At 39.7% G+C, this 139,911-nt stretch overlaps 2 protein-coding genes across 2 annotated transcripts; one reads left to right on the forward strand and one right to left on the reverse strand.

Moving 5' to 3' along the window:
- Window positions 1–40,061: 40,061 nt before the first annotated feature.
- Window positions 40,062–94,433, forward strand: LOC149806132 (gastric triacylglycerol lipase-like). Its single transcript, XM_089951023.1, has 8 exons — window positions 40,062–40,212; window positions 82,781–82,889; window positions 83,167–83,371; window positions 84,399–84,642; window positions 87,900–88,055; window positions 88,377–88,448; window positions 88,712–88,783; window positions 90,376–94,433. The coding sequence occupies exons 1-8, from the start codon at window positions 40,072–40,074 to the stop codon at window positions 90,610–90,612; spliced, it is 1,236 nt and encodes a 411-aa protein (XP_089807149.1). The 5' UTR covers window positions 40,062–40,071; the 3' UTR covers window positions 90,613–94,433.
- Window positions 94,434–111,545: 17,112 nt separating this feature from the next.
- Window positions 111,546–121,334, reverse strand: LOC149806133 (histone H2A.V). Its single transcript, XM_089951024.1, has 5 exons — window positions 121,227–121,334; window positions 121,004–121,081; window positions 120,778–120,891; window positions 115,570–115,699; window positions 111,546–111,809 (listed from the first exon to the last, which is right to left on the reverse strand). The coding sequence occupies exons 1-5, from the start codon at window positions 121,227–121,229 to the stop codon at window positions 111,748–111,750; spliced, it is 387 nt and encodes a 128-aa protein (XP_089807150.1). The 5' UTR covers window positions 121,230–121,334; the 3' UTR covers window positions 111,546–111,747.
- Between the last annotated feature and the right edge of the window lie 18,577 nt (window positions 121,335–139,911).

Below are 139,911 nucleotides of genomic sequence, written 5' to 3' on the forward strand. Positions count from 1 at the left end.
ATACGACGATCATTAAATTCTACATTGTGATGATCGTCAGCTTCTGTCAACTGAATACACTCAAGGTATCAGGTTTCCACACCTCAGATACATCGATGTGTTTATTCTTGGCTTCTTTTCCGTACGTCAGGAGATTATCGAGGTGAGCTCTATAAGGGTAGTTGGCCATGCTGCTGCTGCTTGCCAGTTTGTTGCTCAAGAACAAGTCCAATTTGCTAAAAAAAAAAAACAAATGCGTTAAATTCTTCCCCGGAGGCACTCTGGCATCTGGCACTTATACTGGGATTGTTTTAAAATTTATAATTCCAAATCTGTACTATGTCCAGACTGTATACTCTATTACACAAATTGCACCCGTCCCTGAAAATAGGCTCCCTTGAAGAGCTATTTGGTTCATTAAAATCAAAAACCGTGTGCACGAATTTATATTTCGTGTTTCTGACGAACAATCCCCCATTATAGATGTATCAACTCGAGAACTTGAATCGACAAAAGTGTGTGCGTGTGTTTACGTATTTCTCGGACTGAATCTATATTATGATTAAAAAGACAACCCATCGTACATAAATAAGCATTGTATTATAAATAAGCATTGTATTATTAACAACCATCATACATAAATAAGCGTTGTATTATTATTATTATTATTATTAAATCCTACACACACACACACACACACACACACACACACACACACACACACACATATATATATATATATATATATATATATATATATATATATATATATATATATATATATATTCGCTGTTTCCCATGTAAAACTAGATGTCTAAATAATCAGGTTTATTTTTGCGAGAATTCTTGTGATTACAAAGGGAGGGGTCTGAATTAGTCTTGTTTGCAAATGACAAAGAAGAAAAAAGCAAATTATCAGTTCTGTCTAGTATGTAATAGGGTTGTGCTTTTTTAAATATCAAATGCATGTTATGAATAGTAAGACTGTGTGATATGAATGAATAACTGATCTTATATACTTTTAGATACTTAAGTGATAACAAAAAGTCCAGACATCCTAGTCAGGTCAAATTCAATCCATATATTTACTGGAACAAATGGAATTACGGGAACAAAACTGAAATTACCTGAAGAAAAATGTATTAGTCGAACTTAAAACTTTAAAGTTAACAGCACTGTCCATGTAGAAGACAATTTTCAATATATTCATTTTTTGTGATGAGCATATTTGTGGCGAAATGAAATCATCTATATATTATTTATAATTAATTATTAATTAGCATAATGAATTATTAATTAGCATAATGAATTATTTATACATTAGTCATGATGAGCTTTAGTTTAACAGATCCTCTAATTTGTTAATAAGTAGTACATTTAAGTTGTCGTAACGTGGACACCTCATGGTGACAGTCATAGCTTAAATCAAGTTAGCCACTTCGATACTCATTATTTCCTTTTTTACCGAAATAAACAAATTTGTGACTTACTTCATCCCAATTGTTAAACAGTTTTGTACGCTGTACTGTAGCACACGCTCGTTTTACTCTCTCTCTCTCTCTCATGCACACGCATACACTTTAAGCATTATATGTCCCTCTAGGTGATTACACTATGCATTAGAGTAATTGGATTATTATGAGGATTTAGTAAATTTCAATCAACTGTAACGTCATCATTCTATGTATTTATTACTACCATTCGCCACTTATCGGACCTTTCAAGTATATCCTAGTTACGTGATTACATGAATTGTATTTGAAATGACAAAGTAAGTAATTCACTACGAAAACATTTAAATCAAAGTTTATTTTGCTTTTTAATAATTTTCAAAAAACTTCAAATCATAATTTCCGCATATATAGTGATATATACAAGTTGTGTACTGTAAATACGTCTTGAGGTACTTGACACTCCAATTTTTCAGGTCACATTCACTGCTTTGTTTGACGCCATTACCATACAGATGTACTCACCGGACGAATGCTGCATCATGGATAAATCACGTGAATTAATTAGCCAAGAGGCATAACAACCCTTTCCGAACAGGTCCCTAACAGATGAGGAAAATCTGGGAATTTGTTTTCTTTAAAAAATCTAACCGTATGCAAAATACGAAACTGTAGAGCGCCACGTTAGCTGATTCTCAAATAATAATGGACATGGGGAGATAACCTTGTCATATACTTTAATACTTTGTCTCGTAGTTATAGCATAGTTATCAATACATTCAAAAAGCACCGGGCAACATAAAATATGACAAATGTAAGATTATATGTGACAAAAAGAGTAGTACATTCATAATTTTAATTTCATATCTGGTTAAAAGAGTACATACGGACTGATACAGATCAAGATAAATAAGGAAATGTCGAATGCAGTGTTCACAGAATACCAGAGGAATTATCCCATGGAAGATGGAAGCATTGAATATAGATCGTAATTAAGCAGAAACGTGGTGTAAGAGCAAAATGCAAAATGTACTCACACTAATACTCCTGGCCGAAAAACTGTCATGATAAATAAAACACAATATGACTTAAATGTTACACTCTTTCTTATTGGTGGAAGTTCAAAATCAATTTTAATCCGCCCGTAGACTATATATAGACGCGAGACAAGACAAGACCAGATGGTGACGATGAATGTATATAGCTAGACTGCCATCTCAAATTGATGTTTGATCTGAACATCACGAATTACGTTATAGCCGTTTGAACGATCAAGAAAAGAAGAGAAGCAGCTGCCTTTGTCAGAATAAATGATGTGTCTCAGAAGAGGGTTAGAAAATGGAGGAGAATCTTGAGACGAAGAAACTGAAGAAGTGTGGTATGTGTTAAAATTTTTGGTTAACAAACCCAACAGCCCTTTTGATAGATACTTAGTTCTCTCAGAAACAGAGATATTACTCCAATGATTACCGAAAATCAATATTTGTATGTATGTATCTGTCTTTGTCTATGGTTTGTCTTTCACGATTAATACTTAAACCCCCTTTTCACTCAGCTGTCTTGTGGTTGATAGTAAACTTTTGTGTGAGAGTAAAATAATTATGATTGTGTGTAATCACTCTTAGCCTTTCCATTAATGCTTATTTGTATGTGTGAGTATTCCTACCCTTTCTGGGATGATATTATGTTTGTGTTAGCCCTAGTCCTTTTTCTCTCCTTACACTCATTGCAGTATATAATTAGATTAGAGTGCATAGTGTTTGACTGCATCTCCCTCTTTTTACGCCCTATCCTGTTTTGGATAGTTGGTATGGGTGCTTGTCAGTCCAACGAGTGTTGGTTAGTAAATGTAGATGCAGGTCATTAAATGACAGTAGTTAAGTGGGTCACCCTAGGGACAATGGGACTTAGCATTAAAAAGACCCCTGGGCAACTCTAGGGACAATGGAAATTTAACATGGAGAAAAATCGTGGGCAACTCTAGGGACAATGGGAATTTAACACAGAGTTTGGGTCTGTCTAGGGACAAGGGGAAATTAACATGGGAATAGAGTTTGGGCTTGTCTAGGGAAAAGGGGAATTGAATATGGAATTTTTTTTTAAAAAAAATTTTTTTTTAAATTTAAATTTAAATTTAGGCAATGGAAAGGCTATCTCTTTTCGAGAAATATGGCTGGCCCTGAAAAGGGCCTTTGGGTTTTCTTCTGCTTCTAGTTTCTTCTTTTTTTCCACCAAGTTCTTATTTTATCTCCAACACTCTTTCTCTTCTTTTCTTTCTTTTTTTTCTCCTGCTCTTCTTTCTTCTTCTCTTCATCCTCTTCTTTCTTCCTCTTCTCATTTTCTTCTTCTTTTTCAATCTTTTCGTTCCATTTGCTTATTCTTATTCTTTCCTCTTCATCCTCCTTCTCCTCCTTTATCTCTTTCATGACACCACTAATCTTGTCCTTTACCTTTTTTAAGTTATTAATTTCCATCTTTACACGATGGGGACTATAGGAATAATGGTCTTCAACCAGTCTTATCAACATCTGCTCCATCATTCCTAAGTTGTCTAAAACGTCTTGTAATGTTTGTATTTTGTCCATTTGGTTAGAAGCCATCTTCTTTTTTTATTCTTTGCAGAATGGTTTGAAGGACGAATACTGTGGGTTCGTATACTTAAAGCGCGTACGTGAAGGAAAACATCCCCCTAAAACGTAAAATTGATCTTACCTAGATCATGACCAAACAACGCGCGGACGTGAAGGAAAACATCCCCTACTTTTTCATTTCATATAATAAAACCCAAACTATACTCTCCACATACGCTAAGAAACAATAAACAAATCCATAATCTACTATCCACACAATCGTACGTGAGCGGGTACAAACACAAACACACAAACACATAGGCTAAGAAACAATAAACAAAATCCATAATCTACTATCCACACAATCGTACGTGAGCGCTTACAAAACCCAAACTATACTCTTCACATACGCTAAGAACAATAAACAAATCCATAATCTGCTATCCACACAATCGTACGTGAGCGGGTACAAACACAAACACACAAACACAAACACACAAACACATACGCTAAGAAACAATAAACAAAATCCATAATCTACTATCCACACAATCGTACGTGAGCGCTTACAAAACCCAAACTATACTCTTCACATATGCTAAGAACAATAAACAAATCCATAATCTACTATTCACACAATCGTACGTGAGCGGGTACAAACACGAACACACAAACACATACCCTCACACTATCTTAAAAAAGAGTTAGTGTTTATAGTCACACTACTCTACCTACACATTGGCAAATAGATGGTTATTTCTTTTCTAGAGTATTGGGTAGCCCTGAAAAGGGCTGTTTTTTTTTTTTTTTTTTTTTTTTTTTGAACTTCATGGACACCTGGTTAATGGTGGCACCTTCCAGGCCTGGCGCCACATACACATCTTATCCCCCAGTTACTTTTTACTTTTTTGGGGGAGAGAGCAGAGGCAGGATATGTCGCTTCAGAATCCCAATTTTCGCTCTCTGGGATTCTGAAATTTATTCTTCTTCTCTTCTTTTCCTTCTCCCCCTCCTCTTCTTTGTTTCTTCTCTCCTCCTCTTTGTATCTTCTTTCCTCTTCTTCTTCTTCTTTATATCTTCTCTCCTCCTCTTCTTTTTTTCTTCTTTCCTCCTCCTCTCTTATCCTTCCCTCCTCCACAATGGCTTCCGCGGCCAGTTCATTCAACAGGCGCCTGGCATATTCCAGATGCACATGAAGTTCCAACAGTTTAGATAGTCTCGTGTTCATTTTTGGTGTTGATCAATCAACAAGGGTAGCTAGACTGCCCAGCGATTTTCAATTTATAGTGAAAGCGCGGACGTGAAGGAAAACATCCCCCTAAAAAACATAAAATTGATGTTACCTACATCATGACCAAAAACAACAACGCGCGGACCTAAAAGAAACACTCACTCACTTTTTTATGCTACCCATCACTATTTTAAAATTTTTTATAAATCACTTCAATAGACTATCCACATACGCAAAGCAATCCAATCTAACCTCAAATCTACACCTCAAACACCAAATAAAGACATCATTTTAATCTACTATCCACACCAATGTACGTGAGCACTTACAAACACACAAACACATACACTCTCTCTATCAATAAAGAGTTAGTGTTTATATTCACACTACTCTACCTACACACATTGGCAAATCGATCCTTATTTCTTTTCTAGAGTATTTGGGTAGCCCTGAAAAGGGCTGTTTTTTTGTTTGCTATGGCATTCTTTTTTAGTTTCTAAGAATGCGATGTCCTCTGAGGATAGACTTTCTGGCGATAGGTCTGCTTCTTCGGAAAGAGAATAAGAACTCTTTGGTGTCGATACGACAATGGACAAAGCCTCTGTCAGCTTCAGGTTGCTGCTGCTGTTGTTGTTGTTGCTGCTGTCTCTGAAGTCTGTACTTCTCTGTCCATTCTTCTTTCTCCCTGTTCACTTCTTCTCTGAAGAGCTCTTCTATCAGGTCTTCAGTGACTTTTAACATTCTCACATTCTCTATTTCTTCTGGCTTCGGTATCAGACTGTGTCTGACCCTATGCAAATTCACGTAGGCTTCGTTGAGTTTAGCTAGTTTGGAGCACATCTTCTTAGGAGGATGAGTCGACAATGGATGGTTAGACTGGAAACAACCCGGTTCTTAAAGTCAAAGCGCGGACGTGAAGGAAAACATCCCCCACACGGTTTTTGAGTCGCAACGTTTAGTGAGTGTTATGAGAGGGATAGTAAGAAATGAAAGAGCATCAATCCAACATTCTTATAGCTAAACAAAAGACAAAGGCATTTTTTCAAAACACAACATTTTTTATTCAAAAATCACTTAACACTAAACAACAACTCTAACATTTTTAACAATAATCCAACATCATAACATCAAACAATTTTTTTCAAAATACAACATTTTTTCCACAGTCTCATCACATTCCATCTTTAAAGTTTCTCCACTAGGTAAAGAGGGATAACAGTCTTCCATGGTTTCTAGTAATCTAGGATGACTTCTCTCAAACTGTTGATTTCTATGGTATTATCGAATTCTGCATACAGGATGACGTTCACCGTTTCATCAGGGTCTCGGTCTTTAAACTGAATTTCCACACGAATCTGACCGGATTTTATAGGGTGGAAATGTCCCTCGTCGCTGCCTTAGTCTGGAGTGAAATCAAAAGCCCACAAAGCGTAGCCTCCTGCATAATCCTCGTACGTAATACCGTGACTGGTATTGGTTCCTAACTGTCCGGTGGCTTCGTACAGGGACAAGTACGATCTCAAGTAATTCTTCTTGGTAAAGTCAGGTTCGAAAGGTCGGGTACACAAGGTCTTGCCATCGCGACTGACTTCGATTTTGGACACGCCAAAGTGTTGAAAGTAGAAAGGATTTTTTTCGGCAGCTCCGTTGAAGGCTGTATTCTCGACGATACCAACGATCAAACGTTTGGGTAACTGTCCTTGGAACGGATGATCTTCGATCATAGATCGCTGTCCCTTGGGAATGGTGAAGGTTTTCACTTCCACGCATCGTATGGGATACTTGGCGGTCGTTCTGCTCAACGTCTGACTGATGTCGTTTCCCACTTTAGGTAACACTTCCACACGGCGTACGTAGAGTCTGGCTTCTAGGATTTTGGTTTTGTAACCGTCACTATCAGCCATCAAGTGGAAAGCGGCACTGCTACGATTCAGTCTCAGGCGGACATCCACCCCGTTCAGCAAATACTTTTCTTGCAACCACATGTCCAAATGCAAACGATCCATCAGTTCTAAACTTGTGTCGGCTCCCGTGATTCTCTTTCTTCGTTCTACAAATCCATCATTGTTGTCTTTCTTTTCATCAGTTTCCAATATTTCAAACTTGGTAGGTTCGTCAGCTTCCCATACCACACAGGCATTGAGATGAGTGTTCTTGGCATCTATTCCGTACGTCAAGAGATTTTCCAGGTAGGCACGATAAGGGTAAGTATCCATGCTGCTACTGACCAGTTTGTTATTCAAGTACAAGTCCACTCCACTGAACAAGGAATGCATGAAATTGTTGATGGGAGCTACTGCTTCATCGTCTATAGCACCTCCAGTCTTATCTAGAATTTTGACTTTCAGGTACAAGTAACTGCTATTCAGATCGATGTAATCTTCGGGCTGTCCTTTGATTTCAAACTCGATGGGAGCGGAATCGGTCAGTGAGGAGACGGGGTGAAATTCCACCCACTGGGATTCTTGCATGGTCATCATGGTGGGGGGCATGGCAAACAGATCCAGTTCCGTCTTGGAACAAGCGCAAGATTCTCGGTGCATCATTTTTTTGTCTCTTTTCTCAATAATCGAAAACGTCTAAGTCTCGAACGGTTCTTCTTTTCTTGGCCTTTCTCGCTTGAAGTCTGGTGAAAGGGTGTTTCCTTCGTCGTCTCTTTCTGCCTTGTCCTTGCTGAATGCCTGACTCGGTAGCGTGCAGGGCATTTATAGGTGTTTCTCGTTGGCTTAAAATGTCTTTGCCCGTTTGCAGCAAGACATTTTTGCCTGCCCTCATGAAGGCTTCTTTAGCGTTTTGTTTGTCGATGATGACATTTTGGAGAAATTCTTTGCCTTGCGTCAGTGCCGCATCTTTCAAGGCGTGCAATCCGCGTGTCACCATCGGTTTCAACACCGGGGCCACCGAACGAAAGGCCGATTTTAACATGTCTCCTAAGCCGTGTCCTCGCTGTCGAGCAACCCCTCGGTACACTAGATACATGACTTAAGAGTCGTGAGAGAACCGTTTTCGAAAATGGAGTTTCACCGTGACTTTTCCTTTGGTGAATGGAATATTTTGTCCCAGATCTCCTTTTATAGCAATGTTGACCGTGTCCAAATACGACTTACTGACAGGCAAATAGTGAGGATGGACAAATTCGCGGTGGACGTGGTAAGTGTTTCCACCTTCCTCGTCAATGTTCGTGGCAGAATCCACTTTGAAAGGAATGACACGCAGTAACGGTACGGAGGTGTGTCCCACCACGTTGTACTCCACCACATCGGAATACACGAACATCAAATTCAGTCCTTGGTTCAGTTCTACCGGGGCACGAAATAACTTGCTAAAAGACTCGTTGTCGTAAACGATGGGTAATTCGTTTTTCTTGATCATGGTCTTTCTCATGTCCATGTCTCCGCCCAACATGTCATACAATTCAGGACAAAATAAAATGGACAGGATTTTACTCCGTTCAAATTTCATCAAGAAGCGACGAGCTGCTTTGTGGTACTCCATGGTGACATTTTTGTTGACATGCTCCAAAGCTTTCAGAAACACGACATTAAACCTGGAGGTTATGGTGCTGACCAAATGTTGACCACTAAAATAATAGCCTGGGGGAATGAACAAGTGATAGGTGGTGTACTTTTGTGCTATCCATCCACTGTTGCATTTGCTCGTCATGAACTTCCACATCAAAAAAATTTTGATTGGGAAGGACATTGAGGACTTGGGTCGGGTGAATAATTTCTACTAAAGCCACTTCCCAATGGGCTTCGTGATCTAACTGGATGGCCTGAGGTAATTTGACCGTGTAACAGCACAACGTGTTCTTGGGAAACACCTCCATGGAACTGTCACTGGGTAAAGTTAAGTAAAATTGGTTTTGGTGACTCATAATTCCAGAGTTCTGTGGCTGTCCGAGGGGTTACTGGACGTCAGAGGCGTGTCTCCGCCCAAAATGGGGTTCTGGTTGTGATTGAAGTGGTGACTGGCACTGGCACTGGACACAAGGTTCCAGGGGTTCCCGTTCGAGGTGAATTTCAGGGAGGGATTAGGAAGCAGGTAACCGATGCAACTGCTCAATAAAATGGTCCACAATTGTTTGTCTCCTTGTTGCAAACTCAAATTGGCGATGACACAATACACCACGAAGATTTGGCAGAAAAAGACGATTTGCATTTTAGGCACACGTTCTCCACACCACACCCACAAGGGTTGTTTTTGTAAATCTTGCACAGAAGAACTAGGTGAAGGAGGAGTGGTCGACGTAGCTGCGTCTGCTGTGTGAAAGGGCATGATGGTCACTTCTTTTTATAGTCGATGACTTGCGAAGCGTCGATCCAAGAATCAAAACTGGGTGGATATCCTTTCCAACGTACTTTGACTTCTTTGACACGTCGTTTGCCCACTTTACGGGTTCTGCGTTCGAGAATGCTTTCGATGTCGTACACGTCGTCTTCTTTTTTGGTCACACGTTGTAACTCGGGCAAATAAAACGTTCCTTTGAGCACTTCTCCGTTCATGTCTTCCAATTTATAGACGGCAGGATGACGGCCATGCACTCGTCCAGTGACGCGAAACAATTCGGTGGTCCAGTTAGGTAAGTAACCTTTGTCGAAAGTGCGTTTGGTTTTGCCAATGCGCACCCAATCTCCTACGGCCAACATTCCACTTTTCTCGGGGACAGCCCTCGTCGGGGACGTACCAAACAGACGCTCAAACACCAACACTTCGTTGTCGGGAGTCACGTCTTGCGGGGCACGTCCGATGCTTCGATGGTAAGATTGGTTGTACGCTTGCACCAGGTGCGGTAAGATGTCGATGTACTTCAGAGTGTGGTGATGCGTAAAATATTCCCACATGCGTTCTTTCAATGTGCGTTGAAAACGTTCCACGATGCTGGCTTTGGTTTCGGGATTCTCGGTGGTAAAAAAATGAATGTCACGTTTCTTTAATTCTTTTTGGAAAGCTTGGTTCAGAAATTCGGTGCCTTTGTCCGTTTGCCATCGAAGAGGGTGACGACCGCTTTGTTTCAACACCCGTTGCAGGGCTTGCACTAACTCGCTGCTCGATTTGGAAGTCCAGGGCACGACCCAGGCAAATTTGGAAAAGACGTCGATGACACAAAACAAATATTTGTAGCCACGATTGTAGCTGACCAAATGAGAGACATCGGCTAAATCGGCTTGCCATTGATGATCGATGCCTTCCACTCGGGTGCGACTTCTGGCAAACTTGCGTCGAATGGGTTTGTGTAAAGTGTAGGTAGCTTGTTCTTGTAACCATCGTTGCACTTGAGGTAAACGGAGACTTTTCAGTCGAGTTTTGGCAGCACGATACAATTTTTGAACTCCTGCGTAACCTGCAGGATGGGAGGGATCGTAGTAAATGCTGGCTAAGACTTTTTCCATTTTTTTGTGTTAGTTGGTGTGTTAATAAGACACCCACTCTTGGAGGATGCTACTCTTTTTCTCTTGGGGTATTTTCTTGGATTGCAATGCTTTGCGTGTGCGGCCAGCAATAGGTGTCGAAGAGGAGAAGGATGTCTGAGCGGGGGATATCGGTTCTTGTTTCACTTCTGTCTTCACTTTCTTTTTCTCTTGTGAGGAAGAAGGGGTGGCCATCATCTTTTTAATCCATCCAATTCTGGAGGTAGGTGGTGTTATTAACTTGCGTACTTTTTCTGGTGGAGTTTGAAACCCTTCCTCTTCTTCTCCTTTTTCTGTCTTGGTCACGGGTACTGGTGGTACTGGTACTGGTACTGGTACTGGTGATGGTACTGGACTTTTCATCAAGTTCTTAAAATCTTTCAGAGTGGGTAGAGCTGTTTCGTCTAAAGCTTTCTGGTGAAAGAGTTGCAGTCGTTGCAAGAGTTGACCGTACTTTTGCGATTTTTCTGTTTCGGACAAATCTTGGCGATCCATCAAGGACTGCAATTCGTGTTGTAACTGGGACATCTCGCTCAAATGGGGATTGGGAGGTAAATGCGGGGTGCGTTGTTCTTGCCACCGATGGTATTCCATCCATCGTTTGTAAGGCACTAAAGCTAGTTTTCGTCCTTCCATGGGGTTGTCAGGGGTCGATTGTGAGATCTTGGGACTTCCGAGGGCCTTTTTATCTTGCTCCCACCAGTCCTCCCAACATGGTTCCCAAGACTCCTTTCAGTATGGGGCCTAACAAGAGAGGTAAAATACCTCCACGTTGCACTAACATCTTCTTTTTTTGACGAATGGGAATTTTCTTTTGAACCATTTGGCGAAGAACGTGACGATGTTTGCCTAAGCATTGTTTCTGGTGTTTGGACAAAGGGATCGTGCCTTTCAAAACGTTCAAACAACATTCGCACACGGTATCGATGACCTCTTTGGAGGCTGTTTGAATGAGCTTTTTTCGTAGGGGTGGAGAAGCTTTGGACAGGACAGATAACATGTCCCCATGTTTGGCTAAACGTGGTGGCAGTCCTTTCCTTTTCTTTCCTTGGGGTTTTCTGGAGGGTGACATCTTTGAGTCTTCAGGAGCACCAAAAAAAACCCACTGATACCCGACTTGGTCACAGGCCTTTCTTATACTGGAACGCGTCGCCACTGATTGTCTTTACGTCGTATTAGTTTGAGGACAGGCATGACACGTCGTGCAGGGGTACGTAACGGACTAAATCGAGCCAGTTCTTGCTTGGACAAATCCAGCAAACTTTGTAACATGCCCGATCTTTCTTGAACTTTGATTTTGGGAGAAGGTACTTTGTGAGCAGCAGCCACTGCCACTAAATTGGAAGGTCCTGCCACTGGGGAAGTTCTTTTTGGGGTCATCAACGGAGAAGTTCTTGGTGTGATCAACGTCTCCAAGTACTCTTCAGTTCTGGGTGTCATTAACGGAGAAGTGGACAAACGTGAAGCTGCCGGAGACGCAGTCACCGCCGTGGCAGGTCGTGGTTTGCGAGTGTAAGGTTGCGTCCTGGCCGAAGTGCCTCTCTTGCGACTAGTTTTCTGTGGACTTTTCTTTTTCTGGGGGCTTCTTTTCTTTTTCCGGGGTGGTGGTGGTGTCTGGTCAGAGGAGGGTCCTGCCACTGGAGAAGTTCTCGTTGGGGACCTGGTCTTTTTCTTCTTGGGGCTTCGTTGGACTTTTGTCTTGGGGATAACTTTGGGGGCATTAGGATCCCATCTTAAGAGTGAGCGAATGATGACCCCTCCTAGAGTACCGCTCCCTCCAGGTTTCAAAATGATTTGTTTTTTGGTTTGAGTGTCGATGCGGGGATCGGCCAGTTGGACCAAAGCGACTTTGTTTCGATCGAAAAAGCGTTTGGTTTGATGAGGAATCTGAATGATTCCTTGGAGTAATTGACGTGCTGTCACCGTGAACCATCGTAAGACTTCTTTGAGACTAGCTTCTAAGACACGAGCTCGTGTTTGTGGATTTTTTTCTCGACTGATGCCATACAAGGCACGAATCAATTTGACGGGAAGATGCAACTGAAGGGACGTCATGTTCGCACTGAGAGTGAGACAGACGAAAAAGGGTCTGAGGTTTTTATAGATTTTTTTATGGGGAGTGAAGTGAAGTCGAGGACGGAGACGTGTACAGGACAGGCCCTCCGTCTTGGCACCAGTGGTGAAACAAGTGGGTACGAAATCGCAAATCCTCGGGGGTCGTAGGTTTCAAATCGACTAGTAAATAGGCGTGTGGAGTTTGAGTGGCATCGTCGTACGCCTGAGTCAACCAAGGCGTTCCTAACTGTTTGGCTAAGACTGATGGTGCGATGGGCTTTACTTTGTTGAAACAAATTTTGGGTGGTGTAAACGACACTGGCATTACGGTGATGCCCTTTGCGCGTGAACCACAGTTTAATTTCTTCTTCGTCTTCTCCTAACATGTCGTCGAAAATGACCAAATGGGTTAGACGGGAGTCAGAGACGATGCCATCGTCTTCTTTAGGAATGCCTTCCACAAACACGATGGAATCGCCTTGACTTTCTCGCAAGAGGCTGTACGCCGATTGCCACTCTTTGTAACACCACACGATTCGTTGAGGGGGTCGATCGATCAAATGATGTTATGTTCGATCAAACGTTTGACGAATTCGGTTTTGCCTGAACCGCTAGGTCCAGCAATGAGCATGTTAAAGGGATGGCGAAGATACAAAGCCTCCCAACTGGCACGATCTAAGTGTTCGTCGATGACATTGACAGTAGAGGAAGAGGGAGCAGAGACAGCAGAGGTAGCCATGGTGTGAGAAATCTCACTTGTGACACGGAAAACAAACAAGACAAGAGTTTATATACTTTTACAGAACACGTTTATTGAATGTTTTTTTCAAACATGAATACGAAAGACAAAAAATACATAAAAGCCAAAGGCTTAAGTACAAGAATAAAAGGCACATGATAACCATGAACGTGGAATAAACACAAGTGTCTGTACAACATGTTTTGGGTAAAGTTCTAACCAGTTCTATAGTAGGGGTAAGGTCACACAAGTGTCCTCCCGAAAGGGTCTTTCAGGCTTGTCCACGACAGTCCTGTTCTGGGTGACGGGTTCTTCTGGCACCGTCACTAACACAGGTTGAAAAGTAACTTTTTTCCTTGAATAACTCTCGTGCATACTAGGCCACCTCTTGTGTCCAAGCCTCAAAACCCTGGTCTCGGTGATGTCCAACATTTGACTCCTAACCAATCTGGTTTCTTCTTCGTCAACGACATGGTAAGTTACTTCAATGAACAATGAACTATCGATCTTGCCTAGGGTTCCTTTTCATATACAGACCAATACCGACGTGACCGTACGGTAAGGTGAAGTGATTGGGAAGTCTCACTCGCTTCTGGTATACAATTTGATAGACTTTTTCCAAGGGTCGACTGACGATGTGGTGAGTGGGTAAACGTACAATCTTGTTCGGTTGATAGGTGGTCAATACCCCAAAGTTGACCACTCGACTGGTACGATGATTCAGAGTCAGTCCTTTCACTTTGCACGTCGTGTGCACTTCTCCTTGTTTGTCCCGGTATTCGTAGCCGTAATTTTTGGGACCACCACTGACGAAACTTAGAATCTTGTCGTCGGGATGCTCGTCTGTCCAGGCTCCTAAACGGTCTCCTTCGATGTCAGGGTGCTGTTGACTCGGGTGATGGATGTAAATGCAACTGTCCGTGTCAAAGTACAGGACGCGTTCTTCTAACAGTTCTAAAGCTTCGTACAATTTTAAGCGAGCATGAGCTGTCACGTAAGCCGCAATGATGACATTTCCAAAAGGGTCGTCTTGTACAAAGTCCAGATCTTCTTCGTAATTGACCAAGATCAAATCCTCTCGAACGACGTCCACGTGTTTCATGTATTTGGTTTTGTCGTGAATCATCTGGAAGTAGCGGGAAGGTTCTGTCAAATATTCCGTCTTGGGTAAACACGGTCGTTGTGCCATTTTACCCCACAAGCAATTTAACATCACTTTGGCAAACGATCGCCTGCCTTCGTTTTTTTCGATGTGGTCTAAAGAGATGCCTTCTTGTTCGTAGTATTTCTCTTTGAATTGTATTTGGTCTGCGGGAGTGTGACACCAGGAAGGATAGCCGCTGGCTTCTTGTTTCAGTTTCAAAAAGGCACCCACGTAGTCGGCGAAAATGCCTTTCTGAGTAGGGTCACCCTTGTGGTACTGTTGTGTCTTGGGAAAGTGGCAAATTTCGTACACTTCTAACAGTTGGTATCCCATGTCCAGAGCTTTGAACAATTCCACGCTGACCCAGGTTCCCGTCAAGGCCCGTTCTTCCTGGCTGTGATGGCAAGGTTGGTCCTGGTTGCACGTTTCGGCACAAGTATGGCACAAGGGAAACATCAGTTTGCCGTGACAATGGTGAGGTAAGACGGGATGGTATAGGTTCGTGGGAGGCAAAACTTTACACTTGATCAAGCCTTCGTATTGTCGAATGTTTTTCAGGTCGATGTGTTCCGTCAGCAATTGCGGGTGCCCTACAGGAAAGCGACAATATTTGCACACGTAGGGATACAGCGAACACACGTCCAAGTATTTGATTTCTTCTCCTTTCTCTTCGTCGGCTTGGTACAGCAAACAGGTGGCATTGGTCCTTCCTCCGTACAAACTATCCCTCGGGTTCAGCGGGTCCATGAACTGGTAAGTTTCCACGAGGCGTTTAAACTCGGGATCGGTTTTCATACGGTGATCGTATTCGTGTTCCCACATTTCCACCACTTGGTATCCTTGCTGTTCTAGCTTTAGGCGTCGCTGACAAGTGTCCTGGTACAGGTCTTCCATGGTCCGTTGTAAAAACTGATTTTTAGTGTCACGGTCAGGGTAGCAGACGGGACATCCGTGAAATAAGCAACCGTTAAACTCGTACACGATCTTGGGGTTTTCTAAGTCCCAGCCATCGACCGAATACGTTCCGATGGTCTTTTCGCCTCCTCCGTTGCGGGCATGCTGAATCCATTTGTCTTCCTTGTCGCACAAGTAATGTAACCAACGTAGGGCTTTGACCGAGTATTGACGTTTGACATAGTGGGTCGTTTGAGGACTGATGACAGCCACGGTGTTTTCAGGCATGAATCGTTGGCGGTACACTAAGGAACACGCTTTGGCAATGGTGCAAGCTTCTTTCAAAGGATCGACCCTTCCGTGTTCCATGAACAGTTCTCGAAATTTTCCACAGCAACGCCGTAAAATGTCCACGTCGGAACGACAATACTTTAACATTTCTTCCTGAAAGTCGAAAGGGTCCGAGGCGTGAGCTTGGTACCAAGCGTAGAAAGCTTCTCGTTGTTCGGTACGCATGTTGTCGGGTTCGTAATAGTGAGCCTCAGGCAAATGGGGTAGAACAGCATGTTGATTGGCTTCCGTATTGAAAAAGTGTGGAAAGTACCCTTTAGCCATTTCTGTCATTCCAAACGTTTTAGGCATTCGGCTCAAAGGCATGGCCAAGTAACTCATCGAATCTTTAAACTGTACTTGTCCCACTTGCATGAAAATGATTTTGGCTCCGTTCAAAATCACTTTAGGACGTTCGGTGCCATGTTCCGTATAGTACCTCAAAAGAAACTGTCCATCGTATCCGGAGAGATTGTGAGCCATCACTGTGGCATGACGATGACAATCTCCGTAACGTTCGATGTCCTCTTGGCTCCACGTCTTGTCGATGGGGTCATAGACCCATTGGGCAAAATCGGCTAACGTGTTTGGTCCCCGAAAGATTTTTTCACGCCCTCCAGGAATCTTGCTGCAGTGAGGGCAATGACTGAAGATAGGTTCTTGAATGCACTTCTCGCACGCTCGATGAGCCACGCAGAAATTAGGAATGTGAATGCCGGTCTCTTGCATGCATTCGAAATCGAAAAAGATGAAATTGCCTTTCTTCTTGTGACCGTCCTCTTTCTCTGGTGGGGGTTGGTATTTTTGCACGTAGCATTCATGTTCCAAGTCCACGATGTGGTGACAAATGTGACATTTTTTCTTTCCTCGACATACGTGTGCCTTGGCATTGTTGGTAAGTATGCCTTGTCCACACGTAGGGCACAATCTCAGGAGTTGACAAGCACATTTCTTCTGTGAACCTTGTGTTTTCAAATGTTGCTGGTGACAGGCAGGGCTGACAAACGTGCGCAGACAAGTTGAACAAGGCACTGGTTCTTCGCTCAGACAGGGTGGAGAGGCCAAACATCCTGGGCATTTCAATCCACAATGCTTGTGTTGCTCTCGATTGTTATAACCATAATCACATTTCTCACAATAATAACTGTATCCCAGGAATCCGGTGATACTGGTAATGGTATCGAAATGGTCATCGTGATGATAGACATGAATGTATTTTCCGTCCTTAAAATCCTGGCCTCGAAACAACAGAGACCCGCGCATTTCTTGAGGGTGCACTTTCAAGGTGTAGCGTGGAGCTAGGGCATCTTGCAATTTTTGCATCTCAGGAATGCCACAGGGTGTGTCTTTGGACAGGCCAGCTTGTTGCAAGAGGAGTTCTGCTTCGTTTCGTTGTTTGGTTCGGTTCGATTTTCGAATGTTCTCCCAGGTTCTTTTCCATTCTACCGTGTCGTTCTTGTTGGCATAGGTTCGTCCCACCACGATGGCTCGAGGTAAACACATCTGGTCTTGAGGGTTGTTAATTCGGACAAGACTTGTTTTGGTGTTGCGAAGGTCGTCCACCAATAACATCTTTTTGCGTCCTGTCCCTTGAGGAAGAGAGACGTGAGCCATTTTCAGTGTGGCTTTACCATCGGTGATGTCAAACTGGTCATTAGATTGTTGTACGTGTTGAATCTTGTCCATGACTTTGGAAGGGGTTAGTTCTGCGGGTCTGCTAAACTCGATCCAAACAGGGGATTTCAAACCGTCGTGATCTATGGATAGTGTCAAGCGATCGTCTTCTTTGGGTTGACATTGTCGCTTGAGTGCAGTGAGCAAAGAATCCCACATCTCGGTGATAAACCCTTCTGCTTTCTCTAAGGGTACGTCGGCCTTGAAATCTTTAAACTTCACCGTGTAGGTGTAAACCGTGGTTCTAAATTTTCTAGAGGAGCGCTTTTCCGTCTCTCGAATGGAATAGTATTTTTCAGGGTTGACTAAGGGTGACGAACCTGGTTTAGAGGGTTCGGATTCTGGTTCACTCATGTCCTCTTCAAAATCACTGGCATGAATTTGTGCCAAGATTTCATCCCTGGTACGAGGCGATAGATCACGTTTCTGCCTCTTACTTTCTTCTTCTTCTTTCTTCTCGAATGAATAGGATCGTTTCATCTTGAGTGCAAAACGTCAAATGACTCAAGTTCAAACACCATAGACTAATTTATAGTCATGGCAAACCAGCGTATATAAAAAAGTGTGTCTTGTCCTTTCACTATTCATTTCACTCTCAAACCGAGGAGAACGATGGAAGAGACTACCCAGATGGAACGTTTCGTCAGAGCTTTGCGAGGGGTCATTAGAAAATTCTCTTCAGACCAGCCGACGGACTACTCTCCTTCCTTTCGAGATAAGAGTCAGGATACTTGCTATATCTGTCAGAAGAAAGGGCATTGGTCTTCAGAGTGTCCAGACCGTCAAAAAAGAAAAAAGACAGGGGCTAAAAAAGACAAAAGTCAAGATACCTGTTATTATTGTAAAGAAAAAGGACATTGGTCTCCAGATTGCCCAAAAAAGAAACAAGAGGAGTCAGAAGAAAAGAAGGATTCTTCAGAAGAAGAGAGGGATTCTTCGAAAGAAGAGAGGGATTCTTCAGAGGAAGAAGAGGAGGAAAAAAGACAATTCTATTTAAAAGAAGCAAAGAAACAGGAGAAAAAAAGAAGAAGGGAAGAAAGCGAGGAGGAAGAAGAAGAGGAAAAGAGTGTGACGGTGAAGAAATTAAAAAAACAGAGAGACTAAACAAGGAGAAAGAAGAAGTCAATGAACTTTTAATTAAAGTGTTCTGTGGTGAATTGTGAATTGGATTGTAACAATGGATAAAATAATACATGAATGATATAAGGTAAGTGTCTTTGAGTTTTGATTTTAAAATAAGAAGCTACACTCACGCACTCATACACAGACACGTACTATAAGGGTAAAATGGGTGGGGTTTATTTTTGAGTTATTGGCAAATTGAAATTATATTTCTTTTCGAGAAATGTGGGTGGCCCTGAAAAGGGCCTTTTTATTTTGGTGTAGGGGTGAGTTTAACCAATCAACTTTAACTGCCTTAAGCCTTTGCCACGGCCAAGGCCTACTTCTGATGATTGGGTTGAAATCACTAAGGGTGGTACGACAGGCTTAGTCACAGGGTTGGCGTGTTTAGCTCGGGAATTCGTATTCTCTTCGGTCGTGATAAAGAAGTCTGATACATTTGTTTCAGACTTCTTAACTCCGCTAAAATGTCCAACAGTACCGTAGCCGTTTGATTTTCACCCTCTTGTTTCTTTGCTGCTACTTCTTCTTGCTGTTGTTGCTATTGTTTTTTTCTTACCTCTTCTTGTTGCTGTTGCTGTTGCTGTAGGAGAAAAGCTTGTTCCGCTTCCTTTTGTCGTTGCATAAATTTCTCCAATTCTTCTTTCTGTTTCTGTCTAAAATTCTCCACTTGCGGTAACGAAGAAGGTAACGAAGGTTCCGGAACAAATTCTTGCGAGGTAAGAAAATCCACAAAATCCCAATGTACCTCTTCTGAAAGTAAGTCCGGGTTCCCTTGGGCAGTCTCCCCTGCTGGTGCACCCCAATGGATCGTTTTCTGAGTTTCCGTCATGTTGAATCACTGTCGCATAGATTGACTGCACACAAGCGCTAGCGAATCTATATAGACCAACTGACGTCACAGACTACTCTCTTCGGATTGGATGCGGGCTGACTGAATTTTGTAACGCGTGTTTGGATTGGTGAATGAACTCAATCCGTTTTAATCCTACCTCTACCTATAAATAAGCGCAGTTCAGTGCATTGATTCACTTGTTCTCGTCGCTTCAAGATGTGGACCGATGTGCAATCTTCTACGCTTGTGTCTTCCATGATGTTCCGGACGGACATACCCATGTATGTCCGATCCAAGTGGACCATTGTCCACAGGACAAACACCAGCCTGTGGATACGTAGGATCTACGTTGAAAGACAAGGATGCCTGAAAAGAGTGCTGATTTACGGACCAACAGTGAGACGTAGCCTAAGGACAAGAAGAAGACCAATGCGGTACCCTTTATGTTAATGAATACATTAACATAAACCCAAAGGCCCTTTTCAGGGCCAACCATATGTCTCGAAAAGAGATAGCCTTTCCATTGCCTAAATTTAAATTTAAATTTAAAAATTTTTTTAAAAAAAAAAATCCCATATTCAATTCCCCTTTTCCCTAGACAAGCCCAAACTCTATTCCCATGTTAATTTCCCCTTCCCCTTGTCCCTAGACAGACCCAAACTCTGTGTTAAATTCCCATTGTCCCTAGAGTTGCCCACGATTTTTCTCCATGTTAAATTTCCATTCTCCCTAGAGTTGCCCAGGGGTCTTTTTAATGCTAAGTCCCATTGTCCCTAGGGTGCCCCACTTAACTACTAATGATTGAGTGATGGCAAGTCAAACAGCTTGTTGTTTAGTAGGTGTAGGTGATGGTCCGTCGTAACGGCGTATTGTCTAGCAAATGAGGTGTTGGTCAATACTTAACTTGGTGATGTTCAGTCAAAATCTTGTGTTGGTTAGTGGAGTGTAGGTGTGGAATTTTAAAAACTGCAATTACCTTTTCAGTGCCATTTTGGTACGTAAATAAATAAAAATGGATACAAAAGAAATCTGATGTTAATTTTTAAAATTGCCATTCTCCTTGTACCGCAAATTTCGTATTTAATTTTAAAAGTATGGTATAAAGGTAAATGTCATCATAAGGACTAATTTTAAAATCCTCTTGTATCCCTAGTGTCATACTGATGTTAAACAAGTGGATTAATATTAAAGTTTCCTTGTGACCCATTTGTCGTATTTAAAAATGGAGGAGTCAAATTAAATTCACTTGTACCCCTAAGGTCATATGTACCCACAGTGGCATCAATACCATTGGCGTTTCAAAGTGTTTGCAACGGGGAAGGACTAATTCCAAAGTCGGTTGAAAAGCACAGTATAGAACCAAACAGAGAGAACAGTATTTTACACCTACTTTGTAAAACAAATGGCAACTTGATATGGAGAGGATAGATCCAAGACGGTATGAATGATCATATAGAAGTCGTCACTGATATTGACATCACAACACAGATGAGCGTGAATGATCACATAGAAGTCGTCACTGATATTGACATCACAACACAAATGAGCGTGAATGATCATAGAGAAGTCGTCACTGATATTGACATCACAACGCAAATGAGCGTGAATGATCATATAGAAGTCGTCACTGATATTGACATCACAACGCAAATGAGCGTGAATGATCACATAGAAGTCGTCACTGATATTGACATCACAACACAAATGAGCGTGAATGATCATAGAGAAGTCGTCACTGATATTGACATCACAACACAAATGAGCGTGAATGATCATAGAGAAGTCGTCACTGATATTGACATCACAACGCAAATGAGCGTGAATGATCATATAGAAGTCGTCACTGATATTGACATCACAACGCAAATGAGCGTGAATGATCATAGAGAAGTCGTCACTGATATTGACATCACAACATAAATAAGCGTGAATGATCATAGAGAAGTCGTCCGTGATATTGACATCACAACACAAATGAGCGTGAATGATCATAGAGAAGTCGTCACTGATATTGACATCACAACGCAAATGAGCGTGAATGATCATAGAGAAGTCGTCACTGATATTGACATCACAACATAAATAAGCGTGAATGATCATAGAGAAGTCGTCCGTGATATTGACATCACAACACAAATGAGCGTGAATGATCATAGAGAAGTCGTCACTGATATTGACATCACAACGCAAATGAGCGTGAATGATCATAGAGAAGTCGTCACTGATATTGACATCACAACATAAATAAGCGTGAATGATCATAGAGAAGTCGTCCGTTTTAATGTTTTTCTAATTTCGTGTTGTTTGTTTTTGTAATAATATTATTATGTTTCTTATCTTACAGATGTTTAATGTTGTAAAGCGCTTAGAGCTTCTAAAGATTAGGCGCTATACAAAGTCCTCGTTATTATTATTATACTGACATCACAACACGAATGAGTATGATCATAGAGAAGTCGTAAGTGATATTGACATCACAACACAAATGAGTATGAATGATCGTAGGTAAGTAGTCAGTGATACTGACATCACAACACACATGAGTATGAACGAACATAGAGAAATCGGCAGTGATACTGACATCACAACACACATGAGTATGAACGAACATAGAGAAATCGGCAGTGATACTGACATCACCACACAAATGAGTATGAACGAACATAGAGAAATCGTCAGTGATACTGACATCACAACACAAATGAGCGTGAATGATCATAGAGAAGTCGTCAGTGATAATGACATCACAGCACAAATAAGCATGAATGATCATAGAGAAGTCGTCAGTGATACTGACATCACAGCACAAATAAGCTTGAATGATCATAGAGAAGTCGTCAGTGATACTAGGTTAGATAGGTATATTGGACTGGAGCCAGTCAACGAACAGTTGCATAGAGAACAGATTTTGTGCTTGATTCTGGATCGAACAGGTAGCTAATGAAGGTTACAGAGCGAGGGAGGGGGTACAACCATTAAACTGGATCGAACAGGTAGCTAATGAAGGTTACAGAGCGAGGGAGGGGGTACAACCATTAAACTGGAGGCCTGGAATTTTCTTTCCATACAGACAATTTCAGTTTTTCACAAGATCATTTTTTAATCGGTTTTGGAGGGGGTTGTTATAAATCTGCGTAGGAATACTTTCTTAAGATATGTGGACCGAACATTAAATGGTCCGTCCATAATATTTGATATGCCATGTCTATGCTGGAATCCATGATGTACGTTTCCAATGTATATATTTATGTTTAGGTAGGCCCAACTAGAGCTGGCGGAGCAGCAGGGGGGGGGGGCGAATCGGACATTTTGTCCAATCGTCATTTGGCTTAATTAATACTTTCTGCACTCAGCGGATCCGGTGTAGTCAGCGCCTGGTAAAAAAAAAACGACGTCGGTCCATCCTACACGACGGTGACGTCATTTGGTTTAATGCGCGCCGATCCCAGTTTTGTCAGCGTCCGGTAAACACAGCGACGACCGCGTCGATGTCATTACCCCCCCTGCTGCTAAGAAGTTATTTACAATTTAACCGAATATTTGGTCAAGTCCGATACGATATCGTGTCCGAGGATCATGTAAATTTATCGTTACAAATCCATGTGGGGTCGACTGAGCATGACTAAAAAAGTTTCGAAAACCATTAAAGTCCATGTCACCGCCGCACCATGTCTGCCAAATATTTCGTAGCGTGTGTGTATCAACGCCGTTGAATACAGCAAGAATATTACAGTTGTCTCTGATTACTTTTGGAATCTGAGTGTATCGTTGAGTGACATATATCACGTCGGTGTTTTTATGCCTGCCTCTGGAAAATATCCTAGCTGGGTTTTTTTGATTGTCTAACATAACATCATCGTACACGACTAGATTGTTAACGTCGCCATCAATATCATCAATACCTGGTGCATCATTGATATCTGTAATAAACTCAATAACATTTTTTTCAGCGATCGCTGATGCATTCTCGTTAAAATCTTTCAACACCTCGTAGCATCGTTGATCATCCACGCTAGGGGCGATTAAATACAACTTATCCCACTTCATCCATCTCATTATTAAATTGAGTAACAATTGCGTCTTGCCGGATCCAGATGGTCCGATGATAATCATCCGGATCGAGTTTGGTAACGCTGCAACATGCTTAACTGGTTCTCTTGTTTTAGTCGCCGAAAAATCAATTATATCCATATTTCTATACATAAATTATGGATCTATATTGTGTGAAGTGTAGAGTGCGTACTGGCACAAATGATATGACAACCGTTACAACGAGAAATAACAGATCGGCGCTTACTGGTAAGTGTGTACAATGCGGTACAAAGAAATTTAGATTTATTTCTATTAGACCCGGGGATGTTTTAAAAAAAAGCGAGGAGGTGATATTGCAGCCAAGTTATCAAAACTCCCCGGAACACCGTGGGCAAAGTATCCAGGAGAAAAGCACCTCCCAGGATATAGCTACTGTGGCCCCGGAACACGATTAGATATCAGACTCGATGATCAAAATCAGCCCAAACCCGGTGAGTATCCAATAAACGCTATCGATAAGGCGTGTCATGCTCATGATGTTGCTTACTACAAAAGTAGCGATCTGCAACAGCGTCATATCGCGGATGTAAAATTAATTCACGCGTTAAATGCTATTCCTGATAAATCATTCAAAGAAAAATTGGCTTCATGGTTGGTAAAATCGGCTATGAAAGGTAAATTAATGATTGGAAGCGGAGCTTCTCGCGCTGGTAATTGAAAACGCTAGCGTTTATAATAACAACATGGAATCCATCTATTATTCTCCGAGAGGATACTGGAAGGGGAAGGCCGCAATTGGTAAACTCGCAAGCGCTGCAAAGGTAACAAAGGCCACTGCGGCTAATTGGTTATCCAAACAGGCTATATGGCAAATTTATCTACCACCGCCTAAACAAATCAACTTTTCGCGCTTTGATGTCAGCGTACCTAATGAAGTTCATCAGGCTGACATATTATTTCTGCCGCATGACAACGGTTACAAATACGCGCTAACCGTAGTTGATGTTGCGAGTCGATACAAACAAGCGGAGCCGTTAAAAACAAAGTCAGCAACTGAAGTAGCCGATGCGTTTGAGAGGATTTACCGAAGGGGTCCTCTGCGCTGGCCAAATCTATTACAAGCTGATCCTGGCAATGAATTTCGCGGCGCTGTTTTATCAACGCTGAAACATCATAGCGTCGCGATACGACGAGGTCATACTGCGCTACATCGTGATCAGGCAATTGTTGAACGATTCAATCGGACTCTTGCTGAACGGTTATTTGGATATCAATACGCGAAAGAATTCATCCAGGAAAAACGATCTCGTGAATGGGTCAAAAGGTTGCCAGGCGTAATTGCAGCGTTAAATAACGAGATTACCCGAGCAATCAACATGAAGCCCAGCGACGCGATTAAATACGAGTACATACCCGGAAGATCAAAAATAGATAGCGTTTCCAAGCCGATTCTCGGCAATGTCACTGTTAGATATCTGTATGAACCAGGAGAGCTTGAAGGCGGTAAAAAAAGAGCTACTGATCCTATTTGGAGTGTTACCACACATAACATATCAACGATAACACGATCAACTGGTAGACCACCGATCTATAGACTGGATTCAACTGCCCCACAGCGCGGATTTACTCGCGAGCAACTACAAGTGATACCTGACGATACTCAATTGCCCCCACGTGGCCTTAACTAGCGCCGTTGCGTCTATTGCACTCAAGACAGGTCAACCTCACATTGTTTTTGACATGACCGAGACTGTTATCGATCCTGTCCACGGTAAATTGGCGAGCGTCTTTATCCGAATAACGCCAGCGCATTACACAATTACAACTCGCGCAGTGATTATTCTGTTGTTGTCGTAACGCAATTATTAATTCGGCATCAATATCAAAACGCCGCTGTTTTTTTTTATCCTGTTGGCGGTAACCCGAAAGTTTTCTATCAATGACGCTAGCATCAATGATGTCATCGTTGTCACTGGCTTCGTCAATAACAATTCTTCGAAGCTGATTTATCCTCCGTACTCGGGACACTGCAAGATAGACTAGATTTGACCATTCGATGCGATTATCAACTATCCAAACAATTGTATCCGTGATGGTTAGTCCCTGCGAGGAATGTATTGTTGTTGCGTATCCTAGCGTCCACGGGGATTTATCAGCACGTAGCGCGCCCTCGACGACGCTGATATCAACGAGCACAATATCATTCAGCACAAGAATTTGTTTTTTTGTCCCTGACGCTGTCGGGCCCGGGATTTCAACTTCAATGTTCTGCCGCCGTGTGTCCGCGGGTCTATAACACAACGGCACTGGACGCGTTGGAAACTTTTCCTTATGCAACGCAAACAACTTCCGCTGAAGTGTGTCTCTGACTATCTTTCTACTCGCTACAATCAAATCGTTTGGTCTCCATGTTTCCCAAAATTCATTTAACGGCGTTTCCGGAATCACCTCGCGGATTATTTCACATTGAACTCTATCCGGCTGTAATCTGATTAATTTTTTAACCTCGCGCAGTTGTTCATCAAGTGCTCGGTAATCAGTATCGGTTTCTTCATAATAGTCCACAAAACCCTTTAACCAATCATGTGGACCCTCGCCGACAAATGGTGGTGGTTGGCCATGGTCGCCACACATGATTACCGCTGTATTCGCGCGCAGCAACCACTCAAGAAACATTTGTAAAGTATCTAACGAAACAGTACATATCTCATCCCAGATGATAACCTCAGGAATAAATTTTTCCCCCATTCGATCAGGAGTCCACTCACCGCCGCTGTATCGAAAAAAGCTGTGATAAGTAACGGCGTCAACATTTCGTTGTTTTATCTCTCGCGCTAGTCTATGGGTCGGTGTAAGCACGATTATACTTGCCCGCGTTCGAAATAATTCAATTGCCCGAGTCGTCTTTCCTGACCCGCCACAGCCGCTTAAATAAACTGTTTTATATCTACAAATTGGATCAGAACACGGTGGTGCATTAGACCATTCTGATAAATTATCAGCGCGTAAGTAATTGTTTTCAACGGTGACATTTGCTGACGGGGAATAATCGCGTCGTATTTCATTTTTAATTCTCCATATACCCCAACTCTCGTCCGGACTAGTAAACTCGGCTAAGTTTCCCTTGTACTTTACGTCTATATAAAATGAATCAATCCCAACTCTAACCGCGGTGTCGGGAAATCTATTTATCATCGAGAATAAATTGATAGCGGCGTAACCCAGCATAGACGCCCTCAAATGCGGATACGCGGGGCTGTCTCCATCGGCGTAAGTAACAACTGTACCCAACTTTGTTCCATTGGACAAGAAAGCTGTTTTGCAGTTCACGTATTTATTTTTTGCCACTGCGTCCTTGATTACGAAATCATATTCTGCGTCATCTATAATCAGCCGTGAGCAATATCGTTTGTAGTCGCAGTTTTTTCCACCTTGTGTGAACTTACCAATTATTCTTCTACCGAGATCTTTTGCCTCGCGGTTTCGTTGGTTGAATATCTTTTTGGACCATTCGAGGATATATTCCTCGTTGGCATCAATGTGTTTTCTGGATTCGTCAATTATGCTATCTAGACGCTCTGGTTCTGGTAACCAGACTTCAGTCTGCGCCCGATATGATATAATCGCGTCACTGACAATCAACGATACAAGCATGCTACAATCAATCATATACCGTAGCAGCGCTATTGGCAGCCACTTCTTTTCAGCCATGTGTCTACCGATCCAAATATAACAACAGCGATGAAGTCCTGCCGCGAATTCAAATGATACTATGCGAGCGAATCCGGTTAAATCAAAATCAGGCAGTGGTCCATTAATAGCAACACGAGTCATTTCATGTCTGGGGTGTCCAAATCGTTTGAAATACTCAGCGGCGGATCCATACCCGAGAAAACTCGCTGGATAACAGGCAACCATATCAACGGAAATCATAGCGTCGGGGTTGTATTCAGTGTTCCATAGTCCACAGTGATAATATTCCAAACAACTGGATTGTACATCCGGTAGAAATTCCTTGCGCGTTGGTCTCCACGCATTTTTCCTTGCTGCAACATGAGCCGCAACCGATGGAATCGTAAAACAATTTGTTAGCAGTTGTTCATCATGCTCTTCAAATTCCATGGCGGTTTTTTTCATCTTGTTGTGAAACGCTTCAGTGCGATATAATTCACCGTTTGGTCTTACAAACTGATCAAAGGTATCCACATCGTTTTCAGCACTGCGAAGTAACCACACTGATACAGGGTCGTTTTTACACAAGCAGGCAATAGCATCAAATAGTTTCCTCTCCGCGAGAAAACTATCCTCTCCCAGGAATTTCTCGGGGATATACTTTACTGTTCTATCCCGTGGAAATATTGTGACCGCGGGCGTCCACGCGTGTTCGTTATGATCAATAATTTTGATTGGGGCTCCCTTTGATTTATACTTTGATTCATATAATACTTCACCGGTTATCGTTGTAACGGTTATTGGAAATCTCAGCGACGTTTCTAATTTCGCTATGTCGCTGATGGTTGCTCCTCGCTCGCGCACTGTCTTCTCCCATTGGTTTATTTTGCTACGTCGTAAATCAGTCAATTTGTTTCCTCGACACGCATTTGTAAAATGCTCTATTACTCGTTCTGCTACACAATTTATCCCCGTTGACTGTTTCATCGGCGCTAGTTTTCCGATATCAGGTTTCTTATTTAACGGGTATATTCCATAGACAATTGCTGTTTCAGGATACGATCGTTCATAGTATGGTCTGTCAATTCCGGTTAACAGCCCTGGCTTGGAGTCGCGGCTAACAATGACTGTTTTCTTGTCGTTGAGAACCGGTTCAAATTTATCACGTATGATCCAATTACCTGATTCCACCCGGACAATGAATTTTACTCTGAAGAAATACCTTTTACCGTCAAGTTGTGATATTATCGTTGCTGCGCGGTTGTCGTTCATGGTAGCATCAACAACACCATCAATTCGAAATGTTGACCAACTATGAGATGCGCCATCACGCTTGAATTCATTGATACAGTCGCGTATTTTATTCAACAGGGTTCTATCGTTTATTAACGCTTTTGGTGCGTCCTTGAGGACTCTATCGAGATTGAACTTAATATTTTTCCAGGGCTTAATTGCTGCTAATCTCTCAAACTCTTCCATATAATTAAAACAAGTATTTAAATGAAAGAATATAGTATAATGAATCACTGCAAATGGTTGATGATTGGGTCGACAACCCCGTGCAATAAATCATGTAGAGGTGAATTCTGCGGGTATCATTTACAAAGCGTTCGTAATGGTTCTCTTGGCCCCCTACCGTGCTTGGTTTGTCACGTTGGTGTAAGAGGAAAATCGCAGTTGTGTATCAATTGTGGCGGAAAGCGATACAGGGAGTTAAAACGCTATTATGACAAGCGAATAAAAAATGCCGTCATTGACTCCACCGCAGACTTCGTCATCAAAACTCCTCAGGACTACATTGCAAGGTTTATAATTAAACCAAATAATGAATTAGACAAGTAGTATTATTATACAAATGAACCAAGAATTTCAGCCGCATCCCGTCCTCGTTAATTACGAGGCATCTCGCGACGGCGTTGTTAGAAATTGTAGACTGAAGAAGCCGGTTGGATGGAAAAATAATCACGGATACTTGATGTTTGGTGCCGGAAAGAAGAAGTATTATGTTCATAGGGTGGTATTTGAAGCATTCAACGGATTAATCGAGGACGGTCTCGTTATTGATCATATTGATGGATGTCCTCAAAATAATTCTCTTATAAACCTGCAAGCTATCTCTCAGAGTGAAAATAGTAAAAAAGGCCAAACTGGTAAATGCTCAAAAAAAGCAAAAAGCGTAAAGTCATTTGATACAACAACTCACGAGGAAAAAATATTTCAGTCGATGAATGAGGCAGGAAAATATTTCGATATTTGTAGAGCCTCAATACAATTTGTTGCAGAACGAGTATATCAAACAGCGATCTCAAAAAAGACGGGTCACAGAATTCGATTTTCATATATAACAGAAATCAGCGAGTGACAAGGTCACCGTGACGAAGTCACCATGACAGTGCGAACGCTACAATAAATTGTCTCTTCCGGAAGAAAACGAATTATCCTACGGTTTCATCGAATGTTAACACACCTCGGGATTGATACGCGGGGTTCATTTTGTAAAATAATTTTTTTTTTGATATTAGAAATAAGATGTTTTATAAGAATATGAATATCGAAGACATCAATAATATATTAACCGAGATTTTAAAATTAAAAAATCAAGGAATTGAATTATCTGATAAGCTTGATAACCAAAAAATATTGTCCGATTATGAAATTATTAATGAGCAATCAAAGAAAGGTCGATATACCTTGCCACGCGAGTATTCTTTTATAAAGCGATTACAATATACGATCAATGAAAACTTGTATGGCAATGACGTAAATGCATTTATTGGATTATTTACTGCCGTTGAGACAGTACGAAAAAAACTCGGACAGGCTTTTGAACGACGTCGAGAAATCTCTAATAAAATTAAAAACATTAGAAGGATTATAGACGAAAACTCCCTGGAGCCCCTGGGACATATCCCCGCCACACTCGGCGGGAAATTAGAAATTACGGAGCAATTGCAATAATGGTAGGCGAATCACTTACTACTCGGCTAGCCAGAGAGCGGCTAGTAACGCATAAAAAGTTCATACCGTTACGAGACAGGGTTCGAAAACAACTTCAAACGCGGCAACAACTACAAACTGATTTTACTGTTGGAAGCGAACAGCTCTTTGCTCCGGTAACTAAAGCGACCAAAGATGTTACGGCGGCAACTGTGCCCGTCCTCGGTGCGCTTGAAAAGATAGCGGCTCAGACCGAGCAAACAAAAAAGTCTCTGGAAACACTCCCTGCGAAAATAGCATTCGCTACAACACGGAGGCCGCCACCACTCGCTATAACGGACCCACAAGAACCTTATGTTACAATGGCCGACGAGGAAGAACCAGGCGCCACCGCAAGAGAACCAGAAGAAGAAATACCGGAAGAACTACTGGAAGAAATACCGGAAGAAATAGAGAAAAAGGAGAATATACCCCGTAATGTTCTTAAAAAGAGCACAATAGATAAAATTAGAAATCTCGGCTACGAAGAATTAGTTGATTTTATTGTCTCTAATTTTGCTAAGAGCATACGAGATAAGCATATCAATAGCGGTTACGAGAAAAATATAAAGACGTTAAAGGATTGGACAAGAATAGTGTATTTAGCAAGTAAACACAAAGATGCGGTACCACGTGGTGATCCCGATTACGACACATTCCACAAGGAAGTTAAGAGTAGAACACCAAAAAAAGGAAAAGGATACTCTGTTGGTAAAGAATCCTACGGCGTTACCTGTCCTGGTAGTGTTCTCAGTGATATATCACGGCTGGAAATACTAATCGGAGGAAAACGAGCCGGAAATAACTCTCCGGAAATAATCAATGAGGCCGCTGATATTTGCAGGCGGTTATTTGCCGGTGGTATCATGGACATTAATGCATATCGAACGCTCATAGACGAACTCGTGGACCACGGTCATTACAGCGATTGACCAATCACTGGTGATCAATCACTAATTGGAAAACACTGGTGTTTTTATAATAAAGATGATCATACACTACAACCATGATAAACCAGTACTCGTCTACGTGGTAAACTCGCGATTGCCTGTTTACCGCGCGTACTATGGAGATGGTCTCGGTAGCACCATTGCGGGGTTATTTACAAGAATGGCTCCAAAAGTAGCGCCGTTAGCCAAACAATTAGGAATGAAGGCTATTGATGTTATTCGTGATAAGGGAATCAGCGCTATTGGAGATGTTGCCGGAAAGGCGCTTTCAGCCGCGCGGAACAAACTAATGTCGTTGGTGAGGAGAAAAAAACAGATGCCATCAACGACAGTGATGCCTGCGAATGTCAGTAAAGTAATAAATAACGCCGTGGAAGAAAAATTAGAGCCGTTGGCGGCGACTTCGCCATCCGCCGATGCGTCAACCAACGCGATCATTAACGCGATAGCGGGGAGTGGTCTACGACGAAAACGACGTTGATAGATTTCAATTGAAAACACCGACATGAATAATAATAGAAATGTTTGCGCGAACCGCTGATCCCGCGTTTGATATGGATGCCCCAGTGCGCAGGGATGATTCTGTCCGTGATTATCAATATTATTCTTATTATGCAGCGCAACCTGACCTATGATCGCGAATTGAACTTCAAGTCCAAGATACCAGTAAATATTTTTTGCCGTGTGAAGCGTTTATCGAAATTGAGGGAGAACTCGTGACAAATGCTGCCGATAATGCACCATACGCAGATGACGATCGTGTTCGAGTTGGCTTCGTTAACAACGGTATCATGGCGTTATTTGAGAGCGCCAGATATCTTATTGACGGGCGAGAAATTGAATCAATAGAACGCGAGGTTGATGTTGCAACGACGATAATTGGGTTAGCGAGGTATTCAGATGATTATACAAGATCGGCGGGCCCATCTATGATGTTCGCAAAGGACACCACTAATAACGCTGATCATCTTCAGTACGTTAACGTGCTAGTGGAAAGAGATACCGCAGTTGACCCACAGGCTGAAGCAAATAACCCAGACCGCAGAGCAAGACCAGGCGCTAATTTCAATATTATAAAGAGTATCAACAATGATTACAATCTAGGATTCGCAACACGAGTAGGGATGTTGCAAAGACCACACCGGCAGTTTTCATGCGCGATTCCACTCCATCACATATTTGGATTCTGCAGAAATGTTAGAAAAGTTATCTATGGGGCTAAGCATACAATCGCGCTGACGCGAAGGGGCGATGATAACAATGCAATATGGCATGCTGCTGGCGTCGCTGCCGGTAAAGTCGTTTTAACTAAAATGGCATTGTGGATGCCGGTGTTGACTCCATCAGTTACCACGGAAACACGATTGTTAGCATTTATGGAATAGGGAGGAAAATCGTTGTTGAGTTGGCTAGCGGTAACAACTGATGCTAAAGAGGATAACGTCGCCGATACGTTTACATGGCACCTGGCATCAAAACAGGGTGTTTCAGCCCCGCGTCATATATTCATAGCGCTACAGAATAGGGAACGATTGGGTAATCAAGAACGCAGCCATATGATATTTGATCAATTAGGAGTCAGGGATGTTTCGCTGAGAATAAACGGACAACAGGAACCATCCGAGGATATACAGCTTAATTACGGCGACAACCATGTCGCACGTGTGTATCATCGATTGCTGTCATATATGGGTCGTGATCAAAACGTCGACACTGGTTTGCAAATATCACAACTTGATTTTAAAAAGCTGTATCCGATTTATTATTTTTCGCTGGAACATCTTGATTTAACGAGACAATCCGTCGCTGATATACACTTCCGAGCTCGTATAGCCCCGGGTGGTGTTAATTACAGAGCGGTTGCTGTCATTCTCAGCGATAAATCAATGCTGTTGGAAGGCGTTGGTGGACGAATGAGAATCGTTGATGCGCCAGTGGAAAACATGTAATTGAAAACATAAACGCGTTTACAATAAAATGTCGTATAGTGTCGTCAGTGTAGAGTTGACTGATGGTCAAGTCAAGAAATTACGATCAAAGTCGGCTAAACAATGTGGAACCACAATAACGCTGAAGCCGTCACAGATGGCAGGTGGTAATCATAAGATATCGTTGACGGCGCGTCAAATAAAACATTTCAATAATGCGATGAAGAATAAAAAGGGTGTTCAAATAGATTTTTCGACCGCAGCGATTAAAAACATGGAAAAGACCGGTGGGATATTTCCGCTGTTAGCTGCGATTCCAGCGTTGATTGCCGCGGCGGCCCCAGCAGTGGCGAAGGCGGCGGTGTTAGGAGCCGTTGGTACCGCGGCGGGAATGGCATTGAAGAAGGCAACCGGGAAAGGCTATAAAAAAAAACGACCCGTAGCCGGAAAGGGTCTAAGACTACCGGGAACCCCGTATTCATGGTACTCGGGGAAGGGTCTAAGACTACCGGGAACCGTTTATTAACTCAAGAGTCAATGACTCCAATGTCTAATTTTGATTTAATAGATGCCGCAAACGCGTTAGCGATAAAAAACTTCAGAGGTGTTTTCATGAGGGATCAATTACCGACAAAACCAAGGAATATTGAAACCGGTATAATTAACCTCGATAAATCCTCCGGAGCGGGAACTCATTGGGTTGCATACGCAATTGATCCGCGTGCGATCGTCTATTTTGATTCATACGGGTTAGCCCCGCCAAACGAGTTCATGCGGTATATCCGGGCGTGTTCAGCCCCGGTTTATTATTCCACGCTGCCAACACAACAATTAAGTGACCCAACGATATGCGGCCGTGAGGTATTGAACGTACTCGCGGCGATTTCATCATCGCGGAAACCACCTCATGTGGTTGTAAACGAATACACTAGTGGGGTCGTAGAGGCCCGGCGGGTTAATTAAAAACACTGTTTTTTTTTTACAATAATAATGATTGATATCTGGGGACGACCGGTTTCGGCGCTGAAAAAACCCACGGAAACGCTCGCCACCGATGACATAAAAAAACTAATCGAGGATGAAATCGCTGATACGTTGAATTTAACCAGTGTTGACCCGGGCGAAATAGTTGTATTTCAAGACCGCCAGGGTAAACTGAAATCCAGTAATGTGTCGCTGAATGACGTTTTAACACGAAATAATGATGCCTCCGAGGACACTATCGCGCTGTATACCGGCGACGGACGACTTAAATCAGGTGAATCCATCTTGACGATAAATGGAAAAATAAGTACACTTGACAACAATTATATATCCGTGTCGGATTCGTTAAAAAATTTGTATGATAAATTTAACGCGCAAGCAAATCAGTTCGAGGGGATACAAAAGTCTGTCACCGATACACAACTCACTACTGCTAGTTTTTTTGGAACCCCGACGGTAACCGAACCGAATCTTGTGGGGATAAAAAATACTATTTCGGAGTTTACAACGCTGTCGGGCCAATTTTACATGTTACGAAAAAATTTTAACAGGGCTGATAACACCATTGATAAATTCTTTGGTAAAAAAAATACCAAACCGGATGAAATTACAATAACTATAAATGATATCACTGCGTATAGACAGGAAATAGAAACAATCAAAACTGATGTTGAAGCGAACAAAAGGAGTGTAGACGCGCATAAACTGGAAATAGAAATAATCAAAACTGATGTTGAAGCGAACAAAAGGGGTGTAGACGCGACACAGGAAATAGAAATAATCAAAACTAATGTTGAAGCGAACAAAAGGGGTGTAGACGCGCATAAACGGGAAATAGAAATAATCAAAACTAATGTTGAAGCGAACAAAAGGGGTGTAGACGCGCATAAACGGGAAATAGAAATAATCAAAACTGATGTTGTAACGAACGAAATGAGTATAGACACGCATAAATGGGAAATAGAAACAATCAAAATTAACGTTGAATCGATCAAAGGGAATGTATACACATATGGACAGGAAACAGAAAAAATCAAAACTGATGTTGAAACGATCAAAGCGGGGTTATACGTTCATATACAGGAAATAGGAACAATCAAAACTGATGTTACAGCGATTAAAAACAGACTACCGGAAATGACAAAAATAAAAATCCCTCATGAAAACACCATCAACACAGTATACACGATTCATCATGAATCATTCGCTTGGACTCCTACACAGAATATAGTAAATATTACCGCAACTGTTAAGGGCATTTATCGATTGACACTTGTTTCAATGATGCAGTTTAATATAACATCGTCAAGTTCATTCGGGTTTAACAATACAATATCAACAATTATAGACAAGGACGCAACTGAACCGTTTACAATTAAAGCCGTTGATAAAAATTTAACCGGGGCAAACATTACATGGTATGTGGAATTTGTAGCGGATCTAAGTGAGTAATTAAAAACACTAGCTCTTTTAAAATAAAAATGACCACCAAGGTAATTGAATCAGAGGTATCACCGACGTCACATCAATATCGATTCAATACCGTAAAAGAATTCTCCGCGAATTTGAAAACGCTTTCCGAACAATACCGTGTAAAAATAAAAAAATACCGTCGAAAAATAACCACCATCGACGCGGTCGTGTACTCGGTGTCAGGTATAGTAGCCGGTACCGGTGTTATTTTATCCACGGTGACCATGATGGCCCCGATCGCTGTTCCAATCGCTATCTCCGCGGCGACAACAATTGCTGGAGTCGCCAACGCAATCACTAGAAAGATATCATCGTGTGCTCAGAAAAAACTCAACGAGTATACAGTAAAACATCAAATAGTATCCGACGCGTACTCGAAATTATCCGGGTTGATCTCGTTGGCGATAGATAATTCGTTTATATCCGATGCTGAATTCTCCACGATGGTCCAGTTGTATAACTCCGCGATGTTGAAATTAGAAATTGAAAATAACTTTAGTAATAACAATAATGTCACTCGAACTGCTTCAACGGATCGCGGAGAACACAACTCCGATACAAACAAACATGATATCGATAACATCAACGAAGCCAGAATTCAGTGTAAACTTCCCCTCTCCGATTCCAGTGAATGAAATAGCGCTGGCAAAATTGCGAATATATCACAGTTGGCCTAATATCCGAGCGGAAGCATTTAACGGACAACAACCTAATAACTCGCTGGGTTTTGCATGGACAAATAAACCCGATGGGACCCCAGACTGGAATGAGATTACAATACCAACTGGGTCATACCAAGTAGAACAAATCAATAAAGAATTTCAACGCAGGATAAAATCGATCACAGGAAAAGAATCAAAAATCGATATTACGGTTCACGAACCGACGTTATCGTCGACGATTGAAATAAGCACACCGGGGTATATGGTTGATATTTATAACAGTTCAATAAGAACCATACTAGGTTGGCCCGAGAATCCACCTAATGGAATCCCCGCGTATTTGCACACAAATGTGCAATCGTATCATGAAATTATTCCCAGTTATCGAGATAATTTGTCTATTATAAAAAGCACGTTATTACCCAGTTGGTTTTTATTTCAAAACAGGAATATCATGCAGTGGTTTTTTCAGTATGACAAAACCACTGAATCGATCGACATATTAACAGTTATTTTAAATGATATCACTAATGCTTTTATCGAGATTAATCATTATTACCAATTGCAACTAGAACAACTACGGAAAACAAAAGCACGAAAACACGTTGAGGTGTTAAATCAACTTATATCAGACATGGAATATATCAATGAACGAATCGTTAAAATGATATCCGATAACAGCGATGGTAATAAACAAAAATTCCTAACCGAGTATAATATCACAGAAGCCGATTTACCCGATTTCAAGTTTCCAGGATACAACGCGCCAGAACTAAAAAAGTCTCTTAATGATTTTCTCGGTCCATCAATTATCCTCAGACACGATAACGGAGATGGTGGTAGGCATATTGCTCCATACAACGTAAATATCGCATCGGTGATAGCAATCAATCTAGTGTGTGATGTTATCGAAGGGAGTTACCAGGTAGATACCAAGCAATCAAATCAAGCTCAACAGGGGTATATCCTTTATTCATTTTCGCCAACAGCCCCTCCAGGATTCTTAATCGTTGAGAGCCCAATTAATCCGGTCTATATGCGATGCCATAATCGGTTTTTAACGAGAATTAATTTTAGACTTACCGATCAGTCAAATAACCTAATTGATCTACAAGAGGAGGAGTTAGTAATCACTCTGTTTGTAAGATCATTGTAAATAACTTCTTAGCAGCGGGGGGGGGGGGGGGGGGGGGGAAATGACATCGACGCGGTCGTCGCTGTGTTTACCGGACGCTGACAAAACTGGGATCGGCGCGCATTAAACCAAATGACGTCACCGTCGTGTAGGATGGACCGACGTCGTTTTTTTTTTACCAGGCGCTGACTACACCGGATCCGCTGAGTGCAGAAAGTATTAATTAAGCCAAATGACGATTGGACAAAATGTCCGATTCGCCCCCCCTGCTGCTGGCGGGGAGGGGAATGTATTTTGGTGTCATGAATATTTTACCTAAAAATCTTGAGAGCAGTTCTACTGTTGATGAAAGAGTAGCTATTTATATATTGTTTATTAAGTAGTAATTGTAAAAGTTCCTGTTGTGAGTCTTCATGTGATACTTTTACCCGTGTAACATACCGGAATGAATCAGGTGCACTAACCAATGAAACAATAGACCGAATGCTACGATATAAAAGACGAATTATGTATCATAAAAACATCACACTGAAAAGAGTGTGCACATCAGTGAAAGTAGACTGTATCCTGCGATACGAAAGACGAGTTACATATCACAAAGAAAATAATGCTTGGGCGATAAATCTGATCACAAAAATGTAAACACAATTTCAGAAACTATATAAAAATTAACAAAATTGTTGGTTGGCTACAGTGCGAAGCTACTCCAGGTATAGGCCGATAAATCAGCCCTTCACCCGTGATGATACTGACTTTCGGGTGAGGGGCTGACATCACGTATTCATTAAAAGCTGCAATTATCTGCAACAAAATTTGGCTGCACACATCAATGTATATTTTATACACTTACCGGTATTTATCGTGGCTGTACAGCTACCGTCGGCTGAAGGGTTCGTTTGGTGACATGTAGATTATATTTCCTGAGCAAATCATATGTTTTTTGGTGACTTGTAAATCCACCTGGAATAGCACAACCATCTGTCCTGTGGCCATTTTGAACTTCGCGCTTGATATGGCTGATACCAATTACCGGTATGTGTCTAAAGTGTACGCGGGTTTGTTCCGGAATGATTTGCATGCAGCAAAATTGCATATTTTAATGGACAGGTAGTATCAGACCCATAACATCGTCAAACAGTATCAATACAGATTTGTGGGGTTGATTTATGGGCCTACTCCTGGTACAGTTTAAAACAAGTACCGGGGGTAGTTGCCTCAGACTGTTATTTACCCTACTGCAGAGTGCCTGAGTATGTAGAATGAAGAGAACGGGGCCGTGAACAGAGCCTGGCGGAACACCAAAGCAGAAATAAACTGGGCTGGGATTTTATTCTTCTATTTATGGACGCAATTTGAGTCCTTTTGACTAAGTAGGACTTGAAGCAAAGTAAGGCAATATCGTGACTACCAAAAACATGCTGGAGACGGTGAAACAATATATCATGGTCTATTTTTTATTTATTCATTTATTATTTATTCATTTGTTGTTGTTGTTGTTGTTATTATTATTATTATTATTACATTATTATTATTATTATTATTTGTGTGCAACTTATATTTTTACGTAACTTTAATAATTTTAGTCATATCGCTAGGATGTCCCCATTGTGACGGTTTATAGTGACGTCTAGCACTCGAGCATCATGCTGCTGACATGTAGCATCATGTCCCACCCAGTCACATTATCCTGACACCAGGCCAACCAGCCCTAACACTAACCTCGCAGATGCTAGTATATTATTATCATGCAGCTGCTAGTAGATGATGATGATGATGATGATGATGATGATGATGATGATGATTATTAGATCATATCACTGCAATGTGCAGGAAAGGAGATAGAAGACAACGTTAGGCTCCGGTTTGGACTGACTTGTATGTCCAATGCGGTCTATAATATTAATAATTTCTTGATTATTTAATTATTAAAGCCATATACATGTACAAAGTTATTCCGTTACCGATCTCCCTTTTGCTCAGTGTGAAAAAAAATGAGTAGGCAAGACTTTTTATTTATTTATTGGAAATTTTGGTTGATAAGAAATTACACATGTCCAAAACACATTGTTTCGTCAGCTGCAAGTACCTTCATGGTATTTTGCATAACCTCGAAATTTTATTCTCTTTTAGTCGGTGAGTAAGTTCTCATTTGCTCTATTTCATATATTGTTCTGCACCTCTGATGCACACAAAGAAATAGTTCCAACCGTTCGCAAAAAGTGTACTTTACGAGCACAGTGGAGTTAATATCTACTTCGCATTCAACAACAATCCAGATCACGATTTGAAGAATCTTTGCTATACGGGGGGGGGGGGAGGGGAGGGGGAGGGGAATGGTGAAATTATATAGGATATTGTGTGATTTCCACATTTGTATTGCTTTTTATTTGTAAAGAAATACATTAGGCACGACATACCTCCTCTCAAATTCAGGGAATAACTTCAAATATCAGTCCATTGAAGATGTGCGGAAATAAAACTTGCGAAAACAAGACGTTGGTAGTTATTTTATGGAGTGATTGGACTTTGCACTGAAGAACATTGCCTAAGAAAATGAAAACGCTAGGTTCATGCCTGTTCGTCTTGAGCCGTGTTCTGCACCAGCTAATACAATTAATGCTTAGCTTTCGAGTTTCATTGCGGAGATGAGACGGAAGGATGTTTCGCATACCCGACAGAAACACTCGCAAAGATAACAATTGCCATACAGCGATATCTGCGGGAAGAATGTGACAGACCGGCAATCAGAGTACTTAATTTTCCTTCTATGTGTCCTATAAGACTACGACATTGAGTTGCGGCCGATCATTTGCCACGAGGAACAATGCGCATAACAACAATTAATGTCCTTATTTCAGTGTTAACAATGCTGACATTGGCTCACAAAAGTCAATTGTACAAATTAGATTATGACGAGGGGCGATTCAGAAAACTTGAAGTTGACCCAGAAGTTTCGATGAATGCGGTAAGCAGCTTTTGAAATATAAATATAGATTTACATACCAAGATACTTTGTCTCTTTGCATGTCTCTGTCCGGCTGTCCATCTATTTACATACCTGCCTACTAATTTATCTAACTGCTTTTCTTTCTTTCTTTCTTTCTTTCTTTCTTTCTTTCTTTCTTTTCTTTTCTTTTCTTTTCTTTTCTTTCTTTCTTTCTTTCTTTCTTTCTTTCTTTCTTTCTTCACAACAACCTGATTTGTAATCACTACGCACAGTCTTGTCCACAAGCCGAGACCGCATACACATATACGTTGCCATCAATGGCAAGTAGTATATGGGGGCACTTTACGTACAATGGGAATTAGCATTACAGACCCCCCCGGGTCAGATTACGTACAATGGAAATTTAACATGGTGAAAAATCGTGGGTCAGATTACGTACAGGGGGAATTAACATGGCGATAAATCGTGGGTCACTTTACGTACAAGGGGAATTTAACATGGAGAAAAATCGTGGGTCACTTTACGTACAAGGGGAATTTAACATGGGGGAATAGAGTTTGGGCTTGTCTAGAGACAAGGGGAATTGAATATGGGATTTTTTTAAATTTTTTTTTTTTAAATTTAAAAAAGGGGTAGGCAATTGAAAAGTCATTCTCTTTTCGAGAAATATGCGTGGCCCTGAAAAGGGCCTTTGGTTTTTCTTCTTCTGCTTCTAATTTCTTCTTTTTCTCCACCAACTTCTTATTTTCTCTCCTACACTCTTTCTCTTTTTTTTTCTCCTCCTCCTCTTCTTTCTTCTCTTCCTCCTCTTCTTTCTTCCTCTTCTCATTTTCTTCTTCTTTTTCAATTTTTTCATTCCATTTTCTTATTCTTATTCTTTCCTCTTCATCCTCCTTCTCCTCCTTTATCTCTTTCATGACACCACTTATTATGTCCTTTACTTTTCTCAAGTTATTAATTTCCATCTTTACACGATGGGGACTATAGGAATAGTGGTCTTCATTGAGTCTTACTAACATCTGCTCCATCATTCCTAAATTGTCTAAAACGTCTTGTAATTTTTGCATCTTGTCAAGTTGGTTCGAAGCCATCTTCTTTGTAGAATGGTTTGAACGACGCATACTGTGGGTTCTTATACGAAAAGCGCGGACGTGAAGGAAAACATCCCCCTAAGACATAAAAAAATGATCTTACCTAGATCATGACCAAACAACGCGCGGACGTGAAGGAAAACATCCCCCTACTTTCTCATTTCTTATAATAAAACCCAAACTATACTCTTCACATACGCTAAGAAACAATAAAGAAACCCATAATCTACTATTCACACAAACTTACGTGAGCAGTTACAAACACTAACACAAACACACATACACTCACACTATGAAAAAAGAGTTAGTGTTTATATTCACACTACTCTACCTACACACATTGGCAAATTGATGGTTATTTCTTTTCTAGGGTATTGGGTAGCCCTGAAAAGGGCTGTTGGTTTTTTGAACTCCAGATGCACCTATCTAATGATGGCACCTTCCTGGCCTGGCGCCACACACGCATCTTCTTCCCCAGTCTCCTTTCACCTTTCTTCTTGGGAGTGCAGAGGCGGGATGATTGGCTTCAGCACCCCAATCCTCTGTCTCTGGTATCTTGTAAGTCATCCTCTCTCCTATTTTCTTTTCATCCTCTTCCCTCTCTCTTCTCTCCTCCTCTTCCTTCTTTATTCTTGCTTCTTCTACTATGGCTTTCGCGGATATGCGCCTGGCATATTCCAGGTGCATCTGGAGTTCTAGCAGTTTCACAATTCTGGTGTTCATTCTTCTGGTGGTGTTGATCAATCAACAAGGGTAGCTAGACTGCCGAGCGAGTTTCAATTTATACTGAAAGCGCGGACGTGATGGAAAACATCCCCTTAAAAACATAAAATTGATCTTACCTAGATCATGACCAAAGAAACAACGCGCGTACCTAAAAGAAACACTCACTCACTTTTTTATGCTACCCATTCCTATTCTAAAATTTTTTTTCATTAATCACTTCAATAGACTATCCACATACGCAAAGCAATCCAATCTAACCCCAAATATACACCTCAAACACCAAAAAAGACATCATTTTAATCTACTATCCATACCATGTACGTTAGCACTTACTAACACACAATCTTATACACAAACACATACCCTCACATTTTTTAAAAAAAGAGTTAGTGTTTATATTCACACTACTCTACCTACACACATTGGCAAATTGATGGTTATTTCTTTTCTAGAGTATTGGGTAGCCCTGAAAAGGGCTGCTTTTTGTTTTTTTTTTGTTTGCTATGGCAATCTTTTTTAGTTTCTAAGAATGCGATGTCCTCTGAGGATAGACTTTCTGGCGATAGGTCTGCTTCTTCGGAAAGAGAAGAAGAACTCTTTGGTGTCGATACGACAATCGACAAAGCCTCTGTCAGCTTCAGGTTGCTGATGCTGCTGTTGTTGTTGTTGTTGTTGTTGTTGTTGCTGCTGTTGCTGCTGTCTTTGAAGTCTGTACTTCTCTGTTCATTCTTCTTTCTCCCTGTTCACTTCTTCTCTGAAGAGCTCTTCTATCAGGTCTTCAGTGACTTTTAACATTCTCACATTCTCTATTTCTTCTGGCTTCGGTATCAGACTGTGTCTGACCCTATGCAAATTCACGTAGGCTTCGTTGAGCTTAGCTAGTTTGGAGCACATCTTCGTAGGAGGATGAGTCGACAATGGATGGTTAGACTGGAAACAACCCTGGTTCTTAAAGTCAAAGCGCGGACGTGAAGGAAAACATCCCCCACACGGTTTTCGAGTCGCAACGTTCAGTGAGTGTCATGAGAGGGATAGTAAGAAATGAAAGAGCATGAATCCAACATTCTTATAGCTAAACTAAAGACAAAGGCATTTTTTTCAAAACACAACATTTTTTATTCAAAAATCACTTAACACTAACCAACAACAACTCTAACATTTTTTAACAATAATGCAACAATATAACATCAAACAATTTTTTCAAATCACAAACATTTTTTTTTCAATTCACAATCTACTTTAAACAGGGCTGACAACGTTGTGAATGAAATTGTGATTTCCACTGTTGGAAGTCATTAGGCCATTGATGGACACTACGTTTCCTAGCTTGAGACAAAAGATAAGCATAATGGTCACAAAACCATCGATCTACTTTCACATCATTTCTTGAAGAAGAACGAGGATCAAAATGAGTCACTAAATGTTCTAAAGAATAGCCCAGGCTGCGATGATGCAGAAAATACACACAGTACTGTCCACACACCAAGGAATCTGTGCCTTGTAATTTCACATTATTGAATCGGGTGGTTTGAGCATTTCTTCTCATAAAGTCAATGATATCGTCTTCCAAAGGGGGCAATCCATACGAATCGAAATATTCCACACATCCTTCTTGAGGAAAGTAAACGGCTACCCAGTGGGTTCCTGGGAGATGACTGTCGTCCGTGTTGATCACGTAAGCTTGATGGTCTTGAGGTTTGCGATGAGGGAGTTCATCTTTAGCACAGACGACAGGATTCCAAGAAGCCGTATACGAACTGTGGTTCAAAAGGTAATAAAGTTCCCAGGTATCCATGTTTTGTGTGGTTTTTTTCTTCTTCACAGGTAATAATATGTCATCAATTCGATCCTGACTTTTTGCTTGAAAATGTCTGACAAATAACCGTTTCTTCGTTTCGTCTCCTCACTCTGATTCAGGAGAGCTTCGATACGATGGATCTCTTGAGTGGTTAATGGTGGACAAGAATGTTCACGCAAGTCTTTATACCACTGGTGCCACACGTCTTCGTCCGAGATGAGACTCCAAGCTTCGTCCAGATACTCGTCCAATTTTTCTTCTTGACGCAGCATCAGGCATTTATCGTGTTGAATTTGACTGGGATGATCGTTTTGACATCCATAGCAATTTTTCTTGATCAACTCCGTCATTTTTTCCAACAAGTGTTTGGCAAAACAGGAGACTAAATGGGCTTCTTGTTCTGGCCATCTTGACTTCATCATGATCACTTCTTCTTTCACAGTCTCCTCACATTCCATGTCTAAAGTTTCTCCACTAGGTAAAGAGGGATAACAGTCTTCCATGGCTTCTAATAATCTAGAATGACTTCTCTCAAACTGTTGATTTCTATGGTATTATCAAATTCTGCATACAGGATGACGTTCACCGTTTCATCAGGGACTCGGTTTGCAAACTGAATTTCCACACGAATCTGGCCGGATTTTATAGGGTGGAAATGTCCCTCGTCGCTGCCTTAGTCTGGAGTGAAATCAAAAGCCCACAAAGAATAGCCTCCTGCATAATCCTCGTACGTAATACCGTGACTGGTATTGGTTCCTAACTGTCCCGTGGCTTCGTACAGGGACAAGTACGATCTCAAGTAATTCTTCTTGGTAAAGTCAGGTTCAAAAGGTCGGGTACATAAGGTCTTGCCATCGCGACTGACTTCGATCTTGGACACGCCAAAGTGTTGAAAGTAGAAAGGATTTTTTTGGCAGCTCCGTTGAAGGCTGTATTCTCGACGATACCAACGATCAAACGTTTGGGTAACTGTCCTTAGAACAGATGATCTTCGATCATGGATCGCTGTCCCTTGGGAATGGTGAAGGTTTTCACTTCCACGCGTCGTATGGGATACTTGGCGGTCGTTCTGCTCAACGTCTGACTGATGTCGTTTCCCACTTTAGGTAACACTTCCACACGGCGTACGTAGAGTCTGGCTTCTTGGATTTTGGTTTTGTAACCGTCACTATCAGCCATTAAATGGAAAGCGCTACTGCTACGATTCAGTCTCAGGCGGACATCCACCCCGTTCAGCAAATACTTTTATTGCAACCACATGTCCACATGCAAACGATCCATCAGTTCTAAACTCTGTCCATCTTTTATTTTGTTTCTTCGTTCTACAAATCCCTCATTGTATTCTTTCTTTTTATCAGTTGTATCAGTTTCCAATAATTCAAACTGGCCTGCTTCGTCAGCTTCCCATACCAGACAGGCATTGAGATGAGTCTTCTTGGCGTCTATTCCGTACGTCAAGAGATTTTCCAGGTAGGCACGGTAAGGGTAAGTATCCATGCTGCTACTGACTAGTTTGTTATTCAAGTACAAGTCCACTCCACTGAACAAGGAATGCATGAAATTGTTGACGGGAGCTACTGCTTCAGTGTCTATATCACCTCCTGTCTTATCTAGAACTTTGACTTTCAGGTACAAGTAACTGCTATTCAGATCGATGTAATCTTCGGGCTGTCCTTTGATTTCAAACTCGATGGGAGCGGAATCGGTCAATGAGGAGACGGGATGAAATTCCACCCATTGGGATTCTTGCATGGTCATCATGGTGGGTGGCATGGCAAACAGATCCAGTTCCGTCTTCGAACAGGCGCAAGACTCTCGGTGCATCATTTTTTTCTCTTTCTCAATAATCGAAAACGTCTAAGTCTCGAACGGTTCTTCTTTTCTTGGCCTTTCTCGCTTGAAGTCTGGTGAAAGGGTGTTTTCTTCGTCGTCTCTTTCTGCCTTGTCCTTGCTGAATGCCTGACTCGGTAACGTGCAGGGCATTTATAGGTGTGTCTCGTCGGCCTAAAATGTCTTTGCCCGTTTGCAGGAAGACATTTTTGCCAGCCCTCATGAAGGCTTCTTTAGGGTTTTGTTTGTCGATGATGACATTTTGGAGAAATTCTTTGCCTTGCGTCAGTGCCGCATCTTTCAAGGCGTGCAATCCGCGTGTCACCATCGGTTTCAACACCGGGGCCACCGAACGAAAGGCCGATTTTAACATATCTCCTAAACCGTGTCCCCGCTGTCGAGCAACCCCTCGGTACACTGGATACATGACTTACGAGTCGTGAGAGAACCGTTTTCGAAAATGGAGTTTCACCGTGACTTTTCCTTTGGTGAATGGAATATTTTGTCCTAGATCTCCTTTTATAGCAATGTTGACCGTGTCCAAATAAGACTTGCTGACAGGCAAATAGTGAGGATGTACAAATTCGCGGTGGACGTGATAAGTGTTTCCACCTTCCTGGTCACTGGTTGCGGTACTATCCACTTTGAAAGGAATGACACGCAGTAACGGTACGGAGGTGTGTCCCACCACGTTGTACTCCACCACATCGGAATACACGAACATCAAATTCAGTCCTTGGTTCAGTTCTACAGGGAATCGAAAAAACTTGTAAAATTCCGCATTGCTGTTGATCTTCGGTTTAAAATTTGGAGCCATTTTTGTGTCTCCACCTAAAATATCAAACAAGTCACGATTAAAACTGATGGACAACGTTTGGGTGTCCTGAAATTTCATCAGTAAGCGACGAGCCACTTTATGGTATTCCAGGGTGACACTTTTTTTGATTCTGTTCAGGGCTTTGCCAAAGGCTAACTCGAACCTGGAAGCAATGGTGTCCACCAAATGTTGGCCACTAAAATAAAACCCTGCCGGAATTTTCAAGGTGTAGATATTGAAGGGTGAATTGTTGGATGGTCTTGTGTCCCCTGAAAACCCGATTTCATTTATGGTTTCTTGCAATTGTTGGTTCAGGATTTCGACCTCGAAAGTGTTTTGCTTTTCGGTGATGTTTTGGATTTGTGTAGGGTGAATCATTTCTACCAAAGCCACTTCCCAATGGGCTTCGTGATCTAACTGGATGGCCTGAGGTAATTTGGCCGTGTAACAGCACAACATGTTGTGGGGAAACACCTCCATGGAGCTGTCACTGGGTAAGGTTAAGTAAAATTGGTTTTGGTGACTCATAATTCCAGAGTTCTGTGGCTCTCCGAGGGGTTACTGGACGTCAGAGGCGTGTCTCCGCCCAAAATGGGGTTGTTGTTGTTATTGGAGTGGTGACTGGCACTAGCACTGGACACTAGGTTCCTGTTGGAAGAGAATTTCAGGAAGGGATTGGGAAGCAGGTAACCGATGCAACTGCTCAATAAAATGGTCCACAATTGTTTGTCTCCTTGTTGCAAACTCAAATTGGCAATGGCTGCCCCGATGACACAATACACCACGAAGATTTGGCAGAAAAAGACGATTTGCATTTTAGGCACACGTTCTCCACACCACACCCACAAGGGTTGTTTTTGTAAATCTTGCACAGAAGAACTGGGTGAAGGAGGAGTGGTCGACGTAGCTGCGTCTGCTGTGTGAAAGGGCATGATGGTCACTTCTTTTTATGGTCGATGACTTGCGAAGCGTCGATCCAAGAATCAAAACTGGGTGGATATCCTTTCCAACGTACTTTGACTTTTTTGACACGTCGTTTGCCCACTTTACGGGTTCTGCGTTCGAGAATGCTTTCGATGTCGTACACGTCGTCTTCTTTTACAGTCACACGTTGTAACTCGGGCAAATAAAACGTTCCTTTGAGTACTTCTCCGTTCATGTCTTCCAATTTATAGACGGCAGGTTGACGGCCATGCACTCGTCCAGTGACGCGAAACAATTCGGTCGTCCAGTTAGGTAAGTAACCTTTGTCGAAAGTGCGTTTGGTTTTGCCAATGCGCACCCAATCTCCTACGGCCAACATTCCACTTTTCTTGGGGACAGCCCTCGTCGGGGACGTGCCGAACAGACGCTCAAACACCAGCACTTCGTTGTCGGGAGTCACGTCTTGCGGGGCACGTCCGATGCTTCGATGGTAAGATTGGTTGTACGCTTGCACCAGGTGCGGTAAGATGTCGATGTACTTCAGAGTGTGGTGATGCGTAAAATATTTCCACATGCGTTCTTTCAAAGTGCGTTGAAAACGTTCCACGATGCTGGCTTTGGTTTCGGGATTCTCGGTGGTAAAAAAATGAATGTCACGTTTCTTTAATTCTTTTTGGAAAGCTTGGTTCAGAAATTCGGTGCCTTTGTCCGTTTGCCATCGAACAGGGTGACGACCGCTTTGTTTCAACACTTGTTGCAGGGCTCACACTAACTCGCTGCTCGATTTGGAAGTCAAGGGCACGACCCAGGCAAATTTGGAAAAGACGTCGATGACACAAAACAAATATTTGTAGCCACGATTGTAGCTGGCCAAATGAGAGACATCGGCTAAATCGGCTTGCCATTGATGATCGATGCCTTCCACTCGAGTGCGACTTCTGGCAAACTTGCGTCGAATGGGTTTGTGTAAAGTGTAGGTAGCTTGTTCTTGTAACCATCGTTGCACTTGAGGTAAACGGAGACTTTTCAGTCGAGTTTTGGCAGCACGATACAATTTTTGAACTCCTGCGTAACCTGCAGGATGCGAGGGATCGTAGTAAATGCTGGCTAAGACTTTTTCCATTTTTTTGTGTTGGTTGGTGTGTTAATAAGACACCCACTCTTGGAAGATGCTACTCTTTTTCTCTTGGGGTATTTTTTTGGATTGCAATACTTTGCGTGTGCGACCGGCAATAGGTGTTGAAGAGGAGGATGTCTGAGCGGGGGATATCGGTTCTTGTTTCACTTCTGTCCTCACTTCTGTCTTCACTTTCTTTTTCTCTTGTGATGAAGAAGGGGTGGCCATCATCTTTTTAATCCATCCAATTCTGGAGGTAGGTGGTGTTGTTAACTTGCGTACTTTTTCTGGTGAAGTTTGAAACCCTTCTTCTTCTTCTCCTTTTTCTGTCTTGGTCACTGGTACTGGTGGTACTGGTACTGGTACTGGTACTGGTGATGGTGCCGGACTTTTCATCAAGTCTTAAAATCTTTCAGAGTGGGTAGGGCTGTTTCGTCTAAAGCTTTCTGGTGAAAGAGTTGCAGTCGTTGCAAGAGTTGACCGTACTTTTGCGATTTTTCTGTTTCGGAGAAATCTTGGCGATCCATCAAGGACTGCAATTCGTCTTGTAACTGGGACATCTCACTCAAATTGGGATTGGGAGGTAAATGCGGGGTGCGTTGTTCTTGCCACCGATGGTATTCCATCCATCGTTTGTAAGGTACTAAAGCTAGTTTTCGTCCTTCCATGGGGTTGTCAGGGGTCGATTGTGAGATCTTGGGACTTCCGAGGGCCTTTTTATCTTGCTCCCACCAGTCCTCCCAACATGGTTCCCAAGACTCCTTTCAGTAATGGGCCTAACAAGAGAGGTAAAATGCCTCCACGTTGGACCAACATCTTCTTCTTTTGACGAATGGGAATTTTCTTTTGAACAATTTTCGAAAAACGTGACGATGTTTGCCTAAGCATTGTTTCTGGTGTTTGGACAAAGGGATCGTGCCTTTCAAGACGTTCAAACAACATTCGCACACGGTATCGATGACCTCTTTGGAGGCCGATTGAATGAGCTTTTTTCGTAGAGGTGGAGAAGCTTTGGACAGGACAGATAACATGTCCCCATGTTTGACTAAACGTGGTGGTAGTCCTTTCCTTTTCTTTCCTTGGGGTTTTCTGGAGGGTGACATCTTTGAGTCTTCAGGAGCACCAAAAACACTGATACCCCGACTTGGTCACAGGCCTTTTTTATACTGGAACGCGTCGCCACTGATTGTCTTTACGTCGTATTAGTTTGAGGACAGGCATGACACGTCGTGCAGGGTACGTAACAGACTAAATCGAGCCAGTTCTTGCTTGGACAAATCCAGTAAACTTTGTAACATGCCCGATCTTTCTTGAACTTTGATTTTGGGAGAAGGTACTTTGTGAGCATCAGTCACTGCCACTAAATTGGAGGGTCCTGCCACTGGGGAAGTTCTTTTTGGGGTCATCAACGGAGACGTTCTTAGTGTGATCAACGTCTCCAAGTACTCTTCAGTTCTTGGTGTCATCAACGGAGAAGTGGATGAACGTGAGGCTGCCGGAGACGCAGTCACTGCCGTGGCAGATCGTGGTTTGCGAGTGTAAGGTTGCGTCCTGGCCGAAGTGCCTCTCTTGCGACTAGTTTTCTTCTGTGGGCTTTTCTTTTTCTGGGGACTTTTTCTCTGTTTCTTTTTCTGGGGGCTTCTTTTCTTTTTCCGGGGTGGTGTCTGGTAAGCGGAGGGTCCCGCCACTGGAGAAGTTCTCCTTGGGGACCTGATCTTTTTCTTTTTCTTCTTGGGGCTTCGTTGGACTTTTTTCTTGGGGATAACTTTGGAGGCATTAGGATCCCATCTTAAGAGTGAGCGAATGATGACCCCTCCTAGAGTACCGCTCCCTCCAGGTTTCAAAATGATTTGTTTTTTGGTTTGAGTGTCGATGCGAGGATCAGCCAGTTGGGTCAAAGCGACTTTGTTTCGATCAAAAAAGCGTTTGGTTTGATGAGGAATCTGAATGATCCCTTGGAGTAATTGACGTGCCGTCACCGTGAACCATCGTAAGACTTCTTTGAGACTAGCTTCTAAGACACGAGCTCGTATTTGTGGATTTTTTTCTCGACTGATGCCATACAAGGCACGAATCAATTTGACGGGAAGATGCGACTGAAGGGACGTCATGTTGACGTTGTGTGAGACAGACGAAAAAGGGTCTGAGGTTTTTATAGAATTTTTTATGGGGAGTGAAATTAAGTCGAGGACGGAGACGTGTACAGGACAGGCCCTCCGTCTTGGCACCAGTGGTGAAACAAGTGGGTACGAAATCGCAAATCCTCGGGGGTTGTAGGTTTGAAATCAACGAGTAAATAGGCGTGTGGCGTTTGAGTGGCATCGTCGTACGCCTGAGTCAGCCAAGACGTTCCTAACTGTTTGGCTAAGACTTGCACTTGCGATTTATCTCGAGGGCTTTTAAACAAGACCACGTAATGCGCATTGAGACTGATGGTGCGATGGGCTTTACTTTGTTGAAACAAATTTTGGGTGATGTAAACGACACTGGCATTACGGTGATACCCTTTGCGCGTGAACCACAGTTTAATTTCTTCTTCGTCTTCTCCTAACATGTCGTCGAAAATGACCAAATGGGTTTGACGGGAGTCAGAGACGATGCCGTCGTCTTCTTTAGGAATGCCTTCCACAAACACGATGGAATCGCCTTGACTTTCTCGCAAGAGGCTGTACGCCGATTGCCACTCTTTGTAACACCACACGATCCGCTGAGGGGGTCGATCGATCAAATGATGTTTATGTTCGATCAAACGTTTGACGAATTCGGTTTTGCCTGAACCGCTAGGTCCAGCAATGAGCATGTTAAAGGGATGGCGAAGATACAAAGCCTCCCAACTGGCACGATCTAAGTGTTCGTCGATGACTTTGACAGTAGAGGAAGAGGGAGCAGAGACAGCAGAGGTAGCCATTGTGTGAGAAATGTCACTTGTGACACGAAAACAAACAAGACAAGAGTTTATATACTTTTTCAGAACACGTTTATTGAATGTTTTTTTTGAAACATGAATACGAAAGACAAAAATACATAAAAGCCAAAGGCTTAAGTACAAGGATAAAAGGCACATGATAACCATTAACGTGGAATAAACACAAGTGTCTGTACAACCACATGTTTTGGGTAATGTTCTAACCAGTTCTATAGTAGAGGGTAAGGTCACACAAGTGTCCTCCCGAAAGGGTCTTTCAGGCCTGTCCACGACAGTCCCGTCCTGGGTGACGGGTTCTTCTGGCACCGTCACTAACACGGGTTGAAAAGTAACTTTTTTCCTTGAACAACTCTCGTGCATACTGGGCCACTTCTTGGGTCCAAGCCTCAAAATCCCATTCTTTCCAGGCACGGACATCTGTCCAATGGGGATGTAAGTCACAAGCTACACACACATCGTCATACACGTCTTGGGTAGCTAAAAGTTGACGAATCTTTTTTTCCTGTTGAGGTCGAGAAGTATCCAGATGAAACCGCAAGGCTTTGAGCAAAAGGAGTTCTTCGTGACCATTTAAGGCCATTGAGGTGGTAAGTACTGATCGTAAAGAGTCCACAAGGAATCGGCTGGGAAACGAAATCCCAGAAAACAAGTCACTAAGACACACACCACTTGTCGTCCCAAATTGAATGGATACAGTTCTTGTAATAATCGATGGTAATGATCCACGGTTTGAATATGGTCATTGAGTTCCTTCCACGGAATCTGTTCAATAATATGTGACATAATCCGTGGCATGGTAACTTGATTTTATAGTGTCTTTGTTTCGGAAGCAATAAAGGTAATTTCTAACTAGACATGTTCGTTCTCCAGTAGGGAATTTAAATGTTACATACTGTAACTGAAACGTCAGAGTTTGTCTAGATGTTTCGTCTTTCTCTAAGCAGATTCCATGTAACAAATGTTGGCAATCCTTTAACTCGTCTTCCTCAATACGTTGCAGTAAGTGAATCTCGAAGTAACCAAAATTACGAACGTCTAGTTCATCATCATTCACAAACTGAAAATGTTCAACAAGGTCTGACCACTGAAAAAATTTCTGACGAATCAGTCCTCTTATACCATTCAGGTACCAGTGGTTAAAGATCTGGTGACGTAACGGATGCAATTGTTCTTTACGTTTCACTTGTATTTTCACCAGTTCTCGGTAAATCCTTTCTCTCAACTCCTCAGGCAAGCCCAAAATGTTCTGTTGTAAAGTATCCATAAGTATATACACTGTTTTTGGAATCGTTGGGTGGTGGCCAATAGCCTCGTTTACCTTTGTGCCTGATGTAATATCCACTCATAATCAGTCTTCTTATACTTTGGAACAGAGCATAATTTAAAAACGGTTAAATAACTTTGCGTTTGCGTTTCACTTGTATTTTGATCAGTTCTCGGTAAATGCGTTCTCTCAACTCCACAGGCAAAGCACGAATGTTCTCTTGTAAATTATCCATGAATAGGTCATACTAAATCCTCTTTGGTCTGACACAAGAAATGTACTCTTTGCACAAACATGGTTTTACTTCAGTGTCGAATTTAAATCGTTTAGTCACTAATCTACACATTACAATTCGTTCAGAAGTTTCCTCTTTCACTAAGTTGACATTGTGTTCAAGATGTTGGTAATTCCTTAACTCTTCCTCTGGAATTCGATGCAGTAAGTTTACAATGATGTAGTAGATAGAATCGTCCATAACAAACCAATCCTTTTTAAAACCAGGGGATCGTTGATCAATGTCTGTCCAATGGAACACTTTCAATTGAATCAGTCCTTGTATAGCCTTCAGGTACCAGTGGTTCAAACACCGGTGACGTAACGGATGCAATTGTTCTTTACGTTTCACTTGTATTTTGACCAGCTCTCGGTAAATGCGTTCTCTCAACTCCACAGGCAAAGCACGAATGTTCTCTTGTAAAGTATCCATGAACAGATTATGGTAAGTTACTTCAATGTCTCGGTCCCACTAAGGGTAAGTAATGACAATTCGGTGACCATCGAGCATGTTCTACGTAGGCCGAATCTTGCGGTCCCCAGTGGTGAAGTGACACACCGCAACTGAAGCACTTGACTTTATCTCCTTCGCCCAAGTAGAAAAATCCGGCTCTGGCTAATTCTTCGGGGGTCGGTCCTCCCAGATACTTAGGCCATTTTCCTTTGAACGATTGAAGACGATTTTCAAAGTCGCAGTATTCCGACAAACGCACAGGGAACGAATATTCGTCTTTCACAGGTTCGTTTCGATGAGGGTTGAGTGACATGGGCAGGAGTTTGCTCAGGGCTGGATGACATCCGTAGGGGGGTAGACGTGAAGGTGAACATTCCCCTTTAAAACGAAACCCAGTAAAATGTCCAAGAGGACGAGCGGCATCACTTTCGCATCCCTCAGGTTTGACACGCACAGCATCACTTTCTATGATAGGGGCAGTGAGAACAAAGTTCCCATGATGCTTTACGGCATCGCTAAGGTCACAACGTACAGCATCGTACCCATCGCAAGGCTCACAATCGCACTCGTCTGCAAACTCCGTTACGCAATTACAATGGTAACCACATGGACAATCGCAGTTTCCTTCCGGACATTTTCCGTCGCAATGCCTGGGTCTTATCCATCCAGTATTAGTCACACTAGAGGAAGATACAACTTTTTTACAATCCCCAAACTGGAACGATGTCTCTTTCAAAGTATTCATCTTGTTCGCTCGGTCTTGGTAGTCACAATGAACTATCAGTCTTGCCTATGGTTCCTTTTTATATACAGACCAATACCGACGTGTCCATACGGTAAGGTGAAATGATTGGGAAGTCGAACTCGCTTCTGGTACACGATTTGATAGACTTTTTCCAAGGGCCGACTGACGATGTGGTGAGTGGGTAAACGTACAATCTTGTTGGGTTGATAGGTGGTCACTTTAAAGTGTTCATCCTCTCCCGATTGCAAGGCTTCTTTCAATACCCCAAAGTTGACCACTCGACTGGTACGATAATTCAGAGTCAGTCCTTTCACTTTGCACGTCGTGTGCACTTCTCCTTGTTTGTCCCGGTATTCGTAGCCGTAATTTTTGGGACCGCCACTGACGAAACTTAGAATCTTGTCGTCGGGATGCTCGTCTGTCCAGGCTCCTAAACGGTCTCCTTCGATGTTAGGGTGATGTTGACTCGGGTGATGGATGTAAATGCAACTGTCCGTGTCAAAGTACAGGACGCGTTCTCCTAACAGTTCTAAAGCTTCGTACAATTTTAAGCGAGCATGAGCTGTCACGTAAGCCGCAATGATGACATTTCCAAAAGGGTCGTCTTGTACAAAGTCCAGATCTTCTTCGTAATTGACCAAGATCAAATTCTCTCGAACGACGTCCACGTGTTTCATGTATTTGGTTTTGTCGTGAATCATCTGGAAGTAGTGGGAAGGTTCTGTCAAATATTCCGTCTTGGGTAAACACGGTCGTTGTGCCATTTTACCCCACAAGCAATTTAACATCACTTTGGCAAACGATCGCCTGCCTTCGTTTTTCTCGATGTGATCTAAAGTGATGCCTTCTTGTTCATTGTATTTCTCTTTGAATTGTATTTGGTCTTCGGGAGTGTGACACCAGGAAGGATAGCCGCTGGCTTCTTGCTTCAGTTTCAAAAAAGCATCCACGTAGTCAGCGAAAATGCCTCTCTGCGTGGGGTCACCCTTGTGGTATTGTTCTGTCTTGGGAAAGTGACAAATTTCGTACACTTCTAACAGTTGGTATCCCATGTCCAGAGCTTTGAACAATTCTACGGTGACCCACGTCCCTGTCAAGGCCCGTTCTTCCTGGGTGTGCTGACAAGGTTGGTCTTGGTTGCACGTTTCGGCACAAGTACGGCACAAGGGAAACATCAGTTTGCCTTGACAATGGTGAGGTAAGACGGGATGGTACAAGTCCGTGGGAGGCAAAACTTTACACTTGATCAAGCCTTCGTATTGTCGAATGTTTTTCAGGTCGATGTGTTCCGTGAACAATTGCGGGTGCCCTACAGGAAAGCGACAATATTTGCACACGTAGGGATACAGCGAACACACGTCCAAGTATCTGATTTCTTCTCCTTTCTCTTCGTCGGCTTGGTACAGCAAACAGGTGGCATTGGTCCTTCCTCCGTACAAACTATCCCTCGGGTTCAGGGGGTCCATGGACTGGTAACTTTCCACGAGGCTTTTAAACTCGGGATCGATTTTCAAACGGTGATCGTATTCGTGTTCACACATTTCCACCACTTGGTATCCTTGCTGTTCCAACTTTAGGCGCCGCTGCCAAGTGTCCTGGTACAAGTCTTCCATGGTTCGCTGTAAAAACTGATTTTTAGTGTCACGATCAGGGTAACAGACGGGGCATCCGTGAAATAAGCAACCGTTAAACTCGTACACGATCTTGGGGTTTTCTAAGTCCCAGCCATCGACCGAATACGTTCCGATGGTCTTTTCGCCTCCTCCGTTGCGGGCATGCTGAATCCACTTGTCTTCCATGTCGCACAAGTAATGTAACCAGCGTAGGGCTTTGACCGAGTATTGACGTTTGACATAGTTGGTCGTTTGAGGGCTGATGACAGCTACGGTGTTTTCAGGCATGAATCGTTGCCGGTACACTAAGGAACACGCTTTGGCAATGGTGCAAGCTTCTTTCAAAGGATCGACCCCTCCGTGTTCCATGAACAGTTCTCGAAATTTTCCACAGCAACGCCGTAAAATGTCCACGTCGGAACGACAATACTTTAGCATTTCTTCCTGAAAGTCGAAAGGGTCTGAGGCGTGAGTTTGGTACCAAGCGTAGAAAGCTTCTCGTTGTTCGGTACGCGTGTTGTCTGGGTCGTAGTCTTTAGCCTCGGGCAGATGGGGTAGAACGGCATGTTGATTGGCTTCCGTATTGAAAAAGTGTGGAAAGTACCCTTTAGCCATTTCTGTCATTCCAAATGTTTTAGGCATTCGACTCAAAGGCATGGCCAAGTAACTCATCGAATCTTTAAACTGTACTTGTCCCACTTGCATGGAAATGATTTTGGCTCCGTTCAAAATCACTTTAGGACGCTCGGTGCCTTGTTCCGTATAGTATCTCAAAAGAAACTGCCCATCATATCCGGAGAAATTGTGAGCCATCACCGTGGCATGACGATGACAATCTCCGTAACGTTCGATGTCCTCTTGGCTCCACGTCTTGTCGATGGGGTCATAGACCCATTGGGCAAAATCGGCTAACGTGTTCGGTCCCCGAAAGATTTTTTCACGCCCTCCAGGAATCTTGCTGCAGTGAGGGCAATGACTGAAGATAGGTTCTTGAATGCACTTCTCGCACGCTCGATGAGCCACGCAGAAATTAGGAATGTGAATGCCGGTCTCTTGCATGCATTCGAAATCGAAAAAGATGAAATTGCCTTTCTTCTTGTGACCGTCCTCTTTCTCTGGTGGGGGTTGGTATTTTTGCACGTAGCAATTGTGTTCCAAGTCCACGATGTGGTGACAAATGTGACATTTTTTCTTTCCTGAACATACGTGTGCCTTGGCACTATTGGTACGTATGCCTTGTCCACACGCGGGGCACAATCTCAGCAGTTGACAAGCGCATTTCTTCTGTGAACCTTGTGTCTTCAAATGTTGTTGGTAACAGGTAGGACTGACAAACGTGCGCTGACAAGTTGAACAAGGCACTGGTTCTTCGCTCAGACAGGGTGGAGAGACCAAACATCCTGGGCATTTCATTCCACAATGCTTGTGTTGCTCTCGATTGTTATAACCATAATCACATTTCTCACAATAATAACTGTATCCCAGGAATCCGGTGATGATGGTAATGGTATCGAAATGGTTATAGTGATAATAAACATGAATGTATTTTCCATCCATAAAATCTTGGCCTCGAAACAATAGAGGCCCGCGCATTTCTTGAGGGTGCACTTTCAAGGTGTATCGTGGAGCTAGGACATCTTGCAATTTTTGCATCTCAGGAATGCCACAGGGTGTGTCTTTGGACAGTCCGGCTTGTTGCAACAGGAGTTCTGCTTCGTTTCGTTGTTTGGCTCGATCGGAACGTTGAATAGTGTTCCAGGTTCTTTTCCATTCTACCGTGTCGTTCTTGTTGACATAGGTTCGTCCCACCACGATGGCACGGGCTAAACACATCTGGTCATGAGTGTTGTTAATTCGGACGAGACTCTTTTTGGTGTTGCGAAGGTCGTCCACAAATAACATCTTTTTGCGCCCAGTCCATTGAGGAGGAGAGACGTGGGTCATGTCCAATGTGGCTTTTCCATCGGTGATGTCAAACTGATCATTAGATTGTTGTACGTGTTGAATCTTGTCCATGACTTTGGAAGCGGTCAATTCTGCAGGGGTGCTAAACTCGATCCAAACAGGGGATTTCAAACCGTCGTGTTGTATGGTACGAGGCGATAGATCACGTTTCTGCCTCTTACTTTCTTCTTTCTTCTCGAATGAATAGGATCGTTTCATCTTGAGTGAAAAACGTCAAATGACTCAAGTTTAAACACCATAGACTAATTTATAGTCCTGGCAAACCAGCGTATATAAAAGGGTGTGTGTCTTGTCGTTTCACTATTCATTTCACTCTCAAGCTGAGCACAACGATGGAAGAGGCTAACCAAATCGAACGTTTCATCAGAGCTTTGCGAGGGGTCATTAGAAAATTCTCTTCAGACCAGCCCACGGACTACTCTCCTTCCTTTCGAGATAAAAGTCAAGATACTTGCTATATCTGTCAGAAGAAAGGGCATTGGTCTTCAGAGTGTCCAGACCGTCAAAAAAGAAAAAAACAGGGGGTACAAAAGAAAGAAGTCAAGATACCTGTTATTATTGTAAAGAAAAAGGACATTGGTCTCCAGATTGCCCAAAAAAGAAACAAGAGGAGTCAGAAGAAAAGAGGAATTCTTCAGAAGAAGAGAGGGATTCTTCAGAGGAAGAGAGGGATTCTTCAGAGGAAGAAGAGGAAGAAAGAAGACAATTCTATTTACAAGAGGCAAAGAAACAGGAGAAGAAAAGAAGAAGGGAAGAAAATGAGGAGAAAGAAGAGGAAAAGACGGTGAAGAAATTCAAAAAACAGAGAGACTAAACAAGGAGAAAGAAGTCAATGAACTTTTAATTAAAGTGTTATGTTGTGAATTGCGAATTGGATTGTAAAAATGGATAAAAGAATAAATTAATGATATAAGGTAAGTGTCTTTGAGTTTTTATTTCAAAATAAGAACGTACACTCACGCACTCATACAAAAGACACGTACTATAAGGGTAAAATGGGCTGTTTACTATTTTTTTTGAGGTTTTGGGAAATTGAAATTGTATTTCTTTTCGAGAAATGTGGGTGGCCCTGAAAAGGGCCTTTTTTCTTTATGGTGTAGGGGTGAGTTTAAGCAATCATCTTTAACTGCCTTAAGCCTTTGCCACGGCCAAGGCCTACTTCTGGACTGCGTAATGTTGATGATGATGATTGGGTTGAAATCACTAAGGGTGGTACGGTAGGCTTAGTCACAGGGTTGACGTGTTTGGCTCGGGAAGGTCGTATTCTCTTCGGTCGTAATAAAGAAGGCTGATACATTTGTTTCAGACTTCTTAACTCCGCTAAAATGTCCAACAGTACCGTGACCGTTTGATTTTCACCCTCTTGTTTCTTTGCTGCTACTTCTTCTTGCTGTTGTTTTTTTCTTACCTCTTCTTCTTGCTGCTGTTGCTGTAGGAGAAAAGCTTGTTCCGCTTCCTTTTGTCGTTGTATAAATTTCTCCAATTCTTCTTTCTGTTTCTGTCTAAAATTCTCCACTTGCGGTAATGAAGAAGGTAACGAAGGTTCCGGAACAAATTCTTGCGAGGTAAGAAAATCCACAAAATCCCAATGTACCTCTTCTGAAAGTAAGTCCGGGTTCCCTTGGACAGTCTCCCCTGCTGGTGCACCCCAATGGATCGTTTTCTGAGTTTCCGTCATGTTGAATCACTGTCGCATAGATTGACTGCACACAAGCGCTAGCGAATCTATATAGACCACGTGACGTCACAGACTGCTCTCTTCGGATTGGATGCGGGCTGACTGAATTTTGTAACGCATATTCGGATTGGTGAATGAACTCAATCCGTTTCAATCCTTCCTCTACCTATAAATAAGCGCAGTTCACTGCATTGATTCACCTGTTCTCGTCGCTTCAAGATGTGGACCACAGTCGAATCATCCACCCTTGTGTCTTCCATGATGTTCAGGACGGACATGCTCATGTATGTCCGATCCAAGTGGACCGTTGTCCACAGGACAAACACCAGTCTGTGGATACGTAGAATTTACGCAGAAAGACAAGGATTCCTCAAAAGAGTGCTGATTTACGGGCCAACAGTGAGACGCAGCCTAAGGACAAGAAGAAGACCAATGCGGTGCCCTTTATGTTAATGGATACATTAACATAAGCCCAAAGGCCCTTTTCAGGGCCACGCATATTTCTCGAAAAGAGAATGACTTTTGAATTGCCTACCCCTTTTTTTAAATTTTTTTAAAAAAAATAAAAAATCCCATATTCAATTCCCCTTGTCCCTAGACAAGCCCAAACTCTATTCCCCCATGTTAAATTCCCCTTGTACGTAAAGTGACCCACGATTTTTCTCCATGTTAAATTCCCCTTGTACGTAAAGTGACCCACGATTTATCGCCATGTTAATTCCCCTTGTACGTAATCTGACCCACGATTTTTCGCCATGTTAAATTTCCATTGTACGTAATCTGACCCGGGGGGGGGGGGGGTCTGTAATGCTAATTCCCATTGTACGTAAAGTGCCCCCATATACTACTATGGCAGTATTTTATCTTTAACGCTTTTTAACATTAAAATTAATAGCATTACCAAGTGTTTGACTCCAGGTGTGGATTGTTATCCATATGTTGATGATTTCCTAATAAGTTATCGATCGAAACATGCATACAATTGAAAGACAATTGCAACGACATATATACAAGATTCAAAAGTGGGCTCAATCAATGGTTTCAAATTTTCAAAAATCAAAAGAAGAATGCATGCATTTCTGACAGTTGCGAAGACATGATAATCCTAAACTCACACTGGACGGAACACCTACAGCAGCTGTAGAGAAAACGAAGTTTTTAGGTATTGTCTTCAATAGAAAACCGCGCATAAAGAACTTGAAAGCTAAATGCTTAAAAGGTCTCGATTTATTCAAAATCCTCCAGACCTTCCAACCCTGCTTTTATGACTGTATTCCAGCACTGCATTTACGACTGTATTCCAGCACTGCTTTTACGACTGTATTCCAGCCCTGCTTTTACGACTGTATTCCAGCCCAAATACAAAACATTATACCAAAACAAAAAATGCCATGCCTACCTTTGGCATTAGAATATCTTCCAGCCTTGACAATACATTAAAAACCCAGTCTTTTATTTCTCCAAACACCTCCCCGGCTTTTTAAACAACTCAAAGAATAGTTTTTATGCTACACGACGGGAAAAATTCTGAGACATATCCTTCCATTTCTCGTAATCTTATAAAGAACTCCTCTCATGATTTAATAACTACGCATGAATTTATACTAAAAGCTGAGGTAAAGGCTGCTGCAGCCTTCGTTAGTGGAAATCACACAACAAACGTTCGCTTGCCAGATGGTCATCGAGATTTACAGCGGAAATCAGGGCAATAGACTTTGCCCTGAAATATATCGAAAACAAACATTTTTTAAACTCTGTTATCTTCACCGATTCACTATGAGTACTTCAGTCACCACAGAATAGGAAGTTGGAAAACCCATTACTGACCAATGCTCTAATAAAACATACCGAACTGTGTGATAAAGAAGACCACTGCTAAAATAGCTCTATTTCTACAACCATCTGGTTTTAAAATATCATACACGTATTTTAAATCTACTATCAAAAAGTCATTATTTAGCAAGTGGCAGGCATCGTAGAATTATGCTGTGAACAACAAACTCCATGCAATGCAAAGTCTTATTCAAATGTTAAGAAAACAAACTGGTGTTAAGGGGCCTCTCACAAAATATATAGCTGCTGAAGAAAGATTTACTGAAGCGGGCATAGAAACAATCAGAAAATATAATTTGGAATCTTTTCCTGACATAGACGCATTTGGTAAATTTGCTGCCGATAGTTTCCCTCAGAGGGAAAAGTATTTAAAAGAGGAATATTCTAAGAAACCGTTAACTCGTAAGGTTTGGAGTGATTGATTGTACAAAATAAATAAGGACATTATTACCATAGACGATAAGGATCTTCATCATCCACTGTATCTGCGGGCGGAAGAGGAACATTTTAAAACACTACGACAACAGCAACTGGCGGCAAAGATTGAACAACAAAAACTAACGCGGGAACAAAAAGCAGCGGAAAAGGCAGAACGAAAACAACCAGTAAGAAAAAGACAAGAATCTCCTTTGCCGTTGCAAGAAGCCCTTTCACTTCCTCCGCCGTTGCAACAGATAGAAAAAAAAAACAACGAGAAAGAAAACCCAGAAAGAAACCAGAAACAATAACAGTACCACACGTGGATGTAGATGATCTACCTCCGCCATCTCCTCCGGTTTTTCCTTCACCTCCGGCTCCAACTTCGCCTCTGCTGCAAAGGGGACAATTTCAAACATACCCTACAAAACATATTTTCACCAGAGAAGCTCGTGAAATTTTTATTGACCGTGACAAATTAGTCGAAATAGCTGAAGATTATGAATCAAGAAAAAAATATCTAAAACCTAAATTTGTTAATTCCCTAAGGCCTGGTGATTGGGTTGATGCACTGTATACTGCTTCCAGAGACTTAACCCCATCAGACGTTCAGAATGATCCTGAGTTAATGAAATTTAGGGAGGATGTGAAAACCTACAAAGGAGGACAATTTGGTGTGGTCTAGGTGGTTTTGGAATCCCCTGCCATGGTAATATTTTCAATGACGTTTCGTGGTTAGAAGTTCTCATAGGAGGAAAACGCGCTGGAAACAACTCACCAGAGATAATTAATGAAGCCGCTGATATCTGTCGGCGATTATTCCAAGGTGGTTTTATGGATGCTAACCTATATCAAGAACTCGTCGATGAGCTTGTTGATTATTACAGCGATTAGATACATAACAACAAATAACATAATATGGTTATGTACAACAGACACTACACACCCGTGCAGGTCAGAGCAGTAAACTCACGATTACCAGCAACTTACGGAGACGGACTCGGCGATGTGGTTCAGGGTTTATTTGCGGGATTAGCGCCAAAAGTGGGTCCTCTTGCAAACCAGTTATCAATGAAAGCCATTAATATTGTTGGTGAAAAAGCTCCTGGTGCAATTGTTGGTGCTGCTGGCAAGGCACTCTCGGCAATTAAAGAAAGACTAGCGCAACTAATGCGCAAACCTCAAAGAGGTTCACCGGTGAAATTACCAAGCACCGAAATTATGTCCGCGGATGTTAGTAAGGTGATAAATCAGGCTGCAAATCAGAAACTAGCAGCATTGATAGATCAGGAATCTGACGCACAAAGAAATATTACAGCAAATTTGATAGCAGGAAGTGGACTTCATGTGCGACGAAGATAATCACTATTTGGAAAAATACGCAATAGTATAAAATGTTCAAACGCATATCCGACTCAGCATTTGACATAGATGCGCCGGTCCCTAGAGATAAATCAGTGTGTGATTATCAATTTTATTCCTATGATGCAGTTAAACCGGAACAACGAGGGTGTATCGAACTTGAAGTTCATGATACAAGTAGATATTTTCTGCCTTGTGAGGCGTTTACTGAAGTAGAAGGTGAACTTGTAAAGGCGGATAATACTGTACACGATCCCAATACACGAGCTGGTTTTGTCAATAACGGAATTATGGCCTTGTTTAGTAGCGCCACATACATGATTGATGGAAAAAATATCGAATCGATTCAAAATGATGTCGATGTTGCCACAACAATAATTGGTCTAGCAAGATATTCTGACGATTACATAAGATCAGCTGGGCCATCAATGATGTTTGCCAAAGATCTTACCGACAACGCCAATCATATTCAATATATTATAGGAACACCAAAAAAACCTCTAACGCTGCTAATGACGCAGATATGGGGCCGGTAGTTATGAGTGTTAGCGCGACTTACAACTTAGGATTTGCAACACGCCAAACAATGTTGTCAGGAACACGAAGAAATTTTTCGTGCGCGATTCCACTCTCTCACATCTTCGGATTTTGCAGAGATATTAGAAAGGTTATCTTTGGAGCTAAACACAAAGTTGTGCTTCATAGAAAAACCGATGACAATGGTGCGATCTGGCGAGGGGCTGGTGCTGATGCTGGTATGGTAAATATAACGAAACTTTTACTGTGGATGCCGGTATTAACTCCATCGGTCACAGAAGAACCGCGATTGCTCTCTTTTATGAATCAAGGCGGTAAGTCATTGTTATCGTGGTTTACAGTAACCACAGACGCCATTCAAAGTTCCGTCAGAGATGTATTTACTTGGCATATAGCATCACAACAAGGGGTTTCTGCACCGCGACATATTTTTATTGCGCTGCAGCATTATCGTCGGGTGGGTAAACAGGAATGGTCTCATATGATATTTGACAATCTTGACGTTACTGAGGTTTAGTTGAGAATAAACGGACAAGAAGAACCGTCCGAAGATATATCATTAAGTTTTACAAATAATCATGTGGCGCGCGCATATCATCGCTGGCTGACGTTCTTGTCGCGTAACACATATATAGATACTGGGACGCAAATATCACAGTTTGATTTTACAAATTTGTACCCGATTTATTACTTTTCGCTGGAGCATCTTGATTTATCCAAACAATCTGTCTTTGATATCCACTTCCGAGCTCGTGTCGGCACCTTACCTAAAATTGCAGATGGTTCACCAATTGTTTATGGCCCCTATAGAGCAGTCGCGGTCATCCTCAGTGACAAAGCGATGTTACTCGAAGGTATTAGTGGTTGAATGAGAATGGTTGATGCGCCAGTGGAAAACATGTAATGTTTTCGAAAACATGTAGACAATTAGATCAATCTCGTATTAAATAAAATGTCATACAGTCACGTTAATGTCACTCTGACTCCTGGTCAGGCGAACAAATTACAATAAAAAAACGCGAGCACATGTGGGGCAACGATAACACTAAAACAAGATCAAATTACTGGCGGTCCAAACAAGTTATCGCTGACTAAAACACAACTTAATCATTTCAATAAAGCAAAACAAGCAAAAACTGGAATTCAACTTAGTTTTGCTCGAAAAGCTATCAAGGATATGGTTAAAACCGGTGGAATATTTCCTCTTCTCGCCGCAATACCAGCACTGATAGCTGCCGCCGCCCCAGCTGTCGCTAAGGCTGCCGCGTTAGGAGCTGTTGGAACCGCTGCTGGAATGGCACTGAAGAAGGCCACAGGGAAAGGATACAAAAAAAGTACGTGGGTTAAGACTTCCAGGATCTCCACCATCATGGTACCCAAAACGGTTTTAGACATCACTCCAATGTCAAATTTTGATTTGCTCGATGCTGTTAAACAATTAAATATAAAAAAAATTGCAGAGGCGTCTTTATGAGAGATCAGTTACCACAACAACCGAATAATCCAGAAACTGGAATTATTAATCTCGATAACAGTAACGGTCCAGGAACTCACTGGGTTGCTTACGCGATCGATCCACGTGGAATTATCTATTTCGATTCGTATGGGTTAGCACCGCCAGTTGAATTCCTCAAATATACAAAAGACATCCCCTTGTCAAAGGCAGGCACAAAAGTCTGGTACTCAACGCTACCAACACAAACACCGACCGATCCTCCGATATGTGGTCGTGAAGTATTAAATGTCCTCGATGTTATATCAGCGTCAACCAAACCACCTCACAAAGTTGTGCACGAGTATACCGCGTGTCGATTTAAACAATCGTTAAAGAATAATGGTTGATATTTACGGAAGATCTCTTCTCAACAGAAAAGTGAAGCGCACCGATGTAGATTTATCAAAATATGCGACCAAAGATGAAATCGATAATCTTTTAAGTCTGAACGGAATAGACCCATCTGAGGTTGTTATTTTTCAGGACCGACACGGAAAACTAAAAACCAGCGATATCAAATGGCATGAAATAATTCGTACGGTTGTTGGAGCTACTCCGGGTAACATCCCTGTGTTCACTGACAGCGTAAAGATCAAAGATTGGCTCATATCAATCGTGGCGCTGCGAGATGATACCCAGAAAGCTGCAGGGGAACGCGTAAAAAAGACCGGCGACACAATGACAGGTGAACTCAGCATGAACGGCAAGAAAATAGTAGTTTTAAGAGATCCAACATCCCCGGAAGAATCCGCAAACAAACAATATGTTGACGCGTTATTTACAATTGTCGGAGACATACTCAATACTCGTTTAAGAAATACCGGCGACACAATGACAGGTGAACTCAATTTCAACGGAAATAAAATAACCGTGTTAGCGGATCCAACATCCCCGGAAGATGCCGCAAACAAACAATATGTTGACACAGGCGCTAGCGCCATTGACGGTAAACTAACCACGTTGCGGGCCGAGTATGATGTTGACATAAACGCGTTCACAAGACTTCGAAGAAACTTTCAAAAAACTAATGAAACCGCAGAGGAATTCTTTGGTACTCCGCACACCGTTGACATAAAACTTTCTGATATCAAGACCAACATTGACACGATCAAACAAACACAGCAAGATATCGTAAGTGGGATTCCTGAGATTGTTAACAAAACCGGTTTGATTAAAATCTCATCTGGAGTAACTGCCGGGCATATTACCAACATAGTATACACAATATCATCTGGATTTGCAACATGGTCTAAATAAAATAATACTATGAAATATACAGCAACAGTCACTGGAGTGTACAGGCTGTCTGTGTTTAGTGCCGCTAAATTTGAAATTTTCACAACGTATCCCCGGAGACATTCCACCGACAAGTTTTCCGGGGTTGTAACTGTCATATTAAACAAGGGAACCGAAGAAACATTTATACTGGAATCCACCGACAAGAAATTAACCGCAACATCTTACTGGTGGTGTTTGGAATTTGTAGCTGAAACACCTCAATTGGTTACTGCGTAAAATAATAAATGATGTCAGATGCTCAGCAATATAGGTACGATCAAGTACGCGAATGACAATCAGAGTTAAAAAATACCATTAACGAATGCACAATAAAAGTAAAAAAAATACAAGCGGCGTGTGATCATCTTAGACACAATAGTGTATTCAGTATCCGCGATAGTTGCATCTACGGGAGTAGTATTATCAGCGCTAACACCAGTGACAACTGCAATCGCGGTCACAATTACAGTTTCAACATCAACGACAATTGCAGGCGTTGCTAATATTATCGCGAGAAAGTATCCTCATGCGCGCCAACAAAATTGCACGAATATGAAAAGTTAAAAAATGCGGCCACGAGCGCCTACTCGAAATTGTCGTCGCTGATATCATCAAGTCTCGACGATACAGTAATATCAGATTCCGAATTCGCGCAAATGGCAAAGATGTATGAAGACAAAACCGGTCATTTGAAGCGACAAAAGATAAATAATAATGTCGGAATTACTTCATCAAGCTTTGCTTGATATAGTCGCAAACACAAGCCCAAAACGAACTTCTTCAATAACAGTAATCTCGACTGAACCAGAATTCAGTATTAATTTTCCAACTGCGATTCCAGTAAACGAGATCGCGTTAGCACAATTACGAGTATATCACAGCTGGCCCAATATCAGATCAAAATCGTTTGGTGGATTGCCAGCAAATAATTCGTTTGTGTTTGCACATAAAAATAAACCCGATGCTACTCCCGACTGGAACGTTATTGGGTTACCAACCGGGTCTTATCAAATCGAAGAAATCAATGAGGAATTACAACGTCGAATAAAAAATATCACAACAAAGGAATCCAAAATAACAATAACTGTTCATGAGCCAACGCTGTCTTCTGCCATCGAAATAAGCACCCCAGACTACGCCGTGGATATATATAATAGTTCGATCAGAACAGTGTTAGGATGGCCTCAAACTCCGCCACCGGCACCAACAATACCATCAGAACCTAAAAAATCTGACTATGTCACTGATAATAAATCATACCACAAAGTTATCCCGTCATACAAATAACATGTGGATGACATAAAAAATGCAACGTTGGGTAGTAAGTTTAGCTTCTCCGGCGGCAATATTGTGTGGGTTTTTGTTATTGAACGAACTCCTGAGGGAGAAGAGAAGAAATCCACGATTATTGACCTAAATCAAATTATTGAATATTTTAAAATCATTAATAAAAAACTTAAAACACAACTAGAGCGACTACGGCAACTTTTCCAAGAACATCTTTTTGATATAACAAGTTCACGCAACGAAATCATCACTCGGACTGAAATATTAAATCAGCTTGTATCCGACATGGAATATATTAACCGGCGAGTAATTGAGGCAACAATTAACGATAAAACTCTTATCAATAAACAACGATTTTTAACTGCATACTCGTTAACAGAAGCCACTCTGCCCAATTTTAAATTTCCCGGGTATAACGCATCTGAGTTAAGAAAATCAGTCAACGACATCATCAATGAGTTCTTTGATGACATACTTGCACAATACAGAAAAATACTACCGGAGCCAACTATCCTCAGACACAACAATAGCCCAACCGGAGAAGGCCGACATGTATCTTCGGGCATCGTAAATATAACCGAAGTGGTCGCGGTCAATCTTGTGTGTGATGTCATTGATGGCAGCTACGGCACAGACACAACAGTATCAAATCAAGCCCAGCAAGGATTTGTTCTTTATTCATTCACCCTGAAAGACCCACCTGGATTTCTAATCGTGCAAGAGCCGATCAATCCAGTCTATCTACGATGTCATAATCCGTGGCTGACCAGAATAAATTTCAAAATAACAAACCAGTCTGGCCACCTTCTTGATTTGCGAAATGAAAAACTACATATTAATTTATTTGTGAAATCTTAGAGGCTTTCAAGGTGGACTGTATTTTATTTATGCACATCGACCAATTTCTCAATTTTGATAGGGTGTTTACTTGCGAATTCAGTAGAGTAGAAATCTGCCTGACAATTAATCAAGCGAGTATCATATAATGTACCACCGCGTAAAATGTTTCATACATAACAAAGAACTTCTTGATGAAGCTGTCGAAACCGGAAAACTTACCCCGGAAAAAATAATTGTTGACGAATACGGAACTGACGATTTTATACTGACTGATACGCAACTACAAGTATTAAAAAAATCATATTGTGATCGCGCATTGCAGTATACCTCAAATTTTAGAGTATATACGCGTATTTAGATCTTAGATTTATAAATCTATATGTACCACCACATAAATGTTTTCGTGTATGACAAACAAGCGCTCAAGCAAGCAGTTAAGGCCGCATTTACCCAAGAAGAAATTAACGTTAAATTCATTATTGACGAATACGGAAACGAAGATTTCTTACTAACACAGCAACAGTTAGATAGTCTCCGACGCGAGCATATTATTTCAACTGTATGCGACCGGGATCAAATTCTCAGTTATGCGCACTCTTGCATTAAATCCGATCGACTAAGGGAAATATTATCACCTTGATAAAATCAAGGAAATATTTAAAAGAAAAAAATAAACAGCAACCATGATGAGCTGTTATCAATCATGGGTCTGACCTATGGGTCTCCACGAGGTCCTTTCAGACTGTCTTTTTTACTTCCTCGATTTTTGTATCTTTCAGACTTTCATCTTGAGATTTTATCTCGGAGATTTATCTCAGTCTTACAGAGCCTTTCTGATGGCTTCTCGGCATCCTCGTGATCGGTTCTTTTGGCCAAATGTTTTGTTTTTGCGAGACCCATGTGACGTAGAGCTTTATACATCCAAGGCTACTGTTTATTTTTTGGGGCTCCAAAGCGTTCTGTGTACATACCCCCCAGATCAAATTCCCAGGGGTGAAAAACACACCACCACGATTCGACGTGGAGGAGATATGTACACAAGGCCCCTGCTGGAGCCCCCATTTTATTATAAATCCAATAATTCGGCACCGTCGACAGTGTGTCCGTGAAGAGATTCGAACCGCTGGCATTTGATAAAGTCGGGACGAGGTCAAACGCTTTACCACTGTACCACGGTCTCATCTGATAATACAGGGCTTAAAAATTATCATATAGGTAACTTGACAGACAGTTAACAAGTTCTGAAACATTACTTCTGAATTTAAATTCTGAAATCCAGTTAGATCTAAATTTTAACACAGAATTCATATTGCTTATGAAAAATAACACTTACCTGTACTGACAATATCAGACGCGGAAGTGTTAATGCGAAAATAGACTGTGGCGCAATTGTCTGTAAAAAAAATAATTGTATACAGCTCTGCCGCTGAATAAATTTACCTGTATTGCACAATCTCAAGGAGTGTTGCGCAACCACCTTGAAAAGGGAAGGGAACTAATTGCATGAGATATGCTTAACGGAGTTATCTCCCTTAAATTTATATAAAAACCCCTCGGATTTTAGTGAAGCAAATAATGGAAAACAATTTTTGTTTATTATATTTTTTTGACAGAGCGGATTTGGTTATATTTTCTGCGACTCTTCGTACTGAGGACATGCAAATATCAAAATACTTGCCAGCTGAGTTCATCGAATGAAATATTATTTCTTCATTCGTATCTAAGTTTATGGATACAACTCTCTTGGCTTTCTTATCACTACAGCCAGTATTACCAGATTTACAATTTTGACTTTGTGTTACAATTCTCAGATTGGATAAAGAATTATCGAGTTTGTTGTTGTTGATGTGATCGATCACAAGATCGTCTTGGATCACTCCGTTAAATACCTCGAACGCGAAACGATGATTGAGATACCTCTTTTTCCCAACAGTAAATCTAAGATAACCAGTATTACTAACAACACCAACTGGTTTTTTCAGCCTACAATTTCTGACTATTCCCTCACGATTCGCTTCGTAATTCTCAATGATAGGATGTGGGACAAATTCTTGGCTCATTTATATAACAATGCATTTGTCTAATTTATAATTTGTCTGAAAACTTAATTATATAATCGCGCTCACATTTTAGCGCAACATCGTTATTTTTTTTTTGTTATAATATCTTTTAAGTTCACGGTATCTCTTTCCCCCGCACTTGCACTTAACTGTGTTTTGCCCCTGACCCCAAAACCACATCGCAGGCATGGTATTGGTCCTAAACTCCCCCTTCGGATGCTTTGGGAATGTTCCCCGCAGAATTCTTTTCTGCAGGATTTGTTACAAACAGTTAAAGATCCCATTTTAAACCACTTGCACTGATTCATTATATATATATATATATATATATATATATATATATATATATATATATATATATATATATATATATATATATATATATATATATATTTCTTATTTAAATGTTTGTCTTAAATATAATATGGAGGAGCTTGAAAGATTATCTGCAATCAAGCCCTGGAAAGCTTCTAGATTCGATCTTGTCAGACTAACCCCTGACTCGCGGAGACGAGCCCTGACTGCTCTGTTTGATATTATCAGGAATGCCAAAAAAGAATTTCGTAATGATGGAGCATCTCACGTATGGTCTACATTTAAAATTATACGCCTTGACAGAGTCAAGGACGCTACATGGAATGATGCACGAGCGAAAATAATTATCGATTATCTTAATCAGAAATATTTTTTCAGAATAAAATTTATTGTGCAAGCAGACTCCGATACGTGGATTATCCGTGACAAACGTGACGCTGTCCTTGCTAATGGAAAGACCGTTCTGTTAAGTAAAGATTCCAAACCAGGAATGTTGACTGGGATTGATAAACCATATTACGCTCGAGCATATCCTCTGACCGCGGTCATTTATGGAATCTATCCGATAAAAACATCAAAAATCAATAAACTTGCCCCAGTGAGATTTTCATCCTTGACAAAGTCAAGGCTGAATTGTGTAGCCGAGCGAGTAATGGAACATTTAAAAAATGCGATGCGCGGAAACGGTCTAATTGATCTAAGACGTTCCAAGATAGCAGCGTGGGCAGAAAAAGTCAAGGATACAGGAGCGTCAATAAACGATGTTGCCGAGCTAGATAAAGCACTTAGATTCCCCATAACCGTAACAGCGATAACAGAGGAAGTATTATACAAATCGAAATATAATCGGAACGGAGCTCCAATAAATATCATTGATCATAATGCTCACGCTTGGACTAACGCAGTTACGATATTTCCGCGGGATCGTGTTGTGAAATATTACCCCGGTAAAAATATCTTTGATTTTATTTATCAAATAAATAAAACCGATCCAGTATCAGTGTGGTTGTTTAAAAGTTCCGAAGATGGCGAGTATGATCAATTTGTAAGATCTAACGGTGAATTATACCGGACGGAATCTCTGCAACAGGAAATGAAAAAATTCGCACAGAGATATTCAGAAAACACTGAGAAGTTATTAACTAATTGTTTTACAGTTCCGATTGTTGCCGCTCACGCCGCCAGAGAGAGAAATTCATGGAAGCCAACCCAAAGTGAGTTTCTCGAGGATATACAATTGAGTTGTGTCGAGTATGGACACGGTGATTTGTGGAATACCAAGTATGACCACAAGGATATCATTTCCGTAGACATGATTGCGTGTTATTCGGGAAGTTTTCTTGGGATGGGCGAGTGTAGTGGATATTTTAAAAGATTTGGACATCACACGAACTAGATGACACGAGTTGCTATAAACGGTCCTTTACCCGATTTTGACCTGACAGGATTTGCGCGTCTGACATCGTTTGCGGTAGCTGAAGAGCTTCATCCAATTTGTTATGTTTGGTTTGGCAGACATTTCTCAGAGAAACGTTGGAAACCAATAGTTTTATTGCGATATATGCTTGACAGCCGAATACTGGTATCGTTGACGGTCAGTGAAACAATCATATCATATCGACCGCAGACTTCGGTTTGGTTACCAACACCGGAGCTTATCAGTCTCGATGAAGTCATTGAAGAATATGCACGAGAGTGTCCCCATCAGACCATGGATGTCATTAACAATAACGCTCCTATTATTCTTAAGATTAAACTCAGCAATAGTGAAAAAACAGCAAAAGATCTCGGTAGAAGAATAATCGGTAAATTCACTCAAGGTGGTGCATATGACCATAAACGACATCACTCACGATTGATTATGGATAATGCTGAATTAAATTTTATAATTGCTGATGCCGCTGCGAAAAATATATTTTGTAATCGGGAGGACGCTTTCTTATCCGACGGAACACGGTTGGGCACAATTGTTAGTTACATTAATGGAGAATCACCTCAGTACACACATTTAATATCTTCGATGCTGGCTTATGTTTCTATAAATTTGCTATCGCAAGTAAATAGATTCCCCGACACTGCAGTTAGAGTTGCAACGGATTCATTTTATATCGATAAAAGATATTCAGAATTATTGGCTGTAAGCAACGATGAATCATGGAGTTCGTGGAGAATAAAAAAAGAAATGTTACATTGTTATTGTGAATCCGCTGATGTTGCTATCAAAGACAGTTATTGCAGAATTATCAGAAATGTCGTCGGCGCCGTCTGTGAATGATCCAATCACCAGACACAAAACCGTTTATTTGAACGGACCGGGTGGGTCTGGTAAGACAACTCGAGTGATTGAATTATTTCGTGGAAAATCTTCAGATGTGATTGTGCTAACACCAACACACAGACTTGCCAGGGAGATGAAACAACGAGGAGTTAATTTTTGTACTTATCACAGCTTTTTCAAATACAGCGGTGGTGTATGGACTCCAGATCGAATGGGAACAAAATATATTCCGCGGAATATTATTTGGGATGAAATAGGCACAGTGTCGTTAGATATATTAAAAATATTTCTCGATTGGTTATTAACAAAAAAATACAGCTGTGATAATGTGCGGCGATCACGGTCAGCCACCACCTTTTGCTGGTTCATCTCCGCATTTTTGGTTAAAAGATTTTGTAGATTATTATGAAGAAGTGTCTGATGATCATAGATCTCTTGATGCAACGTTGAAGGAATTTAAAACATTAATCAGATTACAACCGAATAAAATTCAATGTGAAATTATGCGTAAAGTAATTTCAGAGACTTCAATGAGCGACTTTTGGAAAACGTGGAGACCAAGCGATTTGATAGTGGCAAGTAGAAAGATAGTCAGAGACACACTTCAGATGAAATTGTTTTTACTGCAACGGGAGAAGTTTTCAATGTTGCCAGTGCCGTTGTTATAGACCAGCTGATACGCGGTTACAGAATATCGACGTTGATATTCCTGGGAAAACAGAGAAACAGAATTTAGTATTAAATGATATTGTCACAGTTGATGTTAATGTTGTTGAAGATGCACTAAAAATGAACAAATCCCCGTGGGCGCTAGGATACGCGATGACAATTCATTCGTCTCAAGGACTGACTATTTCTGATACAGTTGTTTGGATCGTTGATGATCGCATCGAGTGGTCAAACTTAGTTTACTTAGCAGTGTCAAGAGTCAGAAGAATATCTCAATTGCGGAGAATTGTTTTGGACGAGTCAATGGCTGATGATAACGATAAATGTCAAGTCGATATAATAAGAAAAAACTCACCGGTTACAAACAGAGTGACAAAAAAAAAATAATCGCGATTTTGACCTCGATGTTGAATTTATCATGACACTGAAGCAACAGCAGAATAATCACTGTGCGAGCTGTAATTGTGTAATGTTGTGGTGTTACACTAATAAAAATCCAAGACAATTCACCGTAGACAGAAAAGATAATAGTCGCGGTCATACACGATAAAATGTGATGCTGATATGTCTTGAGTGTAATCGAAGTCGTGGCGCTGGCTAGTTAAGTGATCTGGGCGGTAATTGTGTGACCTCGGGAATTACTTGTAATTGTTCACGTGTGAATCCCCGTTGAGGAGCAGTTGAATCCAGCCTGTAGATTGCTGGTTTACCAGTAGATCTAGTTATGTTAGATATCTTGTGTGTCGTGATATTCCATATAGGATCAGTCACTCTTTTTTTACCACCTTCAGGTTCACCTGGTTCATATAAATATCTCACAGTGACATTGCCCAGTATTGGTTGCGCTGGAAAATCACGTCGTATGGGTATATGTTTTTTGGTAATTGCATGAATAGGTTTCATGTTGGTTGTTCGAGTAATTTCATTATTTAATGCAGTTATCATACTTGGTAATCTTGCAACCCATTCGCGTGATCTCTTGTCCTGAATGAATTCCTTCGCATACTGATATCCAAATAACCGCTCAGCAAGTGTTCGATGAAATCGCTCAACAATTGCCTGATCACGGTGAATTGCAGTATGCCCTCGTCTGATGGTGATATTATGTTGCTTCATCGTTGATGATACTGCACCCTGAAATTCTTTGCCAGGATCAACTTGTAATAGATTTGGCCATCGTAGAGGTCCTCGTTGATAAATTCGTTGAAAAGCAGAAGCAACCTCAGATGCTGTTTTAGTCGTTAACGGCTCTGCATCTTTATATCTACTTGCAACATCAACTACAGTTAACGCGTATTTATATGTTCGACGACGAACTGTATCATGTGGCAGAAATAATATATCAGCTTGATGAACTTCATTAGGAGCACTAACATTAAAATGTGCAAAATTAATTTTTCTAGGACGCGGTAGATAAATTTGCCATATTGCCTGTTTGGATAACCAATTTGCTGAAGTATCACGTGTGACTTTTGCTGCACTGGCAAGTTTACTAATTGCTGCGCTACCCCTCCAGTATCCTCTTGGGGAATAATAAATCGACTCTATTATAATTAATTACCAGCGCCTAATACAAGCTTAGATTTCATCGCAGATTTTATTAACCAGCTAGCTAACCTCTCCTTGAAAGATTTATCAGTAATGGAATTTAGCGCGTGAGTTAATTTCACATCCGCGAGATGCCTATCTTGTAGATTTTTACTTTTATAAGCTACATCATGGACATGGCACGCTTTATCGATAGCATTTATCGGATACTCACCTGGGTTTGGTCGATCTTGGTCATCAAGTCTGATATCAAGTCTGGTTCCAGGACCACAAAAATTATATCCGGGTAGATGTTTTTCTCCTGGGTATTTAGCCCACGGAGCTCCTGGTAATTTTCCTAACTTGGCGGCAATATCACCTCCTTTTTTTATTACTTGGCGCTGACCCTGACATGGGAATAAATTTAAACTTTTTTGTACCGCATCGTTCACACTTGCCCGAAACCGCGGATCTATTATTTTTTGTTGTAATGGTTGTTAGATCACTTGTTGGCGTGCGCGCCCTGCACTTCACACAATATAAATCCATATTTATATTATATTATTCTAATGGAGATCACTGACTTTTCTGCTACAAGGAAACAAGAACCAATTAAGCATCATCCGATGCTACCAAATTCTGTCCGAATGATTATCATGGGTCCATCTGGATCGGGTAAGACTCAGTTTTTGTTAAATTTAATAATGAAGTGGATGAAGTGGGACAAGTTGTATTTGGTAGCTCCATTTGTGGACGATCAACGATGCTACAATGTGTTAAAAGATTTTAATGAAAGTGCAAAATCATTAAACGACGGTGATGATGTTGTTGAATTTATTACTAGTATTGATGAATCACCGTCTGTGGATGATCTTGACAGGTCAATTAACAATTTACTCGTGTACGATGATGTGATGTTGGATAAACAATCAAATCCAGCTAGGATATTTTCCGGAGGTAGACATAAAAACACAGATGTGATTTATGTAACCCAGCGATATACACAAATTCCTAAAGTGATCAGGGATAAATGTAATATTCTTGCTGTGTTCAACGGAGTTGATACACACACGTTACAAAATATTAATCAGACTTGGTGAAACGGTGACATGAATATAAATAAGTTTAGAAATTTATTTAGTCAGGCTCAGTCAACCCCGCACGGATTATAACAATAAATTTACATGATCCTCGGACACGGTATCGAATCGGGTTAGATAAAAATTTTGGATAATTTTTCGCACATCGGTTTTCAAAAAAGGACGCAGCAAGCAACAGGGAGGGCAACGACAACAAAGGGCAGCAACGAGGGCGACAATTACGTTTACAACGAAGCGTCGTGGCGGTTTTATAAAGGGCTTATTTCGGCATTTGGAACCTTCTAAAAGTTGTAGGGTTCGCCCTCCCTACTGCTCGTAGTTTCGGTTTGCAATCAACACTCATATATTCCATATTTCTCCGTCATTGTCATACATGGTTATGACAATAAAGAGAGTTAAAATCGCTAATGAAACACATTTGAGGGTTATATGTGCCAAGTATTGTCTACTCTAAAAACATGTACCGTTCGAAAGCGTAACAAGTATTGTATGGGTCACGCTGAATATCAAATTGAAACAGGTTATATAAATTCAGTCCTTAATATGTTTGCACCATTTATGTGGAGAACTATTTTCAGATACGGTATTACTTGAGACCTACCTTTTTTCTTTGTAGTTAGTTTTAGTCAATTTTTATAGTACTTCCTCCGTGCTTACAAAAATGTTCAATGTTGACACATTTTAAGTCTGTTCAGAGAGAGAGAGAGAGAGAGAGAGAGAGAGAGAGAGAGGGAGAGAGAGAGAGATGATGATGATGATGATGATGATGATATTCGTTTATTCCTCCATTTTCTGAAGATTTTCAGACAAAGTATATAGATGCAATGAAATACATAGAATCACAAAAATAGTGGATTCGTTACTTACGAAGTCCTTTGAATTATTTCCAATAACAAACGAATAAATAAATTAATATCATTACTAAACTATATATATATATATATATATATATATATATATATATATATATATATATATATATATATATATATATATATATATATATATATATATATATATAGTTTAGTAATGATATTAATTTATTTTAACATTTGATAAAAGTGGTAGGGTCACTCTAATAATATTAGTTTTTCCTGTTGATATATTTCTGTATCTTATTATAAAATATATAATACAGAGTTAAACTTGAACAAGAAACTACATTGATTGTGTTAATTGCGTCATCACCGCATCTAGATAAAAATTTTGATTAATTCATAAGTAAACACTCAATATACGCCACGATTCTTCTTTTACTGTGTCTTCTTCTTCTTTAAAATGAAATAACAATCGCCAATTAGAAGTGAATTATTGACTTCAATCGATGGAAATACGTTTCTCAAAGAAAAATACTCGTCCACCAAAAACACCTTTTTGCGTTCTGTCGCTTGGGGACGAGACACGTGGGTCATGAACAGTGTCGCTTTTCCGTCGGTAATGTGAAACTTGTCTTTGGATTGTTGCACGTGTTGAATCTTGTCAATGACTTTGGAAGGTGAATGTTCTTTCGTGCTGCTAAACTCGATCCAAACGGGGGACTTCAAACTGTCGTGATAAATGGAAAGTCTCAAGCGATCGTCTTCTTTGGCTTGACGTTATCGTTTCAGTGTAGTTAACAAAGAATTCCACACCTCGGTGATGAACTCCTCTGCTTTCTCCGGCGGTACTTTGGACTTGAAATATTTAAACTTCACCGTGTACGTGTAAGCCGTAGTTATATATTTTCTAGAAGAACGCTTTTCGGTCGCTCGAAAGTGGTAGTAGTTTTCAGGGTTTACTGGTGGTGAACTTTGGTTGAGTGTAGACTCTTTGGGTTTGGATTCTGGATCACTCATGTCATCTTCAAAATCGCTGGCAAGAATCTGAGCCAAAACTGCAGCTACTGTGAGAGTCGATAAATCACGTTTCTGCCTCTTGCTTTCTTCTCCTTTCTCCACGAAATAATGCGATCGTTTCATCTTGACTGCAAAAGTCAAATGACTAGATTTTAAACACCATGGTCTCCTATATATTCATTTCAGACCAGTGTATAAAGGGTCAGTGTCTTCTCTCCTAGTATTCATTTCACTCTCAAACCTAACAGGAAGAGTCAATACAGATCGAACTTCTGACAGAGCTTTGAGAGGTGTCATACGAAAGTTTTCTTCAGACAAGCCGATGGACTACTCCGTCTCCTTTCGAGATAAAAGTCAAGATACTTTCTATATCTATAAGAAGAAAGGGTATTGGGCTACATAATGTCCAGACCGTCAAAAATGCAAGACAGGTGTCAGAAGAGACAAAAGTCAAGATACCTGTTATCATTGTAAAGAGAAAAGAAATTGGTCTTCAGACTACCCTAAGAAACAACAAGAACAAGAGCTGGGTTCAGAGCAGGAAGAAGAGAAACCCTCCCAAAAGGAAGAAACCAGTCAGGTGCAGAAAGAGAAGAAGAAAAAAAAGAGAAGTAAAGAAGACGAGGAGAAAGCGAGAAAGAAGAGGAAAAACCTATGAAAGTGAAAAAATTAAGAAAACAGAGAAAGTGAACAAAAACACAGAAGAGGTCTATAAACTTTTGAAAGTGTTGTGTTGTGAATTAGATTGTAAAATTTGTACCAGAATAGACCAGACAGGAAAGATAAGTGTCTCTTGGCTTTGATTTTTAGAATAAGGACTTACACTCACGCACTCACACGCGTAAAGCATGGAGCAAAAAAGGAATTTTGAGTTTTAATTGATTTTGGCAAAATGAATAATATATCTTTTCTAAAGAAGTGGGTGGCCCTGAAAAGGACCGTTGGGTGTTTTGTTATTTATAAAAACAACTCAGGAACGGGAAGCAATCAGTTTTAGCTGCCTTAAGCTTTTGTCACGGCCAAGGCCTACTTCTGGACTTGCTCCTGTCGATGATAATTTGAGAGAAATCAGTAGGGCTGGTATATCAGGTGTAGTAACAGGGTTGGGCTGTTTGGCTCGGGAAGGTCTTTTTCTCTTGGGTCGTATTAAAGAAGTCTAATACATTTGTTTCAGACTCTTTAACTCTGCCTAAATGTCTAAGAGTACCGTCACTGTCTGACTTTCACTGTCCACCTTCTCTCCTAGACCTTGTTTTTCTCTGCTGATTCTTCATCTTGTCGTTTTCTTCTTCTTGCCACTTCTTCTTGTTGTTGTTGTTGTTGAAGGAGAAAAGCTTGTCCTGCTTCTTTCTGCTGCTTAAAAACTTCTCCATTTCTTCTTTCTGCCTCTGTTTAAAATCGTCTACGTGTGGTAAGGAAGGAGAAGGTGGTGAAGGTGCTGGTGTCGGAACAAATTTTTGCAAAGAAGAGAGAAAATCCACTAAATCCTAATTAAAATTGGTCTCTTCTGGAAGTAGGACTGTGTTGAATTTGGTAGCCGCTGCTATGCCATCGCTTCTCGTCTCCACGGCCGGTGCACCTTAATTCATCGTCTTCTTAGTTTCCGTCATGTTTGAAAACTCTGTCGCATTGATTCGCAGCGCACAGACGCTAGCGCATATATATATATATATATATATATATATATATATATATATATATATATAGGGAATGTGACGCAACAGTCAGCTCTCTTCGGAATGGAAGACAGACTCCACACTGTGACTGAGTTTTGTAACGCGTGTTAGGATTGGTGAAAAAACTCAGTCCGTTTCGATACGATATTCCATTATAAATAACCCGGTTCACTTCTCTTCACATTCTCTTCACGTGTTCTCGTCACAAGATGTGGACTAACGTTGAATCATCTACTCTCATATCGTCAATGCTGTTCCGTACCGACTTACCCATGTATGTTTAATCATCATGGACAATCATCTACTGTATTTGGGTCTCCCTAGAGTAGCGCGTATAAAGGTCAGGCCCTTGCCACATTGTTGCCAATGGTCAGTACCGTGACCTCACCTCATCTGCTCCATTCCTATTAAGCCCAACTTTCCCTTGTCGGGAAACAGCCCCATATAAACCTTGTCCGTAAATGTGCATAGGGTGATCTGAAAAACCTTTTCCGTAATTGTGCCCAAGCTGTGTGTGTGTGTGTGTGTGTGTGTGTGTGTGTGTGTGTAATCTATTTTTCCATTGTCCGTAAACAGCCCCTCTTCACTACTTTTCTTTTCAAGGATCACAAGAAACAAAAACATGGCGAGGAAACAAGCCGAAAGGTGAACTACCTTAAGGAAGGGAATACGAACCAGAAAAATAAAACCATTAGGACTTGAGGCAGAACAAATGGGAAGTCGAAGACGGGGCTCGGAATAAATATGCCTCTATTAAAGACAAAGTGAAACCCTATGCAAAATTCCTAAATATTCTTTACTTCTTCAAAATTCTTTTTGACTTTTTACCAATATGCAGAACAACAGACTAAGGGGGGGGGGGGGCACACACGGATCGAAAATCTTTCGGAACAAAATTTTCGGCCAAAGGGGATCGCCTCGTAGGTCATTAGCTCTACATAGCTAGAGGACGGAGAGGTGTACACACAAACAAAAAATATATATTGCTTCATGATTCAAGTCAATGTGCATTTTTTTCATAGCCATATTTGTTTTATAGTCAACTCGCGCCCGCGCCTCTGTGTGTGTGTGTATGTGTGTTACGCGAAGGAAATAGCAGTTTAATTCGTGACGTCAGATGTAGGCAATGAAATTTGACCGGAAGTACGAGAACTCTTCTGTATTTTCCGGACAGAGTAACACACACACACCCAAACCAAAATAGAAAACACCAAAGAAAAGAAAGCACAAATTCCAACAAAAAAAAAACCAAAAAAAAAAAAACCAAAAAAAAAAACCATACAAATGGAAAGCAACTGGTTTAATGAATATAAATAGAGAAAGGTGGTTATACAGATATTCTGTGATTCATCGGGCCTGAAAATATAAAATCAACCTGACTATGAAAGCGTGTGTGTGTGATTCGGATTTTTTTTAACATAGCTTTACCAATTTTTTTAGTCATATTGCTACGATATATGCAGTGTGGCAGTTTATAGTCATGTCTATCACTAGGACATCATGCCGCTGACATGCAGCATGATGTCTCACAATCACATTATCCTGACACCAGGCCGACCAGACCTAACACTAACCTCTTAATGCTGCACGCCTAGCCAAGTAGATGTTGGTACCGTTTTTATAAGTCTTTGGTATGACTCAAACGGCGTCCGAACCCGCGACCTCCCGAATCCGAGGCGGCCGCTCTAACTACTTAGGCTACCGGAGCGGTCTACTTTGAAAGTCTTCAGTAACATTAACGGTTTGGTAAGCTGACCGCTATGGGCATGTTGTCTTGATGTCTTGATGTACAGGTCAATATGGGCGCTGTTACACTTTCTTACTCAAATTTCGATCATTATAGATTTTTCTATTTCTCTAATTGTGGTCAAAATTCAAGATTTCTAATAATTTTCAGCATTAATATTTTTGGAAGAAATTCAAAACTTTTAACTTTGAGATTTTTATATTTTTGAAATGCGACAACTAACATGACACTTTAGAATTCGCGGGTTTCAGAATGTTAAAGATCCAAATATCTAAAAGTGTTTAGATTTTTAGAAATTAGTTCAAACATCTAAACTTCTACAATTTGAACATAGAAGGTTGAAAAACAAAATCTCAGTTGAAAATCTCTCAAAGTTTCTTTTTGTTAAATTTAGATTTTGATCTAATTCTAAAAACAAAAATGTTTGAAGTTTGAATTATTAAGAGATACGCACACCAGTATGTGTACTTAATACAAAAGAGAGGACCCATTACTTAGTGGTTAATGAATTGTTGCAATGAGAGCTTACGCAGTTTTAACAGCGTGGTGTTAACGTCTTCTCTTTGAATTCGCCGGCATCACAGTACAGTGAAAATATATAATTTTTTTATCATTCTTGCATGAGACTTTGTTCTAGAGGTCAATGCAAATTTAATTATACCTGACAAAAATACTTCATCAAAGGAGGCATATTTTATGACCGAGTTCTCTAAATTTAAGCAAATTAATGAGCATTGTTTTTGATCCAAGCATGCTACGATATTCTGATCAAAGCAATTGTTACTTCAAATATAAATATTGAAGCATGGTAGAATTAGCGTGTTTTCTCAGATCTTGAAGAACCATTATACTGACACATGCAACAATTAAAAATAAAACTGTTCTGAACGGAACACATTACAATAGCTTAAAATCTGAAATACTGATTTTTAAAACACTCAGAATAAACGAATATGGAGTTATGATAAATCTGTTCTTACTGCGGAAGAATCGCTCATGTCTTAGAATAACAATTTTGTTTGTGCGTGTATTCAGAATCAGTGGATATAAGTTGTAACCCTTGCTTTTACTAAAATTATTCAAAAGCTTTCGTTCTTCCATTCTGATAGACACAGCTGATAACAAGCAAGGGATATCCATGCGAGAATCACTACGTCACAACTGAGGATGGCTTTATTCTCAATCTTCAGAGAATTCCACATGGAAAGAAGACTACAGGTAATGAGGAGAGAGGTGTGGGTGATTAAAACATCCCATGGGTAACGTAGATGACACATACTATCGTGATGATCGTATGGAAGAAAAGGAAAAGAGGACAAGAGAGAGAGAGAGAGAGAGAGAGAGAGAGGCATTATACTTTGTGTGACGATGATATGGAAGACAAGGAAAAGAAGATTAGATGAAGGAATATGGTACACATGAATGATGTGTGTGTGTGTGTATTTTTTTAAGGATGCAAAGTAACACACAACAAAAAAAAAAACGTCAATTGCAGGGAGGACAACCAAACCAGTAGTTCTGCTGCAGCACGGCATTCTGGCCAGCTCTACATGTTTCTTGGACAATCTGGCGAATGAGAGTCTTGGTTTCATCTTGGCTGACGCAGGCATGGATGTATGGTTGGGGAACAGTCGAGGGAACTTCTACTCCAGGAAACACAAGACTTTACAACCGTCAGATAAGGAGTTCTGGGCGTGGAGGTTGGTACAAACTGACAAACTCTGCTAATTATTTTGCAAAGTCACTTTGTTTGTATAAAACTGAAGATAATATATACTGCGAAATTCCATTTGGACCAAATTAGTATTGAGAAACTCTCCATTAATTCTTTCTGATGGTTACAATTTGATTGAAATTCAAATCTGCACAGATTTAAACGTGAAGATCTAACGGCCATTTTCTGGAAGACAGTCGCGTTGCAGCTTTTATGATTTTTGGATGTAAATCAAAACTTAGAGTCATTCGGCATGGCTTGCTACTACATTGTAAATGTCCAATTATGCCGAATAACAAGGCCTAAAGCTGTTTGAAAGGAACGATCGGACTGGTCTACACATTTATGCATCAAATGACCATAAACAAGATCGCAAGAACTTAAATTATGATGTGCGCCAACCCGATTTCCAGGTAATATAGGTCTATGAAAGATTTGATTTTTTTCCTCAGATTGTTGCTTGAATTTGGTGAGGTAGAACCGTGTATTGACACTTGGGAGTATTTGCATGGTTAGAAACGCATAGTCTTCCTCGATGAATAAACTTTCTGGCTATTTGATATTGAAATTTCATTATGTCACGCTCTCATTATTAACACTGTGCATTTCTGGAATTACTGGAAATTACAATACCAGTATCGAAACTGTTTAGAATGATATGTAATTTCTGTAACGTATTATTTACTCAAAATTTAGTCGGAAATAAAAGTTACATCAGAGCTAGCAGAAGATAAAAAGTATATGTTGATTGACACATGTCCCTCAGTTTGAAGCAAGTTTACCCTTTATATTATTAGGACTATACTCTGAACATGTAAAACATAGCGAGTACTGTACTGACATCCTGTAAAACTATATATATAATATATATATATATATATATATATATATATATATATATATATATATATATATATATATATATACACACAGCTCCAATCAATGACGCAAATATATACTAACGAAACATTTACATGAGGTTGATTTTATTATTTAATATTTTTCTTCTGAAGCTGGGATGAAATGGGTAAATACGACATGCCCGCCAACATAGAATACATGTTAGGCTTAACTGGTGCCAAGCAACTCACTTATATTGGGTATTCTCAAGGGACGGAAATGGCCTTCGGACGACTTAGTGAAGATGCAAAACTCAACAAAATGATGAATCTCTTCGTGGCATTGGCGCCTGTTGCAATGGTTGGCGACATAATTGGACCTATAAGGCTCCTTGCTCTTTATGCGAAAGATATACAGGTAAGCAGAAGCGACTCATGCACACATCCATCACACGAGAATTAATGTCCTAATGTGAGAGTCTTCTGCCAGTGAGTAGTCCATTGTACTCATCTGTATCAGTTCTCTTTGTCTCCCTTCTCCCTCTTGCCCCCTTCCTTATCTTCCTTATACTATTCTCCTTCTCCTGCACCCTTACTTTGCTACTCAGCTACTCCTTGCACTTCCTCCTTCCCACCTTAAGAGTTTACTTCCATCTCTACGTGCACCCTGGGAGCTTTCTGTAGAAAATATAAGGGACGTACATCCGGTTCTTCCTGTACGCCTATCGTAGTCTACCACTTTCTCATGGACTTCTCATCAGAAAAATGGCGAACACTCTACCAGGCCCTCTTCTCACACTAACGTACCTCATTCCATACACGCGTTGCTCTACATACAAATAAGATTACTTAACCAAGTTTCGTAACACACACACACACACACACACACTGTCTAAATGTTACATTGGGACACATCAGTCTACTGTTCTTACGGTAATCGTTCATATTACCTGTATCCTACAAATGATAGAATGATACATAAAAATACGTAAATACAAATTCACTCTGTCTACCTCACATAATTCTTTGACTATATACTGATAAATGCAAATACAATCCTAACTGAAATTCTAATAGATTCAACTATACACTATGATGTAATATTCTCTAATAATTGTACGATATGTTATAATACACGATCTATACAATTCCTATTTACACAAATCAGTTCTATGATATGCTAGGTTCCATGTCCTAATAAAATAGCTATACGTTATAATACAGAATCTAACAAAATCCTTTTTACACAAATCAGCACAAATATTCGTCTGAGATATTTCCTACGTGTTGAAGCTTTCTATTTCTTTCCCAGTCAAATTCCTGTTTCCCGTTTTTACGAATCTCTTGCTCGGAGTGGTCTTTTCCCCTAGAATTCCTTTTGATACTTTTTTGTATCCTCCACTCCTTAAAAACGGTCAGGAACCACATATTAATTTCACCTAGGTACTGGCTAGATGTGTCATTGTCTCCTTGTCTCCTGGGACATTAGCTTCTCCTACTGGTAGGTTTTTAAATTTCTCTGATTCCGATTGGCTAGTACGTCTAGTTTGATGTCCGCGGCTTGCCACAAACCCCATTTCCCAGGTAACTGTGAACTCTGAAATCTGGCCTTTCTAGTGACACAAAGAGTTTAATCCCTTTGAAGCGACTAGCCGATCACCCGACTAATTACTGAACAAACAGACAGAAGGCCAGTCAACTGTAATAATCTTACGTAACCCTTAGCCAGTAAGAAAGTTAAAATCACAGCCTTAAAGATTGAAAAATTCTGACAATTTTCTCACACAGTATACATGGAGGACAGTATACCTGGTGGAGGTATAATCCACTGGAAAGCATCTTAGATAAGGGCTGTTCATGTTTTGGCGTATACGGTGCTGTAATCGGGAAGTAGCACCTGTTTCTCATAGACGATTTGAAGCACTTACGCCAACGGGTTACTGATGACTTGGTGATCTGACCAGCGTACAGTCTCAAGTCGATTTGGGATTTTGACGAGAATGCTTTTGTCCCTTCCTATTTTCAATGCTTGCTTCAGCGCATCAAATTTCACCACTTGACTGGAATGATAGGTGTGTTGTATGATTCCTTTAACTTTGTATTTAGTGTAGATTTGTCCTTTGTCATCTCGGTAATGGTGACCTAATTCCCGGGTCTGGCACCTACAAACCGGGAAAGGTATTTTCAAGATGTTTGTCGATCCACACTCCTAACCATTATTTTTGATGTAAACGTCTGATAGTATCCATGTCAATAAATGTGCATACAGATGTCTGCGTCATTGTCAAGCACACCTATGGGTTCCAAAACCATGTACAATTTCAAATGTCCATTTGTCGTCATCTAAAAAGCGGCGATCTCATTGGCAAACTCGTTGCTTTCAATAATATCGGGTAATTTCGTAATTCAACATGACCACATCATTTCATTCGACTACGATCTATTTGATGAGGTTATCTTTATTGTCGAACAACTGTAATTAGCCGCTTGGATCCCTAACGTTTTCTATCTTTGGTATAATCGCTCACTAAGCTAATTTACGATTGAAACAATTAATCATGACTTTAGGGAAAGCACGTATTCCGGTTCGATTTCCATCATTGATCGGTACTACCAATCGAATGTTTCTTTGTATTCTTCTATGTGACACCACTTCCGATATCCTATAACATCCTCTTTCAATTTGAAGAATTGTTGACTTATTCCGCAGAAGCATAAATATGCATAAATTCGATTCTTCACTTTGGTATTGTTCCGTGAATGTGCAGATCAACTTAAATTATTACATATGCATTATCAACAAGTCAAAGGGACAAATTATTCTTAGGCATTATCAACAAGTCAAAGGGACAAATTATTCGTAGAAGTTATCAACAAGTCAAAAGGACAAATTATTCGTAGGCATTATCAACAAGTCAAAAGGACAAATTATTCGTAGGCATTATCAACAAGTCAAAAGGACAAATTATTCGTAGACGTTATCAACAAGTTAAAAGGACAAATTATTCGTAGGCATTATCAACAAGTCAAAAGGACAAATTATTTGTAGGCGTTATCAACAAGCCAAAAGGACAAATTATTCATATGTGTTATTAACAAGCAAAAATGAAAAATTGTTCCAAGTTTATCAACAAACCAAAAGGACAAATTTCAACAACAAATATCTCTATTTGGTGTAATTTAGAACAATTATTTGATCCTTTGAAACGTATGAAAAATATCAGATTTATACCAAATTTTGTCATTCCTTCGGTTAAATCTAAAACAGTTACTTCACATACTGAGTCGTAATTTGCTGTTTTGAATCAAACTTTGTTTTTCATAAATTCTTTTTCTCGTTTTATCAAATATTTTCGAATGAGCACGTGAAGTTTACAAGATCCTCAAAGTACGCCTTAAATTTAGTTCCATAGAAATTTGTCTGTTTATCCACATGAAATAAGTAATGAATTCCGTCTTCGTACTTCAGTGTTTGACCATATTGCTGTCAGTGTTGATACTGCTTATTTCATTGTTATGATTACTGATTTCATGAAGCATTTCAGGATATCACTCTGCTATTTTGAAATCGACAAATCAATGTTTGTATTCTCTTTAATATTAATTGTAACACGCGAACATTATAAGGGTTTAAATTGACATTAAACTGTAACTTTGAATTTTGATATTTTACAGGCATTTTTTGACAAATTTGGAATTCGTGAATTCCTTCCAAATACGGAGATCAACCAGTGGCTTGCAAAGGACTTCTGCAATGAGAAGATCATGGAGTACTTATGTGCAAATCTCTTGTTCTTACTTGGTGGATTCGACATCAAGGAAACAAACGTGGTATTTTAATCCCGTTAATATGATGATTATTCGATATAAATTTTTTTAGTGGCCTAGGTTTACTATCGCCAACACAGTTTTATATACTGTGTATTTTCGTTTAAACCACAAACAGGCAAAGAAAATAGAAATTGTGGTTTTAGCTGTTCTAGAGATTGCATCAAGTACTTCAAAGCAAAAAATAAATTAACAATGACGCAATAATATATCCATAAATCTTTGTAACGTGTCTAACACGCAATGAAATGGCTTTTCCTCCTGAACTTTTTTTTCTTTTGGCAAGAGATGACCAATTATCATTGCATATCTTCAATATTTCAGAGCCGTGTACCAGTCTATGTGGGACATAACCCTGCTGGAACCTCTGTCCAGAATGTGTTGCATCATGCACAGGTATAAGAGAGAGAGAGAGAGAGAGAGAGTACATAAACAAAACATTAGTATCACTTAAAAACTAAAAGTATTAATATCCTTTATGGTACATACGCCAGCATAGATAGATGGATAGATGGATAGATAGATAGATAGATGGATAGATAGATAGATGGATGGATGGATGGAAAGTAAGTTCCATAGTCTATATCATCATGCACCTTTATGATCAATATTATTAAGTTTCTTCGTTTTACTTTATTGTAATTCATTTTATATTTCAGTCAGTAAATTCGGGTTTATTCCAAAAATTTGATTATGGTTCTGAGAAGGAAAACATGCGCCATTATAACCAGGTATGTCTTAAACACGCATCTGAATTCCATACCACAATCCGAACATTTAAATTCTCAGATCGATGCAATGTAGAACTAAGAAGAAACATTTATCCATTGTGCAGCTAAACGCTGGTTTTGCAAGGGTGCCTTTTTGCGTTGATCAAAAGAAACAGTTTTCACATTTGCAATTAATTCGCCGTTTTGGCGACCTTGTTATAACAGAATGTTGTCCTAATATAATATTCTAATGAAAATATAACCCTTTAAACCTTAATAATTGCACGCAAGATAGTTGTTAGGCACGCCTCCCTGGAAAGAGTCATAAAGCACTCATCGGATAAGAAACGTCACGATTAAATGAGGGAACAAATTTTCAGTTAAGAAAGTTTTATTAAGTTGGCCCAGCGTGCCTATTCACCAGCACTACCTACCAGTCAATCCATGTATGTTGGAGAGTCAATAGTTCACCTGCCAAACCAATCACAAGTTATCTGTATATCGTGGGGGTGGGAGACTCACATTCGGGCCATTTCGACTATTCTGCGAGACAAAACTATGCCTCCGATGTATGTCAGCAAAGCAATTTACAGAAAAATCATACAATTTATTCGCATATAGAAACCGCAATCTATGCAGACCACCTCGGCTGTTTCTACGATTTGATTGACTGTAGGATTGACTAAGACGCTGCCAGAGATAAAATAGTTCGATGCATTAGCCGAGGTGGACTGAATGGCAGCGATTGGCATACATTTGAGGCATGATTCGTAGAAATGTCCAGAACTTGCGAATGCGGGCAATTACTCGTGCACCGAAAAGAAGATACATTTAATAAAGCTATTACACTATGAGTATAAAGTAGATCAATCTTCAATTCAGTGACCGATCAACGATGTGTCTACAGTATATTCGACATCTTAATTTGCGTTTTCTGCAGACTAGGGAATATAGAATAGGCCCTACTGCATTTCGTCAGAGGCGGCTAATAAAGACAGGATCCGCCGTGGCAAAGTCCCGGACTTTCGACAGACGAAAAGATGCAGGTTCGAATCCTAACCCTGAATCGGCGAATATAAATCGGTCAATTTTGTTTAAATTTGCAATCGTTTTCCTATCATTTAGCATCGACTGGAATCATACACGGTTTGATGTATGCAATCGTTACCTCATCTGGCTTAGCATGAAAGGTTTGGACCCCGAAGATTTAGATTCTTCCCATAATACCTTGATAATTGTTTGCACACACTAATATGTGTAAGATTATTATTCGTGCATGGGGAATTACTAAATGCATGAAACATGTACCAAATACCTACAAAAATACAATTATAAACAAGAAATATCTGTTCTTAAGCAGCAGGTGCAATTCTGATATTTGGGAAGCACTGGCGTTACAAAGTCGCACGCGCTACAATAGCAAAATCTGGCCTGACCATGAATAGGCATTTATTTAAGAAACTCATGAAAATCTGAGTTCAATTTCTGCAAAGAAATCTAAACATACAAAGGGAAATCATGTATCTCTCTCTAAATGATAAGTATTGTGAGATTTGCTTTTTTTTCTTCTGTGTGTGCTACTTTTTTCTTTTTCACCTTTTTTTCTCCTGCAGACAGTTCCACCATTATATGACGTGAGAAAGATAGAAACACCGATAGCACTTTTCACGGGACCAGAAGATTGGTTGGCAGACCCTACTGACGTCAGCAAGCTCCGTCCCCTCTTGAAAAATGTCATATACGACAAGGACATTCCAGGATGGAACCACTTTGACTTCATTTGGGGAATGAACGCACCCCAGGCCTGTTACGATGACATCATTCATTTGATTAGACGAATACAACAATAAAGTATTTCAGATTGATGGAGTATTTAATAAAAGGACGTCATTTTTCAGAATGTTTGGTTCCTAGATGTTTTGCTGTATCAAGTTTTTAATTTATTTCATAAGTAGTTATGTAGATTGTAGCGTGTCACATGTTTAGTCATTTAATTAGTTTTGCACTGACGTTTTATGCTATTTCACTTACTCTATCGGATTCGTTTGAATCATTCATCTATGATATGTTAGCAATGAGACTAGAGATGCCAAAGCATAAAGATTAAATCGTTTGGTATCTTGATTTTCGTTGGTTTAAATGAAACATATTCATATTGGAAATTAACAATTACGTTTATAACAGACTATTAACTACAAGTTTCTAACAAGTTACTTTTTTAAAGCAACGCATTACGTTTGTATATAGGAACAATATAATTTTACTGAGTTATTTCTTGGGGGGGGGGGAGGGTGCGGGGAGAAAGAAGTCATTTTTGCCACATATTACACGAACGGTCACTAATATATGTAACCTCATTAAATGAGATAGTAAAATGTTAATCCTAAATCCCCTTATCATCTGTAATTGATTATATTCAGCCTTAGATGGCAAAAGGTGAAAATCAACTTCATCTTTGAGTTCCTGTCGGTAACTTCTCGTCAGACTCTTAATTTGTGACCAGTATATATTTAAGTTAAGTCCCTCTTGTTATTGTCCGTTAAGTGCATTCGCAATGCTAATATGACGCTATTTAGTTCGCATGTTGCGTACAGTGTAGTGAGTAATTATTCGGTTTGCATTTAAAACCCCGGAAAACCTGTTGATCCCACTGATGCTGATGCTTGTAGAAATGCAGCAGATATTCGCTGTGTGTCCATCTGTTTGCATATGTCCACACTCAAATTTCAAAGATACACACACTTGCACATAGTTATAACATCATAATACTAGAATATTATTTCAAGCAAACAAATGCTATATGTATATAAACTTTATCATTCTTTTCTCGTGCAGTTAGCATAACATAAGATAATTCGAACGCATGTCAATCTTTTTAAAATCAGATCTCCACTATCCTACGTGTATGGCAGTGGAGATCTGATTTCAATCAGAAAAGATAGCATGTTATAGCACTCACATATTTCATTATCATAGCTACACTCACGCTAGTGAAGACTAATGCAGAGTGTAAGTCATTGTCAAAAGTAATACCCACACCGAAATAGAGTATTTTTTAAATCTCACCTTTGTGTTGGAGCATTTTTGTTAAACCGCATCTTTGTGTTGTTTCTCTTTTTGGGGATAACTTAACTTACTTGGCCTTGTATAGCCAGGGTATTGTAATGATGTGCCGTAAAAGACACACACACACACACACACACACACACACACACACACACACACAGAGCCTGTTAGTGCCTTCCATGGATTTCATAAGGATGGTGTGTTAAGACTGATTACTGTTGGATCTCTTTTTTGATTATTTTTTGATTATCAGATGTTTAGGGCTGTTTAAAAATTCTTTTCTTTTCTAAAGACTGAATTCACGGCTTTGAGTACTTGTACAATAGTCGTATTAAAGTATAAAGGATCTTGACACAATTTTACCATTAGTTGTATTTTAGTATTAAGGATCTTGACGCAATTTTACCTTTAGTTGTATTTTAGTATTAAGGATCTTGACACAATTTTACCAATGTCGTATTTTAGTTCGACGGATCTTGAAGCAAGTTTACTAGTAATCGTATTTTAATATAAAGGATTGTAACACAATTATACTAATAGTCGAATATTAGCATAAAAGATCTTGACACAATTTTACCAGTAGTCGTATTTTAGTACAAAAGGATCTTGGCACAATTTTGCCGACAATATATTTGTATAAAAAGATCTTGAAAATATTTTAGTTGGGAGTCTACATAAATCTGTCGGAAAATTGTACATGGAAAGTTTTTGAATTGCCATTTTTGTACTTATTGTGCAGAGTTGAGTTGATCCGACTTGATGACTTGTCCCCCCCCCCCCCCGCCAAACATAAGTTACAACTGTTCAATATTTTTAAACGCCCCATTCATAAACCTTAAATTGCAAACATTACCACTATTTCTTTTTCTGAGCCCATTCGTAAAACCATAGCTTATCTACACTGTGTATCGTCTACCTGGCAACAAATTTCAGAAAATATCCGTTAAATGTAGTCCTACATGTTAGACCTGGACGATGATATTTACGTTTTTGGCGTGTATGTCTTACTGCCTAAATAACGGCGCTGTGTAGCGTGTTTTGATGTTGACTAACATCGTAACGGAATGCAAATTTTCAGGAATATTTCACACAACTGGCAGCCAATAACGACGCTTTTCTACAAACTAAAGTCATAATGTTTTAGTCCGACTTTGCTTACTCATGTCTTTTCTCTAATAAATTCAAATTCTCACAAAAGAAATGGACCTGTCGTCAAGTTTCGGTGGCCTACAGTTCAGTTGGCTGGAATGCGAAGGAAGCCGGATATGTCAAAATCGGGTTAAGTTTATGTCTACTTCTTTAACAAAACGAATAAAACATATATTGATATTGAAGAAAGTGTTTAGATAGCTTCGTTTCGTTCAAGATTCTCATCATCCTTTTAACCGATTTCGGTATTCCCGGCTTCCTTCACATTCCAGCCAACTGAAATGTAGGCCAACAGAACTTAAAAACATGTCCATTTGCTTTTGTAGGAATTGGAATTTAGTAGGACTAAAACATTATAACTTTAATTTGTAGAAAAGCGCCGATATGGGCTACCAAGTGTGTGAGATATTCCTGAAAATTTGACTTGTCGTTCCGATGTTAAACGACAACGGAACACGCTAAACAGCGCCTTTATTTAGGCAGTAAGACCTAGACGTCCAAAACATAAATATCAGCGTGGAGGTCTTATATGTTGGACTATCGTTAAACGCAACTGCAAATTTTAAAATTGTGTATATTGACATTACAGCCAATGATCTTTCCAAATCATGTTGTTTTAAGGAATAAACTTATAAGCAGACTATCAAATTGTGTTGCATTGTCCAATTAACCCTTTAACACATAATATAATCCAATGAATGGTCATTTGGATCTTGGTTCGTACAGTTCATAATCTTTTTAAAGTAAAGATTTCATAGGATACTTTTCCTGATGCATGATATGTTGTTTATCATTGCATACCTAGATATGAAAGTAGAAGGAAAATAAAGCTGCACTACGACCGCCAGGTTATGTTTCTTCATCTGGCAACTACCGGTGTCGTGTGTACTTTCATCAAAATGTATTCCATTTCACTCATTATTTTTCTAACATACATACTTAGTTTATACTTTGACATTTCCTCATATAAACTCGATGTAATTTTGGATGAATTCAAATAATTCAAGGACTTTTCAAATATAAAACCACTTTTAAAAAAATGTAAGAAGTTTTAAAGGCATCTCGAAAAAAAGATTTTTAAAGGTTGTACAAATCATGAGTAGTATAGTGGGGCTGTATACGGACAATGGAAAATCCAGTCAAAAAGGTCGTGGCGCTGTTTACGGACAAGATTTATACGGACAAAAGGTTGGGACTATATACGGACAAAAGGTTTGAATTTTATAGGGACAATAGGAATGAAACAGGTGAGGTAACGTCATAGTACTAGCCACTGGCAACAATGTTGCAAGGGGCTGACCTCAATCGGACCAAACAGCGGGGGGAAAAACCTAGAATGCTTGGCGGGGCGGGACTGGCGGGACATATACATATATAACACATACAACATACTACATATATTGATGAACATCAAACATATATATGGCAAAGAGAATAAATACCTTTTCGAGGCATATGAGTGGCCCTGAAAAGGGTTTGGTTTTCTTGTTCTAATTTCTTCTTTTCCTCCACCAACTTCTTATTTTCTGTCCTACATTCTTCTTCTTTTTCTTCTCCTCTTTCCCCTTCTCCTGTTTCTCGTCCTCTTTTTATTCTTTTTATCATTTTCTTCCTCTTTTTCAATTTTCTCATTCCAGGCTCTCATTTGTTTTCTGTCTTCTTCATCCTCATTTACTTTTTTCATCAGCTCTCTCAATTTTTCTTTCGTTTTATTTACGGTGTTAGTCTCCATTGTAGCACTGTGGATGGTATGAACACCATACTCCAACTTCTTTATAAAATCCTCCACTATTCCCAGGTCATCTATTGCCGTTGTAATATTTTCATGACGTCTATTTGGTTTGAAGCCATCTTCTTTGAGTATTCCGTGTAGAATGGCGCGAATGACGGACGTTTGACTTTATATTTGTCAAGCACGGACGTGAAGGAAACTGTTCCTTACACTCACTTCACATATTATCTACTATCCATACAAACATACGCTAACTCATACAAACACACACTCTAATATCCACACAGAAGGGAGGGAAACAGCAGCAGAGAGGGTGAACAGGCCTTTTGCTGGAACGTCATTTAAAAAAACAATAAGGCTTCCTACGTAAACGAAAAAAGGTAAAGGTCAGTAACGTCAAACCAAAGCTTCTAACTTACCGAGAGTTTCTCTAATTGGGTTAGGTTTTTTGTTACTTTATTTTTATCGTTAGTGTTTTTCTAAATTTGGATGTGCGTTCGTTTACCCCCAGAACGTTTCATTGAGGTCATACCCTCTCTGCTGCTATAACTATATGAGCAATTAAATCAGTCTCTCAACCAAATATTTTATCAAGACCTATACGATACCGTGATCGAGGACCATGCAATTTTATTGTTATAAATCTGTGTGGAGTAGATTGTGCTTTAGAAAAGATGTTTTTAAATCTGATTATGTCCATATGCACCAAGTCTGATGAATATTTCGCAGAGTATGTGTATCAACTCCGTTAAATACAACTAAAATATTGAAGTTATCTCTGATTACTTTATGTATTTGTGTATATCGCTGAGTAACATAAATCACATCAGTATTTTTATATCTGCCTCGAGAAAATATCCGAGCTGGATTTGATTGTTTGTCTAGCATCACATCGTCGTATACAAACTAAATTATTAATAAATCCATCAAGGTCATCTACAGATGGGGCTTCATAAATATCGGTGATAAAATTAATAATATCATTACCATCTTCGTCCAACAATTTAGCATTTTCATTGAAATCTTTAAGTACGTCATAACTTCTCTGATCATCAACTGACGGAGCTGCTAAATATAACGTGTCCCATTCAAGCCTTCTCATTATCAAATTAAGTAATAATTGCGTTTTACCAGACACAGATGGACCTATTATCATCATTCTGATGGAACTTGGTTATGCTGAAATATGTTTGACTGGCTCATGCTTTCGTGTCGTTGATAAATCAGTGACATCCATGTTGTACAAATATAATAAATAATATGAATCTATATTGTGTTCGATCTAGAGCATCCACCCCCACAAGTGGATTAACACCAATAATAACAAAAAAATAAAAAGCGTGCACTTACAGGTAAATGTGTAAAATGTGATACAAAAAATATAAATTTATCTCCGGACACAAAGAGTCTGGTGGTGATATCGCTGCTTCATTAGGAAAATTACCAAGTACTCCATGGGCTTAATACCCATGAGAAAAACATATTCCAGGATATAATTATTGTCGTCCTGGACCCCGACTTGATATCCGACTTGACGAGCGAGATCAACCAAAACCTGGTGAAACGCTATTGATAAAGCATGCCATATTCATGATGTAGCTTATAAAAGTAACGATCTGCAACAAAGGCATATTGCAGATGTGAAGCTGGTTCATGCATTAAATTCTATATAAAAAAAATCTTTCAAAGAATCATTAGCTAAATGGTTGATAAGTTCTGCGATGAAAGGTAAATTATTATTCGGAGCTGGTAGCTGGTAATTGATCAGCCGATTATTATAAAATAATGGAATTGATTTAGTATAGCCCAAGAGGATATTAGAGGGGTAGAGCGGTGATTAGTAAACTCGCCGATGCAGCAAATGTTACACGTTCTGTTACTGAAAAATGGTTAACACGACAGGCAATATGGCCAATTTATCTAACACCACCTAAAAAAACGTCAGCATGCACATTTTGATGTCTGGACACCTAATGAAGTTCATCAAGTAGATATTTTATTTTTACCACATGATACTATGCAAATTAGTAGACTTCAATCACGTACCTACAGATACGCGTTGACGGTCCTTGACGTTGCAAGTAGATATAATGAGGCAGAGCCGTTATCAACTAAAACAGCAATTGAAGTTTCTTCTGCTTTTTAACGAATTTATCAACGAGGACCCTTACGATGGCCACAGTTGCCTAAGGTTGATCCTGGTAAGTTTCTCTTGGAACAGTATCATCTCTGATAAAGAAACATAACGTCAAAATTAGATGAGGACATACCGCAATTCATTGTGATCAGACAATTCTTGAACGATTTAATCAAACACGTGCTGAACGATTATTTGGATATAAATATGTGAAGGAAATAATTCGGAAAGATACGAGATCTCGAGATTGGGTTGCAAGATTACCAAGTGTGATACATGCATTAAATAATGAAATTATTCGAACAACTGCAATGAAACCTATTAATGTGCTTACAAAAAAAAAACATATCCCAATACAACATGAATTTTCAAAACAACCAGTATTAGGTAATGTGACTGTAATATATTTATATGAACCCGGTGAACTTGAAGGTGGTAAGAAAAGAGAGACTGATCCTATTTGGAGTATTACGACACATACAATTTCTAGCGTGGTAAGATCCACGGGTGGACATTCAATATACAGACTAGATTCAACTGCTCCTCAACGTGGATTTGTGCGTCAACAATTACAAGTAATTCCCGAAGACACACAATTACCACCGCATTCGAGGATGAGTCAACAATGGATGGTCAGACTGGAGGCTGCTTCGCGTTATATAGTTCAAGCGCGGACGCGATAGATAACATCCCTGCGGTTTTTTTGTTGGGTCGGAACGCTATGATTATTGATTTTAGGGTAAGGGCTAGAGAAGTCAAAGAGCATGTATCATGATAAAAATTGAAAACAAACGACATACACATTTTTTCAAAACAACATTTTTATTCAAATAGCTAACAACCAACAATTAACCATAAAACACTTTTTTTTCTTCAAACAAACATGTTTCAGATAACAAACTAGTTTTGACAAGGTTGACAACTTTTTTAAGTTATGCTTGACTTCCACTGATGGAAGTCATTGGGTCATTATGTACACTACGTTTCCTAGCTAAAGACAAGATATAGCCATAATAGTCACAAAACCATCTATCTGCTTTGTCGTCGTTTCTAGAAGAGTGACGATCAAAATAAGTCACTAAATGTTCTAAAGAATATCCAAAGGGTTCCTGGGAGATGACTGTCGTCCGTGTTGATGACATAAGCGTGATGGTTTTGAGGTTTGCGATGAGGCAGTTCATCTTTAGCACACATCTTTAGCATTCCAAGAAGCAGTGTACCAACTGTTGTTCAAAAGGTAATAAAGTTCACAGGTATATATTTTTGTGTTGTTTTGTTTTTCTTTTTTCTCTTCACAGTAATAAGTCATCAATTCAATATGAACTTTTTGCTTTGAAAATCTGACAAGTAACCATTTCTCCGCTTCGTCTTCGCACTTTGAACCAAGAGAGTGAGCCAAGAGAGTTTCGATGTGATGGATTCCTAGAGCATTCTATGGAGGAGAGGAATGATCACGCAAGTCTTTATACCACTGATGCAATACAGCATCTTCTGAGATGAGACTCCAAGCTTCGTCCAGATACTTGTCCTATTTTTCTTCTTGACTCAGCAGCATACATTTATCGTGTTGAATTTGACTCGGATGATCGTTTTGACATCCAAAGCAATCTTTCTTGATCAGTTCCGTAATTTTTTCTGCCAGGTATGTGGCAAAACAGGAGACTAAATGTTGTTCTTGTTGTGACCATCTGGAATTCATCACTATGTCCTCTTCGTCTTTGGGTTATACTTCCACAGCATCCTCCCATTCCATTTCCATAGATTTTCCACCATTCAAAGAGGGATTACAGTCTTCCATAAATTCTAATAGTCTAGAATGACTTCTCAGAAAATATTGATTTCTATCGTATTATCGAATTCGGCATACAGGAGGACGTTCACCGTCTCGGGTAGTTGTTCACCAAACCGAAGTTCCACACGAATCTGGCCGGATTTTATAGGGTGGAAATGTTCCTCGTCGCTACCTTGTTCTGGAGTGAAAACAAAAGCGCACAAAGGGTAACCTCCATCATATTCTTTGTACGTATTACCGTGACTACCGTTGGTCCCTTGCAGTCCCGTGGCTTCGTACAGGGACAAGTACGATCTCAAGTAATTCTTCTTGGTAATGTCAGGTTCGAAGGGTCTGGGAGACATGGTCTTGTCATCTCGACTGACTTTGATTTTGGACACGTCGAAATCCTGAAAGTTAAAGGATTTTTATTGTGGGCTCTGTTGAAAGCTGAATTCTCGACGATACCAATGAGTAAACGTTTGGATAACTGTCCTTGGAACAGATGATCTTCGATCATGGATCGCTTTCCTCTGGGAATGGGGAAGGTTTTCACTTCCACACGTTGATTAGGATACCTGGCGGTTGTTCTGCTCAAAGTGTGACTGATGTTGTTTCCCACTTTTGTTAACACTTCCTTGCGTCGCACGTACAGTCTGGCTTCTTCGATGATGCTTTTGTAATCGGCAGCATCAGCCAATAAAGAGAAAGCAGAACTGCTTCTAATCAGTTTCAAGCGGACATCCACGCCATTCAGCAAATTCTTCTCTTGTAACCATATGTCCAAATGCAAACGATCCATTAGTTCTAAAATCTGTCCATCTTTGATTTTATTTCCTCGTTCATGAAATCTATCGTCATCCGATATTGTGTCGAACTTGTCCTTGTCATCTGGTTCCCATAGCACGCAGGCATCTAGATGAGTGTCCTTAGCGTATGGTCCGTACGTCAAGAGATTTTCCAGGTAGGCTCGGTAAGGGTAAGTATCCATACCGCTACTAACCAATTTTTTTTATTCCAATACAAATCAACCCCTCTGAATAAGGAATGCATTAAATTGTTGACGGGAGCTACTTTCTCATCGCTGTCCATAGAACCTTCTTATCTAGGGTTTTGACTTTCAGGTACAAGTAACTGCCATTCAGATCGATGTAATCTTCGGGCTGTCCTTATGGGCACTGAGGCTGACAAAGATGAGACGGGATGAACTTCAACCCATTGGGATTCTTGCATCGTCGTCATAGTGGGTGGCATGGCAAACAGATCCAGTTCTGACTTGGAACAAGCGCAAGACACCCAGAGCATTTTCTTTCTGTCTGTGTGTTATTTAATAATCAAAAACGTCTAAGTCTCAGACGGTTCATCTTTACTTGGTCTTTCTAGCTCTGGGAGTCTGAAGTCCTTTGGAAGGGTGTCTTCGTCCACTCTTTCTGCCTTGACCTTGCTGTGGTGTCAGGGAAGCAAAAATGCCTGACTCGGCAGCATCCGTGGTATTTATAGGAGTTTCTTGTCGGCCCAAAATGCTTTTGCCCGTTTGAAGCAAGACATTTTTTTTTTGGTCTGCTCTCAACAAAGCTTCTTTAGGGTTTTGATTGTCGATGATGACATTTTGGAGAAATTCTTTGCCGTGCGTCAATGCGGAATCAATCAAAGCGTGCAATCATCGTGTCACCATCGGTTTCAAAACCGGGTCTACTGAACGAAAGGCTGATTTCAACATCTCTTTAATTTGAATTCGTTGAAGTGTGTCTACCTTGTAGTAAAAAGAAGCAGTTACAACAAACCAATCCTTCTCGCCCACGTCCAGTTTAACAATGTCTTACCAATGGAACATTTTCATCTGAATCAGTCGTCTTTTAGTATTCAGATACCAGTGGTTTAAACATCGGTGACGTGACGGATGTAGTTGTTCTTTGCGCTTCACTTGAATTTTGACCAGCTCTCTGTAAATGCGTTCTCTCAACTCCACAGGCAAACCAAGAATATTCTCTTGTAAACTATCCATTCAGTGTCCTCCAAGAATCATGAACCGCTGGGTCGTGGCCAATAGCCTCGTTTAAATTTGTGTCTGAAGTGGTGTCCTCCCATAGTCAGTCTTCGTTTCCTTTGGAAAAGAGAATAGTTTAAAAATCAAGAAATGATTTTGAGTTTGCATTTCACTTGTATTTGGACCAACTCTCGGTAAATGCGTTCTCTCAACTCCACTGGCAAACCATAAATGATCTCTTGTAAAGTATCCATCCAGATATTACTGAGGTCGTCCCACTAATGGTAGCATGTTCCAGGTAAGTCAAATCATTCTGCTCCCACTCGTGAAGTGACACATCGCAACTGAAACACTTGACTTTATCGCCTTTGACCAAGTAGAAAAATCCGGTTCTATCTAATTCGGGGTAGATCCTCCCAGATATTTAGGCCATTTTCCTATGACGGTTTGGAATCGACTTTCAAACTTGCAGTATTCAGGTAAACGTACATGAACGAATATTCCTCTTTCACAGGCTCATGTCGACGAGGGTAGGATGAAATCCAAAGGAGTTTACTTAGGGCTGGATGACAGGAGTACAGTGACAGCTGTATGGTTTCACGTGGAGGATGACATTGAACATGAAAACCAGTAAAGTGATAAGGTGTTCTGCAACGAGTGGCATCGCTTTCGAATCCGCCAGGTTTGACATGCACATCAGAACTTTCCATGGTAGGTGTAGTGGAAGTAGTAGTCATAGCAATTTTCCCATAATGTGATACAGAATGGCTGAGGTCATAATGTACGGCATCGTTCTCATCGCAATTCACTTGAGAATCATGGAAGTTGAACAATCTCGTTTAAAAGGATTCATCTTTCTCGTTTGCTCTTTAGAGTTACAGTAAACTATTGGTCTTTGACGTTGTCCCTTTTTATATGCTGACCAATATCGACGTGTCCGTACGGCAAAGTGAAGTGGTTGGGAAGTCGCAGTCGCTTCTTGTACACGATTTGATAATTTTTTCCAAAGGTCGACTGACGATTTGGTTTTGGGGTAAACGTACAATCTTGTGCGGTTCGTAGGTGGTCACTTTAACGTTTCCATCCTGTCTAGACTGCAAAGCTTCTTTTAGTACGCCAAAGTTCATTACTCGACTGGTGCGATAATTGAGAGTCAATCCTTTCACTTTACACTCCGTATGCACTTCTTGATTGTCACGGTATTCATAGCCGTACCTTTTAGGACCTCCAATAGCAAAACTTAGAATATTGTCGTCGGGATGTTCGTCCGTCCAGGATCCTAAACGATCTCCGTCGATGTCAAGGTGACGTTGACCCTGGCGATCGATGTAGATGCAACTGTCCGTGTCAAAGTACGGGACGCGATAACCTAATAGTTCTAAAGCTTCGTACAATTTTAAGCGAGCATGGGTTGTCGCGTAGGCCGCAATGACGACATTTCCAAATTCGTCGGCTTCTACAAAGTCCAGTTCTTCTTCGTAATTAACCCCTCACCAACGACGTCCACGTGTTTTATGTATTTGGTTTTAGTCGTTAATCATCTGGAAGTAACGGGAAGGTTCTGTCAAATACTGTCTTGGCTAAACACGGTCGTTGTGCCATTTTGCCCCACAAGCAATTTAACATCACTTTGGCAAACGATCGCCTTTCTTCGTTTTTCTCCACGTGGTCTAAAGTGATGGCTTCCTGCTCCCAGTATTTCTCTTTGAATTTCTTTTGGTCGTCAGGAGTGTGGCACCAGGAAGGATAGTTGCTGAATTTCTTGCTTCAGTTTCAAAAAGGCATCCATGTAGTGTCCGAAAATGCCTTTCTGAGTCTCGTCGCCCTTGTATTTTTCTGTCTTGGGAAAGTGGTAAATTTCATACACTTCTAACAGTTGGTATCCCAGGTCCAGAGCTTTGAATAATTCCACGCTGACCCACGTTCCTGTCAAGGTGCGTTAATCATGTGTGTGCTGACAAGGTCGGTCTTGGTTGCACGTTTCGACACAAGGGAAACATTAGTTTTCCTTGGCAATGGTGAGCTAGAACGGGATGGTACAGTAACAAGTCGGTGCGAGGCAAGACTTTGCACTTGATAAAATCCTTCGTACTGTCGAATGTTATCCAGGTCGATGTGTTCAGTCAGCAATTGAGGGTGCCTTGCGGTAAAGCGATACTATTTGCACACGTAAGGATACAGCGAACACATATACAATTATTTGATTTCTTATCCTTTCTCCTCGTCGGTTTGGTACAGCAAACATGTGGCATTCTTCCGCATTCCGTACAAAACTGCCCATCTGGTTCAGTAGCACCACCAACTTGTAACTTTCCATTACGCGTTTAAACTCGGGATCGGTTTTCAAACGGTGATCGTACTCGTGTTCCCACATTTCCACTACTGCAACTTGGCATCCTTGCTGCTAAAACTTCAAGCGTCGCTGACAAGTGGTCTGGTAAAAGTCTTCCATGGTCTGTTGTAAAAACTGATTTTTAGTGTCACGTTTTGAATAACAGACGGGACATCCCATGAAATAAGCAACATTTAAACACGTACATGAATAGTTGGCGGTACACTAAGGAACGTGCTTTGGCGATTGTGCAGCCATCTTTCAAAGGATCGACCTCTCTGTGTTCTATGAACAGTTCTCGAAATTTTCCACAGCAAGGCCGTAAAATGTCCACGTCGGAACCACAATACTTTAACATTTGTCCCTGAAAGTCGAAGGAGTCCGAGGCGTGAGTGTGGTACCAAGCGTAGAAAGCTTCTCGTTGTTCGGTACGCATGTTGTCGGGGTCGTAGTAGTGAGCCACAGGCAAATGGGGTAGAACGGCGTGTTGATTAGCTTCGGTATTGAAAAAGTGCGGAAATAGCTTTTGGTCATTTCTGTCATAATCATTCCAAACGTTTTAGGCAGTCGACTCAAAGGGATAGACAATTAACTCATCGAATCTTTAAACTGCACTTGTCCCACTTGCAGGTAGACGAGTTTGGCTCCGTTCAAAATCACTTAGCGACGTTCGGTACTTGTGCCGTATAGTTTCTCAAAAGAAACTGTCCATCGAATCCAGAGAAATTGTGAGCCATCGCCGTGGCATGGCAATGGCAATCTCCGTAACGTTCGATGTCCTCTTGTCTCCACGTCTCGTCGATGGGGTCTAAGATCCATTTGGTGAAATGGGCTAGCGTGTTCGGTCCCCGAAGGATTTTTTCACGTCCTCCAGTAATCTTGCTGCATTGAGGTCAATGACTAAAAATAGGTTCTTGAATGCACTTCTCGCACGCTCGATGAGCCACGCAGAAATTAGGAAAGTGAATGCCAGTCTCCTGCATGCATTTGAAATCGAAAAGGATGAAATTGCCTTTCTTCTGGTCATCTTCTTCCTCTTGATGTTTGGAATGTCCTTTTTGAATGTAGCATTCCTGTTCCAAGTCCACGATTTGGTGACAAATGTGACATCGTTTCTTTCCTGAACATACGTGTGCCTTGGCATTATTGGAACGTATGCCTTGTTCACAAGTAGGGCACAATTTCAGGAGTTGGCAAGCACTTTTCTGCTCTGAATCTTGCGTCTTCAGATGTTGCTAACAGGTAGGTCTGACAAAAGTGCGCTGACAAGTTGGGCAATGCGCGCGTTGTTGTCCTTCGTCAAGACAGGGTTAAGAGACCACACATCCCTCACATTTCGATCCACAAAGCTCGTGTTGCTCTCGATTGTTATAGCTATAGTCACATTCTCACAGTAATAACTAGCCCTGGAATGGGGCGAAACTGGTGATAGCATCAAAATGTTCATCGTGACGATAGACGTGAATGTTTTTTCCGTCTTTGAAATCTTTTCTTCGAAACAACAGAGGTCCGCGCACTTCTTAATGTATTTTGATGGTGTAGCGTGGACCCAAGACATCTTGCAATTTTTGCATTTCAGGAATGCTACAGGGTGTGTCTTTCGATAGCCCTGTTTGCTGAAACAGAAGCTCTGCTTCTCTTCGTTGTTTTGGCTTGGTTCAATTTTTGAATAGTTTGCCAAACTCTTTTCCATTCTACCGTGTCATTCTTGTCATTACGTTCGTCCCACCACGATGTCACGGGTTAAACACGTCTTGAGGGTTGTTAATTCGGACAAAGCTACGAAGGTCGTCCACCAATAACACCATTTTGCGTCCTGACCTTTGGGTTAGAGAAACGTGGGTCATGAACAGTGTCACTTTTCCATATGTGATGTTTAAGTTCTTGTTGGATTATTGCTCGTGTTTAATCTTGTCGATAACTTTTGAAGGTGTCAATTCTGCCAGGCTGCTAAACTCAATTCAATGGGGGACTTCAAAACTATCGTGATGAATGGAAAGTCTCGAGCGATCGTCTTCTTTGGCTTCATATTGCCGTTTCAGTGTGGTTAATAAAGAATCCCACACATCAGTGATGAACCCCTCTTCTTTCTCCAACGGTATTTCGGACTTGAAATATTTAAACTTCAACGTGTACGTGTAAGCTGGAGTTATATATTTATTAGAGGAGCACTTTTCCGTCTCTTGAATGTGATAGTACTTTTGAGTTGGTAAACTTTGGTTGGGTGTAGACTCTGGTTGTGGATTCTGGCTCACTCATGTCATCTTCAAAATCGCTGGCATGAACATGAGCCAAGACTTCAGCTGCTGTGCCTCTTACTTTCTTCTTCTTTCTCCACAAAACGATGCGATCGTTTCATCTTTAGTGCAAAAAATGACATTTTCAACGCCATGGGTCCCTATATCCATGTCAGAACAGCGTCTTCCCTCCTAGTATTCATTTCACTCTCAAACGGACCAGAGCGATGGTTGAGCCAAGGGAAATCGAACTTCCGACCAGAGCTTTGCGAGGTGTCATAAGAAAATTTTCTTCAGACAAGCCGACAAGACTACCCACCCTCCTTTCCAGATAAAAGTCCAGATAATTTCTATATCTGTAAGAACAAAAGGTACTGGGCTACAGAGTGTCCAGACCTTTAAAAAAGCAAGACAGGTGTCAGAAGAGACAAAAGTCAAGATACCTGTTATCATTGTGAAGAGAAAGGACATTGGTCTTCAGAATGCTCTACTAAAAAACAACAGGAACAAGAGGAAGAGAGAGGATCAGAGCAGGAAGAAGAGGTATCCTCCCAAAAGTTAGAACCCAGACATGTTCCGAAAGAGAAAAGAGGGCGAGGTGAAAGTGAGAAAGAGAAACCTGTGAAAGTGAAGAAATTCAACAAAAAAATAGTAATAATAAAACAGTGAAGAAAGACACAGAAGAGGTCAAGGAACTTTTTAAAGTGTTGTGTTGTGAACTGGATTGTAAGATTTGTACCAGAATAGACCAGACAGAAAATTAAGTGTCTCTTAGTTTTGATTTTTTAGAATATGAACCTATGAGCTTTTATTGGCAAAATTAATGCCATCTCCTTTTGAGAGAAGTGGGTGGTCCTGAAATAGACCATTGGGTGTTTGTTTAAAAAAAAAACCTGAGGAACGGGATTTAATCCACTTTAACTGCCTTAAGCCTTTGCCATGGCCTACTTCTGGACTTGCTCCTGTTGACAATTTGGTAGAAATCACTAGGTTTTTGTATATCAGGTGTAGCAGGTGTGTTGATGGGGTTGGACTCTTTGGCCCGGGAAGGTCTTTTTCTCTTGGGTCTTATTAAAGAAGTCCGATACATTTCTTTCAGACTCCTTAACTCTGCCAAAAATGTCTAGAGTACCGTCACCGTTTGACTTTCACTGTCCTCTTCTCCTTGACCATGTTTCTTCTTCTTGCTGTTGAAAGAGAAAAGCTTGTTCTGCATCTTTCTGCTGCTGTAACAATTTCTCCAATTCTTCTTTCTGTCTGTTTAAAATCCTTGATGTGTGGTAAACAAGAAGGTGCGAAGGTGCTAGTACTGAAATAAATTCTTGCGAAGAAGAGAGATAATCCACTAAATTCCAATTAAAATAGGTCTCTTCTTGAAGTAGGACTGTGTTGACTTTGGTAGCCGCTGCTATGCCATCGCTTCTCGTCTCCATGGCTGGTGCACCCCAATTCGTCTTCTTAGGTTCCATCTTGCTTGAAAAAATGGTCGCATTGATTTACTGTGCACAGACGCTAGCACATCTATATAGGGAACGTGACATCACAGACACCTCTCCTTGGACTGGAAGACTAGACTCTGCACTGGGACTAAATTTTAATGTGTGTTAGGGTTGGTGAAAAACTGTTTTGATGAGCTCTTCCGCTATGAATAACCGCAGTTCACTACATTCCCTTCACCTGTTCTTGTCACAAGATGTGCACAAACGCTTAATCATCTACTCTCATATCATTGATGCTGTTCCATACAGACTTAAAAGTACCCATGTACGTCAGATCATCATGGACGATGATCCGGATCAATGATACAAACACTGGGAAAAGAAAAATCAAGGCCATCTGAAGAGTCATCATCTATGGTCCAGAAGTCAGATAATAGAAGAAAACCCATGCAATACCCTCTGTTAACAAACTGAAAGGCCCTTATCAGGGCCACTCGTATACCTCAAAAAGATATTTATTCTCTTTGCCATATGTGTTTGATGTTCAAGATTCTATGTCTGTATGTTGTGTTATAGATGTCCCATGTCCCGCTAGTCCCTGCATTCTTGGTTTTTTCCCCGCTGTTTGGTCCGATTGAGGTCAGCCACTTGCAACATTGTTGCCAATTGCCAGTACCATGACATCACAGAACCTGTTTCATTCCTATTGTCCCTATACTGTTCTAACCTTTTGTCCATATACAGCCCAACAACCTTTTTGACTGGACTTTCCATTGTCCAAATACAGCCCCAACATGCTACTCATTTGGATGGTAGAATCCATATTACTATAAAGTATTCACTAGCAATCTACTAATCACAAATCACTGCCTTATTCAAGTGATTTGTATTTACAATAAAGCATTCAAGTTCAAAGTGAACAGAATTCCAAGATAAAAGATGGGGTCTGCAATTGAAATGTGATCCAAGTACATGATCATGCTATCACCCTGATGAGTTCAAAAGAGGGGTTCATGGTCTGAACAAGCATTAATCGGATGATTTACTGGTAAAAAAGGGTTCAGTGTTCCGAAGGTTCAATGGTTTAAGGTGTGTAGTCTAGACCGATAAAAACTCCTTCCAAACCAATCAACACTATTTCAAATACCTATGGACCAATGAAATTTCTTTCGATGTTCCGAACGCTAAATGAACCTTTGATCTATCGTCCCCATATATTCATCAAACATGGATACTTTTCTAAAATGCTTGGAAAATGGATCTCTTGTATAATTGATAATTCAGATTGAACCTTCCGCCTGTAAAAAGACTTCAGGTGAAAACTGCATCTAGATATAACTATCCATCAACAAGTAGTGATACATTTTCAAGATGGCAGCAATGGTTGCCACATTTGACGTCAGATCTGCATCATTTTCATTTAGAACCAACTCAACATTCTTGAAAAAACTCCACATCGATATGAACATCACTCTCCAGGAGTTACAGTAACAAAATCTGCAAGATCGCTGCCCTGTCACCAATAATTTCATTATCGCAAGGCTGTCTTTCTGTTTTAACTTTGGTTGGGATTCATGAACACTAGGTCCCTGGTCAACCTTGATCAGTGATATCGACTGTTTTACCCCAAAATTGTTTCTTTCTGTACACCCCCCTCCAAGTGTAGAGTCATCCATCCTGGTCTGTTGTTGGGTTTAATGCCTTTTTTCAGCATAAGATAGGCAGCCTCTATAAATGGTGGAGGAAGAACCCGGGAAAACCCAGAAGCTACTGGCAAGCATTCTCACATACCCACATTGGCAGAATCTGAGACTCGAACTCATGCAGAGGTGAGAAGGCAGTGATCAGTTAACAGCGAGTGCTTTAGACCCCTGGTCCTGGTCTGTGATGTGTAACTGATGCTTTTGTGCACAAGCTATTTTTCTTTTTTCAGTTGTTGATCCTTACCATAGGCCTCAAAATCAAAAGGATTCTGCCTTACCTCCAGTCCAGAAAGCTTGGCCCAATTATATGATGTAAACCCAATGTTATTCTGCAGCAACAGTTGTTGTCTTAGAATTTAGTGCCTGAGACTTTCAGGCCCAAAATCAATAGTTTTTCTCCTAATCCAGAGTGCAAGTCATCCGAAGTTTGGTAACAATATATGAGATTTGTTTACACCACTCAATGGTGGGTGGTGGCAGTAATTTGTTTCAATGTACATCAGACGCAATATGCAAGTTTCATGACAAACCACCACAAGCTGGGCTAACAAGATCTTGTTTTACAATAGATCAAAAGATAAAAATTGCAACAACCCAATCACAACTCTCAACGGGGCCACCTCTCCACTGCCCAATTTTTTCTCCAGGGATCCAAGACCAATCCATTTCTCTCTACTTTTAATTTTTTAACTGCTTAATCACTGATACTCACTATTACTACAGATGAGGAACATTTCTTGCAAATTTACAAAAAGCATCAAGTCAAGAGTAAGATCATTTATATCATTCCCATTAATACTATATCCTATATGTGGACATTAGAATAAAGAAGTCATTGAACAATGTTCACTTTATTCAGTCTACATTACAGAGTTATTAAATAAAGTCCAAAATAGAGTGAATTTTGCAGTTCATGTAAATTGTCATCAAGCTGTTTTTCAAGAGCTTTCAAGTTTAGCAATTTTGTCCTCAAAACTATTTCAATGCATTGTCATCAGCAGCTGTCATTGTCTCAACCTCTTTCAGTACCCGTCTTTCTTCTTCACCCACTCCCTAATAACAAAATAGTAACGTTTTTTTTCTACATTATCACTTATTTAATGATAGCGTATTGATATTGTAAACTACTTTATACTAGATACACTGATATTTATCTCAGCTTAGCTGTATAATATTAGATTTATAGTGTACTTTGCAATTGTTGGCCGTCTGTTTCACTCAATCTAAAAACAGAATCAGATCAAACTAATTTCAAACGTAAGACAATATACAGTTTCTATTTTAAAACCTGATACCTTTTGATCACTGACATGCCTCTTTCGTCAAACACAATTTCATAATGAAGGCTTCATGTTTTGCTGTATCGGCTTTTTTCTTCCAGCTGCATGTGATCATATAGTACTCTCACTGCATGCAGATCAATATCCTTCTGGCATAATCTGCATTTTGCAAAGCTCTTCAAAAAATCTCATGATCCAAAATTTAAATGTTTCTTTGTCTAGCAACCTAAGTGGGAATCAGCAGCCAGTCATTACAAAGATTACAAACGATTCACATTTAAACTGCGGCTACATCCAAGCTTCATACCATCAGAAGTACAAAAGGCTTTTCATGGTACCCAGACAATATACTTTGAACTTTCCAGGCCTTGAGAAACAAATTCATGTCTTCAACGTTTTTCAAAGTCTCTTATGGACCTTATAGTACAATATTATGTCATTGCTTTTGACACCGATCTGAACACCATGGTTACTAAAATTATTTACCTGGTCTCACACATCAAGATAGAACATGCAGTTCGTTAACATTTATGATTTGCATAGTTCAACTATTAATCATATATCCATAAACTGATTAAAATCAACCATTATGTGTTTGTATTGTGTTCACATGCCAGTACAACTGATGTTTGATCTTGAAATCAACGACACAGCTCCAGCCCACCCCCACAGGCCTTTGGGGTGGGGCTATATAGCACCCAAGAAGCCACTGGGATCAACATGGTTTGATTTGATTCCAACAATTTCTACATAGGGTTAATGATTCTTCCTCGACCAAATATACTGGCTGCCATGTATAGCTTGTTTTGTGCCGAGAAATGGCGCTACCCCCTCTCAACAGATAAAGAAACAGATTTTCATGGTGAAATATTTTATTTACTTCTGGGTTGTGATGCTTGTTAGCTTAATAAAAATTCTTTAGCAGCCAACAATTACAATGACAAAACAGGCGATTAAAATTAAAATTACATTTTATATCAATGTAGGAAAATAAACATGACACTCTTTTCATGAGCAATTATCCGCTGGTTTCTTACTCTCTTTTCAAGCCAAATACAATTACTGTACAAACACTCATGGTTAAATTTTCTAAATAAAAATTAAAATGGGTGAGGGGGACCAGCCAAGGTGTTAAATAAGATCATAACTGGTCTCTGCAACCCCTCTTCAAATGAAATGCCTTGTCCTCAATATCATCTAGTTAGAAGTAGCCACAAAAGGTGGGCCATAAATATGGCAATTCAGGAAGCCACAATCATTGTAATACAGAAACTATACTGCTGGAAACCAGGATGTCTTTAAATGCTGGTATAGATGTCAGATTACAAGACCACATTAAGAACATACCTTCAAAATAGTAACAAGGATTTCAAAGATGGATAACTTGTGTCAGAACCATCAAGAACCAGATCGATACAAGAATTCCAGTGAAACCCCATCTTTTAAAATGTAACATTACTTTCAAAGTGGCTACTACTTTGGCCAGGTATTGATTGGTACCATTTTCATTCAGGACAATTAGAACGCGATTCGGTAAACACCTCATGCTGTACAAGTATCAATTCAGGTGATTAACAAAACTGATTTTCAAAATGGCACAAGGTTCATGAAATTGGAGTTCTCATCAGCACTATTCATTTACAGATCCATAAATTCATTTGTAGCCAAACATTATGAAAATGTTTGCTTCACTGAAACTCAATAAAATCATTCAGGAAAATAGAGGAAAGATTTGTATAATGGATGCTGTGTAGATATGTTGGATTCTGATCAGCACCTGTTTCATTTAAAAAGAATTTTTGTGTCATAATATGTTCTATAGTGACAACACCAAATTCATTAAGTAGGTTAAAAAAAGGGGTCTGATGCATCATCTGCCACCGACTTCTACTTGAAACCCAGTGCCCTTTTAACAGTTGGTCTGGGTCATGCAAAAAAAATATGCGCAACAATATTTTACAATCATTTATTCTTGACATTAAAAATACGAAATGAATGATAAAAGTTCTTTCACGCATGAAATATGCAATACACATTAATTTAAAATGAACAGAAGATGAGGATGAGACTAATGACAGTCTAGTAAAATGGTGAACTCTTGATCTACATAGAAATATGTGAAATGTGGTTATGGCCCTGATAACACTCTTGCTCAAGCTGCCTTCTGTTGACCCTTCTTTCCAATGAGTGACTTGTGGATGTGTGGAATGACACCTAAAATGAAACAATAACATATGTAAAGATATGCATTAACACAATATATTGCAACAATACTCAAGTGACCTGCAGAATATAGGAATATGCACATGGCTGACACACTTGCAGAAATTTGGTTTCAACTGAAAGACAGAGAGAACGAGAGCACACTTGGGAACCAATTTTTGTTACTCTCAAGGAAAGAAGCACAAATACACGATTGCCAATTAGAAAATTTATCAGCATTACTGTGTTATTGCAATTTCGACTTTGCAACATATAAAACTGACTTGTCACCCAGCTCAGACAGCAAAGCCAAAGCCTCAGATCACATTTATCAACATAAAGAGACATTCCAACTTGTTCTTGGTGCACAATTTAAATACTTAACTCATCATTTAATAACCACTTTAGTGACGAGCTTTCATGTTGCTTCTGGTCTACTTGGATTAAGTTTCAAGACTACTACACTTCTGTGCCATGCATTGCAGTGAACTGTACTTCATTTCAATTTTTTTTACAAGATATATGTAATGAGCAACTGACCATGCCAACAGGACAACTGGCCCAGATCAAGCAGGGCTTCGTACAAAATTCTGAATGATAATTTCAAAGACTTTTCCCAAACACTTTCAAAACTCACAAACTAGATTTCTGAGATATATTTTCACCAACATTTTGTCTACATGCTATACGAGAAAACAAATGCAAAATACTATTGTTTAATTATGAAATTCAAGCTATAATTAATCAAAAGAAAAAAAAAAAACTAGGAAAACTCTACTACACCCGAATCTAACCTTGGATAATTTTATTTGTGATCATGTCCAGAAATTAAAATGTTTGGGTTTATTTCAATTTTCAAAGACTTTTAAAGACCTCGGGGTAATCTGCTCGATTTTTCCACTTTCAAGGCCTTGAAAATGCTACCTCATTGTTTCCAAACTGTCAAAGTCCTTCAAAAACCGCAAGAACCTTGTCTATAGAGTTGAAACATGGATACTGCAAGCTATGCATGGTTATGTGGGTCAAATATGTGACTTGACCAGGGGCATCTCACCAACAACCAAAAAAAAAAAAAAGAAAAAAAAAAAAAAAAAAAAAGTGCTGATGTCCACACATGTTCCAGAAATTCAAAGACAAGACCATTTCTTCGCCCCAGCGGTATATCCATATTCGATATTCTTGAGCAAAATGATTTTCAAATACAAATTAGCCACTTTGGAAGACATTTTCTGCAAGATTGGCAACATTTAGTTCAAACTAAACAACATATGAAGACCGTTGGTGTTCACTAGATTCATGTGAGGCACCAAGTCCTGGCATGAAAACCCCATGTCAAGATGATCAATTCCCCTCTAGTGACAAGATTTTCAAGTCTTAGCATACATGCCAACCCCTGGTGAGGAAAATGTGTAATCCACATTTAACATGATAAAAATTCAATGAGCATGTGTACAAAATGATTTATTTATCCCTCTGGACTTTTAACATCAATTATTACTTTAAGTTTTTGTATACAACACTTTGTGGTTTAAAAAGCAACAGACTTGTATTTCATTTCAAAACACTTTGTACCAGCTGAGATTATAAATGTTTTGCACACCAGCAGAGCACTAAGTGCTGGGTTATTACAGAGCCTTGATCTGAATTGTTCTACTTTTGTTAGCAATGCTGAATGATCTCTCAGTCAGCATTGAATGGTAAAGAACCAATATTCCTTTCATAACCTGACAATGAGGAAATTTATATATCCAGTTATAGGGTCTTTAGGTGGCAAATAAGATGAAAAAATCAGTTCTATCCCCATGAAGTACATTGTCAGGTAGAGTGACAACTTCTAGTTCTAATTTATCTGCAGCCTTTCCTGCAGCATGGTGAATCATATGACATAGACAACATATGAACAATGATGGAGACATTTGTCAAAATAAAGTATGCAACTCCTTTTCGAATTCCAGTCATCACTGACGCAGCATCAGCTGAAAGCCCCATACAGTTCTGCCAACTTATATTTATTCTAAGCATTATCAAGCAAATAAATAATCATTCTCCCCCCCCCCCCCCCCGGTGGAATCTACTGTTAATTCTGGCAATGAAAGTAGAGCACTCTGACTCTGCCCTTTTTGTTGTCAAAGTCTCTTACAAAGAATGGGTACAACTTTTTGTCATCAATATCAATACTCCTGACTGTTGCAATACTAAACGGCCCAATTTTCATGGCTTCTGCAATTTTAAGTTTAGTATATTCTGCTAAACACTCGACAATGTTAGATGATTTTGTTCTTGCACATGCACATTTTCTGCAATTTTGGAATCAGGAAACATCCATTTGAACAATGGACCAATGTAGTCTTCTACCGCTAGGGGTAGTCCATGTTCTTTTAAGAACTCTGTATATAACGCCTGCGCATTTATAGAATTTGTGTCCACAATTTAGTTCTGCCATAAAAAAGAAGTTACCTTAGTACTGGAGTTAGTAAAATGAGTTAATTCAAGTTTTTTGTTTTACCACCATGACCAGTATTAAAATCCCTTCCACACAGCCTGCAAGGGATGTGAAGCTGACCTAGAATGGAACGCTGTAATATGTAGTTCATGTATTCATCACTGAATCAATTTTTCATCTTTTCTCATCCATCCATGAAATTATTTGAAAAACAATTTTACTCTAACACACACATTGACTTGAATAAATGTGACTTGACTTCTAGCATCAAATAACTACAGACTGGTTCTGTACCAGATATCAGTTTCAACAAAGAATCTGTGAGCAAAAATTACAAGTTAGAAAACCAGTCTGTTCTCTCCTAACAAAGCCATACTGCTGCTATAAATAGAAAACAAGGTCAAAAGTATTAAAGTAGAACCAGCCTATTTCTTGGAAATCGGGCCACTGCTATAAATAGAAGAATACTGTTAGGAAAGTGCATGCGAGTCTACGGACATGTGTACTATTTATGTCATAGTTACACAGAAGCCATCTTTTCTAGAAATTGGTCTGTGGGATTAATGGGATGTTAATAAAAATTAGAAAACAAATTCATTTTATCAAGAGGGGAATATACTGAAAACAAATACAATCACACGTAAGGCGTAATTTAGTGACATTATTCTTGGAAATTCTTTTCCTTTAACACGACGACAATCATATCTCCCGCCAGCTTGTATTCACAAGAATCTGAATACTCCTTTTTATTCTTCTGTGTTGATTATTAACACTTTCCTAGAAGCTTCTTTTCCCTTTCACCTTAAACATGCATCACTTTCTGGACACCATCTTTAAATATTCTATTATCAACAGTTTGATAATGTGGACACTCCACATGAACAAACAGGTGCAATTTAAAGCATCTGGGATGCTGCTGTAAAGTTAGTCTGGTTCCCTGACTAATTTCTCTATTTCTAAGATGAAACCGGGATCCAAATAAAACAATAATGAACCAATTATCCGGATTATTCAGCAACGATCTTTCCACTGTTTCTAATATGCCGCAAGTCTGTATTTTAAGGGTAATTTTCATAAGACTTGTGGCAAAATCGCAAGAGTTGGCAGGTCTGTTTATATACTGTGATTTTGTTAAAAATCTATATGTAACAAGCAAAGTCTGTAAACATGTAAAGGGATCTAGTTGCATATATTAGATCAACACACTTTAAATCCAGTTGAATTGTTTATGACCTGGAAAACGTTTTCAGAAATAAATAAAAATATTGTTTGTAATGCAATTTTGAAGCTGTGAGCAACTTATAATTAAATTTATCAGTATGCACTTACCACCACCAGCAATTGTGGCTTTGATTAAAGAGTCCAACTCTTCATCACCACGGATGGCCAACTGCAAGTGACGTGGTGTGATGCGCTTCACTTTCAGATCCTTACTTGCATTTCCTGCCAACTCAAGAACCTGTAATGAGAAGGTTCATTAGTATGACCCCCTGGAGAATATGTGAAAAACAAAACCCCAAATTATAGAATAGCATGATTTGCAAGGCTTTGTGAAAATGGTCTAGTGCTCCTTACAATGCAACTATCTCTCTCTCTCTCTCTCTCTCTCTCTATATAATTAAATACCACTCAAGACAATTTGTACCAAGAGATGGTTAAATGCAATGGTAAACAGATTTTTTTTTAAAGGAGAAAATGTTCTATGATGTACATCTTCAGTGTATCCCCCAGGGGTGTAAAACTGAGGGTAAAAATATCCCCTTGGTGTCAGAACTGGGGGTCAAATAAAAAATGTTGGGGTAAAAAATGTACTGATAAATTTTCACATTTTTTCAGCCTGAAATAGGATATTGCAACTTGCACAACATAATCACTCTCTCATAAACAATAATGCACAATTAACAAACAAATGCATTATCCATTCAAAGAATAATTTTACAAGTTCATTTTTCTTTTAAAGTCGCACTTTTAACAGTCTCCTTATAATCAATATGAAGCAATATTATAGCCCAACACATTACATGCAAGTCAATAAAAGAAGCCAAATAATTATTTTTAACCAAATGGCAGTTAAGTTACTGTTAGTCATAAAATGTGTACTATCATCAGTTTCATTGTACTATGTCCTAGAACACATTTATCCAAATGTCAAGGAGGTTAATGACTGATCTTTCTAATAAGTTATACTTGAACTTTAAGATCTTTCTTTTATTGCAGCAAAGTTAAAAACCAACAAAATCTGCAATGACGCACCAACTTTGTAATCCAAATAACGCATTTGTCTCTGCAAGTTTACTGATTTCTTAGCTGTGAAAGAATGTCTTGGGTTAATGCGTTCTCCAGATATCTTGTGGCGAACAAGAGCAGATTTGTTAAAATTCTAAAACCCTGTCACGAAAGGATTATTCACTTTTGCAGTCTTAGCAATCGGAAGTCACACCAGTAATCCTAATGGATGTGCCATATTCCAGTCAAGTGAATTATTTTCTCCATTTTTCATTAAAGTTAGATCCAGTTACTCTTTTGTGTTCAGCTTCTTTCACTTTCTTCGCTAATGATTTTTAGTGCACAACATTTTAATCTGGAGACTTTCTAGCACAGGGGCTCGTTACAAAGAAAATTTGGAGTATCCGTCCATGAATCAAGGGGTTTTAACTTCTTATAATGTTATCTTTCAACTTCATGTAATTCATGACAATGGCACTCATAACTCCCATCGTAAGACGTACTTAAATCGACACATTATTCTTACGTGCTAACCAATAACACTTTTTAAGAGACTTATTTTCCCTTTTGTCTTTAAGATGCATCAATTGCTGCACGCCATTTTTACAATTCTATAATCAACAGTTTGATAATGCTATTTCCATGAATTAATTTTAGTTTAAAGTGTCTGATGTACTGCTGTAAAGTAAACCTGGATCCACATAAAACACGTATATACCAATAATTTTTCTGTAGTTCTTGCTTTTATCAAGTTGGAGATTTTTAAGGGTCATTTGATTTAATTTAAATATGATTTAATTTGTTGATCTGATTTGATTGTTTGTGGGGTTTTGGAAGCCATTTCCTTTACATGTCAATGTAATGTAATTTTGTTTAGCAGGAATTTGATATTTCCCAGAAAATTCAGTTTGACCCGAGTTTTTACCAAGATACCTTGTAACAGAAAGACTTGTTTCTATTTTTGACATAGTTCTTGGCCTTGATTGAGGGTCAAGTAAACAACTTTTTCTAGGAGTAAAATGATTGGTTCTTATCAAGGACATACAGGAGGTATGACTTTTACATGTAAACATGATCACGTCATCCTCTATTTCACAAGAAAGTTTTTCCGAAATTGCAAATTACTTAGTATTAATAGTGATGATTATTGACAGATCTGAGACCAGGCATTTAAACACTTTACATCAAGTTTTCTTCTGTTGTGACCAGTATTGAATTTTTGAGTTATTAGTTAATTTTTCTCCAAATTATTTGGACTCTGATTAATTAGTTTCTCTGGAAATATTGTATTCATACAGAATTCTTGAACAAGGACATTTATTGAAAATTTTATCTGGATCTCCAAGACTGAAGGATCCTTCCATCTTGGATTCTTCTGCGGGACACAAACTTTGAATCATTAGAACATTTCAATATTAGGACTTCAAAAATTTTTTAACTGAGGATTATTCTTGTATTATTTTTGGAGTTTATTCTGGAAACTAAGTTCTCATATTTTTTCATTTGTACAGTATTTTTCTTGGGAAATAAATTATTTGTTATATTTTTCAAAGCTTGTTGTTTTCACTCTTGTGTTACTTCCAGGTTTATTTTATCTTTTGTGCTATAGGGACACTTATTTTAAAGTATAATCTATGTATAATTCCGAAGCATTCAATGCATCTTTCATGATTAACAGACTTTCCATAATAACATGGTGACATGTTGCGTACCTACTGGGCAAGTTGATTTCCTCAGACATGGCGACATAATTCATCCTATTCGGTAACTGCTGGGTAATTCCATAAATTGCCACAATGCTGACCATTTAGTCATACCCTTTGCCCACTTAAAAATTACACTAGTTAATTCCATGTGAAAGGCAAATTTCTTTTCCTTTGCTTACTACAACAGCTAATGTTTGATTCAAGATTTTATCCTTTTAACTGATTTCAACATTCCACACACTCTAGCCAACTGAACTGGAGGTCAAAAGAATGTTTACTTTTTTTTGGTCATAATCTGAATTTATTTGAGAGAAAAAAAAATTAGAATTAAGTAAAGCCAGCTTAGAGCAATATGACTCAGAGTTCCTAGAAAAGCATTGCTACGGGCTGCGAATTGTTTAATTATTCCTGAAAAACGACTTTGTTCCGATTCTAGTCTACTTCCGAATAAACTACACAATGCCGTTATTTAGGCAGCAAAACGGCACCCTAATAAAATATCAGGGAATGCATCTTACATTGTAGTTGTTGTTGTAGGGTTTAATGCCATTTTTCAGCACAAGATAGGCTATACATGGCAGCCAGTATATTTGGTGGAGGAAGAACCCTGGCAAACCCCGGAAAGAACCACCGACCCACAAGAAGCTACTGGCAGGCTTTCTCACATACCCACATTAGCCGAGCCTGAGACTCGAACTCGCGCAGACAGAGGTGAGATGGCAGTGATCCGTAACGGTGAGTGCTTTAGACCACTTGGGGCCCCTTTTACATTGTAGGACTAGTCCTATGTGTAAGACCTCGACGATATTTACGTTTTCAGCGTGTAGGTCTTACTGCCTAAATAATGGCGCTGAGTAGCGTGCTTTGATGTCGACCAAGACTGTAACAAAAGTCAAATTTTCAGGACTCTCTCACAACCGGCAGCCAGTAATGATGCTTTTCTATAAAGTCATAATGTTTTAGTCTGACTTAACTTACCCTGATGTCTTTTCTCTAATAAGTTCCAATTCTCAAAATATAAATGAACCCGTTTTTAAGTTTCGATGGCCATTAGGATCGAAAGATGAAAGCTGGAATGCCATAATTGGGTCAAGTTAAAATATTATTCTTGAACGAAATAAATAAAAATATTATGCCTATTGGAACTGTAAGCAACATTTCATTTCATTCCAGAAACCTACTCCCACATGAACCTGCTTGAACATACTTCGGCATACCTAGACTACCGTCGCATTTCAACAAATTCAAATGTATGTCAACGGAACATGAAAACGTGTCCATTTGCTAACGTCAGATTTTGATTTCACCAGGATAAAAACAGCACAGTAAGCATGGGGGCTCATTACAAAGAAAACTCTCAAGCGCACAAAATATTGAACACAATTTAACATTTAGTTAATTAGCAGTATCTTGTTGTTGTTGTTGTTGTTGTGGGGTTTAACGCCATTTTTCAGCACATGATAGGCTATATATGGCGGCCAGTATTAATGGTGGAGGAGGAACACGGGAAAACCCCAGAAAGAACCACCGACCCACGAGAAGCTACTGGCATGCTTTCTCACATACCTACATTGGCTGAATCTGAGACTCGAACCGGCGCAGACAGGTGAGATGGCAGTGATCCGTAACGGAGAACGCTTTAGACCACTCGGGGCTACTGATCTAATTTTACCATGGCACAATAAAATTGTCCATTTCTTTCTTTGCTATTGTCTGCTTGTATTTGGCGCTGAACTGCGCACGAGTTTGTTTGGATCTTATGTTTCTGTCAATGGTGAAATCCAAGACTATCCGAATGCAAAATGGCACTACAAGACGGCTATTGTCCAGACGTCAAAATTGGCGAACAATTATTGCATTTTCTACATTATATCACAAATTGAACGAAATGTGTCAAGCTGTGTTGAAAATTGAACTATTCTTTATTACGACTGGCCTAAGTTGGAAATTAGCAGACGCAATTAGGATAAACTAGCAGTGTTGGAACTACCGAGGGGTGCGGACCGGCGTCTTTCCTCGTGTTATACTGTTACAGGTTAGAACCCCCATCCCTTGATTCAAGGACGGATACTCCAAATGTTCTTTGTAACGAGCCCCTGTGACAGTAAGTATATTAATTACGTATCATAGAGTGCCGATATGGGCTGCCAAGTGTGCGAAATCTTCCTCAAACTTTGACAACTCGTTCCAATGTCAACCGACGTTGGAACTCGCTATACAAGGCCGTTATTTGTGTAGTAATACGTAGCGCTAAAACCAAAATAACATCTGATACGTCTTACATTGTTGGACTTGAAGAACTAGCCGGTGCCAAGATCCAGAGTTAAATTTTCGTATGTACACCGGTACGCTTGAACTTTATAGCAATTGCAACAGAAAAATAACACCTGTAAATTTAAACATTTTTTAAATTTAAAATTTGAATTTTTTAACAAATGTAAATTATAAAAGCTGCAACAATAATGCGGAAGTGGTTGAAATAAAGATGGCTTCCGCTGGAACAAAAAATGGCGCGATTTGCCCGCGAATTTCGACGGTGTCTAAACAAAGCACGATTGCGTAAAATTATTGAATGGAAAATTGTACAAACAGAACATATACTTACTTCGGCGGTCAAGTACTCCAAAATAGCAGCACTGTAGACGGCCGCTGTGGCTCCAACACGACCGTGACTGGTGGTTCGGTTCTTCAAATGTCTGTGAATACGACCGACGGGAAACTGAAAACAATATAGATAGTATGATTCCAGTCATGGAAATGACACAAATGTTTATAATTATTTGTTCCAAAATATATTTATATCATTATAGTAAATAGCTTTGTTTACATACCTGCAATCCGGCCCTTGCAGACCTTGATACGGCCTTCGCCTTGGCCTTTCCAGAATCTTTACCAGCTTTTCCTCCTGCCTGCAAATGAAAATTTACAATAAGATGAGAATTATTAACAGAAAATAATTTATGCAGCAAGGAAAACAAATGCAAAATAACACTATTCTGCCAATCTCATTCATCGATGATCTATATCCAAATCGATTTCTGGGAGATACACTACCATTTTCAACTATCACAATCACTCTTCTCCCATGCAAACCGACGCTACTAAACTGAATATATTACTGAAGCGCCAAGTTGGTCATATGACTCTGCCAACCAATCATTACCATTAGCTGAAATGTGCAAGCCAATCTAGCCTAATCTATTATCCTTGATGCGGTTTAATTCAGCCCTATGCTTACTTAACTTTTTGAAATAAGGCCCCTGCGGGATACAATGTTGACATAGGTACTCTTCTCAGTTTACAGCATATACAGTGCACAGACGGAAATTGCAGGAGTAACAATAAATACAACCGGAACGACTTAATTAATGTCTGATTTAAGTATTAAAAGGAACAATTTTCTAACGATACTATTCAGAAATAAGTCTCCACGAACTAAACTCACTCAGCCATGAAATAATAATAATAACACACACACACACACACACACACACACACACACACACACATATATATATATATATATATATATATATATATATATATATATATATATATATATATATATATATATATATATATATATATTATAAAAGCTAGGTTATAAAAGATTTAAACAATTAACGTCCTAAATATGATACAATGAAAGATGATGATAGCAGGCTATGCTCTGTGCTAATGGTTATATTGCATTGTATTTATTTAATTCATTGCAGCTATTCTTCTTCTTCTTCTTCTTCTTATTATTATTATTATTGGTGTTGTTGGTATATTGTTCCTTCCATCGGCAATTAACATTTGTATGCACACACACACGCGTGCGCGCACACACACGAACTGCAGACGTTTATATTTACGCTTGAATTAGTTGGTTTGAAGACAAAGAACAGTCACTGCAAAACTCAGAAATGGAATACAATGAGGAAATGACAACTGTTGCATTCATTCCACGCTGATTTCATGCTTACGGCACACTTATAATCACATCGGCTATATTTAACTCTCAATACCAACAGTGTTCCCATCACAAAAGCAACCGTGAGCAATAGCATCAATGTTATCGATGAATAACATTGCATTTACATTAAGACGATTTGACACATTCTTCACCACAAAAGGCAGAATCATTTTTTTGCCTGAAAGTTAAAAGATATTTTCAGTCACAAAGTTTTATCAAATGAAACCAGTTAATGTATATGCATCTTGCAGTTTTGTAAAATTGGAAATAAGTGACAACCCATTTATAAACAGAGATTCCTATTGCGGATTAATGAGAACTTACGGTCCAAATGGTGCCAGTTTTGGGGGGTGGGGTGCTTGCCTATTTTTTGTTTGCCTATTTTATTCTTGGTAAGTTTGATATTTGATTGTGTGTCCAATGAATTCCCCCTAGGTTGTCTCAGAATAAAGGAAAACGCTTGGTTATGTAAGTAAATAAGCTGTAAATACAGTCCTAATCCTTTTGGCCGCCTCACCACCAAAGACACTCGCGTCTAGTCTGTAAAGAATTATTAGAAATTATCTGGATGAAATGGAACCATCTGGTTTGATTCTTGGTAGACATCGCCACAATAACAATACTGAGGTCCATATTTTATTGCCCCAGGTTCTATGCACAATTTATTGTCCACGGTAGTTGTATCTCAAAGCAAGCAGCAGAGAGGGTGAACAGACCACTTAGGGGAACGGTCACCCTTGTGTTTTACCAAAAAAAATAGTGACCACTCATAGAGGTCAATTACCACGTCTACGATTATTGTTTGTCCCAAACAGAACCGTAGACGCCCCTCTCTGCTGCTATCAATATTGGGAATCATCATCTGAATCATTGAAATCTTCATCTGTTTCATCTTTATTTGTTTCATCTTTATTTGTTCTATGTTTCAAGTAATATTCAAGTTCTGATGGTGGTTTTTCTATTTTGGGATTTATGTTCTTTCTGTGTTTATAATATATCATCAAACTTCTGTATCGATCTCCACCGCAATTTTTACAAATCTGATATAATCCTCTAACGCCGTTGTTACATCCAACACATCTTCGTGGACCAGCATGAGGGTTTTTCTTTATAAGATAATTATGTTTCTTGCAATATTCTCCACGGCATTTTTTATTACAATTGTTAGTGGTTCCTTGACGCAGCCACGCACAGTTGTTCATTATATTAATGATATCTGTTTAATTCAATTTAATTTTATCATCACCCCTCTCTGCTGCTCCTCTTCTGCTGATATTAATTAAATTATTATGTTATAATAAAAATGGTACATCCAGAATCTCATACTGCAAGAACAGCACGAGAACGATTAGAAACAATTAAAAAATTTCTTCCTGTCAGAGACTCATTTAGAAAAAATCTGCAAGCGCAGCAAGAATCAAAAGTTGAGTACGAAGAAGACACTAAAAAACTATTTAAACCCGTCACTGTAGCTACTAAGAAAGCTGCATCGGCTGTTGAAAAAACTATATGGGGAGATATTGCGGAGGAAGATGAGAAGAGGAAAAAGGGTATTTTTCCGGTATTAGAACAAACTGCAGTGCAGGCTGAAAAAACAGCAAGAAGAACCAAACAAACAAAAAAGATTTTACGAGACCTTCCAACTGACATAGCTGCGGCTCAGCCTCCACCTGTTGATGAGGAAATACTTGAAGGTATTGGAGAACTTCGTGCTGAAGTCGCCGATGTGAGAAAAAAACTTGCATCTGAACCCAAAACAGCAGAAGAGAGCTTAAGATTAATTGCAAGATTTAACGAAGGAGTTGTTGAGGAAATTAGAAACACTGAAAGAGAGAGATTACCTGAGATGATATCAAAAAATATATCTAATAAATCTAATTTTTTAAAACCCTTTTATGGAAAAACAAATGATGATGATTTCATTAAATGGATATATCGCGTATATTACAATAAAAAACAAGCTAGAGGTCAAGAATTTAAAAGACTTAAAGAAGAAGTAGAAAGACTTAGAGGGGGACGGGAACAACCAAAACAAGGAGAGTCCTTCCAGTATCAGCTTCCTGAACCTCTGCAACAAATAGAACAACAACAACAATCTTCTTCGCCACAACAAAGGTTGATGTCGAAAATTAAAAAGGCTAAAGAGTCACTTAAATCACCCTTCTTGAAGAAAATTTCTTCACCTTTACGTAAAATTTCTGCACCGGATGTAACATTTACACCGGCAGGTTCACCACATGGATTTCGAGAAGGTTCACCCCCGGACACCACTGAAGTACCTACTCCGATAATGCAACCACCACCCCAAGATGAACCTAAAACAGGATCTGGTTTATGTCCTGATAATATCATCAATGACGTATCACGGTTAGAAGTTCTCATAGGAGGAAAACGAGCTGGAAATAATTCACCAGAAATAACCAATGAAGCAGCTGATATTTGTCGGCGACTATTTCAAGGTGGCATCATGGATATTGGCGTTTACCGAGAACTTATTGATGAACTCGTTGATGACTAGTTGTTAGATAAATGGTAAATAAAATAAGATGATCGTGCATGATAATCATCGTAAACCCACACAGGTTAGAGCGGTAAACTCACGATTACCAATCTATGAAGCAATTTACGGAAATGGACTTGGTGATGTCATTCGAGGATTATTCACGAGGATAGCTCCAAAAGTAGCACCTGTAGCAAAACAATTATCGATGAAGGCTATTGATATTGTTCGTGATAAAGCTCCTGGTGCAATTGTCAATGTTGCTGGTAAGGCGTTCTCGGCGATCAAAGAAAGATTATCACGATTATTGCGACGAAAACAACAACCACTAGTAAAATTACCAAGTACTGAGGTGATGCCTGCAGATGTTAGTAAAATAATAAATCAGGCTGCAAATCAAAAACTAGCGGCGATATCTGAAGAAGCAGAAAAAAATATAACAGCAAATTTAATAGCAGGAAGCGGTCTTCGTCGACGATGATCATCATTTGGAAAAATGATAATTATAATAAAAATGTTCAGGCGCGAATCAGACCCAGCATTTGATATGGAGGCACCTGTCCTTAAGTACGAGTCAGTACGTGATTATCAGTTTTATTCTTATGACGCAATACAACCAAATCATCAGGGGAGAATCGAATTACAGGTTCATGATACAAGTAGATATTTCTTGCCCGCTGAGGCGTTTATTGAAGTAGAAGGTAGACTTGTAACGAATGTTGTAGCTAATACGCCATATGATGCTAATTTGCGTGTTGGTTTTGTCAACAACGGGATTATGGCACTGTTTGATAGCGCCACATACATGATTGATGGAAAAAATATTGAATCAATTCAGAAGGATGTCGATGTTGCTACAACAATAATTGGTCTAGCCAGATATTCTGACGACTTTACAAGATCAGCTGGTCCAACAATGATGTTCGCTAAAGATATCACCGACAACGCTGATCATATCAGGTATGCTAAAATACGGACACCGCAAGATACTGCAGTTGATCCACAACCAGTTGACTTTGAACACGCAACCAGACCAGCTGCTGCTTTTGATATTGTAAAAGGTGATAGCGCGACTTTCAACTTAGGATTTGCAACACGCCAAGCGGCGCTGTCAGGAGATAATAGAAATTTTTCGTGTGCAATTCCATTATCTCATATCTTTGGATTTTGCAGAAATGTTAGAAAAGTCATCTTTGGAGCTAAACACACAATTGTGCTCGTAAGAAAAGGTAATGATAATGATGCAATCTGGCGAGGTGGTGGTATTGCCGATGGTAAAGTAAATATATCAAAACTTTCATTGTGGATGCCAGTAATGACTCCATCTATTACTGAGGAACAAAAATTACTATCTTTTATGGATCAAGGCGGTAAATCATTGCTATCATGGTTAACAGTAACCACAGATGCTGCTCAAAGCAATATTAATGGTTTATTTACATGGCATATAGCATCACAACAGGGTGTTTCTGCACCACGACATATTTTTATTGCATTACAAAATATTAACCGGATAAATAATCAACAACGTTCACATATGATATTTGACAACCTTGGAGTTAATGAAGTTTCTTTACGGATAAATGGACATCAAGAACCGGCCGAGGATATACAACTAAATTTTGTTCAAAATCATGTAGCGCGCGCATATCATCGTTTAATGTCATTCATGGGACGTGATCAAAATATAGATACCGGGTTGCAAATATCACAACTAGATTTTACAGGTCTATATCCGATTTATTATTTTTCACTAGAACATCTTGATTTATCCAAACAATCTGTTGTTGATATACACTTTCGAGCCCATGTTACTAACCCTCCTCCTGATATACCCGGTCCACCAGTTGTTCCCGGCTTCTACAGAGCGATCGCGGTCATACTTAGCGACAAGGCCATGCTACTTGAAGGTGGCAGTGGTCGAATGAGGGTCGTTGATGCACCGGTGGAAAATCTTTAATCGTGTTATTTAGAAAAATATATTTTATATAAAAATGTCGTATGGTCATGTTAATGTTACTCTGACTCCTGGTCAGGTAAAAAAGCTTCAATCAAAAACCGCCAACAAATGCGGAACTAAAATATCACTAAAACGAGATCAAATTGGTGGTGGTCCAAACAAATTATCGCTGACAAATAATCAGATTAAACATTTCAATAAAGCCCTAGAATCAAAAACTGGAGTTCAATTTCATCTCTCCCCGAGCGCCATCAAAGACATGGTTAAAACGGGTGGTATATTTCCACTTCTTGCGGCCATTCCGGCATTAATAGCTGCAGCTGCTCCAGCCGTAGCAAAAGCGGCCGCGTTAGGTGCTGTTGGAACAGCCGCTGGAATGGCACTAAAGAAAGCAACAGGGCGGGGATACAAAAAAAAGGGGCGCGGTCTAAGATTACCGGGATCTCGTTGGGGGAGAGGCCTAAGGCTTCCAGGGTCATTTCGTTAAATGTTCCATCATCAAATTTTGATTTACTTGATGCTGCTAAAAAATTAAAAATATCTGCCTTTAGAGGTGTTTTTATGCGAGATCAATTACCGAAACAACCAAACAAACTAGAAACAGGTATTATTAATCTCGACAAACGTTCCGGACCTGGTACTCATTGGGTATCATACGCGATTGATCCGCGTGGAATTGTTTATTTTGACTCGTACGGGTTAGCTCCACCTGTTGAATTTATCAAGTATGTCGCACCACTCCACGCAACAACCAGAGTTTGGTATTCAACGCTACCCACACAAACAATGACAGATCCGCCAATATGCGGCCGTGAAGTAATTAATGTACTCGACGCAATATCAAAATCATCCAAGCCGCCACATAAAGTCGTGCACGATTATACAAGCAACCGATATGTTGCGCGTAAAGCATTTTAAACAACGGATCTTATTATAATGGTTGATATTTACGGAAGATCTTCTACTGGTAAGAAAATAAAATCCGACGTTGATCTGTCAAAGTATGCGACTAAAGATGACCTCGCTGATATTATGAACCTTGCTGGAGTTGACCCAGATGAAGTTGTTATTTTTCAAGATCGATATGGTAAACTAAAAACCAGCAATATCAAATGGAATGATATAGTCCGGCGAGTACTCGGTGCAGTTACGGATAATATTCCCGTGTTTACTGATAGCGGCAAAATCAGAGATTCAAGTATGTCACTTAAAACCATCAGAGATGAAATTGTAAAAAGTGTTGCTAATCGCGTGAGAAACACCGGTGACACAATGATGGGTGAACTCAGCATGAACGGAAACAAAATAGTAGTTTTAAAAGATCCAACATCTGACGAAGACGCAGCAACAAAAAAATACGTCGATGTCAACTATGGCACCGTAGACGGTAAATTATCCACGCTACGGGCCGAGTATGACGTTCACACGGGCGCGTTTACAAGGCTTCGAAGAAATTTTCAAAAAACCGATGATGCCATAAATAAGTTCTTTGGAAATCCTTCCGTCATTGACATGAAACTTTCTGATATCAAAAGTAACCTAGACACGATCAAACGAACACAACTAGACATCGTAGCGGGAATTCCTGAGATTATCAATAAAACCAATCTGATTAAAATTCCAGCTGAAATAACTCCCGGGCATATCACAAACATCGTATGCACGGTATCATCGGGATTTGCAACATGGTCGCAGCAAAATAAAAATATCAAATATACCGCAACAGTCACTGGCGTGTACAGGCTATCTGTGTTTAGTGCTGCAAAATTTGAAATATTTACAACGTTTCCATGGCGTCATTCCACAGACAGGTTTTCCGGGGTTGTATCTGTTATATTAAATAGCGGAATCGAAGAAGTATTTATCCTGGAAGTAGATGATAAGACATTAACCGCAACATCTTACTGGTGGTGTTTGGAATTTGTAGCTGAAACACCTCAATTGTTTACTGCATAAATATATATGGACGGTGCACAATACAGATACAATCAAGCGCGTGAATGGCAGGCTGCGCTAAAAGATCAAGTCGATCAATATACAGTAAAAGTAAAAAAATATCGACGACGATTGGTTATCGTTGATGTGATTGTTTATTCAGTATCCGCTGTTGTTGCTGGAACCGGTGTAATATTATCAGCGTTGACAACGATGGCACCAGTAGCTGTAACTGTTTGTATTTCGGCAGCAACAACTATTGCAGGTGTGCTTGGTATCATCACAAAAAAAATATGTACTTGTACGAACGAAAAGTTATCCGATTACAAAATAAAATTACATACAGCGACGGTAGCATACTCGAAATTATCCTCGTTGTTATCAGCGAGTCTCAGTGATGGAATTATATCTGATTTCGAATTTTCAATGATGACCAAAATATACGATGAAGGTATTAAAGATACAAGTATTAATAATGACAGAATTACTCCAGCAGATCGTGACCAACACAACTCCGCCAAAGATAACGATGATCTCGGTAAGTTCAACTAATCCTGAATTTAGTGTTAATTTTCCTACTGCAATTCCAGTAAAAGAAATAGCACTAGCTCAATTACGGGTATATTACAGCTGGCCCAATATCAGATCAAAATCGTTTCATGGTACACCAGCAAATAATTCGCTTGTATTTACTAACAAGAACAAATCCGATGGAACACCTGACTGGGTTGTTGTTGAAATACCAACTGGCAGTTACCAGATTGAAGAGATCGGTGAGGAATTTGCACGTAGAATAAAATCAATAACGGGAAAGGAATCAAAAATATCAATAAACGTTCATGAGCCGACGTTGTCCTCGACGGTTGAAATAAACTCGCCTGATTATGCCGTTGATATTTATCAATCTTCAATCAGATCCGTGCTAGGATGGCCTGAAATTCCCCCGGTGTATGAAGGACCACCAGAACCGAAAAAGTCTGATTATGTCACGGATAGACAATCATATCATGAAATTAATCCAACATACGGGGGAAAACTACGTGATTTTAAAAATAAATTAATATTTAGCCATTTTATCTTTCACACATCCCCCCCCCCCATAGAGACATGGACTTTTCTAAGTCGGGAGGGGGAAACAGGACATGTTTTTGGTCTTCATCGAGGTGATATTATTGAATATTTTCAGGAAATCAATCAAGAATGTAAAAAACAACTAGATCAACTAAATCAATATTTTAACGAACATATGTTTGACATATCAGCGTCATCGCGTGAAAAAATCATCACGCGTGTGGAAATATTAAATCAGCTTATATCAGATATGGAATATTTTAATAACCGAATAGTTCAAGCGATGGTTAGTTTAGGGCCATCATTTAAAAAATTTGAGGCATATACATGGTTAGAAAAATATAAATTAACAGAAGCCGATGTACCGAATTATAAATTCCCCGGGTATAGTGTAACCGAGTTAAGAAAATCTGTCAGTGATGTCATTGATGAGTTTTTTCCTAAAATACTTGATTCATGGAGAAAACTAGCACCATATCCAACCGTTCTCAGATATGATAATGATCCACATGGCGGCGGAAGACACGTATCTCCGCGGATCGTTAATATAACACCGACGGTCGCGGTCAATCTGGTTTGTGACGTAATCGATGGCAGCTATCAAATAGATCTCGGAAGATCAAATCAAGCTCAACAAGGATACATCCTGTACACGTTCACACCACAAGTTCCCCCTGGAAATTTAATCGTGCAAGAACCAACTAATCCCGTGTATTTGCGGTGTCACAATAATATGTTAACACGAATCAATTTTAAACTCACAGACCACCTTAATCGCTTGATTGACATACGTGAAGAAGAGCTTGTAATAAATCTGTATGTAAAGTCGTAAGGACTTTTATCGTAGATCTTCATGTGGAGGAGGTTTTTACACACGAGGATTTCTTAACAGTTAGAAGAACATTTGTAACAGAGATCAGAATCAAATTCGATCAACTTAAAAAAAATAATATTTATTAATTTTACTGAAATTGTACAAATTACTTGATTTTGACTACCAACTACCCCGTCAGAAACATAAAAATGCACGAACTACTTGATTTTGACTACCAACTACCCCCTCAGAAACATAAAAATGCACGAACTACTTGATTTTGACTACCAACTACCCCATCAAAATCAAGAAAGTTCTAACCTTGTCAAATTGTTCCTAACAAATTTTATTTATTAATAATATTATTTTTACTGAGATTTTTATTTTTTTTTTACTAAAATACAACGAAATTGCTCAATTTTCCTGATTTTGACTACCAACTACCCCGTCAGAAATCAAGTAATTCGTGCATTTTTCTTTGATTTTGACTACCAACTACCCCGTCAGAATCAAGTAATTTGTGCATTTTTCTTGATTTTAGTAAAAAAAAATAAATCCTCAGTAAAAATAAAATTTATAATAAATAAAATTTATTAGGAACAAATTTGACAAGGTTAGAACTTTCTTGATTTTGACTACCAATACACGTGGTCAGCGTTGACATGGACCCCAGTTACCAAAACTTTCATTTTCATTATCATCAGTAACGAAGTTACCTTGGATCGTTTCATCAGTAACGAAGTTACTCTGGATCGTTTCATCAGTAACGAAGTTACTCGCTGACATTATTTTTCTTAATAGTCTTATGCGGGTACTAATCGTTTTCTTTGCCTCATACTCGTGGGATAATAACGACTTAATTCTTTCTACGGCGGTAGAAAGAGGAACGAACTCCTTCACATGATCATCTTCTACGGTAGCTAGCGACTGAAACATTGCCGATTGAATCCGTTTCATGAGCCTGTATTCAGATGATAGTGTGTGTGTCCCCATGGTTTTACGTTCTTGTAAAATCTCAAAGTCAGAAACTATTTTTTCAGGATTAAGTTCATCAGATATATTAATTCCATCTTTTTTTAATTTTTTAATAGCGACAATTACATCATTGATATTTTCATGGTTCATTATATAATATATAAATCTTTAAAATAAAAAAAATATCCCTAGAACACCTATCGAGTGTATTAGCGAGTTCGTCGGGATGTTTCAGGGACAGCACAGCCAAGAACTTGTAGCTTGCCACCGCAATCTACCAAGTTCATTAGGCAAATATTCCCTCTACGAGAGCCCCTAACCCGCCAAACAACGGTCTAGAGGCCCAAGAGGGAGGACGGCACAACCCTCATAAACTCGTAGCTTGCCACCGCAATCTACCAAGTTTAGAGGATATACATATAACATATAACTAACTAAGGACAGCACAGTCCTCATTAAACTCGTAGCTTGCCACCGCAATCTACCAAGTTTAGAGGATATACATATAACATATATACAATGAATGAAGAGCCCCTATCGAGTGTATTAGCGAGCTCAGATTATGAATACGGTACTAACTAAGGACAGCACAGTCCTCATTAAACTCGTAGCTTGCCACCGCAATCTACCAAGTTTAGAGGATATACATATATACAATGAAATGGTTATATACAATGAATGAAGAGCCCCTATCGAGTGTATTAGCGAGCTCAGATTATGAATGAAGTACAAACATATAACTTAACTAAGGACAGTACAAACATGTACGCTCAGCAAAATCACACCCACAATAATTAATCCAGTGGGTGATACGAAAATATGTATCAACCACAAGTCAATATTGTGGTTGTGAATTTGCTGAGCGGAGGGGTTCTTGCGGTTCCCCCCACTATTATAAAAATCGCAATTATGCGCACCACCGACAAATTGTCAGCCATGGGGATTCGATCCTGGACCGCGAGCGCCACAGTCCAATACCATACTGATCGAGCTATCAAACATTGTTACGAACATATGTTTCGGAAGTTAATATATAGCTAAGGAACCAATATTTACACTAAACAGCGGTTTCTGAATAATAACGGTTTCTGTATTTAACAGTTTCTGTATTTGTAGCGGTTTCTGTATTTATAACAGTTTCTGAATAATAACAGTTTCTGTATTTAACAGTTTCTGTATTTATAACAGTTTCTGTATTTATAACAGTTTCTGAATAATAACAGTTTCTGAATAATAGTTTCTGTATTTATAACAGTTTCTGAATAATAGTTTCTGTATTTGTAGCAGACCGAAAATCAATAATAACAGTAGCATTAATGCACCAGTCAAAGAACTTTCCAGAATTGTAAGTTCAGTGAACACACAACTGCAGGTCAATTACAATGAGTAACGGTTTCTGTTTCACACACAGCTTCCTACGGATCAATAATATTATCTTTTGTATGATGGGAAAATATTTAAAAAACATAAATAATACTTCTACGAGTAATTAGTTACGATGTAATTAGTTACGATGTAATTAGTTAAACTGACTAATTACGATCATAAAAAACCAACCATCTACGAAGAAAACTATATATTACAAAGTAATCTCCCCTTAAATCAAAAATTCAGTAGTGTATGGAGGACCTACTGTGACATAAATTAAAAAAATTAATTCAATGTGGTGATGATAGTTAATAATGTGGTGATGATAGTTAATAATGTGGTGATGATAGTTAATAATGTGGTGATGATAGTTAATAATGTGGTGATGATAGTTATTGATACTGAAATGTAATTTTCTGTTTATATTTTTTCGAGAAAGCTGTTTTATATATATTTTCTGCCACTCTTTGTACTGATTGCGGGTGAATATCAAAATATTTCGCAGCAGAAGATATTGAACGAAACATAATTTCTTCACCAGTTTCTATGTTTGTGGAAATTACCGCCCTCTTTCCGATTGTCTTACATCTTCCTGTATTTCCACGTGTATTATTCTCGCTGTGAGAGATAGCTTGTAAATTGGATAAATTATTGTTTTGAGTGTCCCCGTCAATATGATCAATAACAAGACCGTCTTTGATCACTCCGAAGAAACATTCATACGTAAATCTATGACACAGATGATGTTTCTTTTCCCCCCCGCATGTGAACATTAGATAACCAGCATTAGTAATATAACCAACTTGTTTTTTTAACTTGCAGTGTCTGATGATACCATTAATATTTGATTCATAGTTTGTTATGACAGGATGTGGGACAAATATATTTTGCTCCATTATAATAATATTATATGTTTAAATCATTGTTTGTCTGAAATCTTGATATATAATCCTCCACGGATTTTATAGCGTTTTCACCGCTATTATTTTTTTTGTCATAATATCTTTTAAGTTCTCTGAACCGTTTCCCGCGCACTTCCCACATAATTTTGTCTTTCCACGTACTCCAATACCACACCGTAGACATGGTATTGGTCCTAGACTTCCTCGTCGTATGTTTTGTGAGTGCATCCAACAAAATTCCTTTCTACAGGATTTGTTGCATCGATTTACTGAGCCGATCATCAACCATCTGCATTGGGACATTGTATATATATATATATAATTTTCTTTATTTAAATATTTGTTTTAATTATATGAACGAGTTTGAGAGATTATCCCAAACTAGGCCTGTTAAGTATAAATTCAACCTTGACAGATTATCTTCTGACTTGCCAGTACGAGATCTGGTTGATCCGAAAAATAAAAGTTTGATCTCGAAAATTCATGACGCTAAGAAAGAATTTTACACGGATGGTGCATCTCATACATGGTCAACGTTCAAGATTATACGAAACACTGACTTTGTCACGGACGCTACAATGAATGACAAGCGAGCGGCAACTATCATTAACTACATCGCTGAATACGAGGGCAATCAAAAATATTTCTTCAGAGTAAAATTTATTGTATTAACAGAAACAGGTAGTTGGATTATCCGTGACAAATATGATCCTGTCCTTGGTAATAATAAAACTATCATATTAAGTAAAAATTCCAGACCGGGTCTATTGACTGGTATTGATAAACCGTATTATGAGCGAGCGTATCCTGTAACAGCGGTTATTTATGGAATTTATGAGATAAATAAAAAACCTAACGTTGATAAACTAGCGCCGATGAAATTATCATCCTTGACCTTGTCAAGGCTAAATTGTGTGGCTGAACGAGTAATAGAACACTTTACAAACGCGATGCGTGGAAATGGATTAACTGATTTAAGGCGTGAAAAAATAAACTCGTGGGCTGATTCAGTTAGGGATACTGGTGCTACAATAAAAGATGTTGCTGAGTTAGGAAAAATATTAAAATTTCCAATAACCGTAGCAACAATAACGGGAGAAGTACTGTACCAGTCGAAATATAAATCGAAGGGAGCTCCAATAAATATTATTGATCATAACGCGCACGCATGGACTAACGCAGTAACAATATTTCCACGTGATCGAACTGTTAGATTTTACCCCACAGATATGTTTGATTTTATTAACGAAATAAGTAAAACCGATCCTGTATCGGTATGGTTATTCAAAAGTAATGAGGAGGGTGAATTTGATCAGTTTGTCAAACCGAACGGTGAAATATATCGCACAGAATCCCTCCATGACGAGATGAAAAATCTTGCGACGTTTTTACAGTGCAAACACGCGGAAAATACTGACAAATTACTAACTAATTGTTTTACCGTTCCATCTGTTGCGGCTCATTTTGCCAGAGAACGAAATTCATGGAAACCAACACGATTTGATTTACTCGAGGACGTACGTGCAAGTTGCGTCGAATATGGACATGGCGGATTATGGAATACCAAATACAATTACAATGATGTTATTTCGGTTGATATGGTTGCATGTTATCCAGGAAGTTTTCTGGGATACGGAGATTGTTCTACGTACTTTGAAAGATTTGGTCACCCTACAAACGAGATGACGCGAGTGGCAATTAATGGACCATTACCTGATTTTGATCTGACTGGATTCGCCTGTATTGAGTCGTTCGAGTTTAACGAAAATCTTCACAAGATTTGTTATGTTTGGTTTGGTAGACATTTTTGTGAAAAACGTTGGGCACCTATAGTTCTGTTGCGATATATGCTAGATTGTATGATACTGACATCGTTGGTGGTCAGTGAGGCAATTATATCATATCATGCACAGACCAAAGTTTGGTTGCCCATGTCAGATTCTGAAGTTATCAGCGAGTTTAAGGAAAAATATCCTGATGTTTCCGAAGATGATATTCCTAAAATTCTCGAGATTAAACTCAAAACCGCAAAAGATCTCGGTAGAAAAATTATAGGTAAATTTACTCAAGGTGGTGCATATGATTATAAAAGACATCACGCACGATTAATTTTAGATGATGCCGAGTACGATTTTATAATCGCTGATACAACGGCGAAAAATACATTTGTAAATCGAGAGAGTGTTTATTTATCCGACGGAACAAAATTAGGTACGATCGTTAGTTACATAAATGACGTATCCCCGCAATATACTCATCTAAGATCTTCCATGTTGGCTTATGTTTCTATAAATTTATTATCGATGATTAATAGATTTCCTGAGACCGCAGTCAGAGTCGCAACAGATTCGTTTTATATTTCAAGTAAATATTTAGAACCTGTTATGAAATTTACAAGTAATGATGAACGATGGGGTTCGTGGAGAATAAAAAAGGAACTATTACACAATTACACAGAATCAGCAGATGTTCAAGTGAGAGATGTTTATCGTGAGGGTAATAAAATATCAGAAATGTCGAAGGCACCATCGTTGAGTGATCCAATAACCAGATATAAGACAGTATATCTCAATGGACCTGGTGGATGCGGCAAAACAACTCGAACGATTAATGTTTTTAGAAATTCAGATATGATCGTGCTGACACCCACACATAGACTTGCACGTGAGATGAAACAGCGGCAAGTACAATCGTGCACGTATCATAGTTTCTTCCGATGGCGCGGGGATACATGGACTCCTCAACGGATGGGGGAAAAATATATACCTAAAATAATTATTTGGGATGAGATATGCACGGTCTCATTGGATACATTAAAAATGTTTCTTGATTGGTTGTTGACGAAAAATACCGCCATAATAATGTGTGGCGATCATGGTCAACCGCCGCCTTTTGTTGGACCATCTCCACATGATTGGTTAAAAAATTTCGTTGATTATTACGAAGAAATAGATGATGATCATAGAGCTCTTGATGCAAATTTGAAAGAGTTTAAAAAATTAATCAGATTACAATCAAACAAAATTCAGTGTGAAATAATACGTGGAGTGATCTCAGAGACATCAATGAGTGATTTTTTGAACTCATGGAGACCCACCGATTTGATCGTAGCAAGTAGAAAAATAATCAGAGACGCTTTACAACAACAGTTATTTCAACTGCATAAAGAACAATATTCAGAACTACCCGTACCGTTGTGTTATAGACCATCAGATACACGAAAACAGAATATTAATGTTGATATTCCAGGACAGACTGAGAAGCAAGATCTCGTATTAAATGATATTGTCGCCGTTGATATCAGTGTGGTCGAAGATGCATTACGCGCTGACAAATCTCCATGGGTGTTGGGATACGCCATGACAATCCACTCGTCTCAGGGATTAACTATTTCTGATACACGAGTCTGGATTGTAGACGATCGAATCGAGTGGTCAAATTTAGTTTATTTAGCGGTATCGAGGGTCAGAAATATATCTCAATTACGTAGAATTATAATTCCTGAAATCGTTGATAAATTTAACATCATCGATGATGATATAATAAGAAAAAAATTAATCGGATACAAACAATCTGATAAAAAAAATAAACGTGACTTTGATCTTGATGTTGAATTTATTATTGAGTTAAAACAGCAGCAGAACAATCATTGCACATGTTGTAATTGTATAATGTTATGGCGGTATTCGAGTAATGATTCAAGATAATTTACCGTAGATAGAAAAGATAATAGTCGCGGTCATACACGAGAAAATACCATGTTAACCTGTCTCGAATGTAATCGACGTAGAGGCGCTAGTTAAGTGATCGAAATCACCGAAGTGATCGCGGCGGTAGTTGTGTATCCGCGGGAATTATTTGTAGTTGTTCACGTGTAAATCCACGTTGAGGAGCAGCAGAATCTAATCTGTAGATTGCAGGTCTGGAAACGCCTACATTTCTTCCAGTGGATCTTGTCACGGTAGATATTTTGTGTGTGGTAACACTCCAAATAGGATCAGTTGCTCTCGCGCTACCACCTTCAAGTTCACCAGGCTCATATAAATATCTGACTGTAACATCACCTAATATTTTTTGTTTTCCAGCATCTTTCCGTTGTGTTCGTATATTTTTTTTTGTGACCGCGCTAATGGGTTTCATGTTGGTTGTTCGTGTGATCTCATTATTTAATGCAGCTATCACGATTGGTAATCTTGCAACCCATTCACGAGATCTCTTATCCTGAATAAATTCCCTCGCGTATTGATATCCAAATAACCGTTCAGCAAGTGTTCGATTAAATCGCTCAACAATTGCTTGATCACGGTGAATTGCAGTATGACCTCGTCGTATTTTGGTATTATGTTGTTTCATCAGCGATGATACTGGACCAAGAAATTCCTTACCAGGATCAACCTGTAGTAGCTGCGGCCATCGTAGACCACCTCGTTGATAAATTCGTTCAAACGCATCAGCTACTTCAGATGATGTTTTCGCCGATAGCGGCTCTGCTTCTTTATATCTACTTGCAACATCAACTACGGTTAGCGCGTATTTGTACGTTTTTCCACGTACAGTATCATGCGGTAAAAACAGAATATCAGCTTGATGAACTTCATTAGGAACACTGACATCGAAATACGAGTACTGAATGTGTTTAGGACGTGGTAGATAAATTTGCCATATTGCTTGTTTAGATAACCACGTTTTAGCAGTAGAATGTTTAACCGATGCTGCATCAGCGAGTTTACCAATTGCTGCTTTGCCTCTCCAGTATCCTCTCGGCGAATAATAAATTGATTCCATTATTAATTACCAGCCCCAATCGCTAATTTACCTTTCATCGAGGATCTTACTAACCAATTAGCTAATGATTCTCTAATATTTTTATTTTTTATAGAATTTAATGAATGAATTAATTTTACATCTGCAATATGCCTATCTTGTAGATTTTGACTTTTATAAGCTACATCATGAGCATGACAAGCTTGATCAATAGCATTTATTGGTTCCTCGCCTGGTTTTAGTTGATCTTGATTATCGAGCCTGATATCGAGTCGAGTACCAGGACCGCAATAATTATATCCTGGTAGATGTTTTTCTCCGCTGTATTTAGCCCATGGAGCACCTGGAAACTTTGACATCAAATTAGCAATATCACCACCCCGCTTATTAGGTAAAAATGAAAATTTCTTTCTACAGCATACAGAACATTTTCCACCGTACGCTATTTTTTTATTTTTTGTTGTAACCGTAGCTAAATCAATAGTTGGAGTTTTAACTTTACAGCGTAAACAATATAAATTCATGTTATAATATATATGGATATAATTGATTTCTCAGCAACTCGGCAACGAGAGCCAGTTAAGCATCATCCTGCGCTACCGAACTCCATCAGAATGATTATCATAGGACCATCTGGATCGGGTAAGACGCAATTATTACTTAATCTGATAATGAGATGGTTGAAATGGGATAAATTATATTTAGTAGCACCATCCGTTGATGATCAACGATGTTATGATGTACTTAAAGATTTCAATGAAAACGCGCGATTACTGGATGAGGATAATGATGTTATAGAGTTTATAACCGATATTGATGAAGCACCATCCGTAGATTCCATAGACGGATTTATTAATAATTTAGTTGTATACGACGATGTGATGCTAGATAAACAATCAAATCCAGCCAGAATATTTTCCCGAGGGAGACATAAAAATACAGACGTGATCTATGTTACTCAACGATATACACAAATTCCGAAGGTGATCAGAGACAACTGCAACATTTTAGTTGTGTTTAATGGCGTAGACACACACACGTTGCGAAATATTCATCAAACCTGGTGTGGTGGTGACATGGATATAATTAAATTCAAAAATTTCTTCTCACGAGCGCAAGCTACCCCGCATGGATTTATAACAATAAATTTACATGATCCAAGAACAAGATATCGTGTGGGTATTGATAAAATATTTGGGTAACAGTGGTGATGATAAAATTAAATTTAATTAAATAGATATCATTAATATAATGAACAACTGTGCGTGGCTGCATCAAGGAACCACTAACAATTGTAATAAAAAATGCCGTGGAGAATATTGCAAGAAACATAATTATCTTATAAAGAAAAACCCTCATGCTGGTCCACGAAGATGTGTTGGATGTAACAACGGCGTTAGAGGATTATATCAGATTTGTAAAAATTGCGGTGGAGATCGATACAGAAGTTTGATGATATATTATAAACACAGAAAGAACATAAATCCCAAAA

The sequence above is a fragment of the Sinohyriopsis cumingii genome, chromosome 2 (assembly GCF_028554795.1).
Source record: "Sinohyriopsis cumingii isolate HCF-2022 chromosome 2, ASM2855479v2, whole genome shotgun sequence".
NCBI classification, from domain to species: domain Eukaryota; kingdom Metazoa; phylum Mollusca; class Bivalvia; order Unionida; family Unionidae; genus Sinohyriopsis; species Sinohyriopsis cumingii.

Bases quoted from the DNA above. Each gene is read 5' to 3' on its own strand.
- LOC149806132 (XM_089951023.1), top strand. From the start codon at position 40,072: ATGCGCATAACAACAATTAATGTCCTTATTTCAGTGTTAACAATGCTG. The intron at 83,372-84,398 runs GTTGGTACAAAC...TTTCTTCTGAAG, and splicing joins AAGGAGTTCTGGGCGTGGAG to CTGGGATGAAATGGGTAAAT. The intron at 84,643-87,899 runs GTAAGCAGAAGC...GATATTTTACAG, and splicing joins TTTATGCGAAAGATATACAG to GCATTTTTTGACAAATTTGG.
- LOC149806133 (XM_089951024.1), bottom strand. The intron at 120,892-121,003 runs GTATGTAAACAA...TATTGTTTTCAG, and splicing joins CTGCAAGGGCCGGATTGCAG to TTTCCCGTCGGTCGTATTCA. The intron at 115,700-120,777 runs GTAAGTATATGT...TTCTCATTACAG, and splicing joins TGGAGTACTTGACCGCCGAA to GTTCTTGAGTTGGCAGGAAA.